The sequence below is a fragment of the Cheilinus undulatus genome, linkage group 15 (assembly GCF_018320785.1).
Source record: "Cheilinus undulatus linkage group 15, ASM1832078v1, whole genome shotgun sequence".
Lineage (NCBI taxonomy): Eukaryota > Metazoa > Chordata > Actinopteri > Labriformes > Labridae > Cheilinus > Cheilinus undulatus.
In genome coordinates, this window is record NC_054879.1 from 47,612,264 (window position 1) to 47,756,442 (window position 144,179).

General features: G+C 40.7%; 1 protein-coding gene and 1 long non-coding RNA gene across 3 annotated transcripts; one reads left to right on the top strand and one right to left on the bottom strand.

The window, feature by feature from the left end:
• Nucleotides 1–17,104: 17,104 nt before the first annotated feature.
• LOC121523073 lies at nucleotides 17,105–17,718 on the bottom strand. The gene is made up of 2 exons (XR_005993018.1): nucleotides 17,604–17,718; nucleotides 17,105–17,304 (listed from the first exon to the last, which is right to left on the bottom strand). It is a non-coding gene; the product is annotated as an uncharacterized LOC121523073 (long non-coding RNA).
• Nucleotides 17,719–26,048: 8,330 nt separating this feature from the next.
• LOC121522647 (neuroligin-4, X-linked-like) lies at nucleotides 26,049–85,870 on the top strand. 2 transcript variants are annotated; one of them, XM_041807204.1, is made up of 10 exons: nucleotides 26,049–26,068; nucleotides 27,007–27,186; nucleotides 35,015–35,965; nucleotides 39,747–39,899; nucleotides 53,466–53,651; nucleotides 60,691–61,141; nucleotides 64,448–64,661; nucleotides 65,241–65,365; nucleotides 76,197–76,806; nucleotides 84,578–85,870. In XM_041807204.1, exons 3-10 carry the CDS (start codon nucleotides 35,512–35,514, stop codon nucleotides 84,983–84,985), a joined length of 2,601 nt encoding a protein of 866 aa, XP_041663138.1. In that variant the 5' UTR covers nucleotides 26,049–26,068; nucleotides 27,007–27,186; nucleotides 35,015–35,511; the 3' UTR covers nucleotides 84,986–85,870. The 2 variants fall into 2 exon arrangements, with proteins under 2 accessions (XP_041663138.1, XP_041663139.1); XM_041807205.1 differs by lacking the exon at nucleotides 26,049–26,068 and having other exon boundaries at nucleotides 26,845–27,205.
• Nucleotides 85,871–144,179: the final 58,309 nt, after the last annotated feature.

A 144,179-nucleotide genomic window follows, 5' to 3' on the forward strand; every position in this document is an offset into this window, starting at 1 on the left:
GTTTTCTACAACAGAACCACAAGACAGAAAACCTGGAGAGGAGTGAACGGTGGACTAGAGCTATTTACAGCCCCGTAGCACTGAGAGGGACAGCTGACAGTGAGCTTTATACTGTCATTTACTACTATGAAAGCCAATGTAGCTGTGCTAACTGTAGCTTTAGCATGTGAGCTTTAGCGACATAGCTAAAGCTAACATAGCTGTGTAGATAACACACCTACAACACTATGGTAACTAATGGGAAAGATAACACGAAAGCTAACATGAAAGCTAATGTAGCTATGTAAGCTTTAGTTAGTGTAGCATAAGCTAATGTAGATAATGTAGCTTTGTTATTGTTAGCTACATTAGCTAGCTACATAACCTAAAGGGCTTATATATTAAAATATCTCAATTAGCTTCAGTCTTAGCTACATAACCTACTTGGCTAGTGTATTAAAATAGCTCCACTGGATTTAGTCTTAGCTACATTAGCTACATAACTTTCCTGGCTAGTGTAGTAAAATAGCTCTGCTAGATTAAGTCATAACTAAATTAGCTACATAACCTACCCGGCTAGTGTAGTAAAATAGCTCTGCTAGATTTAGTCATAGCTACATTAGCTACATAACCTACTTGGCTAGTGTAGTAAAATAGCTCTGCTAGATTTAGTCTTAGCTACATTAGCTACATAACCTACCTGGCTAGTGTAGTAAAATAGCTCTGCTAGATTTAGTCATAGCTACATTAGCTACATAAACTACCTGGCTAGTGTAGTAAAATAGCTCTGCTAGATTTAGTCTTAGCTACATTAGCTACATAATCTACCTGGCTAGTGTAGTAAAATAGCTCTGCTAGATTTAGTCATAACTAAATTAGCTACATAACCTACCCAGCTAGTGTAGTAAAATAGCTCTGCTAGATTTAGTCATAGCTACATTAGCTACATATACTACCTGGCTAGTGTAGTAAAATAGCTCTGCTAGATTTAGTCATAACTACATTAGCTACATAACCTACCCGGCTAGTGTAGTAAAATAGCTCTCCTAGATTTAGTCATAGCTACATTAGCTACATAACCTACTTGGCTAGTGTAGTAAAATAGCTCTGCTAGATTAAGTCATAACTAAATTAGCTACATAACCTACTTGGCTAGTGTAGTAAAATAGCTCTGCTAGATTTAGTCATAGCTACATTAGCTACATAACCTACCCGGCTAGTGTAGTAAAATAGCTCTGCTAGATTTAGTCATAGCTACATTAGCTACATAACCTACCTTTCTAACAATTGCAAAATCATCTAAAATAATCATTCATCTGAAATGACTGAAATGTAATATCACTAATGTTTAGATGACAGTGGGTCTAGTGGAATAACTACTGGTTTCCATCTATGGTGACTGCTGACTGAGATAAGGGATGAGATTAAATAGATCCTGGAACTTATTCTGGTCTGGAGCAGGCTAGCTCCACAGAATAAATCTCCATGGTAACTTATGCCATAACATATCCGCTCCATCTATGGTGACTGCTGACTGAGATAAGGGATGAGATTAAATAGATCCTGGAACTTATTCTGGTCTGGAGCAGGCTAGCTCCACAGAATAAATCTCCATGGTAACTTATGCCATAACATATCCCGCTTTCCACTATCCGGCAACCGGATCATGGATAAGATATCCCGGCTTAATCCCTTATCCTAGTTTTGTGCAACAGGCCCTTGGTGTGAAAGCCTCCTTTTACACCCATCAGGGTATTCCTGCTGTGGCTGGTGATAGACAGCAGTAAATGAGGCAGAAAGGTGCCAGTCTGAATAAATTCTCAGGAGTCCATAGCTCAGGACTGAATTGGCATTACAATGTTACAATGTTACAATGTCATTTAGCAGACGCTTTTCTCCAAAGCGACGTACATTTGAGAGCAAGAACAACACAAGCAATGATCTAGACAAGAAGAAACAACATCAGTAAGTGCCATCAAGTGCTTCAGGTTCAATTGGACGCAAGTGCTGCCGTGTAGAGTTTAAGGCAGAGTACCTAAAATATACGTTGTTTATGTAGTTTTTTTTTTTGTTTTGTTTTGTTTTTTGTTTTTTTTGGGTTTTTTTGGGGTTTTTTTTTGTTTTTTTGTTTTGGTTTTTTTTTTTTTGTTTGTTTGTTGTTTTTTTTTTTGTTTGTTTGTTTTTAGACAGCAACAATGAATCAAGGAAAATGTGGGATCACTAATTGCCATTCATTAGGCTTCACAACAACTATTTACCAAGTACCAAGTGCTGGATCATTCCCAAAGAGCTGGGCAAAGAAATCCCAGAAGTAGAGCAGGACAGTGCGAGCTAACTATAGTTGGGAAACTCATTCAACCACTGGGGGCAGCAGTGGAGAATAGTCTGGCTGAGACTCAATCTACTACTGGGGACAACAGTAGAGAATTGCCTAGCTAAGTGCAAAGTGTTCTCTGAAGAGCTGGGTCTTTAGCCTTCTCTTGAAAGTAGACAGGGAGTCTGTAGATCGAATGTAGTTGGGTAATTCATTCCACCATTTAGGGACAACAGAGGAGAAGAGTCGAGCTAGTGACTTAGGAGCATGATGTGCTGGAAGTACCAGGCGCCTTTCGCTGGCTGAGCGTAGTGGGCGAGAAGGGGTGTAGACCTGGATGAGGGACTCCAGGTAAACAGGAGCAGTTTTAGTTACTGCTTTGTAAGCAATGATTAGAGTTTTGAATTTAATGCGAGCTGCAACTGGAAGCCAGTGTAGAGAGATTAAAAGAGGCGTGACATGAGCTCTCTTGGGTTGGTTGAAGACCAGACGTGCTGCTGCGTTCTGGATCAACTGCAGAGGTATAACTGTGCATGCAGGTAGGCCTGCCAGTAATGAGTTACAGTAGTCAATACGTGATATTATAAGAGCCTGTACTAGGAGTTGTGTAGCATGCTCTGTCAAGTAGGGTCTGATCCTCTTGATGTTGTAGAGGGCGAAACGGCAGGACCGAGCAATCGAGGCCACATGGAGCTTGAAGGTTAGCTGGTCATCAATCATGACACCCAGATTCCGGGCTGACTTAGTGGGCAAGAGATTATTTGATCCAAGCTGGATACTGATCTGCGGTTCAATAGTGGGACTGGCTGGGATGATAATGAGCTCAGTTTTGGGCAGGTTGAGCTGAAGGTGACGTTCCCTCATCCATTTAGAAATATCAGCAAGGCAGGATGAGATCCGAGCTGAGACAGTTGTGTCATCTGGTGGAAAGGACAGGAATAGCTGTGTGTCGTCTGCATAGAAGTGATAAGAAAAGCCATGGGAGCGGATGATTGCACCAAGTGAGGTGGTGTATATTGAGAAAAGTAGGGGACCAAGCACAGACCCTTGAGGCACCCCTGTTGATAAGCCATGCAGTTTAGACACTCCTCCCTTCCATGATACTCTAAAAGATCTCCTGTGAGGTAGGACTTAAACCACTGTAGGGCAGATCCTGAGATACCAAGTGAAGAGAGTGTGGAGAGGAGGATTTGGTGGTTTACTGTGTCAAAGGCAGCAGACAGATCCAGCAGTAAGAGAACTGAGGACTGACCAGCTGCTCTGGCCAAGCGAAGTGATTCCGTTACCGACAAAAGTGCAGTTTCAGTAGAGTGGCCCCGCCTAAAGCCAGACTGATTCTGATCAAGTAGATCATTGTTCTGCAAGTGTTCTGAGAGCTGGTTGAAGACTGTGCGCTCCAGTATTTTTGATAGGAATGGGAGAAGTGAGACCGGCCTGTAATTTTCAACCAGGGCTGGGTTGAGAGTGGGTTTTTTGAGCAGTGGTGTAACCCGCGCTTGCTTGAAAGCAGCTGGGAAAACACCTGTGGACAGAGAGGAGTTAATGATACAACTCACAGCAGGGCTGATTGTGGGCTCAATCGCCTGCAAGAGATGTGATGGTATCGGATCGAGGGGACAGGTTGTGGGCTTAGAGTCAAGCAGAAGCCTGGTGACCTCGCTCTCACTTAGTGGAGAGAATGAGCTAAGTGATGCATCACTAGCTGGTGGCAGAAAACTGAGTTGGACAGGCTCAGAGAATTGGTTGCTGATGGCAGAAACCTTGTCAGTGAAGTAGGAGGCGAACATGTCTGGAGTCAACATACTGGAGGGTTGTGGGTTTGAAGGAGAGAGGAGCGAGTTAAAAGCAGAGAAGAGTTTGCGTGCATCAGTGGCAGCACAGATCTTTGATTGATAGAACGCCTTCTTAGCAGATTTTAGAGCAGAGGTAAAACAGGACAGTTTTTGCTGATAAGCACTCAAGTCAGTGGTTTGTTTGGATTTACGCCATTTTCTCTCTGCCGCTCTGAGCCCTGCCCTTTGGGTTCTGATGACCTCAGTGAGCCAGGGACAAGGTGGAGTATTACGAATAGGCTTAGACACCAGAGGGCAGAGTTTGTCCAGAGAGGAGGTCAGTGAGGAGCAGAATGTGTCTGTGGCCTCGTTAACAGTGAGTGTGAAGGACAGTGAGTGTGAAGGCATTAACGCCTTTGTTTTAACTTCCATGAAGCACTTCTCAATAACGATTACAAGAATTTAATGTTCCTGCTGCTCAGGACAAATCTACCTTCATGAAAGTGCTGTAGATTCCAAAATACCAGGCATCACATTACCCGGAGTACACAACTTAAATACTTAATGTGCTGCTCTCTTCAGAGCCTCCGCACTTCCACCAACCCGCTGATATCCAGCTCCTCTGACTACAGCAGGTTCATGTATGTGGGTGTCTTTCCTCAGCGTAGGGAGATATTTCCTCCCACAGTTGTAATCTTCTACTCCTCTTCTGTTCTCTCTCCAGCTCGTTCCTGGAGTTTTATAATCTGCTGCTGTGCAGCAACCCTCACTGACAATATGCAACTCTGCACGCCAGCCAGCCAATCACGTCCCTTTAGTTCATGTGGCAGACGCTCACAATCTACAAATTCATTCTGCCAGGGGTTCTCAACCTTTGCAGCCCGCGACCCCCAGAATAAAGGTGTCAGTGACCGGGGGACCCCCACTGGACCTGAAGGTGGCCCAACAGCCATGAACTTTTTAGAGCAGTCATGTGGAGACGAGGCCGTCCATGAGAGGAGTAACGGAGAGAGCTTTCTGGGGCCAGCTAAACTGGGAGCCAGGAAATCATGGTCCATTGTAAAGTCAAGCTGTGATAACCATATTTATTTTTTTACCTTAATAACTGCTGTTTTTCTTTTTAAGGGATGAACATGTAATTTGTTAGAAAAGATTGTTTTAAATTCTTTCCCCTATATCAACAAGTCTGGAAAATCAATAATAATAATAACAAAAAAAATGATATAAATATATATATAATAACTGCTTTTGTCAAACCAGAATGTACCTTTTTAATTCATTTATGCTGTAGAATATAGCCATCATAAAAAGTTAAATCCTCTTTATTAAATAGAGAATTAAAAAGGGTTAAAATGGCTTCAACTGGTTAAAAATGGCAAAAATGTTGTGAAATGTTGTGAAGTAAAAGATACTGACTAAAAGAAATTGAACAAAGTGATCAACAGTGGCAATATTGGCTTAAAAGTGGCAAAAATGGGAGGAAAAGGTGGTGAAATGGATTAAAATATGAGAAAAAATGAGTTTAAACCTGTAAAACTGAGGCAGAAAAAAAGGCTGAAAGTTTCAAAAATTGGTTAAACTGGCAAAAATAGGCATAACAAATAGTAAAATGTAATCAAAATGGGTGTAAATGTGGTGAAAAGGGTTAATAGTGGCAAAAATGGATCACCACAGTCCACAATACGAAAAAGTGGTGAAAAATGGTTTAGAAGTTTAGAAATGGGCAGAAAAAAAGTCATCAAAATGTTTAAAGGTGACAAAACTGTCTGAAAAGAGTTTGACAGAAAAGGAGGTGATATTGGGTTAAAAAGTGGCAGAAATATAACCTGACATGCTTCAACAGGAAATGTTTGAGAAAAGGCAGAGGCTTTGAAAAAAACCTCACAGTGTGATTGGATGAACGTTCTGTCCGTCACATCTCTACGGGCCAATCAGAGCAACAAAACGTGCCGTAGCCGCTAACAAGCTGTGCATGCTCAGCTGCTGAGGAATAACCCGAAATGTAGCGACTGTAGACACGTCAGTACTCGACTTTTGTGGTTTTTGAAAAGAAAACAGCTCACTGCTGTTCTTTGTTCTTCTTTTAAAGAAGAAATGTCCTCAAGTTCTGATAAACTGGCGCTTTAGCAGCATCCACGCTAATCTCTTCCTCCATAACAGCACCAGCTCTTGCTGCTGCTTGTTCACGTCACGACTCTGCCGTGCCTGAAAGTACCGCCCCTCGTCACTGATTGGTTCTGTCACTTTCTAACCGGGCCCAAACGTTCTGATTGGAGCTTTGCAAGATGGATTCACCAGTGAGAAACAAGGAAACGGGCGAATCCATCTGCTTTGCACGGTTAGCAGAAATATGTTAAAAGTGGGAAAAGTGATGAAAGCTGGTTTAGATGTGGCACAGAGGAGAGAGGAAACATGGGTAAAAAGAGGCAATAGGCTTTAAAATGGCAATAATGACAGGTAAAAGTGGGGAAATTGATTAAAAAGCAAAAAAAAACAAAAAAAAAAAAAAGAGTTTCAGCTGGCCAAAATGGGCATAATGGAGGGTGAAATGTAGTGAAAATAGGTGGAAAAAAGGAGTTCATAGTGGCAGAAATGGATCAGCAGAGCCCACATTAAGCAGAAGTGGTGAGAAATGAATCCAACAGGATGAAGAATTCATTTATTAGTCAAGCCATAACACAACTGAATTTAAATTTGAAAGTGAATTGTCACAATGCAGTCTACTGAGTGATCAATGTATTAATAGCTCTGTCCTCAGCTGTCCCTAAGGTATGAGTGTACTAACCCATTATAGTGCTGTACCTAAACTGTGTGATTGTGTTTCCTTTGTTTTATGTTTTTTACCTGCCTGCAAAACAAATTTCCCTTAGGGGACAATAAAGTTGAAGTTGAAGTTAAAATGTTTGAGAAGCTGTAAAAATGGGCAGAAGAAAGTCATTAAAGGGTTTAAAAGTAACAAAAATGGCTTAAAAGTAGAAAAATTTGGCAGAAAAGGTGGTGAAATGGGATTAAAAAGTGGCAGAATTGGGTTTAAACTGGCAAAAATATGTAAAAAAAAAAAAAAGTGGGGAAAAATGGTGTGGAAAAGTGATGAAAACTGGTTTAAATGTGGCACAATTGGTGTAGAGTGGAAAAATGGCTAAAAAGAGGCAAAAACGGGTACAAATTGTTCAAATGAATCCCGCTGAATATCACTGGGGAGGGCCCATTCTCTGGGTGTGTCAGGGGCCCAGCCTTTCTCTGGGTGTGTCAGGGGCCCAACCTTTCTCTGGGTGTGTCAGGGGCCCAGCCTTTCTCTGGGTGTGTCAGGGGCCCAGCCTTTCTCTGGGTGTGTCAGGGGCCCAGCCTTTGTCAGGGGCCCAGCCTTTCTCTGGGTGTGTCAGGGGCCCAGCCTTTGTCAGGGGCCCAGCCTTTCTCTGGGTGTGTCAGGGGCCCAGCCTTTCTCTGGGTGTGTCAGGGGCCCAGCCTTTGTCAGGGGCCCAGCCTTCCTCTGGGTGTGTCAGGGGCCAAGCCTTTCTCTGGGTGTGTCAGGGGCCCAGCCTTTCTCTGGGTGTGACAGGGGCCCAGCCTTTCTCTGGGTGTGTCAGGGGCCCAGCCTTTCTCTGGGTGTGTCAGGGGCCCAGCCTTTCTCTGGGTATGTCAGGGGCCCAACCTTTCTCTGGGTGTGTCAGGGGCCCAGCCTTTCTCTGGGTGTGTCAGGGGCCCAGCCTTTCTCTGGGTGTGTCAGGGGCCCAGCCTTTCTCTGGGTGTGTCAGGGGCCCAGCCTTTCTCTGGGTGTGTCAGGGGCCCAACCTTTCTCTGGGTGTGTCAGGGGCCCAGCCTTTCTCTGGGTGTGTCAGGGGCCCAGCCTTTCTCTGGGTGTGTCAGGGGCCCAGCCTTTGTCAGGGGCCCAGCCTTTCTCTGGGTGTGTCAGGGGCCCAGCCTTTCTCTGGGTGTGTCAGGGGCCCAGCCTTTGTCAGGGGCCCAGCCTTCCTCTGGGTGTGCCAGCCTTTCTCTGGGTGTGTCAGGGGCCCAGCCTTTCTCTGGGTGTGACAGGGGCCCAGCCTTTCTCTGGGTGTGTCAGGGGCCCAACCTTTCTCTGGGTGTGTCAGGGGCCCAGCCTTTCTCTGGGTGTGTCAGGGGCCCAGCCTTTCTCTGGGTGTGTCAGGGGCCCAGCCTTTCTCTGGGTGTGTCAGGGGCCCAACCTTTCTCTGGGTGTGTCAGGGGCCCAAGCCTTTCTCTGGGTGTGTCAGGGGCCCAGCCTTTCTCTGGGTGTGTCAGGGGCCCAACCTTTCTCTGGGTGTGTCAGGGGCCCAGCCTTTCTCTGGGTGTGTCAGGGGCCCAACCTTTCTCTGGGTGTGTCAGGGGCCCAGCCTTTCTCTGGGTGTGTCAGGGGCCCAACCTTTCTCTGGGTGTGTCAGGGGCCCAGCCTTTCTCTGGGTGTGTCAGGGGCCCAACCTTTCTCTGGGTGTGTCAGGGGCCCAGCCTTTCTCTGGGTGTGTCAGGGGCCCAGCCTTTCTCTGGGTGTGTCAGGGGCCCAACCTTTCTCTGGGTGTGTCAGGGGCCCAGCCTTTCTCTGGGTGTGTCAGGGGCCCAGCCTTTCTCTGGGTGTGTCAGGGGCCCAGCCTTTGTCAGGGGCCCAGCCTTTCTCTGGGTATGTCAGGGGCCCAACCTTTCTCTGGGTGTGTCAGGGGCCCAGCCTTTCTCTGGGTGTGTCAGGGGCCCAACCTTTCTCTGGGTGTGTCAGGGGCCCAACCTTTCTCTGGGTGTGTCAGGGGCCCAACCTTTCTCTGGGTGTGTCAGGGGCCCAACCTTTCTCCCGGTGTGTCAGGGGCCCAGCCTTTCTCTGGGTGTGTCAGGGGCCCAGCCTTTCTCTGGGTGTGTCAGGGGCCCAGCCTTTCTCTGGGTGTGTCAGGGGCCCAGCCTTTCTCTGGGTGTGTCAGGGGCCCAGCCTTTCACTGGGTGTGTCAGGGGCCCAGCCATTGTCAGGGGCCCAGCCTTTCTCTGGGTATGACAGGGGCCCAACCTTTCTCTGGGTGTGTCAGGGGCCCACTTTCTGGGTGTGTCAGGGCCCAACCTTTCTCTGGGTGTGTCAGGGCCCATCCTTTCTCTGGGTGTGTCAGGGGCCCAGCCTTTCTCTGGGTGTGTCAGGGGCCCAGCCTTTCTCTGGGTGTGTCAGGGGCCCAGCCTTTCTCTGGGTGTGTCAGGGGCCCAGCCTTTCTCTGGGTGTGTCAGGGGCCCAGCCTTTCTCTGGGTGTGTCAGGGGCCCAGCCTTTGTCAGGGGCCCAGCCTTTCTCTGGGTGTGTCAGGGGCCCAGCCTTTCTCTGGGTGTGTCAGGGGCCCAACCTTTCTCTGGGTGTGTCAGGGGCCCAGCCTTTCTCTGGGTGTGTCAGGGGCCCAGCCTTTCTCTGGGTGTGTCAGGGGCCCAGCCTTGCTCTGGGTGTGTCCGGGTCCCAGCCTGTGTGTGGGTGTGTCAGGGGCCCAGCCTTTCTCTGGGTGTGTCAGGGGCCCAGCCTTTCTCTGGGTGTGTCAGGGGCCCAGCCTTTCTCTGGGTGTGTCAGGGGCCCAGCCTTTCTCTGGGTGTGTCAGGGGCCCAGCCTTTCTCTGGGTGTGTCAGGGGCCCAGCCTTTCTCTGGGTGTGTCAGGGGCCCAGCCTTTCTCTGGGTGTGTCAGGGGCCCAGCCTGACCTGTAGACAGGCCTGGTTACCATAGAAATAAATGCTGAAACGGCCCATGGGCCCCGGTAGTGCAGAAGGTAGCTCAATGTAGCTGACTGTTTCTCTCTGTGTGCAGAATTACTGTGATTACTTTGATTTCAGCATAAATCTCACCAAATAGTTGTATTTGACTTGTAGCTACTGTATGCGCATTATTTCATTAAATGGGTAAAATATCCAGTTTGAAATCCATCCATCCATTTTCTATACTGCTTATCCTGCTGGAGGGGTGGAGCCTATCCCAGCTGTCATTGGGTGAGAGGCGGGGTTCACCCTGGACTGGTTGGCAGTCAATCACAGCAGTTTGAAATCATCTAAGACAGGGGTGTCAAACTCAAGGCCTGGGGACCAAATCCGGCCCGTGGTGCAGTTTAACCTGGCCTGCAGGTCTGAGGTCTGCAGATTTCCTCCAGCACGGAAATGTAAATTTAGCCTTAAAGATTTAAAATAAACTTGAAGTCATACAAATTTGAAACAGTAAAGAGAAAAAATAATAAGATAGAAGGTAAGTAATGAGGGAGAGAAATGAATTTGTGTTTTCATTTAATATTTTAAACTTTTTATCTCATATTGTGAAGTTTTAGATTCCAATTTTAAATTTAAAGTCATATTTTGAATGTCAAGGTCATGATTTCAAATTTAAACTCACATTTTGTCCTTTTAAACGCCTAAATTTGACTTTTAATCCCATATTTTGACTTTTTAAACTCATGATTTAGAATTTTATCTCACATTTTGACCTTTTAGATTCCAGTATTAAATTTGAAGTCATATCTTGACCTTTTCAACTCAAAATTTTGCTTTTTGTCAAATATTTTGACCTTTTTAACTCCTAACTTTGATTTTTAGTCCGAAATTTCGACTTTTAAACTCACGTTTTTGGATTTTATCTCATATTTGGACCTTTAAACTCATAATTTTTGCTTTCTATATCATAAATTTGCCTTTTGAAAACATTGCTGTGACATTAAATTTTGCCTCTGACCCTTTGAACTAATATTGATTTTTTTAAAATCTAAAAATCATTTATCATCAGTTTCTTTCCCCCTTAAATAATTAGCTTTGAAAATACGGTTTAGAGTTTCTGGTTAAATCCTGACCCTGTTGGGCCCTCAGGTTAGACCTAAATTCAGATTTCGACCCCTGCTGTGATTGAGTTTGACACCCCTGATGTAAAAATATTCTTCTTTCAAAGGCATCAGGTGACCTCTTCTCAGTGTCTTGGGACCCTTAAGGGGGTCCAGACCCCCATGTTGAGAACCACTACATTGTGAGATAAAGCAATGCCTCTCTGCACTGCTGCTGGTTCGTGAACTCGAGACTCGCCCTCCTCTCTCATTCAGACGGAGGAGTTTCTGTGTTGAAGGTTTGTCCTTTATTGGCCCTCGGTTTCTATTTTCTGTGTCCTTTGCTTTCTTTCAAGCAAAGTTCTTTGTGACAAAGCACTTTGTGACAAGTGCTTTATAAATAAATCTGACTTGATTTGACTGCCCGGTCATGTAATATGAAGGAAGGGAGGGATAAAAATACTTCTTGAAGCACGGCTCCACCATGGCTGGGGGGGCAGAGAGGCTCTGAGGCAGCGTTATGCAGGTTGGCTGAAAATTGTAATTGGATGTAAATGTGAGCTCGTATCACACATGAAGTGTAAAAGTAGTGGTGCAGAGTTTACCAGTTCATGATCCAACATGCTTCACCAGTATGACACTGGCAAAAACCTGACTATTATGGTGCTATGAAAAGGCAAACAGATGGATGCGATCCTCAACTTTCAGGAGATGCATTCATACATTTATCAGCCTCTGATGGAGCCGTCGGCCTCCTACCTTGCAGGAGTCCAAATCTAACCCATCTGGATAGATCCCTAACATGCACATCTCTTTTTATATAACAGGTCTGTGCTACCTTTGGAGTAAACTACATAACACAAGGTGGACAGGAAGCTGATATCATTGTTCATTATCAGTGGAGCCAGTCGGTGAGTCTAACTCAGGCTGAAGCAGAAACATCCTTCCACCTGGCAAAGCTTTCAGAACCGCTGCTGTAGCTGCAGCAACGCTAAGTTCATGATTCAGGGCAGGGCAGGAGCACTGGGCAGTCACGGCTGCAGCTTGTTACCCGCAGTTTCCACCAAGAACGACTGGGCCGTGCACCGAAGCGCCGCGGGTTTGCTCCAACTGAAGGCGAGCGAGAAAACTATGAGTTCACAAAGGAATAGTACATCAACAGCGGACTATTTGACCTTTTTGGGTTAATTTATCTTCCTTTCTGGTGTAAGTCCATGAGATTATTGCTTCCACCATTGGGTGAGTACATTAGGAAGTTAAAGGTTCATGTTTCTTAAAGGATCTGTGGTTTGATATAAAATTCTTTGGTCAAATGTCCTCGAAAGTTAACTTTTCCTCATCGGTGGCGCTGTTGTAGCTCTGTGACCCACTGACCTCTCGGTGACCCTTTGCTCTCGCTGCATGATGAGACGTAAAGCTCTTTCCACACCGCCGCGTGGTAACTGACTACGACCTAAAACAATCCACGCCATATCTGGCGGGCCTTAAAGAAGATTACAGTCCAGCAGGTGAAAGCCCATGCTTTGGGACTTTGTGGATGTTTCTAACCTGGGTCAATCACAGGATGTAAAACAGCACAACTCTACCATCTAACTTAAAAGGTCTGCTATCTAAGAATAGCTCGTCTTTGTGGATTTAGCTTTCTGTTGGTGTTGGTGGGATAGGTTGAGGGTTAAATGGTTGAAGTTAAGTCTAAGTCTAAGTTAAATGGTCACAGTTAATTCTATTGTTACTAGGTTATCCAACCAGGAGACAGACTGGTTTGTGTTTGCACTTTTACAGCAATGAGATAAGTTTTCCCCCGTAATAATCCATAAACTTTTAAAAGTCACGGAGCGCGTGGTTCAAGAGCAACACCCCTGTGATAAGGAGCAGCTTAATATAATCAGAAAAATGCTTTTTTGTCACTCTGAATTCCCAAAGCTCAGTCAAGGATTTATTTTTCATTATTTTTTCAGCTGCTATAACACAATTTAAAGCATTTTTTAGCTTTTCTGTTGCACAGTTTTAATGAGGTTTCTACCGGGATAAAAGCACAATAAGCATCCACTCATGTTTAAGATTCTGATGCATGGATTTTATATCCAACACTTGTTGTACAGCCAGGGGAAATGGACCAAATAAGAGGACGCTATAGGCCTGTACAGTACCAAATATGACATGTAAAGCATCAGACTTGTGCTGAGGTTTCAATTAAATGAGGAATGATGTGAATAAATGTGATTAACTGGCTCTTTTCTCAAACAGGTATGGTCTTAACTGGTGTGTGTGGGTTTTACGAAGGAGTGAAAGATAGGTAGTGTGTTTCAAAGGAGAGAAAAAGTGTTTAAGACTTCAATGAATATTTTAAGGCAGAGTGGGAGGTGTAGGAGGAATGGTTGAGCTGAGAGAGAGTTGAGCTGCTGAGAGACCGAGAGATAATTCAATAGCCGAGCGGAGCAAATGTGTTTGAGGAGAGACAGAAAAAGCTGGAGGGGTGGGAGATGAATGAATGGTGGACTAATCTGCACTAAGCGAAGGAGAGAAGAAGTGACGTTAATTTAATAAGATGGATGAACGGACAAATAGATGCATTGTGCAATTTTCAAAAAATCCCTGAACCTGGACAGGCTGGAGAAAAAACATGAAGTGAGTGCATTTATGTGTGTGTGAGAGTGAGTGTGTGTTTTCACAGATGAAATTAAATGGTAAGGAAAAAGTATTATAAAAGAGAACAAGCTGAGAAAAGTTTTAGACTGATGAAGTCCGGAGAGGCAAACAGAGGAATAAGAGTAGGATGGAAAACAAACGAGCAGCTTCATTAGAAACGCTCATGTAGAGACGAGTTCTCAGTCTTCAGTCGATGAAGTCTACAGAGCCATGTTTAAAAATGAGCAAGGGTCACCTCTCCAGGGAGCAAGTTAAGGGTTTAACACACAACACCAGTGCCTGGGTTTAGCATGATGACCTTCGACCCTGCCTCAGGACCTGGGGGCACTTGTGAAGATTAGTCATGCATCAGTGTAGCATGGGGAGGTGCATCTAAACCAAAACGGACACGTCCCAGTGGAACCCAGATAAACAAGAACCCCATGAGAGACCATGGAGTCTCCAGAATAATCTGTCTGTGCTGAAATTATTTGAACAAACTATGAAGTTGTTAGACCTGACTAAATATGCCCACATGATGTGGGTGAGCAGGAGCATAGGGAAAGCTTCTGCTGGCCACACATTTTCTAACGGCGGCTCTCGTAGTGCAGCACAGCATCCACCAACTGGACCACAGTTATCATCACTGCACTGGTTTCAAAGCAAATCAAAGTACAAAATATAGATAAAAATGAAGCAGGCATTTAATCAAATAATGTGAATGATCTTAACCTTCAGGCATCGCTTTCATTTACTACCCTTTAAGGCCATTAAGGACAAAAATGTCCACTTCCAAAAAAACTGCTATAAAACTTAACAGATTAATATTTTTCTGCTTTTTTTTGCATAAATCTCTTAAACAACTTCAGATGTGCTCAAAACTACCAAACATTCAATCATTTTGAGGATCTTAACCCTTTAAATGTGAGTTCGATTACTTAAAGTCAATGTTGTTTTTTATGAAAAAAAGTGAAAAAATGTGAAATCTTCCTTTAACCAAATGTTGGATGGCTGGGGCGTTATTTCTAAATCCAGCGTGGACATGTCAATGATTAGCCAAAATATTGACTTTGATGCATTTTTAATTTTTGTGTAGCATCTGATTTAAAATTTACTACCCTTTAGTCTTTAAGGACAAAAACATCCACTTCCAAAAATGGCAATAAAAACTGTATACATTATAATTTTTTCTGCTTTTTTTGGCCAAATCTTTTGATCAACTTCATTTCTAATCAAAACAATTGACTATTGAATAATTTTCAGGATTTTAACCCTTTAAATGCGAGTTTGATTACAGGATCGTCAAATTGTCATACAGTGTTCCCCTGACCTATTAGAGCAATTAAAATTTGAATTCAAAAAATTGCCTAGAAAGATAAAGCTAAAAATTAGACCATATGCACTAACACAGCCAAAATGGTAAGCAGAGAAAGAGGGAAAATTTGCCCAAAATGGACAAAAATGCTGCTGCTGCAGGCAGAACTTCACCTCCTCCACCCCAGCCTCCTCCTTTATAGACTAAAGCTTCACCTCCTCCACCCCAGCCTCCTCCTTTACAGACTAAAGCTTCACCTCCTCCACCCCAGCCTCCTCCTTTACAGACTAAAGCTTCACCTCCTCCACCCCAGCCTCCTCCTTTATAGACTAAAGCTTCACCTCCTCTACCCCAGCCTCCTCCTTTATAGACTAAAGCTTCACCTCCTCCACCCCAGCCTCCTCCTTTACAGACTAAAGCTTCACCTCCTCCACCCCAGCCTCCTCCTTTATAGACTAAAGCTTCACCTCCTCCACCCCAGCCTCCTCCTTTATAGACTAAAGCTTCACCTCCTCCACCCCAGCCTCCTCCTTTACAGACTAAAGCTTCACCTCCTCCACCCCAGCCTCCTCTGTTATAGACTAAAGCTTCACCTCCTCCACCCCAGCCTCCTCTGTTATAGCATAAAGCTTGTTGCACCCTCATATTCAGATTCATGCTACTATGCATTAATTGCTCCAATAAATATTGTCGTAAATATATCTATCCATATTGAGGGTTCTACTCCTGCATGCCCTGAAAGTCAAAGCTGCTGACTAACCCAGGAATCATTTTTAAAGCAAAGAAATTTCTACTGTTGTACTTTGAACCTGAGAACATTGACAGCAGTAAAGTATATTTTCCACTTTCTTCACCTACAGAGAAAAATGTCCATGCAGAGGCTCCATAAATGCATTAGGCCTCCATGATTGGCACTTGGCTTTGAGTAAAACAGCAAGTAATGTGGAACAATTTGTCCACCACTGCACTTAAGCGATTTAGTCTGAGAAAATGGACAGTTAAGTACATGACAAGAACAGTTAATGCTTTCATAATAATACCTTACATTTTTTAATGAATTTTACTGCCACTCTACATGTAGCTAAAAAAGCTTCACTGTTACATGGTATGTTGGTGTAATGTCTGCATAACGTCTGCATTACATGGGTAGAAATATCCATGTAGATCAGTGATACTCAATGTGTGGCTCTGGAGCCATATGTGGCTCTTTTGTGATGATTTTTGGCTCTTTTATGTCTCAATTTTAGATATAATTCCCACAAAAAATGTAAAAAGGGGAATTTTTTTTGCACTTTATCACCATTTTTTGCCACTTTTCATCCATTTAAGCTACCTTTTACCATTAAATGTGAAATGTGCTGAAATGTGCTATACAAATAAACTTGCATTGCCTTGCCTTAAATACCATTTTTTTTCTACTTTTTTGCCCATTGTTGCCACTTTTTGTCCAATTTTGCCACTTTTATACCATTTTGGCCAATTTAAGCTACCTTTTGCCATTCAACATCACTTTTCCCTCCTACTTTTTCCCATTTATGACACTTTTTTGCAACTTTTTACCCATTAAATACTACTTTTGGACCATTTTTTTCTACCTGTAACTCATGTTTTGTCACTTCTCACGCACTTTTCTACTTTCTGACCCTTTCCCTCCCCAATATTGCTGCTGTTTGACCATTTTTGCCATCTTTACCTTATTTTTATTTCTACTTCAAGACGTTTTTGCCACTTTACACCTCTTAGATTGTGGATCTTGCAAAGGTATTTTTCATCAGTTTGGCTCTTTGGTTGAGTAGGGTTGAGGTTGAGTAACACTGGTGTAGGTACTGCATGCAGAGACTTTTTGAAAAGTTATAGACCTACTGAATGACAAAGTCGAGCCATACCTTCTGTAATACACAAAGACATGTGCAAAAGCTCCAAGACACCTGCAGTGCTTGGACATGGATGGCAGGAACTAAGTATGCTAAAGATAAGAACAGATATTGGTAACTAGCTTATAAAACAGACCTTAAGGGACTCCACTCCCTGTGAGGCGTTTAAGGGAAAGATTAGATAAACGATTTCTTATGTCACAAAGAATGCCAGCTGCAGATGTGGTCATTAAGCAACAGCTGCCTTCTGATTACAATAAGAGGCCGCTTTAGTTGGTGTGTATTGTATAAACCCCTGATAATACAACAACTCATCCAAGTTTAAAGACAGAAGGGTTTGTTCAGCGGCTCCATTCGCTTGAAAGCATTTGACATTTTCAGGAACAGGCTGGAAAGATTTGATTTCTTAGAGGGCAGGCATGTGTGTGTTCTGTCATGCACAGACTATGGAGAGAGGGCTGATGTGTAAGATGATGCTCCTTTAATGTCAGAGAAGACATTTGGAAGAACTTCCTGATGCATACATAGTAGATTTATCAAAGTGATGGCATTATTGGCATTATCATTATTTAACTCTGATAGTTCTGATGTCTCCTTCTTTATTCTCTCTTCAGAGACAGCAGGAACAAGACGGTGCTACATCAACATCACGTCTCATCCTGTAACACAGGCAGAAGGTCAAAGGGAGGTCAGGGGGTCACAGATATGCTACAGCGAGACAAACAAAGAAAAATGTACTTCTGAGGTGGAAAAATTCCTTTTTACTTCCTAATGTACTCAACCATGATAGACACAAAACATGTTGAGATAAAGACCCATCAACCCTAAAAAGACACATAATCCGCTGTTCCCACATGCACTCTTGGAAGGCCGGTGGAAATTGGAGTTAAGGATGGGGGCACATTAGGATGCAAACAGGAAATCCTCCACAGACAAGACCATCTTATTTCAGATCTACCTGATAGTCTAACCAGGCTGCAAAGGCTGGATCCTCTGAAGCCGTGGTTCTCAACCTTGGGGTTGGGACCCCCTTGGGGGACATGAGACACTAAGAGGGGGTCTCCAAATTCCTGAAAAAAGATGAGAATATTTTTTTGAATTTCACTATTGCCACTTTACACCAATTTTGCCAACTTTTAACCAGTTTTCATCATTTTCCCCACAAATTTTAACCCATTTTTGCCATTTTAAACCCTTTCCACCACTTTTTTCTGCCTGTTTTTGCCACTTCTAAACCAATTCTTGCCACATACGCCATGTTGCCTCTGTTGACCCATTATTGCCACTATTAACCCCATTTTACCACTTTGTATACCCAATTTTTCCATTTTAACCACATTTTGACTATCCGGTATGCCCATTTTTGCCAGTTAGACAATATCTGCCTAATTTTTCTTTCTCAGTTAAGACTATTTTGCCAGTTAATATCGATTTTTCTTCCCATTTCACAGAATTTCCACCCATTTTTGCCAATTTAAAGCCTTTTCAGCCACTTTTTAATCCCCTTTTACCACTACTTATGACCATTTTTGCCACTGTAACCCATTTTTTGTCTTTTTTTGGCCATTTTTTTTCCATTCTTATATAATTTTTGCCACTTCTAACCCATTTATTTCATTGATAAAAGTGGTTATTTTTTCAGGTTAAATATGAAATATGGATATCCCAGATTAACTTTACAACTGACCATGATTTTGCTGACCCCCAGTTCAGCTGGGCCCCAGAAAGCTCTCCCATTACCCCCCTTTATGGACGGCCCTGTCTCCACATGACTATTCTTGAATGTTCATGGCTGTGTTCAACCACCTTCAGGTACAGTGGGGGTCCCTGGTCTCAGGCACCTTTATTTTGGGGGTCACAGGCTGAAAAGGTTGAGAACCCCTGCCCTGAAATGGGACACAAGTTCAGGTCCTGTCATCTGCTCACATAAGCAAACACTGCTGCAGGAAATAAAGTCATACAGAAATAGAAGCATTGTTTTTAGGAGCACCTTGTTCCTCATCTGAGTCTGACCTCTCAGAAACACTCCCAAACCGCCATGTTTACTCCAGCTGGGTAGAATAACAGGCACGGTTGAGGATCAAGGATGCTTGCCTGTGAAGCCTTGCATCTCTGTAATCTTAAAAGATGTGATCCTTTCAAAGTGTTAAAGCTTATTTTTATGCCACAGCATTCACAGCTTGGCAGTTTTAAAGTCGTTCCCCGGGATTCTGTTGATAACTTTATTTGCGGGCCTCACCTCTAGCTACAACCCCAGCCTTTTAATCCTATATGAGCCTGAGCACAGCCCCAGATACACACACTGGCTTTTTGACGGTCTGGGTTAAAAAGAATGAGTGACAGGGCTTTTGCTGTAGGGGGCCCTGTGGCTTTGTAAGCTATAAGTCAGTGTCATCCCTCAAAATCACCTCTCACCTTCACTTTACCTTCTAAAAAGACACATGGACAACCTGTTAAAAGACTGAAAGAGAACAAGAAGCAGGGCTCAGGAGACAGGAGTAGAGGGCAGAGGCAGAGTCAGGCTGTCTGAGGAGGAGGGGAGAATTATAAAGGTCACAACTGTATGCAAACTGGCACCAGGATACAGGACGACCTATATGCTAGCAGAAATGCATCCTTATCTCTTACCTCACACTTATATTATCAGCAGTAGGTATTATTATCTGTTATTCACCATCATCATTAGCTTTGCTAAATGTCTCCTACCAATTATTGCAGGGGTGTCAAACTCAAGGCCCGGGGGCCAAATCTGGCCCGTGGTGCAGTTATACCCGGCCCACAGGATCGTACCATATTTTTATTCTAACTGGGCCACCAGTATGAGGTCTGCAGATTTCCTCCAGTATAACAGCGTAAACTAAACCACACCATTGAAGAGATCCATTTAAAGTCATTAGAATAAGAAAGAGGGAAGAGTTGGAATGACCTGATAAAAACTCAGGAATGTGGGAAAAGAAACTTGTATTTTCGTTTCGTATTCTGTAATTTGCGTCTCACAATAATGACTTAAAGTTATGGTTTTGACTTTTATCGCATTAAGATTCACCATTTTAATTCTAAAGTTATATTTAGACGTTTAAAAATCATGAATTAGAATTTTATTTTACATTTTGACATTTTCAGCTCCTAACTTTGAATTTTAATCCCAAATATTAACCTTTTCAATTTAAATTTGTACATTTTTATCTCACATTTGGACCTTTATAACTCAGTATTTTGAATTTTATCTCATATTTTAAACTTTTGATTTTTTCTCAGATCTTGACCTTTTCAACTCCTAATTATTACTTTTAATCCCCAATATTGACCTTTTCAGTTGCAGTTGTTAAGTCTTTTATCTCATGTTTTGACATTTTAATCTCATGGTTTTTAAATTTTATTCCATTTTTTACCTTTAAACTATTTTTTTTCTTTTATCTCAAATACTGACCTTTAAACTCATGATTTAAAAAAAAAAATCTCATATTTTGAACTTTGAAACTCATGATTTAGAATTTTATTCAGTACTTTAACTGTTAAGAATCATGATTTTAACTTTGTCTTACATTTTTTGCGCCCTATAATTTGTTAGCAGTGAAGATGAGGTTAACAGTTTATGGGACCCAGTCAGGCCCTCAGGTTAGTCCCAAATTCAGGATTCGGTCCCTGCTGTGACTGAGTCTGACATCCCTACACTATTGTTTTGCAGTCTGCACATCTCCTTCTGCATATATACTGTAGTTTTTTTTTTTTTTGCACAGAGATTCTGTAATGCAGGGGTCAACTCAACCAATGCAGGGGTCAAAATCTGAAACGCTTAAAAATAATAAGTTTAAAATGCCAAAATATGAGTTAGAATTTCAAATCATGAGTCTAAAAGGTCAAAAATGGGATGAAAGTCAAATTTAGGAGTTGAAAAAGTCCTAATGTTTGGTTTAATTTAAATTCATCAGTTAAAAGGCCAAAATATGACTTAAGATTTAAATTGTGAATCTAAAACATCAACATATTAACCTGACACGCCAGATGGACGTGTGTGTTTCACACATCCATCTGGGAAAGCTTCTGCAGGAAACGTTTGGGAAAAGGCAGAGGATTTGAAAAAACTCGGAGTGTGATTGGATGAAAGTGCTGTCTGTCACATCTCTACGGGCCAAACACGTGACGCAGCCGCTATCGATACTGAGGAAGAACACGAAACATGGCGACTGTAGACATGTCAGTACTCGACTTTTGTGGTTTTTGAAAAGAAAACAACTCACTGCTGTTCTTTGTTCCTCTTTTAACGAAGAACTGTCATCAAGTTCTGATAAAAGTGGCGCTTCAGCAGCATCCACGCTAACCTCTTCCGCCATAACTGCACCAGCTCTTGTTGCTGCTTTCACTGCCTCTCGTTGCTGATTGGTCCAAATGGTTCAGACGGGAGCTTTGCAAGATTGATTTGCCGGTAAGAAACAAGGAAACGTGTGTATCCATCTGCTTTGCAAGGTTATCAACATATGTGATAAAAAGTCAAAAATATGAATTGAAAAGATAAAAAAATATGCACTAAAACGTCAAAATCATAAGTTTTAGTTGTTATTGTGGGACAAAAATGAAAATGTATATTCTTTTCCCACTTTCCTGACTTTTTATCTAATTATTTCACTCTAATTTATCTAATTTTATGTCCGAACAAGGATGTTTTAAATCATCGAGGTTAGGTTAACATTTTCATGCTGGCATAGGTCTGTAGACCTCATATCAGTGGGCCAGTAAGTTTGACAGCCCTGCTGTAAAGGCTGTAACAGAGCTCTGCTGTTATGCTGTCTTTCTAGTTTCACCCTTACCCGGGCCGTGCCATCGCTCCGGTTTACTAGAATGTGATTTAACACAGATTTAAAGTCTCGCTGAGCCTAAAGGGATGTCACTGAACAAAAGCAAACACTTCACATCTACAGAAGGCCTTTGGCTCCTCATGCAGGGCGCTCGGCATGTATGAATGCAAACAGATTTTACCTTGAATATTTCCCACTAGCAGCATGTCGGTGTGTGCTGGCGAGAGAGTATTCAGGAAAATTCCCCACATGCGAGCTGAAGGAAATGATGGCGTTAACATTCAGCCAGCATGCGTCTGCTGTGATCTGGGTGTACATAATGAAGCAGCTTCATCATGTTTTCTGCTCATCTCTGCTCTTTTGTTGATCCAGTGGAGATGTTCAAGTACACACAGCACTGACTGCAATCACAGCATCGCTCTCACGCTTCCTCTGCAGTTTCTTCATTGTTCTTCCTCTGTCTTCTACCTCCTGGGACTTCTCCTCTTCATCAAACAGGCTAAGCATGTAAGGTTCATGCGTGATCATCTTACTCTGGCAGATATCAGAGCAGCCTTCCTGAAACTTTCTCAGAGCGATCAAAGTTAAAACTTTATATGTAATCAATGCTGCCGACGTGAGTATTCACACCCTCTGTGAAAAAGCTGTAAACATCAGGCTCCTCCCATTTCTCTGTCTCTGCTGAGATGTTTCTACACCTTGACTGGAGCACACCTGTACTCAGATAAACTGACCGGACTGATTTGGAAAGCCATACTATAGAGAAGGCCTCAGCTGACAGTTGAGTCTTTTCCATAATACAGATTTTTAAAGTGTTCTGCTGTTACACCATGAGATCCATGCCTGCTGAAATCTGCATGGACACTGTGGAGGGATGTTTTATTAGGTAGATAATGTTTGACTTTAACCGTACATGTTAATAATGGAAAAAAGTTCAAAATACGAGATGATAGCAATTTTTTATACCTTACAGCAGGGGTGTCAACCTCATTTTTAATATTAATGAATTCAAAAGGAAGTCAAAGGCAAGTTTAAAGGCTCAAAATGTTAAAACATACAAACAAACAACAAGAATAGAAAAAAATAATAGATAAGGCAGAAATATGAGACTGAAAGTCACAATCATGAATGTAAAGATCAAAATATGAGACAAAATTCACAGCTGGGAATTTAAAAGGTGAAATATGAGAATCTGAAATGAAAAGTTGTGAGTTTAAAAGGCCAAAATATGAGATACAATTCAAAATCATGAGTTTTAAAGCTCAAAATATGAGATACAATTAATATTTGTGAACTTAAAATGTAAAACATTAGATGAAATTAAAAATAGTGTTTAAAAGGCCAAAATTATTCATTGAAAAGGTCAAAATCTTAAATAAAAAATTGTTTTTACTCTTGACTCTAAATTTGATGACTTAAGGATATTTTTCATCGTTGAGGTTTAGTTTACATTTTTATACTGGAGGAAATCTGCAGAGCTCATACTGGTGGGACAGGTAGAGTTTAAATGTGATGTGGATTACCCTCTACCTTTGGCAATTAGAAACCACAAGGCCCCCGGTCCTTGAGTTTGACACCCCTACCTTAAAGGCTTGGCAGACATACTACCGCCACACTGCGGCTCTTGTAAAGGTTTTTTTTTTAAACACTTTGGCTCTTTGGTGAGAAACACTGCTCTAGATTATCGGAGGTAGAAGAGGAGCCAGGTTACCTGGTTAGCAGCTGTAGTCCACAGGTGTGTGAAGGTTCATCACCAGGTGAGGAGATGTTGATGATCAGTGATTATCAGCTGGAGCAGCTAACGAGCTGCAGTCCTGACGTCTATGAGAGATGGAGCTGAGGGGAAACTTCAGTGGGCGTGGCTAAAGTTTGACTCCAGCAGAATGAATCTGTGTTTGCTCTAACTCTGGCAGTGGCTGCTCATAATTCACTCAAAGAAGAGTGCATTTGACTAAAGCGGGGTACACACATAAGGATTTTCTAAATCTTAAGAGATTTTTTATCTGTTAGAGACCACACATTAAGATAAGAAAATCAGGGATTGAACAGCTTTGATGGTACTGTGTGGCGTGCTCCGATAATCTGAACGCAGCACACGCCATGACTCTGTCCCACCACCGGTCTAGACTCTCGTCCTCCAAGCCAGAAATCTCACGTGATCACACGTGATCTAACAAAAACGAAGAAGAAACACATAGACATTATATACGTAGACGCCTCATTGGCCAGTGGGCTGCACATCAACTCTGCCGCCATCTTGCCAGAAGTATTCGTGGTTAAGCTGCATGACTTCCTGTGCTGCGTGGGGCTGACAAGATTGCGTGGAATAACATTTCAAACAATAAACAAACAATAAACCCTTCACCCCCTATTTACTTGCTTTTGTTTATGGAACGGTCTATCCTCTGGCAACATGGCGGAGACGCTGACGTATAGCGGCAGCGGGCAAACACAGTCAATGAGGCGTCTACATATATAATGTCTATGGAAGAAACATAGCAACAAGCTGAAAACACAACACGCAACATGGAAGAGGACATAGAAGAAGAGGGAATGATGGCGTTCTTGGGACTATTTTTAACAGATAAATCCCAAACTAAAAAAACAAAATCAAAAAAGAAGTCCACCTTTAAGACGCTTCAGCAGGTCGGCCATGCTTGTCTTTATATACGCCTGCTTCCTTGTTCCTCAGTCAGCTCGCTGCTTGATTGGCTACACTCCGTTTCACGTCACAATTCACGGAGTCATGACTCGGGAGTCGTCGGCTTTCCCCCCACATGAAGATTTTTGGTCGTAAATATTGAACAAGTTTAATATTTATGATCATCGGCCCCGACCGTTTTCGGAGCCAATTATCGTACAAATTCACTCTTAACACACCTCAGACCACAGGATGATCTTACAGGATAATCTTACAAGACATCAGATAATCGGGGGTTTGCCGTCCTTGGTCGGGAAGGGGGAAAATCGGGACAACAGCAGCCCGATTATCTTTATGTGTGTATCCCGCTTAACTCTGGCAGCGATTTGTTTCACACATCCATCACAGGTACCGAGGAATAACATGAAACATGGCGACTGTAGACGTGTCAGTACATGACTTTAGTGGTTGTGAAAAGAAAACAGCTCACTGCTGTTCTTTGTTCTTCTTTTAATGAGGAAATGTCGTCAAGTTCTGATAAAACTGGCGCTTTAGCAGCATCCACGCTAATCTCTTCCGCCATAACGGCACCAGCTTCTTGTCAGATGGGAGCTATGGAGATGGATTCACCAGTGATTTTTTTTGCCATTTTGCAACCTCTTTTTGCCACTTTTTCCTATTTTTGCCCTTTTTTTTTTGCCAGTTTTTGCCCATTTAAGCTACCTTTTGCCATTAAATACCCCTTTTTTCCTATTTTTTACCCATTTTTGCAACTTTTTTGCCACTTGTCATCCAAGTAAGCTACCTTTTACCATTAAATACCACTTGTTTCATTTTTCCCAAATTTTTGCCTCTTCATTTTCCCATTTTTTCCACTTTTATACCATTTTTACCCTTTTTCACCATTTTTTGCCACTTTTTGCCCATTTAGGCTACCTTTTTGGCCATTTTAATAAGCTTTTCACTCATTTTTTTTACCACAATCTTACCACTTTCTGATCATTTTCCACTTTTTTCCAATTTTTGCCCCTTTTCACAATTTTTTGTCCATTTAAGCTGCCTTTTGCCATTAAATACCACTTGTTTTCTTTTTTCCTAAATTTTTGCCTTTTCATTTAGCTATTTTTCTTTCATTTTTGCCCTTTTCCACAATTTTTTTCCACTTTTTACCCTTTTCACCATTTTTGCCACTTTTTGCCCATTTAAGCTACCATTTTGCCCATTTTAGTAAACTTTTCACTGATTTTTTTGCGACGATTTTACAACTTTATGACCATTTTCCACTTTCATCCAATTTTTGCTTTTTTTTTTTTTTTTTTACCATTTTTGCCACTTTTTTGTCCATTTAAGCTACCTTTTGCCTGAAAATACCACTTATTTTCTTTTTATCTCAAATATTTGTCTCTTCATTTTGCCGTTTTTTTCCGTTTTTGCCCTTTTTCACAATTTTTTTTCCACTTTTTACCTTTTTTTCCACTCCTACCCCATATTTGCCCTTTTTTACCATTTTTGCTCATTTAAGCTACCTTATTGCCCATTTAAGTCACTTTTCACTCATTTTTTCACAATTTTTTCCACTTGTAGCTCATTCTTTTTGTCACTTCTCACCTGTTTTTGCTGCTTTTTGACAATTTTCCCACCTTTAACTTAGTTCTTAATGCCGTTTTGCCGCTTTTCACCTCTTAGATTGTGGCTCTTGTAAAGGTATTTTTCAACAGTTTGGCTCTTTGGTTGAGTAACACTGGTGTAACACCTATACTGTGATTCGTCGCTCCTCATTTACACCACAGCAGCTTTTTCAGGTGTTAAAGATGATCCAAAGAATCAGAACTCCTTCCTGATGTTCTGTTTTGCTTTTCAGGTCATAAACAGTCATCATCATTAATTTCAGTCTGCTTTTTTACTTCACTCCTCACAGGAGCTTTAAAATCACATCTTCAACACTGGACGTGCAGCCTGAGGCGTACGAGACGACCATCCAAGAAGGTATTTGTGCATCTTTTTTCTTGCAAATATTTGAGCGTGGAGAGTGAGGCGAATGATTCAGACGTCCCCCAGCGTCCACCAGCAGCAGAGGGCAACACAGAGGAACAAGCCGAGCGGTGGCGGGCAGACAGAGAGATGGATGGAGGGGTGGACGGAAGATTGTTAAGGAGATGAATAGAAAGTTCTGAATGCTGCTGCGGCAGGCCGTGCTGACGTGAGGAGTGTTCCCAAACACAGTTAGTAGCGACTGCAGACCCACTGCATTACCATACACACAGACACACACACACACACACTGGGCCTTGGGGAGTAAGGCTGCTTGCAGGCAGAGCTGAGGAATGGCAACAAATCTCCTGTTCTGGTCCTGAAGAGGTCACTGCTACCCCAGCACCATCAGTTAATGTGTGTGTGTGTGTGTTCCCTGGTTTGTGTGCTTTTTCAGGTGTTTAATTGGATTGTGCATACATGTTTTTTCAAGTGCAATGGGAGCTTCTACAGGTGTGTGTTTATCCGCTGATGTGCTTTGTGCAGCTGCTGTGTACATGTGTGTGTTCCTCCTGCACAGGTCGTCTCTCTCCTCTCCTTCATTCTCCCTCTTTTCTTCCCTCCAGTCTGCGCTTCCTCGCGCAGCTAGGTGCGTATCATTGGATCAGTAGCTGCTGCCTGCCACACTGTCCAATCGCATCTAGGGAGAGAAAGGGAGAGAAAGAGACACAGGGAGAGAGAGAGAGAGAGATGGGGGAGGGAGGAGAAAGAAAGGAACAGAGGGAGAGAGAGAGATTGATTATTTGAACGTCCTGGGCCTTGCATTCCTTGGAGGAACACATTTCTTCTCGTCATTTTTTTTTTTACTCTTCCACCTTTTCTCGGACTGACAGCTTGAGGCTTTGTTTGTTTTTCTCTTCTTTCTTTTTTTTGTGGGGGTTATTCCCACCCAGGAGACGTGCCAACGCCACCAGCACTAGCAGCAGCAGCAGGAGCAGCAGCAGCAGAGGAATATCTCCCAATATCCCATCCCGGGCACGTCGGAGAAGCTGCAGCAGCGGAAAACACGAGGCGAATATTGCGGTGGAACGGGAGCATGCTCCGCGGGCTTTCACACCTCTCGCCCTGGCTCGGTACGGTAGGATAAAGACTGTACGTTCTGTTAAATGTCATTTTGAGTTTTTTCCCCCACTGCAGCGGGGGATGCAGGTTGGGGCTTTGCATTTTGAGTGTGTGTGAGTGTGTGAGTGTGTGTGTTTTGCCGTAGTCAGCTTCAGACAGCGTATTCTAACTCACAGGCAGGCGGGTTTTTTCCACTCTTGCGCTTTTATTTTGTTGTTCGGCTCCACTTTGACTGCGGAGCCGCTTTTATCTCGTCCTTTTGTGGCTAAAATGATTAAAGGGGAGGGCTGGCAGGCGGGTTTGCCTTGATAAATGGAGCGTTATTCATCAGCGTGGTGTGATCACCACTGGAATGTTAACTAGCACCTTGCACAACACGGCTAACACTTTTTACTAGCTTAACGTGCTTTAGGCGCGAACACGCAAATGCGCGCGCGTGTTTGTATGTGTTAATATTCTGCCCTAAGGCCCTGACAGAGAGAGATAGTGTGGGCAGCTGTGGGAAAAGAGTGTGTAGTGGTCAAGAAAGTGGAGAGAGAGAGAGAGAGGAGTGTGTCGGTGTGCGTTACAGGCTTCCTACCTTATGCTACATGCAGGTCAGCAGCCCCCGCGGTGTACCCAGGGTTTAATTAAGCGTGTGACGTGACTCTCAAACATCCCCCACCCACTCACCCACCCTCCCCTGATCTGTGGAACAATGTGTAGTGAGGATGTGACATATGTCTGCGTCTCACACACGCTCGCGAGCACGCGCAGGGGCCATTTGTGTGTGTCTTGACACAGCAGCCCCTGACAGTCTGACACAGAGTTAAGCTGAGCGGACAACATCTCGTTTGCCCTATCTATCGCTCTCATATCTATTTTTAACGTGAACAGCAGCGAGGTGGCACAGCCTATTCTCCTGATGTGCGCGCGACGTTTTATTTATCCTACACCAGTGCTTCTCAACCTTTTCAGCCCAGGACCCCCAAAATAAAGGTGCCAGAGACCGGGGACCCCCACTGGACCTGAAGGTGGTTGAAGACAGCCACGCACATTCAAGAATAGTCATGTGGAGACAAGGCCGTCCATAAGGGGGATGAAGGGGAGAGCTTTAACCTGAAAATAGCCACTCTTACCAAAGAAGCAAGTATATTTATTAGTCATTTGTGTGGTTGATAGCCTCCCTAAAAAGGGGTTCAAATCCCTTTTGTTAAAAACAAAGATAAAATGGGTTAAAATGGTTAGCATAGGTTAATAATGGCAAAAATGGTGGAAAAGGTGGTGAAATTGGATTTTAAACGTAGCTGATACTGGTTAGAAGTGGCAAAAAAAATTTTAAGGTGGCAAAAAATAAGCAAAAAAGTGGCAAAAATTGGTTAAAGCAGCAAAAACGTGCATAGATAGTGGTAAGGGGTATTAAAAAGTGGCTGAAATGACTTTAAATTGGCAAAAATTGGTGGAAAATTTGGTAAAATGGGATGAATAATTGATTTAAACTAGCTAAAAGGGTTAACAAGAGAGAAAAAATGGGCAGAAATAGGCAGAAATGGGTTAAACTGGCAAAATTGAGCATATCAAATAGTGAAAGGTGGTTGAAATGGGCGTAAAATGCGGTTAATAGAGGCAATAATGGGTCAACAGAGGCAACAACAGGTGTAAAGTGGCAAGACTTGGTTTAGAAGCGGTAAAAACAGGCAGAAAAAAGTGTTGGAAAGGGTGTGAAATGGGAAAAAATGGGTTTTAAGTTTCAAATATGTGTTAACATTGGCAAAATCAGTGGGAAAAAAAACAGGTTAAAATTGAGCAAAATTGGTGTAAAGTGGCAACAGTGTCATTTAAAAAATATTATTAGTTTTTTTAGGGCATCTTGTGACCCCTCTCCCAGCGTTTCGCGACCCCCATGGGGGTCCCGACCCCAACGTTGAGAACCACTGTCCTACACAGCCTTGGTGTGAATAAGGCAGCTTTCCTAAATCTAGTCTTAGTCTTTAGATTAAAATGTGCTTCAGTTTGAGCCACATTTTAATTTTTAGGACCAAACAGTCCAAAAAATGAGTTGTGCTGACTTAAAAATCCAAAATAGCTATTTGAGCTCTATTTTCTTTGATAGAACACCTTTTTAGTTTTAAGTAGCCTAACATTAGTCGATCATTTCTTTGCCACTGCACTCAAATTATTCCACAACCATCCTCTAAATCAGGGGTTCTCAACCTTTTCAGCCTGCAACCCCCAAAATAAAGGTGCCAGAGACCGGGGGCCCCCACTGGACCTGAAGGTGGTTGAACAGCCAGGAACGTTCAAGTATAGCCATGTTCAGACAAGGCTGTCTATAAGGGGGGATAAAGGGGGAGGTTGCTGGGATCCAGCCAAACTGGGGCCACATGGAGGTCAGCAAGACCATGATCCACTGTAAAGTTAAGCTGTGATATCTCTATTTCATATTAGGGATGTACAATATTGGATTTTTGCTGAAATCCGATATGCCGATACTTACAGATTCATTTTAGCCGATATCGATATTGAAATACCCTTTTTGGACAGAAATGTCGGTCCTTTGGGACACTTTAAAGGCTCGGTTATGCTTTCCACGCAGACGGTCGCAGGGACAAAAACTGATATGGAATCAAGATGCAGAAACGTCTGGTGCATTTATACCTAGCGCCGGCTTCCTCTTCGCCGCAAACTGATATTCTCCCAAAAGCTAGGGGGCAGTGTCTTCAAGAATCACATCTGTAGCGTCTTTAATGCAAGTCATAGAGGAAGATTTGTTGATCATGGAGAACCATGAAGAGGAGCTGCTGTTTACTGTTGTTACAGCATGAAAGAGAGAAGAGATGGTCCACACAGCCACTCAGTCGAGAGAGGAAGGACGAGGGGGAGTTTTCTTGTACGGCCAAAGCGAGAGAGAGATGAGGAAGTACATGGCAGTCTCTGTGATCTTTCAAAGAACAAGCATACAGGCGTTTATATTTTCTGACTTCTGTCACCAAAAACTCCTCAAAATCAGCCATTCTGACGTGTGCCACGTCTGCGTCTGTAAAAATTTCGGGGATGTGTGTGGACAGACGAAAACCCCCATGGAGGGGCGTGTCTTAACATTTGACGTCACGTTTGACGTGTGGTCATTCGCAGCCACACGGATGCGTCAAGCATAAAACGGGCTTAAGGTTTAAGGATGACCAAGGAAACAATTTTTAGTTCTTAAAAAACACTTCCAAGTTTAAAGAATGAGGATAAATAAAGAAAAAGACCTCACCTGACATAGGTCTGTTGGTTCAGACTAAAACTCCACAAATTTATTAATATGGACAAAATTTACAGTTGATATGTGCTGAAATACACAGGCAAAATATCAGATGTAAATATCGGCAGAAATTTGTATATCTGCCAATACCAGACCGATAATATCATACATCCCTATTTCATATTTAACCTGAAAAATAACCCCTCTTATCAAAGAAACAAATACCTTTTTTAATAATTTGTGTAGTAAAAAGCCTTCTTAAAAATGTAAATCCCCTTTGTTAGGAAAAAAAAAAAAAAAAGCTTTAAAAATTGCTAAAATGGGTTAATAATGGCAAAAAACAATGGTGGAAAAGAGGGTAAAGTTTGATTTTAAAAGTAGCAGAAATGGGTTAGGAATAGGGCTGGGCAATTAATCGCAAATTAGATTAAATCGCAATATGGCCTATTGCAATTTTCAATGGCAGAAGGTGCAGGTACCCTGAAATTTGTGTCAAAATTCCAGTTTAGGTATTTTTTTGCAGCAGAGATGTGATGCACGACATATCATACAAACATTCACCTGCCATATTAGTGTACAAAAAATCCTATTTTCATTTTTGGATGTTTTTCTAATTAAAAAAGAGAATTATATAAAAATTATCATCCCTTTAATACAACAGTTCATATCAAATTTGCAAAATGAGTAAAAAAATCAGCACAATTAGATATTTTTAAACAACTGCTCTGCCCTAATCTAATCTAATATTTCATAGGTTAGAATGAATTATTGCTTGTTTTTGTTGTAAAATGCATGAGATGAGGAACTTAAGAAATAATCACATATTAAATCGCAATCACAATATTGGGTAAAAAATCGCAATTAGATTGTTTTTCCAAATCGTTCAGTCCGAGTTAGAAGAGGCAAAAATGAGATAAAACTGGCAAAAATGGGTTGAAGTGGCAAAAATAGACATATAAAGTGGTAAATGGGAGTTCAAATGTGGCTGCAATGGCTTTACATTGGCAAAGATGAGTGGAAATTTAGTGAAATGGGATGGAAAATTGTTATAAACTGGCAATAAAGGGTTAACTGAGAAAAAAATAAGCATATCAAATGGTGAAATGTGGTTAAAATGGGAAAAATGGGCATAAAAAGTGGTAAAAATGGGTTAATAGAAGCAATAATGGGTCAACAGAGGCAACAGTAAGCTTAAGTGGCAAGAACTGATTTAGAAGTGGCAAAAACAGGCAGAAAAAAAGTGGTGGAAAGAGTTTAAAACTGACAAAAATAGATGTTAAATGGCAAAAAAGTGTTCAAATTGGTGAAAAAAAAAGATGAAAAATGGTAAAACAATGACAAAATTAGTGTGAAGTGGCAATTTTAGAAGTATTCTCTTAGAATTTTTCAGGGCATATGGAGACCCCCTCTTAGTGTCTCACGACCCCCATGGGGTCCAGACCCCAAGGTTGAGAACCTCTGCGTTAAACCACAGTTTTCCTAGAATGACACCTTTGCACCATGGGTGAAGTTATCCACTCAGTTAGTACAGTCCTGTCTCCAGTCTAAATATATAATGGACGGTACAGTGAACAGGATGGAAGAAGACTTCCTGGTTCAGTTTGCACAGTTTCAGTTCCGGTAAATGTTTGAGATTAAAGAAATAACAGTGGGTGAAGAACATGCAGCTTTATGAAAAGTAGTCAAACACGTTATTATTAAGGCTGTTAACATGAACGCGTTAATGCTTGTAAATTAATCTTGAAACCCTAACATATTAAAAAAATAACAGATTTAATCATATGACTAAGTTTGACCTCAGCTTGCTCCCGTAGTCCTCCAGCGCGGATGTTTAGGTGCCTGGGGGTCAAGAGGTGAGAGGGTCAGACACAGCCAGCAGTGATGAGTGAGGAGACAGACCCCGGTCTGCTTAACGTTGATTTTCTTTTTTAAAAGCTGGAGAACATTAGTGAAGATAAAACCAAAGCTGTGGGTACATGCTGCAGAGATGAACGGTCTTTACACCGAAGCACGAGCCTGAAGTTCCACCTTCAGGTAAAGCACATCTTTGCTAATGTTAGCAAAGACGCTAACAACAACACGGGATCAAGCCACGGTCATACCACTCTGCTCAGCTGCTTCAGGACAGTTTTCTTCTTCAGCTGCTCAGATAAATGCTGAAAAGTGCTCCAAAACTCTGAGACAGTCCTGTTTGTTAACTATAACCGGCAAAATTGAAGCTAATTAGCAAACTTTACGAGCTGACGACAAAAGTATGATACGTTCAGGTAACCTCAGTAAATTAGACGACTGTATTCTATATGTTATGATGTGTTCAAATGTCACATAAGAAGGGGAAAATGTAGTTTTTGATGAGAAACTTTAATAAACAGTGTGAATGTGTGTTTATCCTGAGGGATATACAGTAGATGTGACAGACTGAATCAGAGCTTTTTAACTCAGGCTCTACTCAGCTAAGACCACTTTAGTTTAAATATTTGCCCTTATTTTGTCTTTCCACCAAACTCTAGAAAGTATTGATAGTGGCACTGATAAGGACTCAGATCAGCACTTTAATGTTCTGTACATAGAATTAAAACAATAAAAATAACAACCTTTAAATATCTAAAAACTTAAATATATACTTACACTATTAAAAAACTGTGGTGATTAATCATCACAGCATTATGAGTTTAATGTAAACAGAATTTTTAAGTGCAGGATGTTTCCACAGTTTACTTTAACTTAAAAAATGCCAAGTTAACCCAACATAAGAGCATGAGTAATGATTATTCAAAAATAAATATATTTATACTATTGAAACCTCGAACATTTTTGAGTGTTTACACTTTGTTCTGTTTTACAGTGTACTAGTTGTAGTCAGAGGTGAAAAGTACAGGACTATTGTATCCAAGTAAAAACAAATTTAGCCTACTTTGGTTAAAATATATGCAAGTATAAAAGTAAAATTACTTGTCTATAAATCTGCTGAAGTTAAAGTGAATTAATTCAAAGTTTACTTAAACTACTGAGAAGCAGTGTTTATTTTGGCAGCTATTTTTAATTTCAGTCTTAGTTTTAGTTTTTAAATGAAATGTATTTTAGTTTTTGTCACATTTTAGTCATTTCTACCCTTTTTAGTTTTAGTCAACGAACACGCAAAACATTTTAGTCTAGTTTTAGTCCATAAAAAGTCCTCACATTTTAATCTTTACTTTTAGTCCAAGCATTATTCTCTTGTCTAAATCTGGTACCAAATCATGGTAGTGTGTTCTCTGCCAAACCTGGGGTCCCTGCTTTCTACAGCTGAGAGGCAGAATAGATACAGATGTGTTGTTTTTAGACGGATTTACCCACAGTGGAGAAATATCACAGATTTAGAATGTCTGACGAAAACGACATTACATTTTAGTCTAGTTTAAGTCCATCTACCATCCATCCATCCATCCATCCATCCATGCAACCATCCATCCATCTACCATCCATCCATCCATCATCCATCCATCCATCCATCCATCCATCCATCCATGCAACCATCCATCCATTTATCCATCCATCTACCATCCATCCATCCATCCATCCATCATCCATCCATCAATCCATCCATCAATCCATCCATCTACCATCCATCCATCTACCATCCATCCATCCATCATCCATCCATCCATCCATCCATCCTTCCATCCATTCATCAATCCATCCATCTTCCATCCATCTACCATCCATCCATCCATCATCCATCCATCCATCCATCCATCCATGCAACCACCCATCCATCCATCCATCCATCCATCCATCCATGCAACCATCCATCCATCCATCCATCCATGCAACCATCCATCCATCATCCATCCATCCATCCATCCATCCTTCCATCCATCCATCCATCCATCCATCCATCCATCAATCCATCCATCTTCCATCCATCTACCATCCATCCATCCATCATCCATCCATCAATCCATCCATCCATCCATCTTCCATCCATCTACCATCCATCATCATCCATTCATCCATCCATCCATCCATCCACACATCCATCCATCCATCCATCCATGCATCCACCATCCATTTAGCCATCCATCCATCCATCCATCCATCCATCCACCATCCATCATTCATCCATCCATCTTCCATCCATCTACCATCCATCCATCCATCCATCCATCCACCATCCATCCATCTACCATCCATCCATGCATCCATCATCCATCCATCCATCCATCCATCCATCCATCCATCCATCTTCCATCCATGCATCCATCATCCATCCATCCATCCATCTATCCATCTTCCATCCATCCATCTACCATCCATCCATCCATCCATCCATCTATTTAAATGCAGATTGGAGAAATATCATGGATTTGAGAGTCCAACAGTCTAGCACTAACATTCTTGCCTTGATTTAGCCTCCGTATGAAGAGTAAACTTATTTTCATCCAAATTTTTTACTATCAAGTATCTATTTTTAGCTAGACTTGGACCTGTCATGGAAAATAATGTAGATGACGCCCTTTTTTTAGTCAGAGTTTGAGTCCACACAATGAACACTGCTCCTCCTCTATTCTAATGAAGACTAATTACATTCCTGCGCTTCTCTTTCTTTCTGTCTCCCTTTTTCTCTTTTCCAGGAGGCACTTTGGGCTTGTTATGGGGGTGACCGGAAGGAGAGAGTGACAGAGGAACAGTGATGCTACTGTTTACATAACGAGAGACTAACACTGGCACACACACTCCACATACACACACAAACATCCACATTCATGCACACATGCTCAGATCGCCAGTACAGGACATACACACTGGCTTTAAACACTACCACACACACAATCAAGGGAGTCGCTGACTGAGTCACCACACACTCAGAGGCACAGAATCACTGACTCACACGCAGGAGCAAACACACAAACTGACACACACACACACACACACACACCAGAGGAAAAGGTTGTTGTTTTTAAGAGCTAGGGTTGTGTGTTGTATGTGTGCTATGAGCCAAACTGAGCAGCAGCTCTGTACGACCGTTTGATTCCTCTGAAGGGTCAACACAGCCGTAACCCTCACCTTTCAGTCCCCTTTCTCCTCCCCTTGCATCCCTAATCTCCCAGCTTTCCCTAAACGCACCATCATGTCCAATCTGAGGACCGGGAGAAATCCCTCTATGGGGTTTCCATCCCTCTTCCTCCTCCCCCTCTGCCTCTCCGTTTCCCTCTATCCCGCCTCCACCTTGGCGCAGCAGACCGTGCCTGTCATCTCCACAGCGCAGGGGCGAATCCGTGGTATGTTGACCCCTCTGCCCTCGGACCTCCTGGGACCTGTTATCCAGTACCTGGGAGTACCTTACGCTAGGCCTCCCACGGGGGATCGCCGCTTCCAGCCGCCGGAGCCTCCTCTGCCCTGGCCGGGAATACGAAACGTGACGCAGTTTGCTCCGGTGTGCCCACAGTCGCTGGATGAGAGGAGCATGCTGGGAGATATGATGCCGTCCTGGCTCACGGCGAATCTGGATATAGCGGCCACGTACCTCACTCATCAGAGCGAGGATTGTCTCTACCTCAATATCTACGTGCCCACAGAAGAAGGTGAGTGTGAACAGACGTAGAATTAGATTTGCATGCTCCTCATTGCATAAAGTCCAATCAGAGCGGTGATAAAGCGCTGTTTCAGATGACCGTCAGGTGATTTTGAGGCCAATTTGACTGTGAAATTTGATCAGAACACAGACGCGTCCAGGCGGGCCGCACACATAACCTTCAAAAGAAATAATTAAATAAACTTTTACTTGAAAGGTGGAGCCCCCAGACTGCCCCCCTTTATACACACCCCTGGTTGAAACAACACTTAGTATGCAGACACCTGCGTCAGTCACCGAGGGGGTTACTCCTTTACACGCGGTATAAAGTGGGAAGGACACACGCTCACTCATGCATACATATTGCTTCATGCTTGTGCATGTGACCCTACACACACAAACAAACACACACACGTGTGAAGGGCAAGCATGAAAACTCCCACTGATGCAATTCATACCCAGCTGCTGTGAAATTAAGGTAGAATGACATAAAGCATAGTGGAGCAAGGCGGCAGCAAAGCTGTTCCTGCATTTGCATGTATGAATGTGAAGAGTGATCAAAGGCGCTGATACGCACAAATAGGCAGGTGGAGGTCTGTGTCACATAAGCACACACCTGCATGAGAGTTATTATGAAGCATTACTGAACCAACAAGTCGAGGTTAAAGAAAGGCAGGTGGATCTTCACATTTACTAAAGCGTAAATGTTACATTATTATTTAAAATCAAAATGTTTCATGGAATTTTAAGAATTCATATTTAATAGAGTAGTGCTGGGCAATCAAACAAGTTTCAATTTCAGTTACATTACCTAAATAAGTATTCACCCCTTGGAGGTCTTACCCCAAATTATTAGGCCTTTTTTGATGGAAAAAAACCCTCTTTAATATCAAAGTGAAGAAGATTTCTGCAAAGTTATGTAAATTAAATAAAAATCTGTAATGTAAAACAAGTAACTGCATAAATATTCCCTCCTTCTAGTCAGTATTTAGTAAAGTCACCTTCGGTTGAATCACTGATACACCAACGCTGGGATCAGTTATACATCCTCTTTGCACTACAACACAATGTACGTACTAGGGGTGTTAGAAAATATCGATACACAATATTTCGTGGCGCAATTCTGTATTGATATTTTAAAATGCAGTGTTGACATTTTGTTAATTAATAATTTACTTTGTTGGTAGTTTGTGGTGTAATTTCACCCCCTGATCGCCAGCCGGCTGCAAGCAGTTAACTCTTCCCTCTTCTCCTCGCTTAGACAACGAGATCATGCTAGACTTCGGTCTGAGTGAGCCGGCTGCTCATGTCTACCCAGCAGTGCAGCTTCTGCTGCATTTGTAGCGAATATGTGGACTTATTTTGGCTTCCAAAACATTAAAGATGGTACAGACTTCTCCAAGAGTCAGTCATTTGTAAGATATGCTACGCAGGGAGGGAAATACTTAAATACATGAAGAACCTGACAACATAGTGATAGCTTAGCGGCTAACAGCTAATGTGAAAGAAGCCTGCTGAAGCTACAGCTGGTTTTTACTCATGTAACCATAAATACAGTCAAAACTTTGTTGGGTTTTCTTTTGTAAGGACCTGTGCTGTCGTAGTGTCGTTAAGAATGGTGGCTTCCGTAGTACACTAAAAAAAAACACTGGCCCGTCACGTCATGTCCTCCTCACAACACAGTCCATCAGTCTTAAAGGTGGACATGAGGATCAGTCTTCCTCAACAAACACCTTACGTTAAGACATACAAGCTGGTGTTCAAGAAATATAAAAGATTTTAGTACATTTACTCTTTATTGATTTATTTTTCCACTTTTCTTTTACAATATGATACGTATCGCCAGATTCTTGCCAATACCCTAGCAGTGATACTCCACATGTGGCTCTAGAGCCAAATGTGGCTCTTTTGTGTCTTAATTTGAAATATAATTCCCCCAGAAAACCTTAAATAAAGGGAAACTTTGACCTCTGAAATTATCCATTGCAAGTCACATTATTGGTTTGTTTCCCACGCTTATACAGTTGGCTTAAATTGTCAAATTTTAAATTTGTTTGTATATTTTCATCGCCCCATTTGCAATTTCTTGGCCATTTTTAATCAATTTTCACTGCTTTAAGCCCAATTTTGTCCTTTCTTTTTGCCATCTTTTGCCCAGTTTTCGACTCTTTTATCCTGTATTTTATTATTTGCATTTTTCCCCATTTTTGCCTCTTTTCATCCATTCAACCTGCATTTTGACATTAAATGCCACTTTCTCCCCAAATTTCTGCCACTTTTTGCCCATTTTAGTCACGTTCCACTCATTTTTACCTCTGCCAAGGAGGTTATGTGATCGGCAGGGCTTGTTGGTCAGTTAGTTAGTTAGTTAGTTTGTTAGCAACGTAACTCAAAAAGTTGTTGACGGATTTTGATGAAATTTTCAGGAAATGTCAGAAATGGCATAAGGAAGAACCGATTAGATTTTTTGAGTGATCTGGATCACTGTCTGGATCCAGGAATTTTTTAAAGGATTCTTTACTACTGAGAGATAGGGCTAATGGCAGAGGTCTGCGCTGTTACCACTTTGCACCAGGAGATGGCGGACATGAGTAACATTTTGGGTGTGTTTCCATTTAAAGTTTTGGAATTTATAGAGATTGAAAGACGCACGCATGGTCGAGGAGACGAGTCGGAGCGTAACAGAGAAAGACAGCGAATTCTAGCGAGAATACTCACAGTGCTGGGCAGAATAGAGGAATATTCACCCTCTGACATGACTTCCAGTTGTCCGGTAAGACCATGGGTGAGACTGTCAGTGCGTCTGTTGGCACCGTCAGGCAATGCTTCCACCATGACAGTCCACCCGTAGGGAAGCCAGTGCTTTGCCTCACCGTGTTTCCACCCCAGCGGGGAGGGAGTAATCAGCGAATGCCGTGGTGGGGGGCACATGGGGACGGACCCAGGAATTTTTTCAAGGATTCTTCACTATTGGGAGATAGGGCTGATGGTGGAGGTCTGCGCTCTCTGAGTGCTTTTCTAGTTTGTCCTGTTTTTACCACTTTTTGACCAACTTTGCCACCTGCAGCTCATTTTTTGTCACATCTCACACAAATTTTGCCACTTTCTGCCCTTTTTTGCCACTTTTTCTCAAGAGTACCTTGCAGACAAGATGGCCGACATACATCCAATCCAGTCTCAAGGAAGTCTCAACTGGAAGTCTGTACATCTAAGGTTAAGCTTAGGCATTAAAACCCGAGTGGTTAGGTTCAGGGTAAGGCAGTGGGGAAGGTGATATATTTGAGATCCAGCACCAAGGGTTAGGCTTAGGTGCGAAAAAGACTGACAAACACTGGCAGCTGAGTCCAACAGGAAGAAGAAACTTCCGCTTGGGACTTCTGGCATGGATTGGATGTACAGCGACGCCCATGTCGGCCATCTTGACTGCAGTTGGGTACCTCTCCTTTTTCTCCCCATTTTTGTCACTTTTTACCCAGTAATTGGCATTTTATGTCAATTTTGCCCCTTTTCACCCATTTTTGCTGCTTTTTGATCATTTTGCCCCCTTTCATTAAGCTCTGCAAGATGGATTCACCAGTGAGAAACACAGAAACGAGTGAATCCATCTCCTTTGCAAGGTTACAGTGACACAGCATACTGGAAAAAAGGCGACAATAGACAAAAATGGATGTAAAGTATTTAATAAAAATGACAAAAATAAATGCAAATAGGGATTTCCTCTGTATCATCTCTGTCACCTTATCGTTTGTCTGCACCTAACCTTCTAATCATTCTCTCCTCTCTCTCCGCAGACATCCATGAGGAGGGGGGGCAGCGGCCGGTGATGGTCTACGTCCACGGGGGCTCGTACACAGAAGGCACCGGGAACATGATGGATGGCAGCGTGCTGGCAAGCTACGGCAACGTCATTGTCATAACCCTCAACTATCGCCTTGGAGTGCTGGGTAAAATAATATATCTCCTATATCTATATTCAATTTGCTTCACACTGCAGTGCTTTATGGTAATAACACGAGCATTGGTGCTTTTATTATGGGTGTAGCTGCATTTTAAATAAACCCCTGTGTCCTTAGCCCATTAAGGAGCTCCCTTTTTTCAATCATTTTTCATCCTGGTGTGTTGTTCTGCATTAGAGATACATGTATGCTGTCAACCATTGAATTTACTGATAGGTGCGTGTACTTGGAGCCTCTGAGGAGGATTCCTGTTAGTGATCACAGTATGTGAGGACAGAGAAGTTAAAGTGAAAATAGATGTGCTTTTGGAGGCGTAGACCTCAAACAAAACCGAGAGTCAAGCGCTGTGTGATTGCAAAGCTGCAAATGCCACAAAGTTAATAGAAATATGGTAAAAAAAATCAAGGCTGTGCATTCCCTCTAACACAGGGGTGTCAAACTCAATCACAGCAGGGGCCGAAATCTGAGTTTAGGTTCAACCCGAGGGCCTAACAGGGTCAAGATTTAACTGGAAACTGAAAAAAATTAGGGGGAAATAAAACAGTGATGATAAATGATTTTAAGATTTAAGAAAAAAAATGCAAAATGATTAAACATCTCAGCATCAATGTTACTGTGTTTCCATCTCAAATAAATGCTAAATAAATAAATACTTAAATGAGTTTAAAGGCTCATTATCTGAGATAAAAAGTCCACTTTATAAGTCCTAAAGGTCAAAATACAAAATTAGAAGTCAAATAATAGGTTTTAAAAAGGCAAAAATATGAAATAGAGTTAAAATCATGAGTTTAAAGGTCAGGTTATGAGATAAAATACAAAATCAAGAGTTTAAAAGGTCAAAATAGAAGATAAATTCTAAATTGTGACTCTAAAAGGTCAAAATATGGGATAAAATTCTAAAACAGGAGTTTAAAAGCGTAAATATGGGGTTGAAAGTCAAAGTTAGGAGTTTTAAAAGGTCAAGATGTGATATAAAAATGAAAAATTGTGAACCTTAAAGTTCACAATATGAGAGAAAAGGTCAAAATTATGGATTTAAAATGTCAAAATTTGAAATATGGGGTCAAAATTCTAACTTTATATCATAATTTTGAAATGCAAAATGTAAATATGAAATGAAAGCACATTCATTTCTTTCCCTTATTCCTGACCTTTTATCTAATTATTTTTCTACTCTCTCATTTATCAGATTTTTTTTAACTTAACAAGGCTTTTTTTTATTTTCAGGGTTAATTTACATTTTTATACTGGAGGAAATCTGCAGACCTCATAGCGGTCTCATAAAGATATGATATGATCCTTCAGGCCAGGTAAAACTGCACCATGGGCCAGATTTGGCCCCCGGGCCTTGAGTTTGACACCCCTGCTCTAACAGTTTTTTAAAACAAGCTGGCAAATTTTTGACAAATTTCTAAGTCATCCAAACTGTAAAAACTCCAAATCTAAGCATGTGTGTGAAAAATATGTCATCACTCTAATTATGCACCATATTCTGTGGATTAGCCCAGATTCCCCTCAAAGGCCTGCTAGGATGCTAAAAAGTACAAAATGTTCTTTTTGAATCACCACATTTAAATTCTGGACATTCAACAAGTGAAGTTTGTTAGCTGAACTGGCAGATATTTGAATTTTATAAGCAAGTCCAGCTGTTAATCTGGGCAAATATGGCTCACAGGGAGATATTTTTGAGTAGAAATCAGCCAGAAAGCGGTCTGAGATTGACGTTTTTGCAGTGCGGCTCTCTTCCTAACCTGCAGAAAGTAATTTCTCTCTCAGCAGCGTTGGTTCACGCTCCAGAATGAAGTTGTTGTGTCACTGAATAAGTCATTGCAGCCAAAATGACATCCTCCTCCGAGACTGTCCAGAATGTTCAGATGTCTTGTCAGACTGACAGCAGAAGTGCATTTTTCATCCTTTAATTTCCAAACAGTCTTGTCCTTTATGTTTTTACCCACACTGCCTGCCAAATGTACCAGATTGCTGTTTGTCTGAAGCTTACTGAAGGCTGTTGTGAATCAAAGTTAAAGCTCTTCAAATGCAGATTTAAAGGCTTAGCGCATTCACGTTCCAATTTGTAAATCAGAGTAAAGTCAATTTTTATTTATGTGGCGCCAAAGTACAACACAAGTTATCTCATTAGAGTTTACGCACAGATCAGGTCTAGGCTGCTTTTAAAATGTAACGCTTCCCTGTAATGATCTCACAGTGAAGTTCCAAGTAGTTAAAGGAGAGTAAATGTGTGTGCATTTTAGCTCAGAACCAGAAATGTAGACTATCAGGACCTAAACAGGTTATTAATATGTAGCTGAACACCAGTGTGGTTTATAAGAGGAACGCTTTCAGAGCTGCCAGCACAGCCACGGGGCAAACAATAGACATACTTGCTGTTAACTAGGCCTAGAAATCATATCATGGTATTTTTCTTACCTTTGATGGTAACAGTATTATTTCACCTTATTACAAAATTAAAAAGAGTTAATGCTTTTAAAACCAAAATGAAAGTGTTATAACCTCCTTCTCCCCTTAAAACAAGCTTTGCTGGCATACCCGATCTATGTGTAAGCATAGGAGCAGAGAAAACATGGTTGTTTTTTTTAAGTCTCTCTAGGTTTTCTTCTACCTGCGCTCGTTTCATCTGTCCTGCTGAGGTGTGTTAACCCTCGTGCATAACTAAAAATTAAAATACACTCTTTAACCTCATGTACACAAATAGTCCGTCTCATAAAAGTGCAATAAAAATGTAATACTTAATTTTTTTTTTTACTTTCACTGCATCAGATCTTTTCAACAACTTCAGACCTATCCATAGATAAGAAGTTTATTATTATTTTTTTCAATTTTTTTTAATGTTTTTATGGTCTTTTTGTCATTAGAACCCCTGATTTTTCCAACAGAAAAAACACAAAATATGCAATATTTCCGAAAATGAGGTGCAAGGTGAAATATTTGTGATGAAGATATTACAGCCTTGACCATGTCAATAATTGATAACAATATTGATTTTAATGCATTATTATTTGTGGCACAATGAGAGCTTAAAAAAAAAACCGTACAGCCTTTAACCTCGTGTACATATAAAAAGTGGTTTAAAAGTGGAATAAAACAACTGAACAAATAAAAACAACCAAAATACTTCCATGTGTCCTTTACGTTGGTATGGATGTTAACCATTACATCCACCGGGGGGGGCAGCCCAGAGTCAAAAGTTTATGACAACAACAAACTCAAAAACAAACATTATAACAATCAGCTTACTTTTCTAAAGCTTAGTTATACTTCACGGGTTCAAAACTACTGTAAATTATAATCTCGATTCTGGTCAGTTACTCAATTGAAGAGGAAAGTGATAAAGAAGAGCCTGATAACTCAAATAAACATCCTATAACTCTAGGGCAATCACCACAGAGACTCAGATATAAGCTTAAGTGTCCATTTAATGGCTGGAAATCAATCAATGAAGGGGTCTCTTTCCTTTAGCTACCGTCCCCTTTGAGACTGCCGATCAGGCCCCAAAAAAACAAAATAAGGTCCTTTAATTATTTTGGCTTCCCCCCTTAGTGCTTCAGTTCTATTGATTATCAAGAAATCCCCTAAATGTCCAAAAAGTGTCCTTCCAAAGCAAAAAAAGGAATCCTCCAGTCCAAAAGCAAAAATCAAAAGCAATGCATTGCAAAAAACCCCAAAAATAATCCACATGAAGCTGACTCACCGGTCACCAGGGATAGCTCTTCTTCCAGACTGACTCTTGTGGTCCTTTTGCTGGAATCTCCAATATTTATGGCTCTCGTGCTCAGATGTGCTCAGGCTCGTATCTGGAGGAGGCCTCACCATAACAATGGAGTTTGACTTGAGTTATTCTCTACCGAGAGGACCACTGTCCTTATGCAGATCCCTCAGTCTCATTCAGGAGGCCCAGCCATTTCTTTCCCCAAACATTTCATCTCAGCCCTTTGTCCTCCCTCAGCCCCTCCCCCACTTCACACCTGGCTCAAACCTGGCTGCAGCAGGTCACCTTACCAGGCAGACATGCAGCTAAACAGACTAAATATATTTAACAGGTAAAAATAAACTCAGGTAGGGAAAGCTAGGGATCTAACCTTGCAAGGGTTTTTCCATATAAATCCCTAAATCAGAAATTAGCTACCCTCACCCTAAATTTTGTGGCTATGTCACAACATGGCGACTGTGGAGGAGGTATTGATAATGTACCTCTTGCATAAAAGACAAAAACAGAGGCAGCGTTTCTAACCAACTCTCACAACTTTTCCTCAAAAAGTTCCGCCATTGTTATTTCTTCTTCATGTCTCACTAGAGAGGGTAGTGACAGCAACACTGCCGCCATGGTTTCCGACGGTACTGCTCCGTTTGGCCCGTATCCATAAGCTTTATGGAAACATGCAGAAATACGGACGGAATGACGAAATGGCTCCGTCCGTATCCGGATTCGTATTTAACGTGGAGCATAAATGGGCCTTTAGCACTTGTGTTAAAGCTGCAGGCAGGATGACCGTAGCTGTGCTTCCATTACCCTTCAAAATGCCCAAAATCTAAACAGCGCATTAAAAACTGGTAATGGAAACACCTGAATTTAGAAAAACCTCTCAAATATCGCTGAAAAGTTTTCAGACTCTCATGAGGAGGTTTTCCATAGAAATATATCGCTAAAATGCAATGGAAACACTTTTTCTGCATTTACACGCCACAGGACGTGACGAACGGTGTCACATGACCAGTTCACTCTGAGACAGCATGGCACGGTACGTGTGGACAGAAGAGGAGACAAGGCTTTTCTAACATCATACTTACACCCTTTTACGTGGCTTTTGCCACAGCATGTACAGTATACAGGGAGATTTATGAAGCAGCAGAAAGTCTGTAAATGCAACTTTGAACAGCATGCATATCTCTGGCGTTATTTTATACACAAATACTGGGAATAGATGTAGATTTGGATTTTCACTGAAATTGCTTTTTCTGTAAAATTTCCTCTTTGAAAATCTTGTAAATGTTAGAGCTGCACTGGGATGCGTGACTCCAACCAGTAGATTAGGTAAAAACACCATGAGAGAATGGCAGGTGATGGCGTGTCTGTGATTTCTACACCTAAATGGCCTGAGATGTTAATGTAGAGAGAGCAGGCACGCATTCATATAAATAAATCAGGTTTAGGAGGGCTTATTCAGAGGCCTGCTTATTTCTCCTCATGGGTTTCCTGTGTACTGTTATAAAATAAAATGACAATGCTAGGATTTATTATTTAGGCTGATCCAGTCTGTTTTAGCAAAGCTGAAAATTCATTGATTTTATGATTCTAACTAAAATCAAATCCATGCAAAACCTTTTCTCTATGTATGCTTTAACCCTCAGGCATCACCAGGGACGTTTTTGTCCATTTGGGCTAATTTTTCCTCTTTCTCTGCTCACCATTTAAGCTGTATTAGTGCATATGGTCTAATTTTTTAAAACAAAGTTTCTTTCTGGGCAAATTTTGGAATTTAAATTTCATTTGCTCTAATAGGTCAGGGGAACACTGTGAAACAAATGACCTACCCTTTAAAGCCATTAAGGACAAAAATATCCACTTCCAAAAAACTGCTATAAAAATGGATTAATATTTTTTTCTGCTTTTTTGCGTAAATCTCTTAAACAACTTCAGCTGTGCTCAAAACTACCAAACATTCAATCATTTTGAAGATTTTAACCCTTTAGTTTGACAAGTTTAACTAGAATTGAGCTGAAGCAAATAAGAAAAATGTTAATCGTTGATGCAGTGCCTTTAAAAGTATTCAACCCCTTAAATGTTTACTGATTATATTAATCAGTCATGGTCAATATAATCTGGATTTTTTTAACAAAAAAAAAAGCACACAAAATGTCTTTGATGTCAAAGTGAAAACAGATTTATACAAAGTAATGTCAATTAAATGAAAATAGGTCATGTGAAATAAGTGACTGCATGAATATTTCTCCTTCTAGTCAGTCTTTAGGAGAGTCTCCTCTGTCTGCAGTCTCAGCTCTGAGTCTGTGTGGATAGGTCTCAGTCAGGATCAAACTTCTGGACTCTGGAATTTTACTCCATTCTTCTTTGATAAACTGCTCAAGCTCTGTCAGGTTGCTCAGGGATCAGGTCTGAACAGTCCTTTACATGTCCAGACACTAATCCTTTACTGGACTGAGGTCTGGGCTTTGACTCGGCCACTCCAGAACATTCCCCTTGTTGTCTTTAAACCAGTTCTGTGTAGCTTCTCTGGATGCTTCAGCTCATTGTCTGACTGGAAAATAAATCTTCTCTGAGCCGTAGTTCTCTGTCAGACTGAAGAAGATTGTTGCATTCATTTCCCCCTCTACCTTTACAAGCCTTCCAGGGCCAGCTACTGAGAAGCATCCCCACAGCATGATGCTGCTGAGAAGCATCCCCACAGCATGATGCTGCTGAGAAGCATCCCCACAGCATGATGCTGCCACCAGCGTGCTCCACAGTGGGGATGGTGTGTTTGTGGTGATGTCAGTGTTTGGCGTCTTGTCTGATGGTCTCAAAGCTCCATTCTGGTCTCATCAGACCAAAGAACTTTCTTCCTCTTGACCATGGAGTCTCCCACAGTCCTTCTGGTGAACTCTAGTCCAGATTGAATCTGAGTTTTCTTCAACAGTGTCTTTCTCTTTGCCACTCTCCCATAAAGCTCTGACTGGTGAAGAACCCGGCCAACAGTTGTTGTCTGCAGAGTCTCTCCATCTCAGCTGCTGAAGCTTGGAGCTCCTTCAGAGTAGTCATAGGTGTCTTGGTGTCCTCTCTCACTAGTCTCCTTCTTGCACGCCCACTCAGTTTGTGAGGATGGTCTGATCTAGGCAGATTTACACATGTGACATATTCCTTCATTTCCTCATGATGGATTTAACTGAACTCTGGGGGATGTTCAGAGACTTGGAGATGTTTTCAATAACCATTTCTTGGAGTGTTCATTTGTCCTCATGGTGTAATTGTAGCCAGGAATAATGATGAACCAATGACTGGATCTTCCAGCTCCAATCACTCAGCTGATCACCATTCCACTAATTGGTGAGAGTACTAACGCTGATTGGCTGGACCTCCCCCTAAAATCTCCACGTTTTAAAGGAGTACATCTGTAGATGTTTGATAGATACACTGGTTTTATAATAGGAATAACATCTTCTTGTTTATTGGCCTGATGCCTTAGTCATTGCTTTTCTATGAGTCACAATCACAATGGCCGCATGTTTATGAGTCAGATCTATAATGTTTAAACGAATATTAAATGGAAATGCTGTTTCTTTAAATAGACCCTTTCCCCTCTCATTTACATTTTATTCACCATCTGCTTTAATGTTTCGACAGGCTGTAAAATGCAGTAAAACTGTTTGTGATTTTACCCAGAGTGCCTTGTTTTTGGAGTGAGAGCATGTTCAGTATGGGTGTCCCTAGTGGAAATAAACCCCCTGAAGCCAATTTTTTCCACTACTAGCACTGACTCAAATCTGATCCTTTTTACCTCCATGACTCTCTGACTCATTGCTCTCTGAACGGGGAAAATCTGATTCCCAGAGGTTTTTCTAATTTTAGACCGTCATGCAAAGCTCACAGGCCGAATAAATAGAAAATCTCAGAGTCCTTGTATTAAGGCCTTTTCTGTCTGTAATGACTAACATTAGCCAGGCTGAGCAGAGACACAGGAGGGCTACTGAGATGCTTTAAGGCCTCATGAATGCTAAAACAAAGAGGGCACGAGGACTGTTGACTTTGTGTTATACCAGAATACTGACTTCTAAATCAGGTAAGAGCTGAATCTATTTATGGGGTTAAATCATAAGCTCACCTTCTTTAAGAATTACCAACCACTTAGTGTTTCTTATGAATAAATGCATTAAAAAGTGACAGCAAGTTAATGATATGCACATGCAGTTTCCATAATTAATGTTAACAATGCTTTACATAAGCAGCAACAGTATAAAGCAGTAAAGCTTACCTGATGGTGTCCTAATGCAGGATTTGGTTTTCTTTTGCATTCATTTGGTTAATGTCTTCAACATTTTTAAATTCCAGCAGTGGAGAGATTTCATGCATGTGAAATACGAATCATCAGTCATGTTTCTTTGACTCTTTGTCGAGGAAAATGTCCAGATGACTTGGTATTATCATTTTAATTTCCTTAAAACTTCTGTTTACTTCTGGTTTTGTGTCGGTTTTGGCGCCACCAGTGGCCAAAACAGTAAACACCCCGTAAACGTGTAAAGCCTAATTTATGCTTCTGCGTCGTTGACCATTCAAAGTTCTGCATCAAGGGAATGTGTCGCTCTGCAATTCACTGCAATGCCACTAGGGGTGTGTGGCTGTGTGTGTGGTTTCTGAGGTGTCACATCCGAATCCTTGTTTATCTTCCGGTCATGGTGACCGAGGTGGAGCGGGTGTGTTTGGAGTTGGAGCTCATCAATATCAATGAACAAATTCTTTTGTTGCAAAGGTTGAAGCGCAGGCAATAGGGAAGCATTTACGGAGGTGGTCTGTACAACCACTAAATCAATCTAGGCTAAGAACGGGTGAATTTACCACACTGGTTTGCCCACTGAGGGACCTGGATGGAGAAATGACGTTTTGAGCGGACCAATCACAGCCCTTGCGGACCTTGCGGTCCTCCAAAAAAATCCTAACTACGGGTGCGCATCAGGCTATGGCGTAGGGGTCCGCATTGCACGCAGGGGGCTACGTGTAGCTACACTGTCAACGTGACGCTGAAGCATAAACCAGGTTACTCAATCCTGCTCAACCAAAGAGCCAAATTGTTGATAAATATCTTTACAAGAGCCACAATCTAAGTGGTGAAAAAATGGCAAAAATTGTTAAAATAACAATAAAATAAATTTAAAGTGGCAAAAATGGTAGAAAACTGCTGTACAAGTGTGGAAAACAAAGTGATTGTGACTTGCAGTTGATAATTTCTGAGGTCGTAGTTCCCCTTTTTTAAGGTTTTCTTAAGGTTTTCAAAAATATTTTAAATTAACTCAAAAAAGAGCCATAAATGAAGTCGTGTTTTTAAAATCTAAATCTCTAAATCTGCCTTCTCTTAACAGTCAAATTTACCACCAAGTCTGATGAAAAAACTGCTTCTTCAGCATGTTGTTAATGTTGTCTGACACCCAGGGCAGAAGGTACAGACGTTTGAAATAACTTTAATCATTCAGTTGTTATGCAGACGATCTTGTTCTCTTCTCTAAAGAGATATAAGTAATAATTCAGTCTTTTTCACCACCAGTTAAAAACTTCCAACATCATTGAAATATAACAGATACGGTGCATTCAGAAAGCATTCAAACCTACTTCACTTTTTTTCATTTTATTATGATGCAGCCTGATAGAACAATCATTTAAGTCCATTACTATCATTTATCTATTTTTGAATGTCCGACAAAAACGACATTACATTTCAGTCTAGTTTTAGTCATCTTGATGAAAACTAAACATAGCTGTTGTCAGTTTTCGTCAACACAGATCTATTTTTGTTAGTCTCAGTCTAGTTTTAGTCATCACAGATCTATTTTTGTTAGTCTTAGTCTAGTTTTAGTCATCACAGATCTATTTTTGTTAGTCTCAGTCTAGTTTTAGTCATCACAGATCTATTTTTGTTAGTCTCAGTCTAGTTTTAGTCATCACAGATCTATTTTTGTTAGTCTCAGTCTAGTTTTAGTCATCACAGATCTATTTTTGTTAGTCTTAGTCTAGTTTTAGTCATCACAGATCTATTTTTGCTAGTCTCAGTCTAGTTTTAGTCATCACAGATCTATTTTTGTTAGTCTCAGTCTAGTTTTAGTCATCACAGATCTATTTTTGCTAGTCTCAGTCTAGTTTTAGTCATCACAGATCTATTTTTGTTAGTCTCAGTCTAGTTTTAGTCATCACAGATCTATTTTTGTTAGTCTTAGTCTAGTTTTTGTCATGGAAAAAAGGCTGTCGACAAACATTTTTAGTCAGAGTTTTAGTCAACAAAATTAACACTGACTAAAACTAACAAAAATAGATCTGTGATGACTAAAACTGACAAAACTAAGTTTAGTTTTCATCAAGATGACTAAAACTAGACTAAAATGTAATGTCGTTTTTGTCATCCAAAATCCGTCATATTTCTCCTCTGTGGGTAAATCTGTCAATAAACAATTCATCTGTATCTATTCTGCCTCTCAGCTGTAGAAAGCAGGGACCCCAGGTTAGACAGAGAACACACTACCGTGATTTGGTAACAGATTTACACAAGAGAATAAATGCTTGGACTAAAAGTAAAGACTAAAATGTGAGGACTTTTATGGACTAAAACTAGACTCAAGCTAAAAGGATAGTGTAAGAGCCAAAATTCATGGGGTTAAGTGGTATTTCAAGTGCAGTTTTTTATATGGTCAGCAGGTGTCGCTGCATGGCTGCAGCTTGGTTATAAATACTAAGGATTTGTATGTGTGGGTGTGCGATCCCGGAAGAGCTGTGTTTCACCTTTAGATGAAAGTTTATGTTGTTGTTTGCTGTTATGGACATAATCTACGTCAAGATTAAAAAATGAACTTGTTTGAAACGCACTACCGCCTGGATAATTGGCAGCAAACGACGCAGACACACCTGCAGGTAAAGATGTTTACAACCAGTAGCCCATGTGCATCAGCCAGGTCACTCCAGGGTCAGACAGCTCAGTAGTGGACTGATCTCCTTTAACAGAAATGACTAAAATGTGACTAAAACTAAAAAACATTTCATTTAAAGACTAAAACTATGACTAAAATTAAAAATAGCTGCTAAAATTAACATTGCATTAGAGGACAGTGGCATCTGTATCAGCATGTCCTTGTGTTGTGGCTTTATTAAAGTGACATTCCTGCTTCAAACATAGTCCATGAGCTGAGGAACTGTTCTACCCATGATGAAGATCATCTATAGAATTATTTAAAAGACTGCTCTGAAATAAAGCAGCTTGCCTTATATTGATTGCTGTCACCGGTTCGTGCTTGCTGCCACTCAGCGGCTGGAGCTGCAGTGACTCACGCTGACCGCCCTCATATTTATGTAATGTCTGGATGGAACCCAGCCGCAGCTTTCTCACCAGGTTCAGAGAGTTTTCTCTGAGTTAGGTAAGGAAGCCTTTGCTTATTTGCTCTCTCAACCTGGAATAATTTCCAGAATAACCTACATTAGAATAATCTAGTTTCACTTGATCATTACAAAGCCAAGCAACAGTCCGTTTAGCTCAGTGATACTCAACGTGTGGCTCTGGAGCCACATGTGGCTGTTTTGGGATGATCTGTGGCTCTTTTATGTCCAAAAACCATAAAAAAGGGAAACTTTGACTTCAGAAATTATCCATTGCAACTCACATTAATCAGTTCGTTTCCCACCAAGCTGGCTTTAATAGCCAACCAATAATGTTTGTATATTTCCATTGCCCTTATGTAAAACTTTTCCCCCTTTTTTCAATTTTTTGCCACTTGTAATCCATTTTTAATGCTTTAAACCAACTTCGACCACTGCTTTTTGCCACTTTTACCCATTTTCCTGCCTTTGTTCAATGCTTTTTGCCCGTTTTAGTCACTTTTCTCTCATTTTTGTCATGTTTTTGAGGCTTTTTGATCAATTTTGTCACCTTTATCTCATTTTTTGTCACTTCTCACCCATTTTTGCCACTTTATGCCAATTTTGCCCCTTCTCACCAGTTTTTGCCTCTTTTATCCTGCTTTTTGCTGTTTTTCACTCTTTATGTTTTTTTTCCCCAACTTTAAACTCATTTAAGCTGCCTTTTGCCATTAAATGCCAATTTCCCCCCAATTTTTGCCAGTTTTGCCCATTTTTCCCACCTTTTTTGCTGCTTCTTTCCTTTTTTAGTTACTTCTCACCCATTTTTGCCACTTTATGCCAATTTTGCCCCTTTTCATTTTTCCCCTATTTACCACTTAGATTGTGGCTCTTGCAAAGATACTTAACAACAATTTGGCTCTTTTGTTGAGCAGGGATGAGTAACACTGATTTAGCTGAACAATGCAATAACCCAAATGTAGCTGGTTTAACTCTTTCTCTGTCCTCCATGTTTGGTAAATTGTTTACCTCTTGTTATTCTGCGTGCTGTGCTTCTTGGAGAGATCCTGATCTCTAGGGACCACCATGTGATTAGACATGGCGTCCCTGAGTGGATGGGGTCATTTCTCTGTCCTGTGAGGTAGCAGTTAGAGAGAGGTTGCATCAGTCAGGGTCATTTTGCCACTTTTGGACCATTTTTGCCCCGTAACTCTTTTTTTTTTTTTTTTTTTGCCATTTCTAACCCATTTTTGCCACTTTTTGCCCATTTTTGCCACTTTACCTTCAGTGTTTGCCCCTTTTTGCCTATTTTTGCCAGTTTTCGCCCAGTTAAGCTGCCTTTTGCTAATAATTGCTCCTTTTTACCCATTTTTCCACCTTTTTTTCAGATTTTTGCCACTTTTGGACCATTTTTTTGCCAGCTTTAACTTAACTTTTGGTCACTTCCCACCCATATTTGCCACATTCTGCGCTTTTTTGCCACGTTTCTCCCAGTGTTTGCTGCTTTTTGACCACTTTTGCCACCTTTAACTTATTTTAATTGCCACTTTTCACCACTTAGATTGTGATTCTTGTATTTTTCAACAGTTTGGCTCTTTGGCTGAGCAGGGTTGAGTAATGCTGTCTTAGAGATAAAGTTATGTATTAACCACATCAAACAAAGTCATTCCTTCATTTTTCTTTTTGTCATTTCCATCCTGTGTCTCCACTGTGATCATCATCATCATCATCATCAGTGTCAGTGTATCCCTGTCATCATCTCCTCTTCATCACCATCCTCATCATAAGCTGGAAGCTTGAGGTGAGTCCATGCAGACCAAACACTAAACTATGAAACATGTTTTTATGTTTAATGTGACTGAGAAGGAACGAAGCATCCAGCTAAGGAGAAAAACTCTGCTTTTACTGAGCAATCTTACACAAAGGCCCATCAAAGTGTATTTATTAAAGCATCATAGAGCCCCAAATGAAACTGAAATATCCTTAATATGAGCTTTTTACATTAGAGAAATAATTTCTGCTAAATTGCACATAAGCGTGTGAAATGTATTATTTTCACACAGCCTTTCTTTTCCTGCTCATTATGCACGTATATGTGCTCAGGGGCAGCTGGAGGTTCAGAGAAATTAGCGTCTGCAGTAATGAGATATAGAGGGTGGTGGAGTGAGCCATTAGGATCCTTTGTGTTTACAGCGTCAGCACAAAAGGGAATAAGGGAGAGCTGCAGGAGTGTGTACATCAGAATCATCTACATAAACATGGACATAAACTTGTTGATTTGATCCCATTGAGAATGGAGAGTCATCATTTTAGCATCATTTAAATACATAATAAAACATGACTGGTGCATTATTGATTTTTACTGCATGGTGGAGAATCAGCTCCCTTTGTGCTTTCAGGAATAAAAATGAAGGGTTCCAGCAGAAAGCCCTCTTTGGGTTCTGTCTTTCCTCTCTGTGTAATAAAGACACATTCTTCTTCCTCTGTGTCTGCAGGGTTCCTAAGTACGGGCGATCAGGCAGCAAAAGGGAACTACGGCCTGCTGGATCAGATTCAGGCTCTGCGCTGGGTGAAGGAGAACATCGCGGCCTTCGGAGGAGACCCGGGCAGAGTGACGGTGTTTGGATCTGGGGCTGGGGCGTCCTGTGTCAGCCTGCTCACCCTGTCTCACTACTCTGAGGGTAAGGAAGATGTCTGGATAAATCTGCTTATTTCAATCAGTGAAAAATACGGACACAAATGTTGAAAGGTTTTTGGAATGCAGGTGTGCCCTCATTATGGCTGAAACAGACAGGTGTAGAGAATAATATGGGTTACAAAACTTTTTAAGGACCTAAACGGACAAATAAAGCTTTTGTTTTCAGCTATGAAGGCAGATATCTGGTTATTAAAATGAATGAAAGACAGTTTTATTTTAATTTTAGAACCAATAGCACTAAAAAAACAGGCATGTCCAGTTTTGCAGTAAAAGCGGTCCCAGAATGCTCTAGAATGCATGCCATCCACTTTCCGAAACCGGAAGTGACTTTTTTAGTGTATTTCTCCCTTATTAGGAGAAATTTATGGATGAAAACAAAATCTTAGTTTTCTGATTAGTAAAAAACACCTTATAACATGGGTGTCAAACTCAAGGCCCGAGGGCCAAATGCGGCCAATGGTGCAGTTTTACCCAGCTGTAAGATCATCGTTGAGTTTTAAAAATCTGAAAAAGTAGAGAGTAGAAATAATTAGATAAAAAATCAGGAATGAGGGAGAGACATTAATTTGTTTTCATTTCATATTTTCATTTTGCGTCCCAAGATTATGACCAAAACTTTGGATTTTGAATTTTTATTTCACATTTTGACCTTTTAAATTCTTAATTTTGACCTTTTCTCTCATATTGGGACCTTTTAGGTTCACAATTTTTCATTTTAAATCAAATCTTGACATTTTAAACTCCTAACTTTGACTTTTAATCTCATATTTTTAACTTTTTAAACTCCTGATAGAGAATTTTATCTCATATTTTGACCTTTAAACTCATGATTTTAACTCTCTGTCTCATATTTGCCTTTTAAAAACCTTATTTTGACTTTTAATTTTTTATTTTGACCTTTAGGACTTATAAAGTTAATTTTTTATCTCAGATTTTGAGCCTTTAACTCATTTATTTATTTAGCATTTATTTGACATGGACACACAGTAACATTGATGCTGTGATATTTAATCATTTAGACGTTTTTTTTTTTTTTTTTTATGAATCTTAAAATCATTTATCATCACTGTTTAATTTTCCCTATAATTCATTACCTGTGAAGACACGGTTGACAGTTTTCAGTTAAATCCTGACCCTGTTAGACCCTCAGGTTAGACCTAAATCCAGATTTTGGCCCCTGCTGTGATTGAGTTTGACACTCCTGCCTTATAGGGAGCCTTTTCATGAAACAAGTGTCCTCAAAATACTAAGGATCCAGCAAAGATGGGCAGATCTGGGACCGCTGGTCTGTGCTTCACATTGTTATTGTTTTGGTCTAGAGCCCCCTAGTGGCTGAATTTCACATACTCTATATTCAAAGTGAGTGGTTAGCATCAAATAGTAAGATTTCCACGTCTGTGTGTCGTTTACGTCTGCAATCAAACAACTTTTCATCTGCTGGCTTTTCGGATGGTGGTTGATACAAACATTTCTGACGACTCAGGTAGCGAGGGAATCTAAAGGCTGGTTGGCTTAACCCTTTAGGACAGGGGTGTCAAACTCAGTCAAAGCAGAGGCAGGATTCTGGATTTAGGTCTAACCTGAGAGCCTACAGGGTCAACATTTAACTATAACTGTCAACCTCATTTTCACCAGTGATAAAATATGAAAAATGCACTGATAATAAATCATTTTGTAATTTAAAAAAAGTCAAATCGACAAGTTTAAAGCTCAAGAAGATAATTTTAAAAAAGTGAGATAAAAGGTCAAAACACAAAACTAAAATGGAAAAATGTTGTTTTTAAGTAAAATTCATGAGTTTGGAAAGTCAAAATGTGAGATAGAATTTGAAATCAAAAGTTAAAATTCAAAATATGGTTTTTCAATTTTAAATGTTGAGTCTGAAGAGTAAAAGTATGGGAATACACAGCCAAAGTTATGGGCTAAAATGGTCAAAATTGCTGAAAAAAATGAAATAATGAGTTAAAAAGGTCAAAAAGTATATATAAAAAGTAAAAATCATGAATTGAAAAGGTCAACATATGGAATATGATTAAAAATCATAAATTTGAGTCATAATTTTGAGACACATGAAATTAAAACACAATTTTTCTGTTCCAACATTCCTGTTTTTTATCTCTTGATTTTCACTCTTTACTTTAGCAGATTTTGATGACTGTAACAAGGATATTTTAAATCACCAAGGTTATGTCGACATTTTTATACTGGAGAAAATCTGCAGACCTCACAGTGGAGGCCCAGTTATAATGGAAATATGCTATGATCTTATGGGCCGGATATACTGTACCACGGGCCAGATTTGGCCCCCGGGCCTTGACTTTGACACCCCTCCTTTAAAACCTACAGGATCGCTGGCGCTCTCATTGCATATCTATTTTTAACCGTGGGTAAAATTGTAACCAAATGAGATAGAGCAACAATTATTTTTTCCATATAAAACCAGTGGAGTAACACCAACATATCACAGTCAGTGTGTTCCAGAGTTCAGTTTCCTTCTAGAAAAATCCTTCCTTCTTTTGCAGAAATGTAGTATAAAGCGCACACATCACAAACAATATAATATACTATAATCTGGGCTATAATTGTGTAGTTTTCTTGCAGGTCACGGGTCGCACTTGTCATTGTTTCAGCATGGTCTTCTGTAAACATATGTATGCTCTAAACTATCTGGCATACTTAGAGATTTGATTTAACAACTGTAAATAGTTTATTTCTTAAAAAGATGCTGTCTTTGTACAAACTGAGCACAATTTCATTATATTTTTGTTGTTGCCAGTTTATAAAGATGAGTGTATTTCAAAACTGAAGTTATGACCATACTCTAAATCAGGCCTATTCAATTACAGGCCCGGGGGGCCACATGTGGCCCAGAATTAACCCCCAAGTGACCCAGCCTGTGGTCATGGTAGAAATGCAGAGGGCAACCTGTTTAGCAAGTTTTTATAAAGAACGACAGAAGTGACAACAGTACCGGGTATAAAACATGTCCTTTTCAAGTGTAGTTACAACTGTGCAAATTTAGGTTTATGCAGTTTAAAGGGGCTCTATGTAAGATTTTTGCTTTAAAACTTCCCACTTTTGAGTATATAATGGTGCGCACTTTATCCCGATGTGAAGAATGAGGCTCTTTATGTCTTCCTTGTTTGCCTGTATAAGCCTGTGGAGTCGGTTCTCTGTGAAGAATTCGGGTCGAATTTTCCGCAAAATCTCAACGGAAGTGACGTCGGGTACTACGTAATGTGCGCACCCCCTTGCTCTGTTTATACCTGACAACGGCGTGTTGAATGGAGAAGGCCGCTTCTGCGAGTAAATGATCGGCTAGCTCAGCCCAAACAGACTCCACAAAAACATAAAACTAAGACAGTTTTATCTGCTGAAGCCCGTCAAGCTAAAAGAGAGTGTAACAGGGGGAAATCCAGGATAAATATCAGTGGAGCATTTGAGAGGTAGAGGGAGCTACGCTTGGCACTCGGGAGAAATACCGATCCAGAGATGGCCGTCTTTCTGTTGAAAAGGTAAAGCATCACTCTGGACCATGAAATACAATGTAGTGTTTTATGCTGTCTAAACCATATGCTACATCACGTTAGCTTGCTTACAAAGATGCTATCCAAACAACGAGAATGTCACGTTGCTCATTTAGTGTTTTCTGGATAATATTTCATCTTTTTCTTGCTTCCTGGCACTGGACTCAACTTACTGAGTTTATGTTTTGATACTTAGTTTGTAAAATTTCTTCAACACATAATGTCAGCTGTCTGATATCCGTGGTCGAGGCTCCATTATCAGAGCTAAGCAACGTTAGCCCTGCTGCTTCTGCTCTAAAACGCGTCCCATTCAATACACATCACACATTACACACGTAAAAAGACAGTTGAATTGGTCAGTGCTGCACGAAGTCGCTAAGTTGTTCATTCATAGGAATGGTCGTGAAAATATCGACCTTTTTTAATAGCCTTTGTGCCATGTTTGCACTAGAGGTTCAAATCTGCTTTATTCATTTTCATTTTTAGTTGGTGGAACTTTAAAGTGTTACTCCACTTACCTCCTCTGTATACACGATGCCGGTAAATCACCTTGGTCTGCGTGTGTATCAGCTGATAAACCGGAGGCTCGTTCATGAGCAAGGAGCGCGCCGTCGTGGACGAGCAACACAGTATTGTTGTAGTTCGCCTAATGGCCGGCGGTGTCGCTACACTGATATTTTTCTAAATTTTGCATAGAGCCCCTTTAAGATGTGACCAAAATTATTATTTACAGAATTTCATTTTATGTTTTCATCCTATTTATTTTATTTTTATTCAAGTGAAAAAAAAAACATTTCTACTACCCCCGGTTATGTTCAAACACGGCTCTGTTGTGTTTTTATGCACTTTTTCATGTGCTTTCATCATGTTGCCAAGTTTTAAAGAGAGAGCATGAATAAAAGGTGCATTTATTTTATCAAATTTTTGGTCTTGTTGAGATGATCTTGTGCAACTTTTTTACAATCACAGTTTTGATGGATACAGCTATGACATCTCCGTAGTTAAAATATGTAGGAAAAAAAAAAGCTTTTCATTTTTCTTGTGTTTTTTTTTTTGCACTTTTGAGGAGTTTAATTTGTTACTATGAACCTATCACATACATTTCAATAAAATCTGTGTTCTAAGGGTTGTATTGATGTATAGCCAATTCATATACTCAAAAAAAAGTCACTACAGCATGTAAAAATGTGGAGATAAGCTGTGGCGGACTTGTTCTATGGTAGGTCATGAAGGGTTAATGAGCAGATTTGAAGCTCAGGAGAAACTCACTGGTGGGAGCTGGTCTGCCGTTGGTTCTGCCTCTTTGCTGTTGTTTTCTTGATGCACGCCACATCCTGCTGATAGGTGATTGGTTGATACAGCTTTAACTACAACCGTACTACACTAAGTACTTAACCCTCTGGTACCCCTTGTGCCAAAAATGCACACTTAGTTGTTATTTAAAAAAAAAAAACAGACAAAAAAACCCTTTTCCTCTTTCACAATTAATATTATCATGTAAAGTATTTTTTGTCCATTTTTACACAATTTTCAAAGTTCTGTCCCAGCCACAACAATCAGCCCAACATAAATAAAGTAAATCTCTCTATAGCGTTAATATCCCTGCTGTGTAAAAGTCCCCATTGAAACCCATTCAAACCACTTCTTTTGATCCGTATGCCATTAAGGCATGAATCATGCATTTCCTGGTTTCTGGGCTTCATTTGAGAGTTGGGGCTTTACATTTGCACCTGGACCATTTTTTAACCCTGTGATGTCACTTCTACCATATATGGGCGAGGGCAGGAAATACATGTTTTTTCCACCAGATTTCAGTGTTACACTGCCCTCTGCTCCCCTTCTCACTTACTCTCTGAGGTTTTGTTTAAGTGCAGATCAGTGTGTGAGTCTGTGAGTGTGTCTGTGCAATAATCAAAAAATAAGTTATCTAGTTTTCATGTAGTAACTTGCAAAAAAATCATTTTTTGTGTATTTTGCATGTAAAAATGCAGTGACATCATCAATGAAACATGGCATTTAAAGGGTTAAAAAAAATAAAATGAAAGAGTATGTGACATTTATGATTAGGGCTGACGTTAAAGGAAAAAAAATATAATTCAATAACAGTAAAACAATTTTAGAAATGTATGATATTTATAACATGATTTAAAGGTGTGTTTTTTTGTGCAAAAGGGTGAAAAACATGAGTATTTTAGAATAATTGCCCCCATAACAAATATTAATGCATTTTAACCAATGATGCTACTAATCAATGACATATGCCAGGCTACAATAATCAAAATATACGTCATTGACTTTCAGTATTGTATCTTTAAAAAAATCAAGTGGTTTTTTTTTCATCAAAAATTGTGTTTGTTTACATTACAAAAATGGCAATTAAAGGGTTAAAAGATATGACAATTATTCAGTATTTAGTATTTTGTTAATGGCACAAGTTGATGAAACAAGGAAAAAATTAAACAATTAAAAATAAACTAAAATAACTTTTTTATTTACAGTAATAACCCCCCTGTGCATTTATGCACACCAGGAGGAAAATGAGGCAGCAGTTTGTAGAGATACCAGAGGGTTACAGTGAAACTCACAAACCCTGTGAACAGATTCTGCATCTGGAGGCAGAAAACATTTCCTAAATGTGTTTGAGCTTTGTTTTTTCTAAATACTGACTGCTGGCACGGCCAACTCTACCCCAGACTGAAACTGAACACAAAAATATGAAGTTGATGTGCCTTGGCTAACAAAAACTAAAGTTTTTTTTTTTTTTTTTTAAGTCAAAATCATTGTCATTTTTCCTCATAAGCCTACAAATAAAAAACTCCACATGCTCTCTAATTAGCAGAGCATTTTAAGCTGTAAGCTAGCATTTTGTAATTTAACAGGCGACTTCTGTGTCAGACTTTCTTGACCGGGGTTGTTTTTGAGATGTGCTCAGAATTTTCCATTAACTTGTTAAAAGACAAAGCCATCAGTGGAGATTTTACTAGAAGAAATCAAATTTCTAGCACAATATTTCTGCATAAATGTTGAATCCAGGATGAATAAGTGAAGGCACTTTTGATGGCCGACTTCAGCGGCTGTTTGATACCTTTCCAGATGTTTCTGTCTTCATTACTGATGAAAATGCTGGAATAAGCCTTTGAATCCTCTGAATAATGCAGCCTGACTCTGACTCACATAGCTACAAGCTGCATTATTAAACTCTTTTAACCCTTGCCTACTTGAACCTGATGCTCTCACCACGACCTGTTTTCCTGCTGAATAATAGATTTTTAGGGACGTTGGTGTTTTTGCTGCTGTTAAAATCCTTGCTCTGCATCTGTTTATGTGTGCACATGTGTTGTGTAACCCTCTAACTGTGCAATCATATGTTTGTGCATTCAGGCGTACGTGTGTGTGCACGTGTGCATCCATAAACGTGCACATGTTGATGCCGCGGTGTGGCAGGATTAATTATACACCCTTATTTGCATTCATGTGTGTGTTCATGTGTGTCAGACCTGTTCCACAGAGCCATCATCCAGAGCGGCAGCGCTTTAGCCAGTTGGGCCGTCAACTACCAGCCCAGCAAGTACGCCCGACAGCTGGGGGAGAGGGTGGGCTGCGGCATCGACGACAGCACCCAACTGGTCGCCTGCCTCCAGGGCCGGAGTTACCGGGAGCTGGTGGAGCAGAACGTAACGCCGGCTAAATATCACACGGCTTTTGCCCCGGTGATTGATGGAGATGTCATCCCGGATGACCCCCAGATTCTGATGGAGCAGGGAGAGTTTCTGAACTACGACGTGATGCTGGGGGTTAATCAGGGCGAGGGCGTGAAGTTTGTGGAGGGCATCGTGGACTCGGAGGACGGTGTCACAGCCGAGGACTTTGACTTTGCTGTGTCAGACTTTGTGGATAGCTTGTATGGATACCCGGAGGGCCGAGACACGCTGAGAGAGAGCATAAGGTGAGTGTGTCCGTAAACGTTTCATCTCTGAACTCCTCGTTTGTCATCTCAGGAGGATTTGGCCTCTATTTTGGTGACTGATACAGGATATCCTGACCAAGACTGCTTCGTTAGTTTGCAGGTTTGTTTCTCAGTCTGAGGAGCAATGAAACTGAAGAATGGAGTTGACTTGATTCTTATTTTCCCTAGGCTGATAGATCTGTTTAATACCATCAGTATAGAAAACAAAATTTCAAATCAGAGCTCCAGATTTTCTAATTATTTCCACCTTAATTTCTACTGTATTCTCCAAACAGCAAAAGCTTAGAGGTACTTTTAAAACTCCTCAGTAGAGATGTGAACCTGTTAGAATCCATAGATTTTTATAAAGAAGTGCTTATGTCAGTTCTTTTGCACATCAGCTGTGCATGAAGGAGCTGTAAATGTTATTGACATTAAAAAGATAAATATCATACAATTAATTTGTGCTAATACTGCAAAATGCTACAACTCAGATAAATTCCAATGACTGGACTTGGGGCCTTTGGTTCAGAGCAGCCTGCAAGACTGCAACAAGCATAAAATATAAAACAAGACCCCAAACAAATACTGAACTAAATCAGTATTTAAGATACACCGCTTTCCAAATGATTATGCAAATGACATTTTTCTCTTATTTTCCTAAATATTAATGCAAATGACAGTCAGAATATTTTTCAAGTCATCAGCCGTTAGAGCATAATTCAAATGGTTTTGAACAAACTTCATAATGATAACCGTTATTTTTAAAAATAAAAACCTCAAAATGCACTGTTCCACATTATTATGCAAAACAGAGTTTTGAAAGATTTTATAGGCTGTAAAGAACTGAAAGTGGTCATTCATTGAATTTACAGCAGTAGGAGGTCATAATTACTGAAATCAAAGCTATTTCAATAAAAACATCTTAGAAAGTTCCATGTTATGAAAGAAAACAGTGTCTGATTCAGAGTTCCTGCAGATAAAGGCATAATGAGGAAGGACAGATTCATCAGATTAAGAGAGCAGTTGTTTATTTGTTTTTTGCTACTTTTCATCAGTTTTTGTGCAATTTTTACCCACTTTTGCCACTTTTTAAATAATTTTTAGGGGAAATTTAAAACCCTTTCCACCATTTTTTCTTCCTGTTTTTCCACTTCTAAACCAGTTATTGCTTCTTTCTGCTTGTTGTTGCCTCTGTTGACCCATTTTTTAACTAGTTTTTCTAACTTTTGATGATTTCTGCCTATATTTAAATCCAGTTTTACCAAATATGTCACCTATATTTGTAACTTTAACCCATTTTGTCACTTTTTTTCCTATTTTTTGTCACTTTTATCTATTTGTTGCCTCTTTTAACCCATTTCGGCTAATTTTAAAATCCCATTTCACCAACACTTCCACCATTTTTTTTGCCATTTTTAACCAATTTTAGCAATTTTTTTACCCATTTTAATTCTGTTTTTAAGAAAAGGGATTTTAATTTTTCAGAAGGCTATGAACTTCGGCATGAATGGATAAAAAAGAGATTTGTTGTTTTGATGGTTATTATTCAGGCTAAAAATAAAGTCTGGAGATCAAATCTTGATTTTACAGAAGACCAGGACTTTGCTGATTCCATGGGCTCCCAGTTTGGCTGGGCCCCAGAAAGCTCTCCCCTTTACCCCCCCCATGGGCGGCCTTGTCTGCAAATGACTACTCTTGAATGGCTGGGTTCAGCCACCGTCAGTTGTAGGGGGTCCGGGTCTCTGGTACCTTTATATTGAAGATCGCCAGCTGAAAGGTTGAGAACCCCTGCCTTATACAACCCAACTTCAAAAATTGCGGAATATCCCTTTAAGTTACAATTGATCTAGTTTTACTTTGTGGACTTTACTAACTAGCTAGCTAGGCTGCTGTTTCTCTGTAGTTATACACCAGGGATGTCAGATTCAGTCACAGCAGGGGCCGAATCCTGAATTTAGGTCTAACCTGAGGGCCTAAACTGTCAACCTCATCTTTACTGCTAATGAATTATTGAGGAAAAAAGTTTAAAAAAAGTTAAAATCATGATTTTTAACAGTTAAAGTACTAAATAAAATTCAAATTCATGAGTTTCAAAGGTCAAAATATGAGATAAAGTTTTAAAAAATCATGAGTTTAAAGGTCAGTATTTGAGATAACATAAAACAGTTTAAAAGGTCAAAAAATTGAATAAAATTAAAAATCATGAGTTTAAAATGTCAAAACATGAGACAAAACACAAAATTATGAGTTTAAAAGGTCAAAAAATTAGATTAAAAAATTAGCAATTTGAGTCGAAAAGCTCAATATCTGGGATTAAAAGTTATAATTAGGAGTTGAAAAGGTCAAGATATGAGAAAAACGATCTGAAGTTTAAAAGGTGAAAATATAAGATAAAATTAAAAATACTGAGTTATAATATAATATAAATATGAGATAAAAATGTACGATTTTTAATCAAAAAGGTTAATATTTGGGATTAAAATTCAAAGTTAGGAGTTAAAAATGTCAAAATGTAAAATAAAATTCTAATTCATGATTTTTAAATGTCTAAATATGACTTAAAAATTAAAATGGTGGGGAGCACAGTGGTTTAAGGCGCTACCCATGTACGTGGGCGGCCCGGGGTCGAATCCGGCCTATGGCCCTTTACCGCATATCTCTCCCCACTCTCTTCCCTGTTTCCAAGTCTATCCACTGTCCTTCCTCTGTCAAATAAAGGCATGAGAAGGCCCAAAAATAAGTAAATAAATAAATTAAAATGGTGAATCTTAATGTCAAAATATGAGATAAAAGTCAAAACCATAACTTTAAGTCATTATTGTGAGACACAAATTACAGAATACAGTGTTACAATGTTACAGTGTCATTCAGCAGACGCTTTTCTCCAACTCGACGTACATTCGAATACAAAATGAAAATACAAGTTTCTTTTCCCACATTCCTGACTTTTTATCAGATCATTCCAACTCTTCCCTCTTTCTTATTCTTATGACTTTAAACGGATCTCTTCAATGGTATGGTTTAGTTTACGCTGTTATACTGGAGGAAATCTGCAGACCTCATACTGGTGGCCCAGTAATAATGAAAATATGGTATGATCGTGGGCCAGGTCTAACTGTACCATGGGCCGGATTTGGCCCCCGGGCCTTGAGTTTGACACCCTGTTATAACTGTAAACAGAGTAATATCTTTGTAAATTGATTATCCTGGCTAATTTGATAGCATTAATATAACAGTCTGGTTGATCGATAAATTGATGATGTGATCAAACGTTGATCAAATGCCTTCTTCCATGTTTTAAAGGTTCATGTACACGGACTGGGCGGACCGCGACAACGCAGAAACACGGCGGAAGACCCTGGTAGCATTATTCACGGACCACCAATGGGTGGCGCCCGCCATCGCCACCGCCGACCTCCATGCTCAGTACGGCTCACCTACCTACTTCTACTCCTTTTACCACCACTGCCAGAGCGATGCCACGCCCCCCTGGGCCGACTCTGCTCATGGCGATGAGGTAAGGCGTCAGAGCAAAGACATTAAACGTGAGGAAAGGAGGGGTTAGACGTGGAGGAGACGAGTGACGGAAAGAAACTTGTGTGCCAGTATTTTTGGTTTGAGATTCTCAGACAGACTGAGGCAACAATAGAGAGTAAAACCTCAACGATCCTTTAAATATTCATCAAATGATTCAGGAGCTCAGGGTCTGGATTATGCTTGAAGTGCTGCTTTAGATTAATTTGTTCAAATTGCTTCATAAGTTAAACCAATTTGTCTTTTCTCATTTCTGTATGTAAAGGGAACACTCTCCTGCTGTAGTGTTCAGCTCAGTGACTGTGTGTGCATACATTTGTAGTTGTGGGGGCGGATTTGAGTCCAGATTATTGGGAATAACCCTCCTAAATGAAGATGAATTTGGTGACCCGGGTTTAGGTTCAGCGCACTGACACATGAGGCGATTTCTGCCTTGACTGTGATGAGGTTAGACTTTGAGATAATTCAGTTAAGCTCCCGGTTAGTGTCAAGAGAATGAATGTAATCTGTTTGCTCTGACAGTAAGCTATCCTAAGGTCGCTCTGCGTCTGTGTGTGTGTAGGTGCCCTACGTCTTCGGCGTGCCCATGGTGGGACCCACTGATCTGTTCAACTGTAACTTCTCCAAGAACGACGTGATGCTGAGCGCCGTGGTCATGACTTACTGGACCAACTTTGCCAAGACTGGGTGAGCTACTAAAGTGAACCTTGGTGTGAGAGGCAGAATTCAGTCCAATAATCCCACTGAGAGAGTTTCATCCCCTCTACTGCCTGACTCTTCTTAGCCAGTGTTGAGAAAGTAAGCCAAGACAAAGCAGCTCTAACATGATTTGGTTCTCTTTATTTCTGCCTTTTTAGACACAGAAATACATTTCTAATTTCTGCTATTAATATCTAATCCCCACCCCCACTCAAACAGCTCTTCAGTGAATTAAAGCCAATCTATTTGGTCACAGCTGAAACAGAAGGGAACAGGCCGCAGTTCTAATTCCTCCTCCTATCTCTGACAATGAAGAGACGCTGTTTTAGGAGTAGATGTTGCTGTTATAGTCGATGGTTTAGCTCAGGATAAGAAATCCTAGACTCACCTAAGGCAGGGGCCCTCAACGTTGGGGTCAGGACCCCAACTGGGGTCGCGAGACACTGAGAGGGGGTCTCCAGATGCTAAGAAATTAAGAACATTTTTGAATTACACTGTTGCCACTTTACACCATTTTTGCCAAATTGTAACCTATTTTTTGAGTTTAACTTAAAACCCATTTTTTTGTCAATTTAAACCCTTTCCACCGCTTTTTTCTGCCTGTTTTTGCCACTTCTAAACTGAGTCTTGCCACTTTCTGCCTATTGTTGGCCCTGTTGACACATTATTGCTACTAATAACTCCTTTTACCACTTTTTCAGCCACATTTCACGATTTGAAAAGCCCATTTTTGCCAATTCTGCCTATTTCTGCCTCAGCTAACCCTTTCTTGCCAGTTTATATCAATTTTCAGCCCATTTCATCAAATGTCCACCTATTTTTGCCACCTTAATGCCATTTTAGCCACTTTTTGGCTGTTGCTACAGTGGGAGGGTTAAGCTTCATCCAATCAATAGTAATCAGTTTCTTTGCAATCCTCAACAAAACATGCAACATTTTTAAATTTGTGTTTTCTTCCCTGAAATATTTGGAGTAGATTTTGTGTCATAGCTATTAATAAATGCTGCAAAATGCAAAATCACCCACTTTTCCATTGAACGTCATGAATAATATCAGATGCAACCAATCATCCAGAGGTTCAGAGATAGATACTCTTACCCCACTATTACCATTTTACCACCACCCTGTTAGATACAGTGGGACGGATGTTGATTTGAAATTCTTATTAAAAATACAGAAAAAGCAATAGCTGTAATAAATGCATGCTCGATACTGTTTAGCTTTAATATACCTCTCTCTCTCTGAGGGATTCTATCCACCTTATTCCTAGCCCCCATGATTCTTTGCATGAAATATGGGCGCGACTTTCGGTCCCTTCTATCTATGGGACTTTGCATTGAATACGAGATGTGAAGCATGATTATTAGAGCAATCTGGACATTAAGATATTTAACTTTCAACTGCTTCACCTCAATCGGGACAATATAATTATTTCTCTGCCCTCTACTAAAGAGTACAAAGTGACGACATTACTTCAGATAAACTAGACTAGCATATTTAGCTAACTTTATTAGCTTCATATCAGTATAGAAATAAACGATCATGTTTTGTTAAATGAGTTTGGACACCACCTTCAGGTAACATTTCTAGGTTGTGGGGTTGCTGAAATCCTTATTCCACCAACTAATCCCTCTTCAAATGTGGGAATTATATTAAATAAAATTATCCATGACTCAATTTGTCAGCTCTTCAGTTTGGTAAATGCCAAGTTTTGAATTAATGATGGAATTAATATTGAAAGAATTACATCCCAAATGCATTTAAACAGTGAACAGCATGTTTTAAACACTGTTGTTAAAGACATACAGTGCTTAACAAATGTATTAGACCACCCTAACCCTAACCAAAGTCAGGTTTCTGCCACAGCTGCCCTAAATTAACAATATTGGTAATTACCAAAATCATTTTTGATGTTTCTGCAATGGTTAATACACCAATATGTAGAAGCTCTTTAACCCAAATGATATTTTTAATGCTAAAATAGAATTATTATTGTTATCCATGAATTTTCAAATTTACTGATTTACAAAAAAACTGAAAAAATTGTAAAACACATTAATATTTCTTGATTAATATGTAAAATTATAGTTATTTACTGTCATTCCTGAAGAGAAAAATGAGTTTTAGTGCTTGAATGTTATGCTTGATTCATTTCTGACTTAGAGAAGCCCAGTGAGCCGGCTCACATTTGGGTGAATTCAGTTTGAAATTCCTCATTCCTGTTCAAAATGGTAAAACGTGGAGAGCTGACTGAAAATGAAAGAGTCCACATTAAAGCCCTTCATGATGCTGGATGGTCTCTGAGACAGATATGACAGGTGGGCTAATACATTTGTTAAGCTCTGTATATTTAACTTTGTCACATGATTAGTACCACAACCGAAGCAACAGGTACTGAGCATTACAGAAAATACTATTTAAACATTCAGCTCATTTAACTTTATTGCGTTAACAAAAATGAAGCAGTATTTAGATAGATAGATAGATAGACAGATAGATTGATAGAAATTTATTTTGAATATGTAAAACAGAGTGCAGAGTGGTCATACAAAAAAAAACAATGCTCATGCTAGAATTGCAGCAAATATTTATTTATTTCAGAACAACCACTGTTGACGCTAAATCACGTTAGTAATCCCTTGGAAGAATCATGTTTTGCTTTTATTGCTACTGTACGGGAAGTTCTAACCACATTTACAGCTATAGACCCCCCAGGAATAATGTAGTGTCCACCTTATTTACTTACAGCTTACAAAACAAACAATATGAACATTGAAATGTGAACCTATACATGTTTAGAAGAATCAGCAGTCATTTTTTGAGTCTAGGACTCTGGGTGTGCAAAACACAGTGCAAAAGATAACTATATACATAGGCCACAGTTAGTGCAAATAAAGGTGGAAAAATGCATTCTCAACATTCTCAGTAACATATTGTTATTGCACATGACAGACACACACAAATGCCACTATCCAACGCTATTTTTGAAAACTGACCACCACTCTCACTCGCTCTCCTTTTACTCTCTTCCTTCACTCTCCTTTCTCACTCGTCTTCTGCCAAAGCTACCATCTTCGCGGTGATGTTCGATATTACCGTAATATATATACCACACATCATATATTGGCGGAAAGCACAGATTCTCAGCTCTCTGTCAGCGTTGGAATTTTTTAGATTGAGCAAACTTTCGAGGAGTTAAAGTGTTGAGAATCTGTGTAGCTGTCTCACGATACTTCTGGTGTTTTGCTGTGAATGCCCACGTCACATGGTTGTGAGTACCATAATGATCCATATATGTGTGCATGTCCACAATTCTCAGCTTTCCAACGGTGTTGGAATTTTTCTGCTCGGACAAACTTTGACAGAGTTATGGGTAATAATACTCTGGACATTTAAAACACAGCGCCGGTGCCGGCTCAGTAGGTAAAGGGTTAAATTACATGCAATTATGTACTTCCACCTTAGCACTGGAAGATTCCCCCATATTCAGATTTACTGTAGCGGCCCCAGGAATAAGGTGGATAGAAATAAATCTGTTGTAAAAAGTGAAAGTATATTTTTTTTCAGGGATTTCCTCTGAGATATTTATTTAGAAGTGGCTCACACTTAGATTTACTGATGTGTAGAGGAAGACGTTTGAGTTTGAGAGGAGCTAGAATAATAAGCTGTCAGGCGATAACTGTATGTTCTTATTATGTCTCCTCCTTAGAATGCTGCTGGTGTCTGACAGAAGACAGTGCTTCAGAAACAATCAGGATAAAGGACTGCAGACTCATTTTGGCACACAGGTTCTCTGTCATGACAATATCTCTACAAAGCTTTTGTTCCACGGACGCTGGCAGAGAACATTACAGATGCTCCGCTCTTGAAAAAGTCCTTGAGGAAAGACGAGCTAATGTCCTAAAAGAGGGACGAATGATTGGCTAGTCATCTGACCAATCTTCTTTTCCTGTGCTCTCATTTAGCCCAAACTGGTGCAGTGAGATAGAGAGCTTATTCAATATGTTAAATCAAAATTAAAACGATCTGCCAGCAGCTCAAAAAGCTTTTATAGATCCAATTTATTAATTGAAAGTGAAATGACGTGCCAGGAGGAAAGAAAACTACAGTTGTTGTAGCGAGGATCCGCATTAAAAGTTAAAAAAGCTGACAGTCCTCCCTGATAAGAGTACCTTTTATCTGTCCACTGTGACATGATATACAAGATAAAAGTAATTGTTGAGGATGGACCCTCTGTTTGCAGCGCTCGAAGAGAGTAATTACCCGTAATTAATCCAATCGAGGCTCACTCCACTGAGACCTCTTCAGATTTACACAGACATCTGTAGTCTAGACCTTGATCTAAATCACCAGCGAGCCTCGCTATCTCACAACATCCAGAATTAGGACGCTGCTCTCACATATTTAGAGTGTGGCAGTGAAAAAACGCTCTTTCACTGCTAGCAGCGCCAAGGATTTGGGATTGGGGGATCTATTGGGAGGCTGGATTGTTTGTAGCAGGTGCTAATGATTTTTGGAAAAACAAGCACTAACAATTCATTACTGAAGCACAAGCACACTTAATTCCCTACATTAAGAATGAACAATTGCATACAAAGCTATAGAACAATCACAAGCCATAGCCTTTATTCACGGTTACAGGATAAAGCCTCAGCGGATGTCTGATCAGCTTTGACTAAACTGTGGCTCATGTTGTGTTCTAATGGCTTCAATTAAAGCAGATTCATGAAATGTTGCTGTGTGAAGTAAAACACCTGCAGCTAGCTAGCCACAGCCTGCTGTGCTAATGTTGCTGCTAAAATGAGAGAGAAGTTACAAAAAAATTAGTATTAGGTGGCAAAAAATGGTCCAGAAGTGGCAAAAACATGACAAAAGTGACTAAAATGGGCACAAAGCAGTCAAGAGTGGAAAAAATGGGCAAAAAATGGGCAAAAAGAAGAGGCAAAAATGGGGAAAAAATAGGAAAAAGGGGTATTCAATGGCAAAGGGAAGCTTTAATGGGCAAAAAGTGGCAAAAGAATATTGAGAAAAGGCAAAAATTGGAAAAAAGTGGCAAAAAAAATGGGCAAAAAGTAGGAAAAAAGTGATATTTAGTGACAAAATGCTTAAACACGCCCAAATGCTTAATTGGGTGAAAAGTGGCAAAAATGGTAAAAAAACAAAAAAGGTCAAAAAAGTTTCCCTTTTCAAGGTTTCCTGGGGGAATAATATTAAAGATTAAGACATAAAAGAGCCACATGTGGGTCCAGAGCCACATGTTGAGTATCACTGCTGTAAATATTTTTCATCTCCAAATTGCCTTCCCTTGCTGTTGTTGTGAGCACCCGTGTTTTTAAGGAATTACACTTCATCATAAATCCGTTTCTCCAGAGAAGACTCCTCAAATAGGGAAGGAAAGATTCCTGTGTTCACTTCTATTATCACTGAGTTCTTTCTGTGAAGGATCATTTCACGGCGCTGAGCGCCTCAGATGGCGATGGAACTGTGCGACAGTGGTATGGTTTTCCCCGATCTATGTTCTGTAAGCCTCCGTGCAGGCATGTGAATGCTCAGCTGCTCTGTGTCTTTGCATGCCGGTGGGTCTTTTTTCTGTGCACTTCATAAGATGCTGATTGACAAGCGAGCACATAGTGTGTAACTGGCGAGTCTGTTTCAATGAGCCGCCGTTTCATTTACGTCATTTTTGCTGCCGGCAAAAATAAACGGATAATTCAGCAAATAGATGCCTGCCTGTATGCGTGAAAGACGTGATATTTGAGTTGATTTTCACTACAGAACACCACACGTTCAGCTCCAATGAAGATACCTGACAGTTTTATGTTTGCCAGAGGCGTTCAGTCCTACGGGAGTTTGGGTGCATTTATTGAGGAATAGAAACCAAACACAAATCAATGAGCTGAATCTCCTTTGAGATGCATTTACAAGAAAATAAAACGTGTTTTTGTCTTCAACATTTTCACTGTCTCTGATTGATTAGGTGAAAAGGGCCAGCAGGAAACCATCCGTTTTCTGGGAAACTTATCACTGGGGCAAGTGCTGAGTTCCTCAATAAATGATGGATTGATGGAAAAGCCCTGTGACCTTTCTCTGCTGTACAAATGCTTCCACTGCTCTGAACAAGTCTGTGCCTGCAGGCTTTATTAAAGCTTTGTCATCAGAGGCATGGGACCAAAAAAAGCAAGAATCAGCAACTCCAGAAAAAAGTGGACATCTCTGTCTTAGAGCTTCCTTCTTTGAGCAAGTGTGTGTGAATGACTGAACAGGAAGTGGATGTAGGTTAGTGGCTGGGTCTTAATCCAGTTTAGCTAGCAGCATGTGACTGTGTCTCAATGGTTAGTACTGTATGGTACTTCTGTTGTCATTGTGTGAATGCTCTCCATAATGACAAAGTCTTTTTTAGTACAAAACTACACACTTTGCTTGGTTGGGGAATTTCCTCTCTATCTCAGTCAGGTTGGATGGGAACTGGACGGACACTTTCAGGTCTCTGTGGAGTTGTTTGATAGGGTTCAAGCCAGGGCTGGGACTGGGCCTCTCTAGGCTGTGGTCTTATGGTCATTGTCATGTTGGAAGGGGAACCTTTGCCCCAGTCTGAGGTCCTGAGCCCTGCTGAACAAGTTTTAATTAGGGATATCGTTGTACTTTGCTGTACTTTGCTCCATTCACCTTTCCCTAAACCCTTACTAGTCTCCCAATCCTTGCTGCTGAAAAACACCCCCACAGCATGACGCTGCCACCGCTATGCTTCATTGTTGGGATGGTATTAGGCCGGAGATGAGCAGTGCCAGGTTTCCTCGAGACATGATATTTAGAACTGAGGCCACACAGTTAAATCTTGATTTCATCAGAATCTTGTTTCTCACAGTCTGAGAGTCCTTCAGGTGCTTTTTTTTTATACAAACTCCAAGCAGGATTCATGTGTTTTTAAAGTGGATAGCCTTCTGTCTAAGCACTCTGCCATATAGCCTAGATCAGTGGAGGGCTGTAGGGATGGTTGTCCTTTTGGAACTTTGTCCACACAGGATCTCTGGAGCTCAGTCAGGGTGACCATCAGGTTCTTGGCCTCCTCTCTTAGGGTGCTTTTACACTAGGGGCACCAGGCCCGGGCCCACTTGGGGAGGTGGTCTGGGGCATGATTCAAGTGGACTCTGGCACAGTTCGGATGAGATGTGAATGCAACTGCGCTTGGATACGGGACAGAGCGTCGTATCAGCTTTATGTTGCACCGTAAAAACTAAACTTCTTTCACAAGCACGGCAATATATTCACAGTTTTCCTCAATAAAAAGCGGAAATCATCAGAATCCAGTCAATAAACGGTCTGTTATGACTCACCTTACAGATGAACACAAGTTGGAGTCAGTGAGAGGAGGTGCAAAGGCAATAAAAGTCTCCTGTCACCTCAAAAACCGCTGTATCTGAGCAGCACGAGCCCATTTAATCCTCTGAGCTGTAGTAGATGTGCAGATACGAAGAGCGAAGTTGCTGGCGTTTTAACAAGTGATTTTAATCATCCATGGCTGCTGGATGGACTTTTTGCCGGGTCAAAACAAAAGCAGTCTTCGCTCAGGTCATGACCCCAGTGGTTGCCATGGTAGCTTCTTCTTCTTTCTCCTCCTTTGCGGGGTTGTAAACCAGCTACGTGCATACAGCCACCTGCTGTTTCAGACCGATTAAATATGCAAGTGCGCCTGGGCACAGTTCGATATTGCTAGGGTGAAAGCAAGCCGGGGGGGAGGGAAGGAATTGCGCCGCGGCGTGGTTCGAAACAACTGGACCTAATGTGAAAGCACGCTTACTAAGGCCCTTCTCCCTTGATTGCTCAGTTTGGCTTAGAAACCAGCTTTAGAAGAGTCCTGGCTGTGCCAAACGTCTTCTGTTTGAGAATTGATTGATTTTTGGTAGTCTTCCCCAGATCTGTACCTGTCAACAATCCTGTCTCTGCAGCTCCTTTGACCTGTGAGGCCTTCTATAGAGAGGTGAATCATGTCCAATCAGGTGAATTCAGCACAGGTGGACTCTAGTCAAGGTGTAGAAACATCTCAGCACAGATTGAGAGAAACTGGAGGAACTTGAGCCACATTTCAAGTGTCCTTATGCCACTATGATATTCTAGTTTTTTCTTTTAAATTAACTTTGTAAAAATGCATAAATGTGTTTTTCATGTTAAGACATGATAACATATCCATGCTAGGCATATTCAGGATTGGAACAACCACACGTCAGCTTACTACTGCCTCTGGAGATAGAGTGCTCTGAGACTCAGTTACTGGAAACACTAAAACACGAGTACAGGAAGACATTAAGGGACGATTGAAAGTAAAACCATCCTGAAAACATTATCAGACAACAGCAGTGAGGAACAAAGAGCTTCCCACTGAGTCATTAGTGAAATGTAGATGTAGAATGACTAAAGTGATTTAGCCTTGGGTGAGCTGAATCTCCTGCCATAGGGTGGGAGCTCAGATTCAGCATGGAGAGGATGGCTGAGGGCAGTGTCTGACGCCTCAGATGTTCTTCTCTTTTAAAAGGTTTGAAACAGGCGAGGTAATTAATGCCAGTGATCTCTCCACTATCTTAACAATGTGCTGTGACTTGTCTTTGTCTCTGTAATGACGGGCTACTAAACAAGGTGATAATAGCAAAGATGATGGGACAGAGTAAAAAAGCATCATTAATATGCTGCACATCCACACACGAGGAGTCTCTGCTGTGCATTTGTGTGAGCTCCATCTGTATGAGCCTGATGTCTATGACAGCACTCTGGTACTGATGACACGGAGCTCAGCGGAGTCAGTGGCTTCTGTAAAATCTATACACTTTCTTGGTTTAACTGAGGTCGGAATAAAAAAGGAGTTGTTACACCGTTGGATAAAAACATCCACCGTGGGGCAGCTGCTAAGACCTCTCCTGAAACAATGAAACAAAGGTCAAATAGAAATCATTCGTGTTTGTTGTCCACATCAGGATAGATATCTGGTAGAGGGGAGGGCTTTCAGGGGTCCAGTCAAATCAAGGGCCCATAGAGGTCTGCAAAATCACGAGCCAGTGTAAAGTTAGGCTGTGATAGCTGTCAGCCCTACACATGGAAATGTCTGTGTCTGAGTAAGTAAGTCAGTAAGTAACTGAGTGAGCGAGTGATGCTTTTGTATGAGCCATATAATTCAGAGTTGTGTTTGCTTGAACTGAATGCTGCCAGTGATGGCTGCCACCACTGTGTTAACTAGAGCCATACATACACAGTTGTGCTATGGGCGGGGTTTACTTGTGCTGAAAGCCCTCTAATGGCTGCCTCCACTGCTCTAAATACTCAGATATAGCTTTAGCCTCAGTTTCACCAGAACCGGTGACAAAGAAGAAAAACAACCCTATAAGCTTTTCATGCAACCAACATGCAGCAAACACACGTCTGGTACGAATACCGTTATGGCAGCAACAGCTGCAAGCAGAAAAACCGTTTAAAAAACCACAGCGAAGATCACTGGGGAACTGTGACGTCACACAGACCAAAACATGGCGGCCTCCTGGTGAGTTTATGAGCTCAAATTTACTCAAAATGCAGATATGTGGGGTATTTAGTGAGTTTTTTAGTTCAGTTTTTACAGTTTTAGTTCAATTTGTCTGATCATGCTTTTAAGAGGAGAGACAGAGAGAGAGGACAGCATGTAGCTGTACTTTTAAGAAGTCACAATAAATTTGGCTCAAAAAAACAACAATGACAAAAATCACTCTGCCAGTCAGGCATTTCAACAGACATCCCAGATAGTTGTGGTCAGCCATATACACTGGTTTTTACCTATTCTTGTTCCTGAATAAAACCACTCTTATTAAAGCAACACAATGTACTGATGTATTTATGCTGGATTACAATAAAGCCTTTTTTATATATATGCCCCTTTTCTTCAAACTGAAACATCTTTTATTGTTAGTTTTAACTGTGTGGATGGACACACTGAAGGAAATCTGTCAGACTGCAGAGGTAGACCAATACATGCAAAAATGTCAGAATGCCTGAAAATAAAGTTGAGGAAACTGGCAAAGATTTTATGGAAAACAATCAGATAGTTGTGAAAAAAGGCAAAAACTGATGGAAAGTGGCAAATATGATTTAAAAGAGGGAAAAATGTTTAAAAAAAAAGGCAAGAATGAGTGACAAAATTGGTTAAATGTGGGTTAAAAGTGTCAAAAACAAATGGACGTAATGGTGAAAATGGGTTAATGTAGGGATGGGGATTGAAATTACAGACCCGGTTCTGTATTTTTCAAATACCTGAAAATTAATAATGTTGATTGTTGATGTGGTTGAGGTGTGTAGTTATTAATAAATCTTTTGTTTCACTTTGCATCCGCTTTATTTCCTCATGTGAATCAGTGAAAGTTCACCTTTAGCAGAAACTTTACATCCTGCATGAGCAGCAAAGAAAGTTTGAATTTGAAGTTCTCTTTATGTTTTTAATGAAAATGTAGATCACAGGAGAGAAAACAAAATCATCCAAGATATAACACAAAAAGGTTAATTTACTTCTGGAGATTCTCTTTTATGGCGCTTTACTAAGTCCTCTGTTGGACCGTTAATTATCAGGATGCTCTTACTCACTTTAATACATGTTTAAAATCCTGTTTCCAGGTTTTTGTGTCCTTTTTAGAGTACACTGTAGAACAACAGGTTCTGAGGGGATAAAAAGCTACGTCTCCCCAAACACAAATAATTAATCCCTTCTTTTTGCTTCATATGAATTATAAAAAGACTCAAATCTTACATAACCATCACAACCAGCCTCCATTTAAATAACTAACTTGCTGCGTTTTTCTCTCTCCAGTGACCCAAACCAGCCGGTGCCTCAAGATACAAAGTTCATCCACACCAAGCCCAACCGCTTCGAGGAAGTGGCGTGGTCGAAGTACACGCCCAAAGAGCAGCTGTACCTCCACATTGGCCTGAAGCCCCGAGTCCGAGATCACTACCGTGCCACCAAAATCTCCTTCTGGCTCCAGCTGGTCCCTCACCTACATCATGTCAATGAACTCCTGCAATCAGTGTCCTCCTTCACGCATAGTCCCTCGCCACAGGATGACACGCCGTACTCTTACACCAAGCGTTTATCCAAAGGTTGGCCGCCCAGCAGCACACGCCATCCCAGTTCACAAGGAGGCACCCCGCAGCCGCCGGAGTCAGCTTTGGGCCAAGGTGGAGGGGAGGAGGGGGTCCGCGTTCCCAATGAGGACTACTCGACAGAACTGTCGGTGACGATCGCCGTGGGGGCGTCGCTGTTGTTTCTAAACATCCTGGCTTTTGCAGCGCTGCTTTACAAAAAGGATAAGAGGCGTTTGGAGCACCGTCGGCCACGGCCACTTCCTCCACCCAGACGAGATATCACAGCTGCTGACGTGGCTGCCCACCTGCAGGGGGAGGGGCTGATGTCCTTACAGGTGTGTGCTAGTTGTTCATTATGCATGCGCGTGCAATTCACGCCTCTCGGTTGTTAAAGTTCCTGTGTGGAATTAAGAATCTAGAGAACAGAAGACTCGCCTATTTTACTGCAAGCCAGACAGAAAATCCATAAATAGAGAGAAATTTTTACCTCTTTTGGAAGATAAGTGTGTCCACATTGAAAGAGTGTGTCACAGGTTAAAGGATGATTACACTTCCAGCTTGTTCTTTTCAAAGTAAAAGCCCAGTTCAGCACTTATGTGGAGAAACTTACCTTGTTTGTTCAGAATGCTTTTATTCTGAAACTTTCGCTGCTCAGTTTTACTCTGATTTGTCATTTAGGGAGAATTATTAAGGTGAAAACTATGATGAAATATGGGGCAGCCAACATGCAGCACATGTCCGTCTGCTTTGAAGGCTGCAGCTGGCTCACTACACACAGCCAAGTAGCAAACATGCATCCAGTCTGAAAGCACTGTAAATGTTTCTGATAGCACTGGAGAATAGCTGCTTCAGTGCTCATGTCAATGTAGAAATTTTGACTTGCTGTGGCAATGTGAGAGGGAACTATTCTGAATATGTTTAGCAGTGTAGCCGTGTTCAGTTCGTTGGTATTTTGCTAACAAATTCTCTGAAGGCAGCAGACTCAAAAGCTGATGTCGGAGGCATGCTGCCAACAGAAATCAGTCTACTGAGTCCTGTTTAAGGATGATGGAGCTGGTTGTGATTTAAAGTCTTGTCTATTTAGCCGGAGATGATCCTGTTTGGTCTCCTGAGTTAACTTGAGCTGTTCCTTAGCCACTGATGTAGCAGTTCTGGGTTCTGGCAGTTAGTTAGTAGAGCTGTTGTTTGACCAGGTCATTGGTTCGTTACAGTGTCAAATTTAGCAGCTTTTTTAACTTTAGTTTTAGTCTTCAAATGAAATGCATTTTAGTTTTAGTCACATTTTAGTCTTTACTTTTAGTCCAAGCATTTATTCTCTTACTTAAATCTGGTACCAAATCATGGTAGTGTGTTCTCTGCCAAACCTGGGGTCCCTGCTTTCTACAGCTGAGAGGCAGAATAGATACAGATGCATTGTTTTTGACAGATTTACCCACAGTGGAGAAATATCATGAATTTAGAGTGTTCAACTAAAACTACATTACATTTAAGGCTAGTTTTAGTCATCACAGATCTATTTTTGTTAGTCTCAGTCTAGTTTTAGTCATCACAGATCTTTTTTTGTTAGTCTCAGTCTAGTTTTAGTCATCACAGATCTATTTTTGTTAGTCTCAGTCTAGTTTTAGTCATCACAGATCTATTTTTGTTAGTTTTAGTCTAGTTTTAGTCATCACAGATCTATTTTTGTTAGTCTCAGTCTAGTTTTAGTCATCACAGATCTATTTTTGTTAGTCTCAGTCTAGTTTTAGTCATCACAGATCTATTTTTGTTAGTTTTAGTCTAGTTTTAGTCATCACAGATCTATTTTTGTTAGTCTCAGTCTAGTTTTAGTCATCACAGATCTATTTTTGTTAGTCTCAGTCTAGTTTTAGTCATCACAGATCTATTTTTGTTAGTTTTAGTCTAGTTTTAGTCATCACAGATCTATTTTTGTTAGTCTCAGTCTAGTTTTAGTCATCACAGATCTATTTTTGTTAGTTTTAGTCTAGTTTTAGTCATCACAGATCTATTTTTGTTAGTCTCAGTCTAGTTTTAGTCATCACAGATCTATTTTTGTTAGTTTTAGTCTAGTTTTAGTCATCACAGATCTATTTTTGTTAGTCTCAGTCTAGTTTTAGTCATCACAGATCTATTTTTGTTAGTCTCAGTCTAGTTTTAGTCATCACAGATCTATTTTTGTTAGTCTCAGTCTACTTTTAGTCATCACAGATCTATTTTTGTTAGTCTCAGTCTAGTTTTAGTCATCACAGATCTATTTTTGTTAGTCTCAGTCTAGTTTTAGTCATCACAGATCTATTTTTGTTAGTCTCAGTCTACTTTTAGTCATCACAGATCTATTTTTGTTAGTCTCAGTCTAGTTTTAGTCATCACAGATCTATTTTTGTTAGTCTCAGTCTAGTTTTAGTCATCACAGATCTATTTTTGTTAGTTTTAGTCTAGTTTTAGTCATCACAGATCTATTTTTGTTAGTCTCAGTCTAGTTTTAGTCATCACAGATCTATTTTTGTTAGTCTCAGTCTAGTTTTAGTCATCACAGATCTATTTTTGTTAGTTTTAGTCTAGTTTTAGTCATCACAGATCTATTTTTGTTAGTCTCAGTCTAGTTTTAGTCATCACAGATCTATTTTTGTTAGTCTCAGTCTAGTTTTAGTCATCACAGATCTATTTTTGTTAGTTTTAGTCTAGTTTTAGTCATCACAGATCTATTTTTGTTAGTCTCAGTCTAGTTTTAGTCATCACAGATCTATTTTTGTTAGTCTCAGTCTAGTTTTAGTCATCACAGATCTATTTTTGTTAGTCTCAGTCTAGTTTTAGTCATCACAGATCTATTTTTGTTAGTCTCAGTCTAGTTTTAGTCATCACAGATCTATTTTTGTTAGTCTCAGTCTAGTTTTAGTCATCACAGATCTATTTTTGTTAGTTTTAGTCTAGTTTTAGTCATCACAGATCTATTTTTGTTAGTCTCAGTCTAGTTTTAGTCATCACAGATCTATTTTTGTTAGTTTTAGTCTAGTTTTAGTCATCACAGATCTATTTTTGTTAGTTTTAGTCTAGTTTTAGTCGTCACAGATCTATTTTTGTTAGTTTTAGTCTAGTTTTAGTCATCACAGATCTATTTTTGTTAGTTTTAGTCTAGTTTTAGTCATCACAGATCTATTTTTGTTAGTTTTAGTCTAGTTTTTGTCATGGAAAAAAAGGCTGTCGTCAAATAGTTTGTCATATTTTTAGTCGACAAAATGAACACTGCTATTTACAAATACCCAAGCTCAGTATTTCAAAGTTTTAAATAATAATACATTTATAAGAATAAAATAGAAATTTCCTTCTTTCAAAAATGAAATTTTGACATTATTAACTAAAACATTTAAAGTTTGTAAAGTCATAAATTCCCTTCATTATTTAAAGATAGATTAGCAAAAAAACCAAACTAAAAACAGTGTTTGGATAATCTCAGTTTACAGAAATATATACCTTATAAATCCAGATGATAAAGATGTTTTGAGGATTCTGGTCTATAGACACAGGTAGTTCTGTATTGCTCAGTCCCAGTAAGAAGGATTATTTGATCAGGCTGAGGGACTTTTGCAGGAAAAGCAGATTCATCTGGTCGGATCGTCTTCCATACAATCATCTGCAAAAGTTTTGGTTCACAAAGATAATTTGACATTAAACTTGAAAATTTGAAGTTTTTTTTTTGAAAATTCACAGATCCTCTTTATTTTTTTCATTTCAAAGGGCCCTTACTACATGGTCGTTATAGTGGACAGCTTATACATACATCTTCAAGTTTGGCAATGAAAACAAATAAAATTGATATTTGATTTTTTTTCAAGTTGGGGGGGGGGCTTTTTTTAAAGAAAAGGGTGGAAACCACCTTTATTTTAAATAAAGCATTAATTGTATCCTGAGGTAAGTGCAGTATTCTGAGCATAAGTTTTGCATTTTTGGGCCAAATTGAGGCTGAAGTCAGGCTTAGATTATTGAGTGAGGGCAAACTGAGCAGGAAGGAGTCCTGTCTTGTTCTGGATGCCCTTGCACATTACGAGGGGCATGGGAAAATAATCTGTTTAAAAAAATAACAAAGTCCACACCGTTGGGACGGAGTAAGGCAAGTTAGTACAGCCTAGGGTACCATCAGGACAGGTAGTAGGGATCCACACACCCCTGGTCATTCTGTGGATGTCCTAACAGACTGATGACTGCTGGCGTTCGCCAGCCATAAAACCACCAATGAAAGGACCAGACAAAATAGACGCCGTTGAGCCTGACCTTGGCTGCCAAGCAAGGACAAGTCACAAGCTTGATTCTGGTTGTCCTCCCCCCCTTCTCTCCAGCCCGGGGTTGCAGCACATCGAGTCCCGTGATGAATCCTTAGCACCCTTTTATATCTAAGACTAATGCACATGACTGTATGTCGTTACATCACTAAAAAACTATAATGCTAAAAATAGTTTCAAAATGGCCAGTGAGCCAGTTTATCTTTTGCTCCCCGTTTGTCCACACTAGAGCAGATGATCCCCTTTCTTGTCTTTGGGTTTCTGCATGTATGTGTTTGGTGCTAGAAGCACCAGCTGAGTCTATTATGAGAGAAGTTGGCCTCCTGCACCAGTCTACAGCACAGAGCAGACTGGAACAGGAATGCCCAGAGTATCTGGACAATTTCAAAATAAAATACCAGGTACACACAGTCGATAGTTCATCTTCTAACTACATCAGCGTTAAAGGTAATCACATGGTGAATCAGAACAGGCAGGAACAGATGCTTTTATGAGGTGAACTGTGAACTTGTGATCCATGTGCTCTGAGCTCAGCTGTCCTGCCTGGCACTGCTGTCTCCTTTAGACCAGTGGTTCTCAACCTTGGGGGTCTCGAGACACTAAAGGGGGTCTTCAAATGCCATAAAAAACTAAGAATATTTTTTAAATGACACGTTTTGACCCATTTTCATTATTTTTTCCACCAATTTGAACAAATTTTTGTTTCAATACCTATTTTTGTCATGTTTAAACTCTTTCCACCACTTTTTTCTGCCTTTTTTGCCACTTCTAAACCAATTCTTACCACTTAAGCTTAATGTTGCCTCTGTTGACTTATTATTGCTACTCTTATCCCGCCCCCCTTTTTTTAACCACTTTTTACGCCCATTTTACATATTTTAACCACATTTGACCATTTGATATACCCATTTTTGCTAGTTTAACCAACTTCTGCCAATATCTGCCTATTATTTTCTTTTTCAGTTAGCCCTTTTTGCCAGTTTTTAAATAAATGTTTCATCCCTTTTCACCAAATTTCCACCCATCTTTGCCAATTTAAAGCCATTTCAGCCACTATTTAACTCCCTTTCACCTCTATGTATGCCCATTTTTACACCTTAACCCATTTTTGCCATTTTTTTGCAATTCCTAATTTTTGCCACTTCTAACCCATTTCGGCATTCTTTAAAATCCAATTTCACCACCTTTTCCACCATTTTTTTTTACCATTATTAACCCATTGCAGCAATTCTTAAACCAATATTTATTGTATTTTTTTTTAACAAAAGGGATTTACATTTTTAAGAAGCCTATTTACAACACAATAAAATATTTTTTTTTCTTTGATAAGAGTGGGTTTTTTTCAGGTTAAATATCACATAAGGATATTACAGCTTAACTTTGCAATGGACCAGGATTTTGCTGACATCCATGGACCCCCAGTTTGGCTGGGCGCCAGAAAGCTCTCCCATTTACCCCCCATATGGACGGCCTTGTCTGCACATGACTATTATTGAATGTTCATGGCTGTGTTCAACCACCTTCAGGTACAGTGGGGGTCCCCGGTCTCTGGTACCTTTATTTTGGGAGTCCCCGGTCTCTAGCACCTTTATTTTGGGGTCCCCGGTCTCTGGTACCTTTATTTTGGGGTCCCCAGTCTCTGGTACCTTTATTTTGGGGTCCCCAGTCTCTAGCACCTTTATTTTGGGGGGTCCCCGGTCTCTGGTACCTTTATTGTGGGGGGTCCCCGATCCCTAGCACCTTTATTTTGGAGGTCCCTGGTCTCTGTTACCTTTATTTTGGGAGTCCCCGGTCTCTAGCACCTTTATTTTGGGGTCCCCGGTCTCTGGTACCTTTATTTTGGGGGTCCCCGGTCCCTGCTACCTTAATTTGGGGGGTCACAGGCTGAAAAGGTTGAGAACCCCTGCTTTAGACCGACCTATCCTGTGTTATTATTTCAGACATAATTCCAATGTGAAATAAATAATCAGCCCTTGTGTTGACGGGCTTTTTAGGTCACAGAGACATCAGCTCCAGTCTGTTTCATAACCAGCTAAAAGCTCCACACAGGAGTCTCGTGAACATCAGACCGGCTGAGCGTGTGCTAAGAGAGTCTGCAGAGGAGCTGCCGGTAGAGCAGGACTATAAAACACAGCCTGTCGTAAGCAGACATTATCAGAGACAGAGTGTGTGTTAGTGTCTGCCAGCGTGTTTTGATGCATGTGCACGTGTGAGCCGTGCCCAATTGCCTGAATTGCTTCCAATTGCCTCCAATTCATCCTCGGACTATCTGGCCTCTTTCTAGCTCTTGTAGCTGCTCTGAAATCTCCCGCAGTGAGCGCTAAATGTCACATCTCCTTTGTAGCTGACAAATCCTCTTAATTGGAAACTGAACTACCGTAATGTAGCTGAATACCGCAGCTGCTTTTGTAATTGTGATTTATTTATTTTAAATGTCACTTCTTTTCAGTTTTGTTATGTGCTCCTTCATACACTAACAGTAGATCTGGTTTGACAGGCAAAAACTGAGCACTGATATTTATTACTCTCATGTAAGGGTTTTTTTTTGTTATTAAAAATGTGTTTCAGCTAAAAATCACAACACATCAACAGTGGCAGGCACATGTGGTCTGGTATTGACAACAGTGGTGATTTGTTTTGAATACGATTTTAACTCTGTGTATACTACTCTCATTAAGGACCATAATTCGAAAATTATTTTTTGAGCTGACTTTTCAGAGCACTCAGATAACGATAATAATAATACTAATAATAATGGTAATGATAATAATGATAATAATAATAATGATAATAATGGTAATGATAATGATGACAATAATAATAATAATAATGCTAATGATAATGATGATAATGATAATAATGATAATAATAATACTTATAATAATGGTAATGATAATGACGATAATAACAATAATGATAATAATAATAATAATGATAATAATGGTAATAATAATGATGATAATAAAAATAATGATAATAATAATAATAATGATAATAATGGTAATAATAATGATGATAATAAAAATAATGATAATAATAATAATAATGATAATAATAATAATAATGATAATAATGGTAATAAAAATAATAATAATAATAATAATGATAATAATGGTAATGATAATGATGATAATGATAATAATGATAATAATGATGATAATACTACTAATAATAATCATAATAATAAAGCTAATAATAATGATAATAATATTGATGATAATAATAATAATAATGATAAAAATAATAACAATTATAACAATACTCACAATAATGATTATAATAATTATTATAATAATGAAAATGATTATAATAACAATATTAATAATGATTATAATAATGACAATGACAGTGATAATAATAATAATAATAATAATAATAATAATAATAATGACAATGACAGTAATAATAATAATTATACCAATAATGATAATAATTAGTTCTGTCAATAGGCACACCAGTTTCAATTAAACAGGCATGAATTTAAATGTTCAGCCAATTAGGAATAGCTCTAATAATAATGGAAAAAAGATGAAAATAATATTAATATTAATAATCTGGTCTTTTACTTTATTTACCTTTCTGAGAGCATTCTCAGCGATATTCACATCTAGGATAGGTCAACATGAGGTCAAAAGTTGGAACATCATGAGAGTTATCTGGAGAAAGAAGAACTAAACTCCACACCTGCACGAGTGAATGCTTCAGTTTTTCACACCTGTTTGTAAAAGAGTCTTTCCTTGCCCTTGTACTGATAGGTCTGATTTTAATTCACCTTTTTCTCCTTCCTCTCCCTCTACTGACTGAATCCTGCATCCCTGCGTCCTCCCAGGTGAAGCAGCTGGAGTGCGACGCAGCATCAGCAGACGAGAGGAACAACGCCCACCACCATCACACTCTGGACACTCTGGACGCTCTGGACGGTCTGGACACCCAGGACATTTACAGCACCCTGGATACCGTGCGCCTCACCTGCCCGCCCGATTACACGCTCACCTTGCGCCGCTCGCCTGACGACGTCCCCCTCATGACCTCTCTGACTCCGGGATCGCTGCCCGTGACCCCCGGGTCACATCCCGTGACCCCGGCCACGCCGATGACACCCATGACCCCAGGATCCGTAGTGGGGATGAGGATGGGGCATCCGCACCAGGGATACACACATCATAGCCCGTATAGTAATACACACTTGCCACACACACACATCTCCACGCACACACACTCCACCACGCGTGTATAACCGCAGCAAGAAACAGAGACGTAAACACAACACCAACACGCATACAAACACGCCACACAGAAACAAGGGACTTAAATACCTCTACTAATTACCCTGCAGGATTGTTACAGACGGAGAGAGGGACTTTTTCAGTAACAGGATGAAGAGACAGACAGCTGTGTGATGCATGTCGGGGAACTAGAGACGAGCTGGATGCTGGGAGATGCAGTTCTATGCATCATTTGCTCTTAACCTGGAACAAGACGAGCCGAGACATCCTTCTCCAACTCCTGCTTTGGATATTAAACCTTGAGCTTTTTCTACACCTGAGGAGGAAGAGGAGGAGCGCTGTGCCACAAAGGGTCAGTTGTACGGATCACCTTACGTCTCCTGCTGTAGTCGTGCCGGGACAGAGCAGAGCAGATGCAGGACTGAGCTCAGAAGTTACCACACACAGACTGCTGATGTCAACTTGAACAACCTGTGAAATGTGAATGTAGCATTTTTTTCCATTAAAAGATCAAAGGCCCTATCTGCCAAGGATCAAACTAAGCTGAGGAGAAAAATAACACATTTTAAACACGACAGAGCGAGAGAGACGGAGAGAGGTGTTTAAAGTGACAGGGATTAAAAAATAAACAGCAGCTGAAGGAAAAGTTGGTCAGATGGTGGAAAAGAGATTATAGGGGGAGGATTTATCACATATGAGAGCTAAAAGAGAGATGGAGTGATACGGAAAACACTGGAAGGATAAACTTCAGAAGAAGAAAGGGCCTCTGAAGTGTCTGAGGAATCACTCTAACCAGCTAAGTGTTCAACTCTTGTAAATAGAATGGAAAGATCCAGATGATATATTATGATTTATAGCATTTACCTGCTCTTGCATTAAAAACATGACTTATTTAACCACATTATTGCTTTCATTTCAGATATTTACTATATAATTGTATAGATGTCCTGAAGCAAGGCTGGTTGTCTTTCTATCTCACCCACTGTAGTATGTACACAGTACCTTTCTTTCAAAGGCTATATTTGCTATGCACAGTCATTTCAATGAGTCTTAACTGTGTGAACATCTAGATACTTGTTTAGTAGTTGAAGTGTAAGACATTTTCACACCATCCTGTCTCTTTGTTCCACCATAAGGGGATGATGAGCTAGTACTGTGTAGATAATGCAATAATGGTTTGATGATTGAGCACCAGCCAAATATCATTACCCTTCACCCCTTTACCCTCCCTTTTTACCTTACCCCTTTGTCCCTTTAACTCTTCCTCTTAAAGGCCTTAACCTTAAAATCTATTTAATGTCACAACACACACGAGTCAGCAGCTCAGAGCCACAAAAAAGTCAGGATTGCTCCTTTTTGTGTTTGCGTGACCTTTAAGTTTCACACTCTACAGCAGTGTTACTCAACCCTGCTAAACCAAAGAGCCAAATTATCAAAAAAAACCTTTGCAAGAGCCACAATCTTAGTGGTGAAAAGTGGCAAAAAGATGGGTTAAAGTGGCAATAAAAATAAGTTAAGGTTGCAAAATGTGTCAAAAAGCCACATAAAAAGGCAAAAACTGGGTGACAAGTGACAAAAATTGGGACAAAAGGGGAGACAGTGGCAAAAATTGGTGAGAAGTGTCAAACAATGAGTTACAGAGGGCAAAAATGGACAAAAAAACGGCAAAAAGATGGCAAAAAAAAAGAGTGAAATGAGCAAAATGGGCAAAAGGTGGGAAAAGTTCCATTTAATGGCAAAAGGCAGGTTAATTTGGCAAAAAAGTACAAAAAGGGGGAAAAAATAGCAAAAAGCAGGATAAAAGGGGCAAAAAATTGGTGGGAAAGGGAAAAACAGGATAAAAATGGCAACAAAGAGGCAAATAAGAGTGAAAATGACTAAATGGGAAAAAAGTTGGGAAAATGGGCAAAAGATGGCAAAAATGTGGCCAAAAAATGAGTGAAAATGACTAAAATGGGCAAAAGGTGGGAAAATGAGCAAAAGGTGGCAAAAGTGTGGCCAAAAAAATGAGTGAAAATGACTAAAATGGGCAAAAAGTTGGGAAAATGGGCAAAAAATGGCAAAAGTGTGGCCAAAAAAATGAGTGAAAATGACTAAAATGGGCAAAAAGTTGGGAAAATGGGCAAAAAATGGCAAAAGTGTGGCCAAAAAAATGAGTGAAAATGACTAAAATGGGTAAAAAGTCGGGAAAAGGTGGGAAAGTATTGGAAAAAATGGGGGAAAAGTTCCATGTAATGGCAAATAGCAGGTTAACTGTGCAAAAAGTACAGACAAGGGGATAAATAGCAAAAAGCAGAATAAAAGAGGCAAAAATGGGCAAAATATGACTAAAACGTGGCCAAAAAAAATGAGTGAAATGAGCAAAATGGGCAAAAAGCAGCAAAAGGTGGGAAAAAAATGGCAAAAAATGGGGAGGAAAGTTCCATTTAATGGCAAAAGGCAGGTTAATTGGGCAAAAAGTACAAAAAAGGGGAAAAAATAGCAAAAAGCAGGATAAAAGTCAATAACAGGTGGAAAAGGGGAAAAAACAGGATAAAAGTGGCAAAAATCCAAAATCCTCGATCCAAAAAAAAGTGTCAAAAGTGGGCTTAAGGCAGTAAAAATGGTCGAAAAATTGCAAACAAGGGCAATGAAAATATATAGAGAAAAAATAAAGGTTGAGAAATAAAGCCATCTGTATAAGCAGGGAAATGAGGTCAAAGTTTCCCTTTTTTAAGGTTTTCTGGGGAGACAATATTTCAAATGAAGACAAAAGAGCCACAAATCATCATAAAAGAGCCCCATGTGGCTCTAGAGCCAGGCGTTGAGTATCACTGCTTTACAGAATCCCTCAAATGTAATCCTGAAAGAGCCGAACTAAACCTTTAAAACGTTTTAAATCTCAGTGGCAACATTACTGAAAGGCAGTGTTGGGGGTGGCGCGTTACAAATTAATTCATAAAACATAAAAGTAATCCATTATTGAGAAAAAAAGCCCCAAAGCAAGAAAATGCCCAAAGCATCTGCACTGTTTCTGTTTCTCTCCTAACTGCTGGTTCAAAGCTGCGTGCCAGCAGAAGGCAGTTATAGCTTTGTCATGCACGTGCATTAGAGACGGCATTAGCGTGTGGAATTATCCCAATTATGCAGGATTTTTGGATGACAGGGACAAGAGCATCATAGCCAGATTTAAGCTCAAAGCTCCTGCTGTATTGTTTGTTTCAGCATGCAGTAAGGCACAGCCTGCATGATACACACAGCCAGTGTGTATTAGCCAACTGCACTCACCTAGTGGCGTGAGGGCCACATCAGGTCCCAAAAAGATTACTAAAGGTCCCATATTTGACCCCTTTAAGACAAGTTTATGTCGGTCTCAGAGGTCCCTATAACATTCCTGTGAAGTTTGTTGCTGTAAAAACACACCAGTACTGGATTTCTAAAATCCCCTCTGTTTCAGCCCTGCTCAGAACGAGCTGTTTCTGTGTCTGTGGCTTTAAATGTTAATGAGCTGTCTGACTCCGCCCCTCCAAGGGAGCGGATGTGGCTTAATGGCTCTCCTGATCCTCCACTCAGGATCAGGAGAGGAGGGCAGAACTATCCTCTAACAGATCAGGCTGACCAGACATGATGACTTCTGTGTTGCTGTCATTCAAATTTAGAAAATTCAAGATCATCCGTGTTTTAATGTCAATAGAGGCTGAAGGGTTCCCCCTGTTTTTAGACTGCCTGTAGATTTGAACATACTCTGCCAAACAGTAGAAGGAGACATATTTTTGGAAAATAGACCCCAGATGCAACATGAACAACAAAAATAGGACAGAGCCCTGCATAGAACCTTGTGGGACACCATTTGTTAGATTGGCAAAATCCCAACAGAGAAGGTCTTATCTGTTAGGTATGACTGGAACCACTTCAGCACAGTCCCCTCAATACCTAACGAGCTAACAGGGTCACATGATCAACCATGTCAAAGGAAGCAATAGCAGTGTCTCCTGAATCTACAGTTAAAATCAAATCATTAAAAGTTCTTAAAGAGTTTCAGTGTTACGGAGTTTAAAACCAGGCTGAAACTTTTCTTATATATGATGAGTTTAAAAAAGAGCCCTGGACAATATTCAGTAGAGATGAGCCTGAAGTTGGAGGGCACAGATGAGAGTGTCCAAAACTTCCTTTAAAAGATGAGACGGGGCAGTTAGTTAGCGGCAGATGGTGATAAGGCTCAGACAGATCAGACATAGATTCAACATCAGAGGTTGGTTTTCGGGCATCTTTTGTCTTTAAAAACCAGAATATCAAAATAGTTTCATCAGGAATGACTTTTGGTCCATTTTAACAGAAACCCACCTGTCGGCCTGATAAACGTGTACATATATGGACGGTGGACTGACAACATGACAGACCCAGAAATGCACTATATTGCCAAAAGTACTCGCTCACCTGCCTTCACTCGCATATGAATTTAAGTGACATCCCATTCTTAATCCATAGGGTTTAATATGACGTTGGTCCACCCTTTCCAGCTAGAACAGCTTCAGCTCTTCTGGGAAGGCTTTCCACAAGGTTTAAGCGTGTGTTGATGGGAATTTTTGACCATTCTTCCAGAAGTGCATTTGTGAGGTCACACACTGATGTTGGACCAGAAGGCCTGGCTCTCAGTCTCCGCTCTAATTCATCCCAAAGGTGTTCTATGGGGTTGAGGTCAGGACTCTGTGCAGGCCAGTCAAGTTGATCCACACCAAACTCTCTCCTCCATGTCTTTATGGACCTTGCTTTGTGCACTGGTGCACAGTCATGTTGGAACAGGAAGGGGCCATCCCCAAACTGTTCCCACAAAGTTGGGAGCATGGAATTGTCCAAAATCTCTTGGTATGCTGAAGCATTCAGAGTTCCTTTGACTGGAACTAAGGAGCCAAGCCCAGCTCCTGAAGAACAAGCCCACACCATAATCCCCCCTCCACCAAACTTTACACTTGGCACAATGCAGTCAGACAAGTACCACTTTCCTGGCAACCGCCAAACCCAGACTGGTCCATCAGATTGCCAGATGGAGAAGCGTGATTGGTCACTCCAAAGAAGGCGTCTCCTCTGCTCTAGAGTCCAGTGGCGGTGTGCTTTACACTGCTGCATCCGACGCTTTGCATTTCACTTGGTGATGTGTGGCTTGGATGCAGCTGTTACCATGGAAACCCATTCATGAAGCGCTCTACCACTGTTCTTGAGCTAATCTGAAGGCCACATGAAGTTTGGAGGTCTGTAGCAATTGAGCGACCTCTGTGCACTATGTGCCTCAGCATCCGCTGACCCCGCTTCATCATTTTACGTGGCCTACCACTTGGTGGAGAGCAAGCCAGTCTTTCACAAATGTTTGTAGAAACAGTCTGCATGCCTAGGTGCTTGATTTTATACACCTGTGGACATGGGAGGGATTGGAACACCTGATTTACATTATTTGGATGGGTGAGTGAATACGTTTGGAAATATAGTGTATCTATTTTATTTTAGTTTGTTTGACCAGAGTCATCTAGTTGGTCACTCCAGAGTTCGTGTGAGCTTTCACACCGCTCCAAATGAACCAGACTATCCAGGAAAATGGACCAAACAGCTCTGGTGTGAACACGCCCTTAGATGTGAATGCAGTCCACCTGTTTAAGGTGTTTCATTCTGGTAACACAGAAGAACTCTAGCGTGTTACTTTTGGAATTTCCCCTTGTTGGACTAATAAAGGCATATCTCCTCTCTCGTCTTTTCTTAGTAGGTAACTTAGTGAGAGGGACCCAACTGCAGTCAAGATGGCTGACATGGGCGTCGCTATACATCCAATCCATGCCGGAAGTCCCAAGCGGAAGTTTCTTCTTCCTGTCGGACTCAGCTGCCAGTGTTTGTCAGTCTTTTTCACACCTAACCCTAACCCTTGGTGCTGGATCTCAAATATATCACCTTCCCCACTGCCTTACCCTGAACCTAACCACTCGGGTTTTAATGCCTAAGCCTAACCTTAGATGTACGGACTTCTGGTTGAGACTTCCGGTATGGATTGGATGTATGTCGGCCATCTTGTCTGCATCAAAGTACTCTTGAACTTAGTAGAGACCAAACAAACCCAGGCTCATGGTGTAAATGTGTTAGTTTCAGCATTTTAATGGGACCTAAAGGAATTCTTGGCTTTTGTGGCAGTACAGCAGCTTTCTGCCCGTCATCATTTTTCAAAACTGCTTGTCTGAATCTTTTCAAAATTAAAGAAATAATTGTTAAATTTCTCTTTCAGGACTTTGGCTGACTACCTATCAGATTTTTGTCACTTAATTTGCAGCAGATTTGACTGATGAAGTCTGGATTTGATCCCAAATGGACTTGAATGATGATCGTTCTGTCTTGGTGTGATAGTTTTAGAGACTTCACTTTGTTGGCAAAAACACCTTCAGACTTACTGCTTTTTAAGCCCTAATATGCTCTTAATGGAACGATATTTTTTCCAAATGCCACCAAGAAAAGCTTTATAATCTGTAAAAATAATTACTTCTACAAACTTGTGGTAAAATAATGATTTAATTCCTTCTGACATAATTGGAGTTTTTCAGCTGACTTAAGAGGCCGGACAGCTGTGTGTCATCATTTTAAATTTCCCAACATTCATAATTTTAAAATCTGATTCATATTAATGGTATGTTGTGTTGCCATGGCTACCACTGACATAATTAAAACAGTTGAAGCTTTCTATGTGATTGCTATCTGCTATTATAGACTTAAACCTCCAACATCCCATAAAGCAAAGGCCATCACCCTTTATTTGTAAACCCCCTGTTTACCCCCACAGTCTCATCTGTGTGACTCCATGCGGCTTTGTCACAGTGAGGCCTATTTAACCTCCTCTCATCCTAAGTAACTTCTTCATGAGAGATTTTAGTTTACTTGTCAACAGAATATGTGAAAAATAAGAGCTGAAAAATTTGTGGATGGCAAGCAAAGACCTTTTACAAAATGATATAAAAACAACATTTAATGGATGTTTGGTTGACTGAATATTTTTTTCATATGGGTTTATTGACTCAGTGGATGGCTGGATTGTGTCAAGCATAAAAACATTTCTGCTGCATTTTTGAAAAATAAATATCAGTATTTTACAATTTATGAGCAATCTTAAAGTCGTATGTCTTGATTCTGAATATTTTTTTGTTCATTGAAGTTCAGAGGGGATTAGATAGGAAATCTTTTCAACAGACATCACCAAATGATGTGGAGGAAAAATAGCTCTGGAGATAAAACATTTACATTTGTCTAAAATATTTCTGCTTATTGAATGTTTTCATTGAAAAATGAATTGTGATCTTAATTTAATAGTTGGTTGGTGGAAGTGTTTACAGAAAGACGCTATATAGAAGAAAAACAGCTAGACAGTCTGGCTGTCGACAGTTCCTCTCTCATATACCGTTCAGCTGAGACGGCGTACGTCTCAGAGCCGAAATACGCGCTAAATTTAAGAAATATATTCAGATTTGACTTTTGTTTAAGGTTAAGGTAAGGGTTAGCACGCCAACACTTGAAAGTTAAAAACTTGTCCTGCAAAACCTTTAATAAAACCAAGTAAACAGTCTGAAACCAAAAAAAAAATCTATGCCCTAATGAAACATCCTAAAGTAGCTATGTAGCTACATAGCTAACATAGCTAAAGTAGCTATGTAGGTATGTTATCTAAGTAGCTCTAGCTTCGTTAGCTGAAGCTCACGCTGTTAAAGCTAACTTAGCTAAAGAAAACACAATATAGCAAATGGAGCTATGTAACTATTGGAGCTAACATATCTACGTAGATAACGTAGCTAAAGTAAAGCAATCAAAGTAGCTATGTAAGCTATGTATCTAAGTTATCAATGCACCTACATTAGCTAAAGCTGGCATTGTTAAAGCTAGGTTAGTTATAGAAAGCAGAGCTATGTTTTCTAATGCAGCTATACATCTAAATAGCTAATGTAGCTAAAGCTACGCTCATAAAACAGCCATGTAAGCTTTGTAGATACTCTGTTTACATAGCTGCTTTAAATGTAACTATTTTTACTAAATCTCAAAATGCTAAAGCTAACTTAGCTTTAGATAATGGAGAAATGTAGCAAATGTAGCTTAGTTTTGTAGACGCTCTATACAGTTTTAGTTAGCTTTTGTTTTTTTGGTACAGCTTAGTTTTGATTTAGGTTCAGTTAGCTGAAATGGTTTTTGAATTTTAGTTTCAGTTCTTTAGTTTTAACTGTAACAACCTGGGTCACCCAAGCCTTTTCAGTGGGTCGCGAATTTGTTCCTGGAAATGAAATTGCTTCAAAGATGTTACCAAAACTCCTTTAAAACAAGCTTTTTTTGTCTGTCATCATTGATTTGTGGCATGTTTTGCATTTCTGAGGCTCAAACTGGGATATTTTTCATTAGATGGTCAAAAAGATCAGAAATTAGAGCTGCAGTTTTCACTGAGAAGTTGATGGTGGGTCCCAGGCCCGACCAGGGGAGGACAACTGTTGGATGGGATTTCAGTCGACTGATAAATGTTTGTGGTTTTTTGTAAATTTGTGCTGAACTTCTGAATTACTTGAAACCACAGAATGTATTTTTTAATTTTTGTTTTGGTATATTTGATAAAAACATGCTTTTGAACGGAGGGTGAGCTGTTTTATCTCTGAACAGAGTTTAGCTGGCTGTGATACTAAGATAAACTAACTGGCAGCTGCCTGCAGCACATTCATCAAACACAGTCATGAAAGCTGCGTTCAAGTCTCCGTCAGCTCTCAGCATGAAAAAATATCTATAAACCTCACAAAGGAGCAGCAAAATGATCCTGTGCAGCTCACCTTTGGGTTTTCTCTTTGGTGGATATGTTGTTTAGCTACTCGAGCTACTGCAGCAACACCTGCAAACATTACTGTAAATCAGGGATGTCAGACTCAGTCACAGCAGGGGCCGAGTCCTGAATCTGGGTCTACCTGAGGGCCTGACTGGGTCCCATTAACTGTCAACCTCATCTTCACCACTCAAGGGTTATAGGGGGAAACATGTAAGATTGATGATCAATGATTTTGAGATAAAAAGGTCAAAAGTTAAAGTCATGATTTTTAACAGTTAAAGTACTAAATAAAACGCAAAATCATGAGTTTTAAATGTCAAAATATGAGATACAATTTTTAAAAATCATGAGTTTAAAATGTCTAAATATGAGAAAAAACACATAATTATGAGTTTAAAAGGTCAAAAAATGAGATACAAAAATAACTTGAATTGAAAAGGTCAATATTTGAGGAAAAAATAAAAAGTTTACAAGGTGAAAATATGAGATGAAATTCAAAAAACTGAGTCAGGTCAAAATATGAGATAAAAATGTACGATTTTGAATTGAAAAGGTTAATATTTTGGATTAAAATTTAAAGTTTGGAGTTGAAGATGTCAAAATGTAAGATAAAATTTAAATTCATGATTTTAAAACATCTAAATATAACCTAAAAATTTAAATGGTGAATCTTAATGTTCAAAATGAGATAAAAGTCAAAACCATAACTTTAAGTCATTATAGTGAGACGCAAATGACAGAATACAAAATGAAAATACAAGTTTCTTTTCCCATATTCCTGAGTTTTTATCAGATCATTCCAACTCTTTCTTATTCTTATGACTTCAAACGGATCTCTTCAGTGGTGTGGTTTAGTTTACGTTGTTATACTGGAGGAAATCTGTAGACCTCATACTGGTGGCCAGTTAGAATAAAAATATGGTACGATCCTGTGGGCCGGGTCTAACTGTACCACGGGCCAGATTTGGCCCCCGGGCCTTGAGTTTGACACCCCTGCTTTAGTGGATATGTTGTTTAGCTACTCGAGCTACTGCAGCAAAATCAGGAAACATTACTGTAAATCATCGTTGACTGGCAGCCCCTGCCAGCTGGCCGAGGAAACCCTGTGAGATGTGAATGAAGCAGAATTCATGGCTGACTTCCAGCGCAGATTGATGTCTCCTACATTGTGTCCCCACTCTAATCCCATTAACTGGATATATCTGCAGTTAATTTGATTTATGTCAGACAACACATTAGAAAGCAAGAGTTCAAGTCTCAATGACCAGGTGTTTTTCCGCGTGCCGTCCACCGCTGCAGAGATGGAAAAGGACTTTCACAGACCTGATAAATCGCTTCAAAGCTGCTGTTTCAGTTTGCCATTATTCCATTCTTTTTGACTTAATAATACTCCTTTTGGAAACAGGAACACATTTCCTAGCTAAACATGTTTTTGAGGATGGTTTTGTCGTAAATGGCAGCGGTTTGATTCTAGTTATTTCCTGAGGATGAATGATAGAGGTGGAGGAGTCAGCCCTAAATGCTGTGTGCATTGAGACGTGTCCAGATGGTGGAGATTGGAGCATTTTCAGAGAAACCTTTCTAATATTTAAAAACTCAAAGTGAAGCACCTGGAGGCTATTTCAAGGTAATATCATGCTGCATGTGTTGACTGTTAAGTCTGCAGCATTTATCACCGCTGAGGAGCGTTAGCTCATCTGATACCTGTGCAGACATAAAGCACTTTTATCCACTGTAGCTTTTTTTCTGCCATCAGGCTTCTTTGGTCTTTATGTGAGCCGCTGTCAACATCCTCTTGTAGTCCATGCTCATTTTCTCTGACAAAGATTTTATTGTTCTGGTGTTCTTTTAAAGATGAGAGGAATTATCTGTGGTAGACAAATAGAAAAGGAAGTCGTGACACATTCTGAATAAGTCTTTTTACTCTGATTAACAAAGACTGAACAAAAGCAACCCTGAAACAAAAAAGCCTCTACAACCATGGAGGCAGCTGTACTTAGTCATATTTGAATGCTAATAAAGACGTCCTAATACTCTCACAGCAACATGGCATACATGCTCATGTTCAACTAGCACGACGTTCGCCATGCTGGCTGCACACGTAGCATGTTAGCATGTTAGCATGCCACATTAATAAGGGTTATAAAAGGCAGCTCAAGCAGATGGAAATGGCTAGCTGTTTCTTTGTTAGCATGGTGGTGTTAACCCCTGTGCCCTCCTCGGGAATTTTTGGCCATTTTTTACAACTTTTTTTTTTAATTATTATTATTTAAATTTGTGATCATTTAGTCAGTTTTACAGCTTGCAGCGTGAATTTTCACAGGAACTTTTCTTTCTAGTTAAATTTTTGAAATCCAACATGTTTCACTCTTAAATGTCATTCAGACTCTCTCAGTGAATTTTCCACCCTCTGACACCTTCAAGGCAAAACTGTACACGTACAGATCACTACCATTAAATCAGCACACATCAATTTTTTTCTACTTTATTTTTTCATAAATCTCTTAAACAACTTCAGACCTGCACAAAACTACCAAACATTCAATAATTTTCAAGATTTTAACCCTTTAAATGCCAGTTTGATTATTTGAAATATCTTTTTTACCAAAAAACACAAAAAGTGAATTATTTTTCATATAATAAATAGTAGAAAGATGGGGCTTTGGGGCTGATGAGAGTCTTGGATGGGTCAAAGATTAACAACAAAACTGATTTGATTGCATTAATATTTTTTACGTAATGTCAGAAATACCCTCTGGACACCTTTGAGGCTAAAATGCCCCCATTGACTTCCATTAAAACCAGGTTTTTTAATCTCACTGTCATTGCAGTATAAAATCATGCATTCTTTAATGTCAGCATTTCAATGTGAAGAAGTCTAGTGACATTTGACATTTTTACCGTATTCCACCAGATTCAAGCATTTACTCATTGTAGGACCATGCACCAGATTCTTCTGTTTTTGCCCGTTATATTATGGAGAGTTTTGTGTGAGTTTAAGAGGGTTAAAGTTCTGAAAATAACTGAATGTTGGGTAGTTTTGAGCAGGTCTGAAGTTGTTTAAGAGATTTATGAAAAAAAAGTAGAAAAAAAAACTGATGTATGCTGATTTAATAGCAGTTTTTGTACGTGTACATTTTTGGCCTCGAAGGTGTCCAGAGGGTAGAAATTCACTGAGAGAGTCTGAATGACATTTAAGAGTCAAACATGTTGGATTTCAAAAATTTAACTAGAAAGAAAAGTTCCTGTAAAATGATCACAAATTAAAAATAATAAAAACTTGAGAAAAATGGCCAAAAATACCCGAGGAGAGCACAAGGGCTGAAAAGGGTTATAAAAGGCTCAAGCAGATGGAAATGGCTAGCTGTTTGTTAGCATGGTGGTGTGAAGATTCAAACAGGAAGTAGCATGCTAATAACCTCACAAAGCAGATGGATACGCCCGTTTCCGTGTTTCTCACTGGTGAATCCATCTCTCAAAGCTCCCGTCTGAACCGTTTGGGCCCGGTTAGAAAATGACGGGACCAATCAGGGGTGGTACTTTCAGGCGCGATGGAGTCGTGACGTAAGCGAGCAGCAACAAGAGGCCGGTGCAATTATGGCGGAAGAGATTAGCGTGGATGCTGCTAAAGCGCCAGTTTTATCAGAACTTGACGACATTTCTTCATTAAAAGAAGAACAAAGAACAGCAGTGAGCTGTTTTCTTGTCAAAAACCACAAAAGTGGAGTACTGACATGTCTACAGTCGCCATGGTTACCATTATGCAGTTCACTATGGAGCGGTGGCTATGTCACGTGTTTTGTTGCTCTGATTGGCCCGTAAAAATGTGACAGACAGAACATTCATCCAATCACACTCTGAGTTTCAAAGCAGAAAACATGAAAGCAAAAACAAATTCTATCTAAATTTATTCTAATCAAAGGTGAAAAACTAACTAATATCCCACGTCATGACTCTGTTAATTAGCTAATTAGATTGACTACAAGTAACAGAGAATGAAAGGTGACCTTTGACCCCGGGAGCGCTTCAGTACATCTTCCCTGCTTCACTGAAGTTGGTCTAAACAGGCAGGAGTCCCCTAAAGGAGCGGGTAACGTCACTCATGGTGTAAAAGCGTCTGACGCTCAAAGGCATTCTGGGAAAATTATGCAGATTAAGGGATGATTGTCAAAGAATCCTGTTATATCAAATATAAAAGTAGGATGGATGTTACAGTTAACTCAGCTTTCACCAACCTTTATTCTTCTGCCTTACAGGAAGTCCTCGTGTCGTTTTTAAGAATCATTTAAGATCTGAAAACCGTCTGGTGTGCGGCCGGTCTAAGAGGGCGTCCAGAGATGAGGATGAGATCTCTCCATCAGGATTGTCCTTCAGCGGGACAGAAGGAGAGGAGCTCAGCGTGCAGCCTCACCCTGACTCTGTCTCCTCCTTAAAACAGACCAGCAGCCATCTGTGAGCCCGTCACTGGGCTCCTGGATTAGCGCCTTAAAGGTGTTAATCCAGGAGCCCAGCCGGCCAATCAAAGGACTGTTCTAATGTGGCATGTCTGCGATGGGTCAGAGTTATTTTTACATGATCAAACAGGATGATTTGGTGGGTCGTTCGGAACATCGGGGGTTCACTGCCCCACCCTGCCTTTGCAGAGAACCCATCCTATCAGTGATGTAGGCCCGCCCACACAGCTAGCTGGGCCCTGAAAAACCCAGAGAATGCCCCCCCGTGGTTTGTTAATGATGTCAGAGTGTGACTGTTGGATCAGTAGCATTGATGCTAGCGTCCTGGCTAACAGTTCCCTCAGTCGGGGTCTGCTGTTGAAACGATCTATCTGCTATTTTTTTTTAACCCCTTTTTGCCACTTTCTTCTTTTTCTAGTTTTTGGAACTTTTTTGTGGCGTTGTGCTCGAGAACAGTCTTGGCCTCAAGACCTGTATCGAGACCACCTTTAGAACGTCCTGGTCTTGTCTCGGTCTCAGACTGGCTGGACTTTCCATCAAGACCGGATTAGACCCCCGCTGCTCTTGGTAGTTATTAAGGTGATAATAAAGAGAAGACTTCGCTGAAATAACAGAAAGGACATTTTTGAGTTGTGGTGCTTAGAAATCTGGATTTTTGCTGTCAGATTTATTTACAATCAAACTGAAAGAGAAAGTTCTCTTTTACTGTCCGACCTTGTCAGGATTTTTTTCATCGATTTTTATGGTGTCAGTCTCGTCTCAGTCTCGGCTTGGTATCCTGAATGTCCTGGTCCTGTTTTGGTCTGGGTCTGCTCTGGTCTCTGGCGTGTCTAATGGTGTGGTTTTAGCTGCAGCCCTACTTTTCTGGATTTTTAACGCCTTTTTTTTGTTTTTGGCGTTTTTCTATATTTTACCAGTTTTTTCTTTTTTGGCCGCTGTTTGCCATCAGTGCAATTTTTGGGCCTTTTGATAAGTAAATTTTTTGCCACCTTCAGCCAATCCTGTCACTTCTTTGCCACTTCTTGCCCACATCTTTAACTTCTTTTCGCCATTTATCACCCATTATGAAACTTTTTGTCTTTACTGTCGCCCTATCTTTGCCCTTTTCAACATTTATGCCGTTTTTAGGGTTTCAACTTTCTTTTTTTTGTTTTTTTTTTTGCTGATTTTCACCTATTTTAGCCGCCTTCCCTTTTCTGTACTTTCTTTTTGCATTTTTTGCTTTTAATGCAGTTTTTTGGGGACTTTTGATACGCCACTTTTGCCAAAGTTTAGCCAGTTTTGTCACTTCTTTTTGCCACTTTTCACCCACTTTTGCTGCTTTATGACAGTTTTTTGCCACTTCCTTTTCCAGTTTTCACCCAGGTTTTGGAACTTTTTTTGCCACTTTCATCCTGTTTTGGCCCCTTTTTAGCCAAATTTTGCCATTTTTGCCCATTTCTCTCACTTCATTTTGCCATTTATCATCTATTTTGCCATTTTTGTCCTTTTTTTGTCATTTTTATCCCTTTTTTTCCCCTTTTCACCAATAATTGCCCGTTATTTTTGGGACTAATGACCGTTAATGATACTTTTGCCACATTAGCCGTTTTTCGTAATTTTTTTTTTTTTTAAATGGTGACCATTTTTGCCATTATTTGCTCATATCTGTCACTTCTTTAGCCAGTTATCACCCATTTTGTAACTTTTTGTCTTTACTGTCGCCACATTGTTGCCCTTTTCAACAATTTTTGCCATTTTTAAAGATTTTTTGCTTCTTTTTGCCAATTTCTGCAATTTTTTTTTTCTGATTTTTGCCTATTTTCGCCTCCTTTGCCCTTTTTTTTGCTACCCCTTAAACATTTTTGGCAGCCTTTCACTTATTTTATTTTGTCCCTTTCACAGTTATTTTCTGCTTTTTAATCGTCTTCTGTCCTGATGTTTGTGCACATTAAGGCTAGCTATGAAGGCGGACATTACTGTCCTAATTATTCAGTCCGGTGTGCCCGTCCTCGTTGTTAACATCACCAATAAAACGGTAACTCTGTTTTAGGGAAAGGACGGGTACAGCATAAATAAATAAAACTCTTTTTTTGTTGCTTTGATTATTATTCAGGTAAAAAATAAAATACCGTTATCATTAAAAGCTTCACTTTAAAATGACCCATGATCTTGCTGACCCCCTCTGGGCCCCAGAGGGCTCTCCCCTCTACCCCCCCCTTATAAACGGCCTTGAATAATGACCTGCATTGCCCTTTCTCTGCTGCTGCGCAGGCCTGGAACTGTCTAAATAAAGAATATATCATACAGTTACAGTTCCAGCACAGGAAAAAATCAAAAAGCTAACTTTTGTCACACAAACAACGACACTTTAGGCCTCTGATTTGAACAAATTAGTCCGCTCGGCTGCATCCTGTTGCTGAATAACCGTGACAATGTCAGCTCCTCCTGCTGAATGAGCAGGGAGGGTGGGAGGAAGATAAAGCTAAAAAAAGTAGTTGAGCAAGGAAATATTGAAAGAGGAGAAGAATTGTTGGATGTGTGATGAATGATAATGTGACATGGAGAGGGGGAGTGAGTGAGATAATGTAAAGGGGAGCAAATAAAGGATGCATGGAAGGAGGAGAGGGAGGTGACAGATAAGGGGAACTCATTAAGGGATGGAACGCAGCCTGCCTGGTTGTTTATTGGCTGGAAGGCTCATTGTGCTTAATCACTCCTGCACGCACACAAATGCATCCTTACATACACTGGTGCATGCTGATACTCTGCACATATTCATGCATGCCATGCTCGCTCTGAGCACGCTCACAAACACACGACTGCATGCCTCGTAGCAACGCGAGTCACTGAGTCGTTCTCTCTCCACGCTCCTCGCCACTCTCTCACTATTACACTATCCTCCTCTTATCTCTTCACAGTCTTCCTCCTCTTCCTCTCCTCCTGTTGGTCCTCTCTCTATCACACTCTTTCCCTTTCTTCTTTCATCACCCCCTCCTCTTCTCCTCCTTTCTGTCTGGACTGCTTCCCTCTTATCTAACAACCTTGAGATGATCTTCAAAGCGTCATTGCGGGCGAGCATGTGAGGTCGCAGCATCTCCACTCCCTCTCCTCTCTGCTCCTTCGCCTTCCTTCTCCCATCTAAATTGCCTTCCTCCGCCTCTCTCTTTGCATCCTTTCCTTGTCTTCATCTCACACTCCATTTCTCCTCCTCTTCTCGTAACATCCATCTCCACCTCATCTGGCCTCATCTCTTTTTGTCTCTCCATCTCTGCATCCCTTCCCAATTTTCCTCCCCCCTCCCCCTCCTTCTCCTTCTCCCACTGCGGTCTCCCCCTCCTGCTTTTTTGGCTGTACTCATTTACTTCCCTCCTTGCTGTTTTCATCCTTCCCTCTGCTTAAGAATCTGAGAAAAGAGGTGATAGGAGGCTGCTTTTGTTGTACGTCTCTGTGTGTGAATGCTGGTTTTGGCACGTGTCTGGGTTTTTGAGTATTGATGCAGGGATGTTAACATGCCTAACTGTCTTTAAAGCAGCCCTGCAGTGTTTTCTCTCTCTAATTAATTAAGCGTGGGATTCTTTGGTCTCTTTATCGCCTGTCTGCTTCACTCTGCGTTTCTGTGATTGGTCCATCTGTCTCTCTCTCTCTCACCAATCCTTCCTGATCACCCCACCTTCACAGACCATCTTGCCTCCTCTGGTTCTGTCCGTCTCTCTGATTGTATGCTCCGTCAGACTCCTCTCTGCAGGAGAACAGCCACAAAATTCAGACCTCACCGCTGCCTTTCATAAACAACAGCAGTAACACGCTCGGTCCAGCTGAGGTCAGCATTGTTCCTGATAAATTAAGGCCAGAAATGATGCCTCCAGGAGGGATCTCAGGGCAAAGTTTCACTTTTGAACAAGCCCTAATGTGCTGCTTGTGTTTATTTCTGAGCATGATAATTACAGGACCGCTGCAGCGGCACTGGTGCATGGAGAAATGCTGTTTTTCATCCATGTGAATTGTTGCCTTAAATAGCAGCTGGTTCACCCTTCCAGAAGATCACACCATTTTAAACACGTTTTCAGGCCTGTTTTGCATTTTTGTGAGCCTCAAGCTTGTGTTAGATTTTCTGCAGGAAAACGGCAGAAACTTTTACTACATCATAAAGAAAAATCAGGAGATTTAACCACAAAATATGCCGGTTTTATCTGAACAGCCAGCTAAGATGTAAAAATACTTTTACTGTTTGTTCCTGAGGAGGGAGAATAGGAGTGTGTGTGAGTGTGGGTGTGTGTGTGAGTGTGCGTGAGTGTGCATGTGTGTGTGCGTGTTATCATTGGCCTGTGATATCACCCAAACAGGAAGGAAGTTTGGCTTTTCGGCATCGACTTTCCTCACTGCAAAAAAATCTCTTGAACCAGCACACACTCACTGTACCAGGGTGTGAACTGTTTGTGGGTTTGCAAAGATAAAATCTGACAGTCTCACACCCTGCAGCCACTCCGCCTCATACTCTGCAGGAAGAAAGGGGTTTTAGCTTACCTAAAAGAATATAAACTTGGCACTAAAAGTAAGGAAATTTAAGTTTAGCTGTACCAGCACTTCTTGAAAATAAACCGTTGTAACGCTTGTTTATTTCCCTTTGAAATGAAGCTGCATTTGTAAGGATCATGCATTGGAAGGATGAGCAGCAGAGCTCGGTTTGTGGGATGTACCCATGAAAAATTGCACAGTCCTCTCTGCCAGTGCCAAACAGCTGACTCTGCCATTGACTCTTGTTTGTTTGATGGATTAGATCAGGAGTTCTCAACCTTTTCAGCCCGCAACCCCCAAAAAGTTAAAAGTGAAACTGTGGTATTTTATATTTAACCTGAATAATAACCACTAACTCTTTTCAAAGAAACACATTTTAATTCGTTTGTGTAGTAAGAAGCCCTCTTAAAAATGTTAATCCTTTTGTTAAAAACAGAATTAAAATACATTTTAGATAACTACAGTTGGTTAATAATGGCAAAAATGGAGGGAAAGGTGGTGAAATGAGGTTTTAAAAGTAGCAGAAATGGATTAGAAATACCAAAAATTACATCAAAGTGGCAAAAATGTGCATGTAAAGGTGTAAAAAGGGATTTAAAAGTGGCTGAAATGGCGTTAAAGCGGCAAAATAGGTGGAAGTTTGGTGAAATGGGATGAAAATTGATAAAACTGGCAAAAAGGGTTGGCTGAGGCAGAAGAAGTCAGAAACTGGCAAAAATGCGCTTTTAAAATTGTGAAATGTTGCTTAAAAAGTGGTAAAAAGGGTTAATATTGTTAAAAATGTGCCAACAGAGCCAACAATTGACAGAGAGTGTCAAGATTCAGTTTAAAAGTGGCAAAAACAGAAAAAACGTGCTGGAAAGGGTTTAATATGGACAAAAAATGGGTTTTAAGTTGCAAAAATGTGTTAAAATTGGTGGGAAAAAGTGGGTTACAATTAGGCAAAACTGGTGTATAGTGGCAACAGTGTCATTCAAAAATGTTCTTAGTTTTCTAAAGGCACCTGGAGACCCCCTCTCAGTGTCTCGCAACCCCAAATAGGGTCCCGACCCCAACGTTTAGACCCCCTGGATTGAAGACTGAAGAAACAACATGTTGGAGTCTCAGTAGTGAGTGGAAGAACCAAACACACGCCTGGCTCCTCATACTGTGAACTTTTAGATTTCGATTTTAAATTTCAACATCATGGTTTCATATTAAATTACATATTTTGCACATTTAAAGGCCTAACTTTGATTTATAATCCCATATTTCGACCTTAAAACTCGTTATTTTTGCTATCTCATCTGTTTGCCTTTTAAAAACATTATTTTGACTTTTGATTTTGTGTTCTGGCCTTTTAACTGATATTTTGACTTATTTGGACTGTGGTCGAGTTTGACCCCGCTGTTGTGGAGCCTATGCTAGGGTAACAATAATACCAGAGACCTCTATGTCTGCCCCACATGATGCACTCTAGTTAGAGGTGGCAGAAATGCTGTCTGAAGCCATGGTTTCCTCTCAAGCAGCCTTTAAAGAAGCCTCGGTGGTTTCACAGCGTGACCTCGCTGCGCTGTAAGTCTGTGTACTTCTGGTGTTCGGTTAATAATGCATCTCAGTATTCCCCCAGGCTTTCATTTACTATTATTCAGCATGTTTGCTGCTTTAAACTGAGCAGAATAACCCGGGACATCTCATTGGTACTGTCCACCTTTTGCTTTCCTCTGAGAGGTTTTTACCCCCCTTCTACAGGATTTGAAACAAGCTCAAAGTTCCTGTTTCCCCTCTAAAGCGTTATCATTTTTATCCTCTTCAGCCACACTCCTGGAATTCTGCTTTGGGTTAGATTTGTTTTCAGCATGTGTGCTTGATTTTTATACGCTACCACTGAGGCTCTCTCTTTGTAGAAATCCCTTGAAAGTAGCTGTTTCATAAAAGCAAACATGAAAAAGCCTCTTTTATACTTTGCACAACATCCTCTTTCTTGGCTAGATAATTTCTCAGCAGTTGTATTTTGTCCATCTTCTCACTCCAACCTTCAAATCAATAAGCACTTGAGGATAATGTTTGTTTTTCTGTTTCTTTCATAACTATATAAAGGAGGCTGGGGTGCCCTGCAGACTTGTTTGCACATGTGTGCAGAACGTAGATGCTCTGTGCAAAATAAAGCATAAGCACTGCTTTTAATCCTCATACACTATATTGCCAAAAGTATTGGCTCACCTGCCTTGACTGGCGTATGAACTTCAGTGACATCCCATTCTTAATAAATAGGTTTTCTAACATGACGTTGGTCCACCCTTTCCAGCTAGAACAGCTTCAGCTCTTCTGGGAAGGCTTTCCACAAGGTTTAGGAGTGTGTTGATGGGAATTTTTGACCATTCTTCCAGAAGTGCATTTGTGAGGTCACACACTGATGTTGGACCAGAAGGCCTGGCTCTCAGTCTCCGCTCTAATTCATCCCAAAGGTGTTCTATGGGGTTGAGGTCAGGACTCTGTCAAGCCAGTCAAGTTGATCCACACCAAACTCTCTCCTCCATGTCTTTATGGACCTTGCTTTGTGCACTGGTGCACAGTCATGTTGGAACAGGAAGGGGCCATCCCCAAACTGTTCCCACAAAGTTGGGAGCATGGAATTGTCCAAAATCTCTTGGTATGCTGAAGCATTCAGAGTTCCTTTGACTGGAACTAAGGGGCCAAGCCCAGCTCCTGAAAAACAAGCCCACACCATAATCCCCCCTCCACCAAACTTTACACTTGGCACAATGCAGTCAGACAAACCCAGACTGGTCCATCAGATTGCCAGATGGAGAAGCGTGATTGGTCACTCTAGAGAAGGCGTCTCCGCTGCTCTAGAGTCCAGTGGCGACGTGCTTTACACCACTGCATCCCATGCTTTGTGTTGCATTTGGTGATGTATGGCTTGGATGCAGCTGTTACCATGGAAACCCATTCATGAAGCTTTCTACCACTGTTCTTGAGCTAATCTGAAGGCCACATGAAGTTTGGAGGTCTGTAGCCATTGACTCTGCAGAAAGTTGGAGACCTCTGTGCACTATCATCCGCTGACCCCACATTTTTCGTGGCCTACCACTTGGTGGCTGAGTTGCTGTGGTTCCCAGTGGCTTCCACTTTGTTCTAATACCACTGACAGCTGATTGGGGAATATTTAGGAGCCAGGAAATTTCACCACTGGACTTGTTGCACAGGTGGCATCCTATCACAGTACCACACTGGAATTCACTGAGCTCCTGAGAGCGAGCCATTCTTTCACTAATGTTTGTAGAAACAGTCTGCATGCCTAGGTGATGATTTTATACACCTGTGGACATGGAAGTGATTGGAACACCTGATTTACATTATTTGGATGGGTGAGTGAATACTTTGGGCAATATAGTGCATATTGTAGTTTTAAAAGAATCTGATGCCACCAAGGAATTTAAGCTCACATGGAAACTCAAATCTCCACCATAGCTCACACCAACCTCTGAGCAGCATCACCCAGACATTTATTACACACTTATTTCTGTTTAAATACCATCTTCAAAAGTTACACGGTCGCCCCTGGCGTCAGGACCAGCCCACTTGGGCACCCAGTATGTGGGGATTTGGATCATGTCAAAGAAAGCACAGCTGCCGTTCCTGTATCAGGCAGCTGAGTCTTCCCATTCCCGCTCTCCTGGGCCGTCAGCGTTAGACATATGCACCAAAAAATGTACCAAAGAGAAGATGTCACAAAAGAGTCCAGTCAGCGCCTCTGGCCATCAGTCAGCATCCAGACCTCATAAGAGTACAGTAAGACCTGAAGGACCAAGTAACTCTTTGCTCTTGTTTAAATAAAGAGATATGGTCTAGTTCTGGGGCTGCACGGTGGTGCAGGGGTTAGCTCTGTTGCATTAGAAGGTCCATGGTTCCTATCAGGGCCTTTCTGTGTGGAGTTTGCATGTTCTCTCAGTGCATGCGTGGGTTCTCTCTGGGTACTCCGGCTTCCTCCCACCTCCAAAAACATGCTCATTAGGTTCACTGGTGACTCTAAATTGCTCGTAGATGTGAGTGTGGGTGTGCCTGGTTATCTGTCTCTATATGTCAGCCCTGTGATCGACCAGCAACCAGTCCAGGGTGGACCCTGCCTCTCGCCCAATGACAGCTGGGATAGGCGCGACCCCAAACGGGATAAGCAGTATAAAAAATGGATAGACGGTCCAGTTCTGATAAACTGCTGCTGTATTTTGGCTCTTTCCTGGCATTGTGCTCACCTGACATGGTCATGGACAGTCCAACATTACCAAACCAAAGAAAAGGTTCAGTGGACAACAATAATTGTGTATTTCTAACAAAAGCAAATATTTCGGTCCCCTGTATGAGCGGCCAACCAGAATAAAAGCGGCTGTAAAAATTTAAATGGAAAGTATAAAAAAGTAATTAGAAAAGCCTGAGGGTCCAGTTCAGTCTTTAGGATAATTACTTTCCCAAAATGATGATAATGTTGAAAATAATTGAACTGATTGGTTGTTCCTGCACACGCTTTGACGCTGGTTTTTAAATGGCTCCTTCTAAACAAGACACAGCTCTTCATCTCATTTAGAGGCATGTGGAGAATTTCTTTAAATGTCTTTCTGCCTTTGATGGTTCGGTTTTGGTTTCTTCCACATTTCTTCAGAATAAACTCTTTTTACTTTCAGCGCCTCCTTCTCTGTAGCTGTGGTTCATTTACCAGGCTTCTTAGACCTGGAGGTGATAAAAGACCCTGTGATGTGAAAACCTAAATGTGTGTCTGAACTCTCTAGAAATGTGTGAATCTGGCTGCTGTAAACATGTGAAAACACCGACATCTACATGTGGCTGAATTCTGGATTTAGACTGTTAGAAAGGTTTTCACCTCCCTCATCCAGACATCCCCTGATCCCGCTGAATCGATGAATGTCTGCCCAACACCTTCCTCCAGACTGTCAGAGAAAGTCTTGACATTTTACTTGTGAAAGGCACTCACGAGGGTTCTCGTCTACGCTTTATGAGCTTCTGGTGAAACTATAAACCACTCACTGTTCACTTTTTCTTTTTCAGCCTGGGCCAATGGAAACTTCAGCTCTGGTGTCATTCAGAAGAAAAATCTCCATACGGTATCCGACCATCAGACGGGTATCTGCCTAACTCTGTCGACCTTCCTGTTACGGCGTGTATCTCACATCATGAAGTCTGTTTGAACAAAGGAAATAACATTTTTAAATTTGGAAATCCTGTCGGTTCTTCAGCTTGAGACTTTCTGTAATGATGCCCCTAAAGCAGTGTTACTCAACCAAACTGTTGAAAATTACCTTTACAATCTAAGCAGTGAAAAGTGGCAAAAACAGCTTGAAGTAGCAATAAAAACCAGTGAAAGATGGCAAAAATGGTCAAAAAGCAGCAAAAATGGATGAAAAAGGGGTGAAAATGGGGAGAAAGAGTGGGAAAAGAGTCAGAAATGATTGAGAAGTTACAAAAAAATGAGACACAGGCGGCAAAAAATGGTCCCATATTGGCAAAAATGGGAAAAAAATAGGAAACACGGGGTATTTAATGGCAAAAGGTAGCTTTAGTGGGCAAAAACTGGAAAAATAATTGTGAGGAAAAGTCAAAATTTTGAAAAAATTGGTGAAAAGAAAAGGCAAAAATGGGCAAAAAAAAAAAAAAAAAAACTAGTGGTTTTTAATGCAAGTGGTAGTTAAATATGCGAAAAGTGGGAAAAAAATGGTGAAAAAGGACAAAAATGGGAAAATGTGGCAAAAAAAAGAGGCAAAAACTGGGAAAAAGGAAACAAGTAGTTTGTTATAGCAAAAGGTAGATTTAATGTGTGAAAAGTAGCAAAAAATGGGGAAAAAGTGGCAAAAAAATTGTGAGAAGAGGCAAAAATTGGAAAAAGTGGCAAGAAATGGTGATAAAGGGCAAAAATGGGATAAAAATGGCGAAAAATTGGCAAAAAAAAAGAAATCTAGTGGTATTTAAGGGCAAAAGGCAGGTGAAATGGATGGAGAAGTGGCAAAAAATGGTGAAAAAATAGGCAAATAGAAGTGGCCAAAATTGAGAAATTAGGAAACTAGTGGTAACTAATAGCAAAAGGTAGCTAAAATGGGTGAAAGTGGTATAAAGGGTCAAAAACGTTTCCCTTTTTGAAGATTTTCTGGGGGAATAATATTCAACATTAAGACATTAAAGAGCCACATCACTGCCCTACAGCATCCCTGACTGTCTCTCTCCAACCATGTGATGCATCATGGGTAATAAACATGTCTGAGAAATATTTAAGCCTTTAAGCCAGTGTAAACACAGAGCTGAGAACAACAAACCCAGAGACTCCATAAAACTTCAGGGTGAGCTGCACGAGCGAACCAAAACTTTCCAAACCTTTCTTCCTGCCGGCTCTTTGGTCAATGATGTGAAGTTGGGCTCAGCGGAAGGAAATATTCAGGAAATACTGGAGGGATTCGGGGGCGTGGTGTTGACATCGACCAGCATGACCTCAGCAGATGTAGTGTTTCCGTTACGCTGTTTGCCAGTACGATGCTCTTTTCGCTGATACCGTGAATATGTTGATCAAACTGTAGCGCAGCTGTAGCTCAGCCGCCACGCTCACACACCCTGAAATGTCTGCTCTAATCCGCTGAAGTCTCTGGAGCTGCTTCTGTCGCCTAAAAGCATTCACTCATTATCTCTACAGGATGTGAAGCTGCTCTAGCCATCAGTGCTTTCTGTGATAGGACACTTTCAGACAAATGACTCTTCTTGTCCAGTCTGCTCATGTTCAGACAGATGAGACAAACAGAATCACTCAAACAGCCAGCCAGATACTGTACTGTCTGAGCTCTGATTCACCTGACAGATGCACAGACGGTCCACTGAGGGCCATGTAATCCTAATTTTATCTCTCCTGCTGCAGACCTGCATGCTGCATTGTTGTGAATGGTGCGTGCATGTAGCTGTGTGCACTTTGCCTGTGTGTAGGTGTGTATTTCTGGGTTTCAGTGTGTAGGTGTGTTATGTAAAGTACACCCAGGTGTCTCTCAGAGCGGTGATGTAACTGGTTAGTTTGCTCACAGCTGGGAGGGATAGATAACTACCTGGATGTGTGCAAATTCTCTCAATATTCTCGGCACTCTGGATGTGCTCTTAGATAAGCTGATTGTTGGTGGACAGGATTCCCACTTGACCTTGGGCAGGGAGAAAGTTTTCTTAGGAGAACTTTCAAAATTGTCCTCAACAGCTTCACCACGAGGCTTTCAGTATTCCTGACTGCTGTCTGATCAGGTCTGTGTGAAGAAGACGCTGATGTGGAATCATTCATAAGGGCTTAGGGATAAACTACTGTGCTCCTTAGAGAGTTTACACTCTGCAGATGTTAGTCCATGACACTTTCTTAAAGAGTTATTTTTGGGCTTCAATGCCAATATGGTAAAAAGGACAATGGATATCCTTGGAAATCTGGGAGCAATAGTAGGGAGACATGGACTTAAACCCATGCTGCTTGCTTTGAGGACAGTTTCTCTGTGCCACCAGCCGATGGACTTCACTGAACTCTGGGGGATGTTCACATCCTTGGAAAGGGTTTTGTCTCCATCCCCTGACGTGGACTTTTCAGTAACCTTTACTGAGTTGCTTTGAGTGTCCTTTTGTCTTCATGCTGCATTCATTTTACCCTCTACATACAAGGCTACCAGAGGTGGCTGCTGAGAAGCATCCCCACAGCATGACGCTGCTGAGAAGCATCCCCACAGCATGACGCTGCTGAGAAGCATCCCCACAGCATGACGCTGCTGAGAAGCATCCCCACAGCATGACGCTGCTGAGAAGCATCCCCACAGCATGATGCTGCCACCATCATGCTCCACAGTGGGATGGTGTGTTTGTGGTGATGTGCTAAACAAAGTGTCTTGTCTGATGGTCAAAAAGCTCAATCATTAGACCAAAGGACTTTCTTAAGCTCTACTTTATTAATCCCTGAAGAGAAATTCACAGTTTCCTCTCTGGTCTTAAACATGCTACACACACATAGGCTGAATTACATGCAAATACACATGCACAAACAGGATCTCCATGGACATGCACAAATGGAGAGAAGTCAGACAAAACTAAAGACTTATCACATACATATCATTAAAATATGGAGTTTTAGGGGTTTCGTTGATGTATAGCCTGTTCAAATACTCCTAAAAATGGCTCTACAGCAGAGCTATTCAATTAGCTCAGAATGGGGGCCACTTCCTGAAAAAGCATCCATTAAAGGGCCTGAATAATATTTCTTGACGCTGTGAACAAGTATTCGCCCACTTCCTAATTTTTATTATTTAATGTTTATTATTTATTTAATTATTAATTTTCTAATTTTTAATTTTAATTTTTTAATTTTTAATTTTAATTTTTTTTAATTCCAAATTTTAAATTTTTTATTTTTTATTTTTGAAATTTTTTAAAATTTGAAATTTCTGATTTTTATTTTTCAAATTTCAAATGTTTAAATTTGTCACACTGAAATGTTTCAGAACATTAGAACCTACCCAGCCCTACCTCATACAACTCACTTTAAAAAATGATGGTAGAGTAAACACAAACAACAATCAACACAAAAAAAAAACCAACGAAACGGACAAATTAAGGCAGTTTAGGAGGGTTTAGATTGGCCTAGCACGCATCGTTAGGTGGAAGTTGAGAACCGGTCTTATTTTCCACCGAAATACGCCGCCCCCTGCCGTGCATAGAGCCCATTCTATTTTAGCATTAAAAATATCATCTGGGTTAAAGAGCTTCTACATATTGGTGTATTAACCATTGCAGAAACATAAAAATGATTTTGGTAATTACCAATGCTGTTAATTTAGGGCAGCTGTGGCAGAAACCTGACTGTGGTTAGGGTTAGGGTGGTCTGATACGTTTGTGAAGCGCTGTATTTCTGCTCTGACAGACGTGGTGTTGCACAGTAACGGTCTGCGAGAGGAGGCGGTCTGCAGCCAGACTCCCCTTGCTGTGGTGCTCGTCTAGCTGCTCATTGTCGGTCTATAACCCCATCAGCTGTGCTGCTTTTAAAAATAAAAGTCCCGTTCAAACACAGTCACATGCAGATGATGCAACAGCAAGAGTAGTTAGAGGTAGGAGACTCCAGGAGCTTACACTCTGACCTTACTTAGAGCCGACTCACCCTACCACTGAACCACAGCTGATCACAAACAGTTTTCATCCTTTCTTTACCCACCATATTAAAATGGGGTTTTTGCTAAGCTACCTTGAAACTTAATTGTTATGCGTTTCTGGGCATGGGAATGTTTAAAACTGAAGAAAGGACCTAATCCAGTTGGCCTGATGAGACACAGCTGCTGCTGCTTTCTGTTAAATTTTACGCTTTCTTTTACCATGTAACTCCATCACGCTTCGTTCACTTCTCTGAGGTTATCATCTTCATCTGAGGACCAAACTAAAACAACCAAACTCAGGCTGTGCTGTTGAATCGAGCTTTCTGGGAGCGATTTAGTATTCTGGTCCTGGTTTGATGGTTCTGCTGATTTGACTCCCAACCAGTGAACGTATTCAGCACGAGAATATTAATGATGAGAACAAACAGGGTGAATCGGTTTTAATTATGAAGACGGTGACAGTTGTCCCCGCTACACGCTGTGATTTCATCCTGAGAGTTTGATTGTGTACTTCTGAATGATTTTGCTTCAGTTTGATTCACTGCACTCCCACGCCGGCTTAAGCTTGTCTTTAAATGTGTGTATTAGGATGAAATGAATTTAATTCACAAAGCTGGTCGGTAACTGAGCCGAAGGAGAGATGAATATAAGAAAGAAGAGCAAAGAGGAAAGTCTGGAGACTCCAAATGGCCATAAATGACTTTCTCTCTGTGTGTGTGTGTGTGTGTGTGTGTGTGTGGTTGTTTTGGAGTAACTGTATCTTTACAGATGTCAGGGGTCAAACCCTGTTGTCCTCTCCTGCAGGGGTCAAACTCATATTCTGCCTCTCCTTTGATGCTTCCTCCTCCTCCTCCTCCTCCTCCTCCTGTTTGTCTGACACAGCAGCACGCTGAGAGAATGGCAATTTTTCATCTCACCAATCCCGCTTGCCTTGGCTCGCTCCCTGTGACTGTTTTGTTCCCTCTCTCCCGTCCTCTCTGTCTGGCTTCCTTTATTGCTTGACCTCGCCCCTTCACTCTTAAAACAGGACGGGTTTCACTGAAGCAATATTTTCAGCTCTGGATGTGCATCTGTCCTGGTCCAGGTTTGGGAATAAGGAATGTGGCTCTGCGTCTCTCTCTCTCTGTCTGGTTTGTATTAAATAGAGCTGACAGCTTCCTTCACAGATTCTGTAGACAGAGTCGTGGTGTCAAAATAATAATGTTTAGTCCTCTGTCTGCTGTCTTCACCAACCAGACTGATATTTTCAGAGAGAGCCAAGCAGCGAGCCTCCCATGTAGAGAAATTAAAGTCCAGAAGTGCAGAAACGACTGCTGCTCCTCGAGTATCCGCCAGATTCTGGCTCCAAAAGCCGACAGATCCCCTCAGTGTCCTCGGGAAAATTCTCATTTTTACAGCAGAAATAAATATTTACAGGCTGGTACCAAAAATGAATGAGCTCTCCTCAGTTTGCCTCTTCACTGGTGAACAAAATCTAAGAAGAGTATAGAAAAGAAACTCATATGAAGGTGAACAAACGTCACACTGTCCACAGCTGAGCCAAGCTGGAGAGAGAGAGAGAGCGACTTTTAGTTCAGTTTCTTGGTGGCTGTTAGGACAAACTTTGACCTTTATCTGTTCTGTTTCCATGGTTGATCTCCACATAACACACGGGAAAACTACGGACTTTAGAGTGAGGTTTAGGAGCGAGTGATGGAGAGAGAGAGAGAGGGAGGGGTCAGGCAGGGGTGAGCGAGCGAGAAGAAAGTAGCAGGCGCTGATCTAAATCATCAATCATCTATTTAAATGAAGGACTGATGCAAAAATTTGCATAAAATCAAACTGTTCTGAAAAATAATGACAGACGGAAAGTTCAGCACCAGTGTGGAAAAATGTGAACCACATGAGATCGATCATTTTTTTTAACGTGAAAATTTCAAACAAAAAAGTCTTTGTCTTTGTCTGCAAAAGCCGACCGTTAGTCTGTGGTGGACGTCCTCATGGAGGCTGAGCTTCACTTTTGCTAAATGTATTTATCGACCTTAAGGTGTTGTCTTTGTGGTCTCTTCCCGAGCCAGGGTCCTGGACCCCCGTAGATCTGAGAGGGGTGCAAGGTAGAGGGCTGCACTGGCAGCCAGATCCTGCAGAGACCCAACGCTAATCTTGCGGTAGCGGGCAGTTTTGACATCGCTGTGGGCGGACAGAAAAATAGTTACAGGTCCTGGAACATCCAGCTGTAAGAGCGGGATAAAGAAAAGAGTCCCACACAGGGCCCTCGTTCAAGGCTTTGTCAGATTTAGACTTTCACATTTCAGCTGAACCAGAAAGGCCTTTTGCCTCCACTTATGTGTTCTTGGATTTTAAAATAGAGACAGAAACAGAAAAGCTTTCAGGGTTTAAAATAAAAATGTTTATAAGTGTAATTGATAAGACACACACTTGAGCCAACACGGTTTTGTGGCCCATTTTACAAAAACTTGCTAAATTGAGTGGAGAAACTGTACCATTAGTACCATTTCATACTTGTGACAAGTGATATTTTGGCCTTTTTAACCAATTATTTTGTATTTTATCTCATATTTTCCACTCCAAACTTTGACTTCATAATCCCATAGTTTGACCTTTTAGACTCACAATTTAAAATTTTATTTCATATTTTGACCTTTTAAACTCATGATTTGACTTTCTTTTTAATATATTTTCCGTAAAAAAAAAAAAATAATAATTTCAACTTCATGTTTTTACCTTTTTGAACTAATAAATGTACTTTTCTCAGATTGTGAGCCTTTAAACTGATCTTTCAACTTTTTAAATGTTAAAATCATTCATCATCAGTGCAAAGATTTTTTCATATTTTATTACTGGTGAAATGAGGTTGACAGTTTCTGGTTTTAAAGGTGACCCTGTTAGGCCCTCAGGTTAGTCCTGAATCCAGAGTCCGGCCCCTGCTGTGGTTGAGTTTGACACCCCTGGTCTAAAGTATCGGGCACACTTAGAGATTTGATGCACGGCTGTAAAAAGTTTACTTTTTATAAACATGCTGTCTTTTTGCAAATTGAGCACACTTTCATTTTGGTTTTGTTATTTCCTCCTCTGGTAGGTGGTAAAGAGTTAAAGGAGCAATGCTCTCTAAAATCACTGAAGGCTAAAGCCACTTCTATTTACCTCATATGACTTAAGATCAGCAACACTGAAATATCCTTTCAGATGATTTCACAACAAAGCAAAAATTTAAAACCTGTCAAGAAAAAATATTAACGGATGAAAGTTTCAGCATCAGTGTGATCAACACAACATGAGAATCTTCTTTTTAATGTGTGAAAATTATGAATGAAATAAAAGGACTCAGTGTGCATAGAGCTGAAACTGGACTAGAGTGTTTTTAGTATGCATAAACTTAAATGCAGCAAAACATTTCAAGAGAGAAAATGATTAAAATGGGACTAAAACCAAGAAGCATTTTCATCTGCAGACGAAGACAAAAGCTGAATTTAAAATACCAGTACTACCACAACCATTTCACTTTCTCTTAACACATGCTAATGTACAGAGTGAGATGGCGTTCCTAATATACTGACCAAGGGCATGGTTAGGCTTCAAAACCACACTTCAGAACACAACTCACGGGTGTCAAACTCAAGGCCTGGGGGCCAAATGCGGCCGATGGTGCAGTTTTACCTGGCCCGCAAGATCATATATATGTATGTATATATATACAGTCATGGACGAAAGTATTGGCACCCCTGAAATTTTTCCAGAAAATACACCATTTCTCCCAGAAATTTTTTCAATTACAAATATTTTTGGTATACATGTGTTTATTTCCTTTATGTGCACTGGAGCAACACAAAAAATCTGAAGAAAAAAGACAAAATTGACATAATTTTACACAAAACTCAAAAAATGGGCCAGACAAAATGATTGGCACCCTCAACTTAATATTTGGTTTCACACCCTTGAAAAAAAATTCATTCAATTCAAGCTCAGCTGGAATTTTGGACCACTCTTCTTCTCCAAACTGCTCCAGGTCTCTCAGATTTGAAGGGTGCTTCTTCAACAGCAGTTCTGAGATCTCTCCATAGGTGTTCAATGGGATTTAGATCTGGACTCATTGCTGGCCACTTCAGAACTCTCCAGCTTTGTCTCCAACCATTTCTTGGTGCTTTCTGAGGTATGTTTGGGGTCATTGTCCTGCTGGAACACCCATGACCTCTGACCCAGACCCAGCTTTCTGACACTAGGCGCTACATTGCGGCCCAAAATCTTTTGATAGTCTCAGATTTCATGATTCCTTGCACACAGTCAAGGCACCCAGTGCCAGAGGCAGCAAAACAACCCCAAAACATCCTTGAAGCTCCTCCATGTTTGACTGTAGGTACTGTGTTCTTTTCTTTGTAGGCCTCATTCTGTTTTCTGTAAACAGTAGAATGACGTGCTTTTCCAAAAAGCTCTACCTTAGTCTCATCTGTTCACTAAATGTTCTCCCAGAAGGACTGAGGCTTACTCAGGTACATGTTTGCAAACTCCAGTCTGGCTTTTTTCTGTCTCTTTGTCAGCAGTGGGGTTCTCCTGGGTCTCCTGCCATAGCGCTTCATCTCATTCAGATGACCACGTATGGTCCCAGCTGACACTTTTGCACCCTGAGTCTGCAGGACAGCCTGAATCTGTGTGGAAGTTGACTGAGGATGTTTATCCACCATTCCAACTATCCTGCGTTGCATTCTTTTGTCAGTTTTTCTCTTCTGTCCACGTCCAGGGAGATTAGCCACAGCTCCATGGTTATAAACTTCTTGATTATATTACACACAGTGGACAAAGGAATCTCAGGATCTCTGGAGATGGTCTTTAACCTTGAGATTGTTCAGATTTTTCCACAGTTTTTCTTCTTAAGTCCTCAGACAGTTCTGGGCTCTTCTTCCTCTTCTCCATGCTTGGTGTGACACACACAGACACACAACACAAAGGCTGAGTCAACTTTTAGACATTCTAACTGGCTTCAGGTGTGATTTCTAGATTGCAGCACCTGTTACTGCCACAGGTGAGTTTAAAAGAGCATCACATGCTGGAAATAAAATGATTTACCCACAGTTTTAAAAGGGGGACAATCATTTTGTCCGGCCCATTTTTTGAGTTTTGTGTAAAATTATGTCAATACTGTCTTTTTTCTTCAGATTTTTTGTGTTGCTCCAGTGCACATAAAGGAAATAAACACATGTATACCAAAAACATTTGTAACTGCAACAATTTCTGGGAGAAATGGTGAATTTTCTGGAAAAATTCCAGGGGTGCCAATACTTTTGTCCATGACTGTATATATATATATATATATATATATATATATATATATATATATTTATATATATATTAATTAGAAGTGGCTCACCTGAATGAGGTCTAAATTTAACCTTAAAGACCTAAAAAACAACGCTTGTTAAGTCATAAAAATCTGAAAAAGTAGAGAGTGGAAATAGTCAGGAATGAGGGAAAGAAATAAATTTTGTTTTCATTTCATGTTTTCATTTTGCATCCCAAGATTATGACCTAAACTTAGGATTCTGACGTTTTTTTTCCCATATTTTGACCTTTTGAATTCATAATTTTGACCTTTTCTCTCATATTGTGACCTTTTAGATTCACATTTTTTCATGGGAAATCAAATCTTTATATTTTAAACCCCTTACTTTGAATTTTATCCCATATTTTAACTTTTTAAACTCCTGATTGAGAATTTATCTCATATTTTGACCTTTTAAACTCTTGATTTTGTATTTTGTATTTTGTATGATTTTGTATTAAAACCTTATTTTGACTTTTAATTTAGTATTTTGATCTTTAGGACTTATAAATTTGACTTTTTATCTCAGATTTTGAGCCTTTAACCTCATTTATTTAGCATTTATTTGATATGGATACACAGTTACATTGATGCTGTGATATGTAATCATTTTGAATTTTTTTTTTTTTTTTTTAATCTTAAAATCATTATCATCACTGTTTAATTTCCCCCTGTGAAAACACAGTTGACAGTTTTCAGTTAAATCTTGACCCTGTTAGACCCTCAGGTTAGACCTAGATCCAGATTTCGGCCCCTGCTGTGATTGACTTTGACCTAACCGATGATGCCACTTAGACAACGTCCATATTTCACACAGCCGAAAGTTTTCACCTGGTTTTCTAAAATGAAGACAGTAAAGCTGCTGTCAGGATCTGGCTGTAAATTCTTAGTGGAGTTCACCAGCCCGGGCGTATTTCAGCAAACTGAATATTCATTCAGGTCATCGTAGCTCCTCTGTCTGCTGCTGATAGGCTGGTTAGAGTCATCGCTGGACTTCAGGACGTCCCGTCAGAAGCCAGCAGGTGAAGTCATGGAGACAGTGGTATTGTTTCAGCAGAGCAAACATCCTCCACCAGCACACAGCAGAAGTTATTTCCACACCACCAACTGCTTAATCCATTCACAAATATCCATGTTGATCTCATTCAGTCTACCTTTAAATGTTTTTCCCTCTCTGTACCTCTTTGTCTCTCTCAAACATGACGTATTCCTTCTGCAGGTGTTTCGAGGCCAGCTGAGGCGCGGCTGTGGCCGTCAAACAGGTGTGTGTTCCCTAGAAAGTGTGTTTGTAAAAGTGTAATTTAGCTTCCCTGTGTGTGTGTGACAGTATGGGTGTGTGTGGCTGACATTCTGAGGGGCGTGATTTTACCACAGGCTGTGTTTGAGTTTAACTCTGACATTAGTGACTCTAAAAGTCCAAACTACCACCTTTGGTGCCAGTAAACTCCAACTATGCTGCTGTGTGCAGCCTGTGTGTCCCTGCATGCATGTGGCTGTGTGAAAGCGTGCAGTGAATGTGTGTGAATGTGGTTTTGTTTGCATTCAGGTTTGTTTATGTTTCAGGAGAAACCACTTTGACCAATATGAAAACGGAGGTTTTGCATGATTTTTAATATGCATTCATGCTATCTTTGCAGCATTGGAATAGCTAGCAGTCTGAGAATGTGGTTCTTTCTTCAGCCAAAAGGCTTCATGTAACTGTTTAACTACTCATACAAAAACAGTTGTCTCTTTTGTATGTAAAAGTGCAGTCAGACTTACGGGTGGTTTGATATCCGCTGGCTGGAGAAACGCTTAGACAAACAGCTCTCTCTGCAGGAGAAGCTTCGGCTCTTACTGGAATCAATGGCCTGCTTAGAAAAACCATTTTTCATCTGAGTTTCATTTTGCAGAATTTTAAACCCCAAGATGCAATGTACTCTGTCAGGAAAAATATAGTTGCAATATTTTAGCTTGAGGAGAGAAAAATTGCTTTTAGAGACAAAAACTCACATTAAAATAGATCAGCTCTGTATCATGGTACGTATTTCTGCAGTCAGGTTCTCCTCCATAAGCTGCCATCAGCACAGCAGAGCTGAATTATTAACAGGATTTATAACTGAAGGCTTCATTGAATATTGCAGGTAAAAAAAAACGAAGTAATTATTAATATATAAGACACCTAATTTCATCAGATCTCATCAGAGTTTATAGAAGTACACCTTTTTAAAAAGCTCTGTCTGTATCTTATTAACCAAAGAACTGTTTTTTTCTGTTTTTACCATGACAACTTTTTGATTCCTGATTTACTGAATCACTGTGACTCTAACCTTGGCCTAGACGATGGTGCTCAGCTTTTCTCCAGATGGCTTCCTCCAACATCCAGCCCATCAGGATCAGAGTGAACCTGCGTCTCAGCTGGAATAACCATCGCTGAATTAGATCCCCAGAACAAACAAGAGAAGTCCAAGAACATTGTCTGCTTGCAGCTTGGTTGATGCTAGACTGTGACCCTGAGTTAGCCAGACATTAATGAGATTATTACCTCCGCCAAGGAGGTTATGTCATCGGCAGGGTTTGTTACTCAGTTAGTTTGTTTGTTAGCAACATAACTCAAAAAGTTATGGATGGATTTTCATGAAATTCTCAGGAAATGGCAGAAGGAAGAACTGATTAGATTTTGGGAGTGATCCAGATCACCGTCTGGATCCAGGAATTTTTTTAAAGGATTCTTTAATTCTGGGAGATAGAGCTGATGGCGGAGGTCTGCGCTTTCCGAGTGCTTTTCCAGTTGGTAATGTTCTTGTGTTGTAGTAGAGTCACTGCTGTCAAGAAAACGACATTGTTTTAGCAGAGAGCTGCAGAGGATGACTGAAAGATTTAGGGCAGACACACCAGGGCCAGTTGTCCCGTACAGTCAGCTCAGGTATGGGAGCATATGCTGGATCAGTACTTTCAGTTCAGTCTGGACTAGAGGACTGTGGGAGACCCCATGGTCAAGAGAGGCCAAGAGGAAGAGAGTTCTTTGGTCTGATGAGACCAGAATGGAGCTTTGAGACCATCAGACAAGACGCCAAACACTGACATCACCACAAACACACCATCCCCACTGTGGAGCACGCTGGTGGCAGCATCATGCTGTGGGGATGCTTCTCAGCAGCATCATGCTGTGGGGATGCTTCTCAGCAGCATCATGCTGTGGGGATGCTTCTCAGCAGCATCATGCTGTGAGGATGCTTCTCAGCAGCATCATGCTGTGGGGATGCTTCTCAGCAGCATCATGCTGTGAGGATGCTTCTCAGCAGCATCATGCTGTGGTGATGCTTCTCAGCAGCATCATGCTGTGGGGATGCTTCTCAGCAGTCGGCCCTGGAGGGCTTGTAAAGGTAGAGGGGAAAATGAATGCAGAAAAATATAGGAAAATCTGGATGACGGAGAAGATTTATTTCACGGTAAGACAATGAGCCGAAGCATACAGAGAAAGCTACACAGAGGAGAGGCTGAGTCAAAGCCCAGACCTCAGTCCAGTCCCTGTACAACCTGACAGAGCTTGAGCAGTTTTGCAAAGATAATGTAGTCAAACTCATCCACACAGACTCAGAGCTGTGACTTTACTAAATCCTGACTAGAAGGGGGAATATTTATGCAGTCTCTGATTTCACACAACATACTTTTATGTTTGACATGACTTTGTAGAAATCTGATTTCACTGTGACATTAAAGAGAGTTTTCAGGTTTCTTTGGTCAATAAAAGCTCTATTTTACTGACTTTGAGTCATTTATAAAATCAGTTAGAGGGTAAAACCTCCAGTGTACAGGCTCTGTCAGTAGTGACTTCATAAGCGGCTTAAAAACTCCTTACTGTAGTTTAAATTGGTGCTAAAGTTTTATTCATCATCTATCAACCTGAACGTTCTTCCTCTGTCAGACTAGGAAGGCTGTCAGCTTCTTCTGACGGATGAATGACCGTCGTTTTAAAGGTTGAACCTCCTCGTCTCCCACGCTAACATGCTAACAAGCATTTTCAGACACAGACACTGGCACTGCCATCTGTTTGGTCTAATCATTCACCACGACTGTTTGTCACAGTAACTCAGCTCTCTTCTGTGAACCACAGACACCGGCTGCTCTGTTAGTGGAGTTTCTCCTTATAAACCAATGTTAGCAGTTAGCCCAGCCTCCTTTGGTAGACTTTATCCTTCTTTATGTAATATTAATCTCCATCTCCTCACTCTTGATTATTTCACACTTTTCCTACTACTTTGTTGCTTTTTCATCGATGCTCTGTACTTTCTGGGTTTTTGGAACAAAACCAGCTCAGACACACTCTTGGGCTTGCAGCGTATAAAAATGTAAAAGCTCAGACTCAAACACACTTGAGGCTTTTACTTGGAGTCGGCTCTGCTCATGAAACAGGAACTGTCTTTGACCTGGACTCGTCCTGAGGTGCGATGGTCCCGCTCTGTGTTAGCTGTTAAAAGTCAAAGGTCAGGGGTGAAAGGGGGTGAAAGACTTGAAGACTTCTGTCTGACCCTTTGACCTCGTGTCCATGAATCTGACCACTGTCCACCTGACTGAGCCTCGCCGTGCTCCTCTTAGCGTTTCTGTTAGCGTGCACGTCTCAGAGAGACTGGGAGCCCACTGATTCTATTCCCATTCTCAGAATGGTTTCCTGCTCCACCAGTATTTACTCTAGACCAGGGACACTCAACGTGTGGCTCTTTTATGTCTTCATTTTAATTATTATTCTCCTAGAAAACCGTAAAAAAAGAAACTTTTTGCCCCTTTATACCATTGTTTGACACTTTTTGCCCATTTAAACATCATTCTGCCATTAAATACCACTTTTTCCTACTTTTTCCCTATTTTTGCCAGCTTTTTCCCATTTTTTCCCTTTTTCACCATTTTTTTAATCACTTTTTGCTCATTTAGGCTACCTTCAGCCATTGAACACCACATTTTTCCTACTTTTTACCACTATTTCCCTAATATTTGCCTCTTTTTCACAATTTGTGCCCTTTTTCACCATTCTTTTTTTACCTCTTTACCCATTTAAGCTACCATTAGCCATTACCTGCCACATTTGTCCTACATTTGCTCAGTCTTGCCTCTTCTTTTTGCCACTTTTCACCATTTTTTTTACCACTTTTTGCCCATGTAAGCTACCACTAGCCATTAAATACCACATTTTTCCTACTTTTTTTAAACCACTATTTCCCTATTTTTTTGCCACTTTTTTCACCATTTACGCCCTTTGTCACCATTTTTTTTCCACTTTTTGCCCATTTAAGCATCTTTTTGCCATTAAATACCACATTTTTCCTATTTTTTGCCTGTTTTTGATGATTTTTCCCCAATAATTGCCACTTTTTCCCCCATTTTTGCCCTTTTTCACCATTTTTTTTACAGCTTTTCGCCCATTTAAGCATCCTTTTTTCCATTAGATACCACTTATTTCCTTTTTTCCCATTTTTTGCCACTCTTAACTGCTTTTTTCCCATTTAGTCACTTTTCACTAATGTTTTTTTTGGCCTTGTTTTTGCCACTTTTGGACCATTTTTTGCCACCTGTAACTCTTTTTTTTGTAACTTCTCACCCGTCTTTTTCCTCTTTTTTCCCCATTTTTGCCCATTTTGATCATTCTTACCATCTTTAACTTATTTTTATTGCTATTTCAACAGTTTTTGCCACTTTTCACTGCTTAGTTTTTGACCCTTTAATGGTATTTTCAACAGCCTGGCTCTCTGGTTGAGTAACGCTGGTCTAGAGTGAATCTGATAATTAAAATGAAATTGGACAGTTTGCTCTGGCTCTGAATTCAGCGTGACTGGGAAGACTGCACTGGATCAGATATTATTAAACAGTAGTCCCTCATGAGAGAGTTTTTTTAATTTCCAAAGCACTTAATCTGCATGAAACCTTTAACCCCGTTCATGAAAATATAGAAAAGAGCAGCAAAGAGGGAGAGAAAATGGGAAAAATTAATTAGATTTGGATTAGGCATCGCCTCACTGATGCATGCGTGTGTTGGAGTGGGTCTGGGTGTTAATGTGAACCGGATATTTGACTCAGTCCGTCCCAGCTTTTCAGGCGTCGCTACAGCATGACATAAACACAGAATCTGTGCTGAGACTTGATTCAGCAACACACGGCACAGGGCGGGTCCAACACGCTCCAAACGAGACACCAAGGATAAAATAAATCTGTTTTCCTTCATAATATTCAAATGTTAATGCTGAAAGAGTCTAATAATGCCTAATTAGCTCTGAACACTGAGGAATTAACTCTCCATGCTACTGAACCAGCAGCTGAGGCCGGAAAGTAAAAAGATACTTCCTTTTTGGATTGCACTTGTTGTTTGTGGACAAAAACCCACCTCCAGGCCACCGTAGAAGAAAGCGAGCCATCAGGATCAGAGCACATGTTTGTGTGTATATTTTATTCAGAAAGATCAGTGCGACTCTCTTTGTGCTCTAAAGTGTTTGCATGTGTACATTTGTGTGTGTTTACCCTGTCTAATGCCTGTTTGTGTGTGTGTGCAGCGGCGGAGACATGCTCTCTTTGTCTGAGAGCGTTTCCTTGTGTGTGTGATTATTATTCTGTAGGTGGCCACACAAAGGCCAGAGGGGATGTTTAGAGCTCTACCTGTACGCCAGCCTGTGTTTATGTCTCTCTGTCTCTGGATTCAAATGTTGAGATTGAATTTTTGTGCTTGGATATTATTTACCTGGGTGTGTGTTTGTGTGTGTATGAGCTTATATAATGTGTGTTTGTGTGTTTCCTGGCCGGTGAACAGTCTATTGGTACCATGGGATCAGTGATCGGTGTTATTGCTACCAGCAGCCTCAGACAAACAGAACAGTGGACTCATTCATTCTGCACATGAGCTGTGGACGTCAGCGAAGTGTGATTTTACATACTAACGCTCACAGGGCTCTGCTGCATACTGATGGAGAAAATGAGGCTCACTTTGAGTGCTTTTCCTCCACAGCTTTGATTCATATTCACGTTTTTCAACAAAGATCCTGCTGCACGGACTCAGAGTTCTGGTCCCACATTAATAGATTGTCATAAAGGGGTAGCTGTTCAGATATTCAGGCCAAAGGTAAAAGAAAAAAAAGTCTATGAACTTGTGCAGAAGTTAAAGTTTTGACTAGACTTTGACTTCAGAGTTAAGTCTTTGTTTTTCTTTTGCTGCAAAGGAAAGTCTTGTTTCTGCCACTTTTCTGCCTCTGATTGACTACAGTGATGTTCTGTACATGCATGCATCTTCTCAACGCCTTTAGATCCAGTTTACTAAGCAGCACTGAGGTTTAGAACCAACCTTAAAGACCCTGTAAAGCAGAGCTATTCAGTGAGTTCAGAATGGGGGCCACTTCCTGAAAAGCATCCATATGAAGGGCCTGAACAATATTACATGATTCTGTGAACAAGTACTCCCCCACTTCCTGATTTTTATTATTTAACATTTAATTTTTATTTTATTACTAATTTTCCAATTTTTAGTTATTTATTAATTTTCTAATTTTCAATTTTAATTTTTTCCTTTTTTATTTTTATTTTTTATTTTTAAAATCTACATTTTAATGTTTAATTTTTTTTATTTTAAGATTGTATTTTTTTTTATGTTTAATCTTAAATTTTTAAATTTGTCACACTGAAATGTTTCAGAACATTAGAACCTACCTAGCCCTACCTCGTACAACTCAACTTCAAAAATACTCAAATATCCGTTGAACAGAAAACGCTGGACATGGTCACAGGGTGAGTGTGCAGTCTAGCGTCACTACCAGCACAAACCTGGAAGTACCTTCTTCAGAGCATTTCCTCCTCTCTACAAGAAATTTATTTAGGAAAACCAAACATTGGTTTAGGAAATCTGAGATACTGTAAGACCTCAGTTAAAAATATATAATGTATGTAATTTTAAATGAATAAAGATATTTAGGGGCAGAAATTCTACATACTGGATCTTTAAAGGGCCACTAGAAATGACCTTGGGGGCCTGATCTGGCCCCAGGGCCTCCTATTGAATAGCCTGGCTGTAAAGTGAAAATAAATCTGTGTTTTGGTTTGTTGTATGACAGCTCACTGTGTTATGAACCTCCACATCAAATTTCAGTCAGATAAAACATCTCTAAGTTTATAAATCTGCTCCAGGATGGTGTGGGCGTGTCTGTTGAATGAGCTGAAGCCACGCCCACTCAGGAGAAACACGATCCTCTTGGATTTAATAATTCTTACGTTGACCTCCTGATCAGAGCACAGCTGCCTGGCTCTGTGCCAGAGAGGAGACAGAGTCTGTGTCCAAAACCACTCCCTCTTCACTCTGTAGTGAATACGCCATTTTGTAGTGGTGTCTGAATTCTGAGTGAGCATTGTTATTCACTGTATAGTGCACTCATCCTTTCCCACAATGCATTTTGAAAAGTAGTGAACAACCGACGCTCACCAGCAATATTTACCATCATGCATGTCATGTTTGCTGCTCTCAAACGTGACGGACGAACGAGAGGAGCACAGGAACACATTTCAAAACTTTATTTAATTTTTTTTTGTTTGTTGGTTTTAACCAACACTCCTCTCTCCGGCCACTTCCACCAGCTCCTCTGGGAGGAAACCGAGGCGTTCCCAGGCCAGCGGAGAGATGTACTCTCTCCAGGGTGTCCTGGGTCTGCCCCAGGGTCTCCTCCCAGATGGACATGCCCAAAACACCTCCCCAGGCAGACGTCCAGAAGGCCCGACAAAATACCTGAGCCACCTCATCTGGCTCCTCTCGATTCGGAGGAGCAGCAGCTCTACTTTAAGTCTCTCCTGGATGTCCGAGCTCCTCTCTAAGGCCGAGCCCAGACACCCTACGGAGAAAGAAATTTCAGCTGCTTGTATTCGCGGTCTTGTTCTTTGGGTCAGTACCCACGGCTCGTGACCATAGGTGAGGGTTGGAACGTAGATCCACCGGTAAAGTGAGAGCTTTGCCTTCTGGTTCAGCTCTGTCTTCACCACAACGGACCGGTATAACGCCCGCATCACTGCTGAGGCCGAACCGATCCGTCTGTCAATCTCCCGCTCCATCTTTGCCTCACTTGTGAACAAGACCCCAAGATACTTGAACTCCTCCACTTGGGGCAGAGACTCAGAGTGGCTGAATCGGCCAAAAACCATACGGTGTATTCCCGGCTTCATAGTGCAGGACATGTGAAAGGGTTAGGGCTATGTCTGTGCTCTTTCTGACTCTCTCTTCCTCACAGTGTGGCCTACAGTAAAAACAAACCCTCATATCTGATTTAGGACTCGGCCGTACACAGACGGAGTTTTTCCCATTAAAGGAGCAGAGAGATCATCAGATCTGGTTCTTATCGGACCCTTCATCCTTCTCTCTGCTGGTCCTGAAAGCTGGTCTGAGTGTCAGGCTGATGTCCGTTACATAACCACTATCAGAGTCGAGTGCTTTACAAATACTCTCCTCGGCGGTTGTCATGGCAACGTGTATTTAGAGTGAGACAAGCCCGTTCATTTTCAAAGACTCTGGCGTCCTGGGACCTTGTCTAAGTGAGCGCGTGTGTCAGCAGGATTGATGATCCTTTGGCTTTTTCATTCAGACGGCAGGAGGAGGGCAGCCAGGAAGGATTCTGCTGCTTAAATCTCCACACTTCACTTGCTGATGAATGTTTTATGTATATTTAATGTTTATTTAATCAGCCAGAGGCTGTTAATATTTATTTATGTCCACATTTGTCCTTTTTCCCTCTTTGTTTAGTCTCCAGAAAGCTGCATTCATCACATTCAGTATTTGTGTTGGTTGTTCCTCTGAGGTTTCTTATCTCTCTGAGACTGATTGTCTGTGGCTGAGGGCAGAAACTAATCCAAAAGGTTTGCAGAAAAAAATCCACACAAATTGAAGCATGAAATTCTGGCATTAACATTTTGGAAGACCTTTTGATGTTGTAGTGAACGTGCTGTTTGTTTGTCGCAGCAGACGCTCCTATCACAGGCCTTAGTGAGCGCCAAAGAGGCCTTCGCCGTGGGGACTTTTCCGCCGTGTTTTTCAAAGGTCATTCTTTGAGAACAGACTGAAGGGAAGAGTGCTCTTTATCGCAGGGGCAGGAGACTGTGAGTCAGTGGACGCAGGCTTTGATGATCTCATAAAACCCAGAGCAAAAATCTGCTGAAGATTACTCGGATGTTTTAGGTTTAATTAATCTCTTTGGGTCACATCTCAAATCTGGCAAAAACACACCGCGAAGGCGAAGGGTCAAAATCCACAGGCAGCCAGCGACGTGAGCTTAAAAAACAAATACATAGCTCTATCAGAGGCTCTGTGGATCAGGAGATCTCAACCTCTTCAGACCGCCACCCCCAAAATAAAGGCGACAGAGACCGGGGACCCCCGCTGCACGCGAAGGGGGTTGACCACAGCCATGAACAGTCTAGAATAGTCGTGTAGACCCGGCCGTATGGAAGGGGGGATAAACAGGAGAGCTCTGGGGACCCATGGAGGTCAACAAAATCATGGTCCATTTTAAAGTTTTATATTTAACCTGAATAGTAACCACTCCTATCAAAGCAACAAATATCCTCTTTTAGTCATCTGTGCCAAAGTATATGGCCATCTTAAAAATGTAAATTTCTTAAAACAGGATTAAAATGGGTTAAAAAATGGAAAAAAGAAAAAAAAGATGGGGAAATAGGCTTTTAAAAGTATCAAAAATTGGTTAAACTGGCAAAAACTGGCCCAAAATGTGGTAAAAGGGGAATAAAAAGTGGCAAAAATGGATCAATTGAGGCAGGAAAATAGGCAGAAATTGGCAGAAATGGGTTAAACTGGCAAAAAATAGGCATAACAAATAGTCGAATGTGGGTAAAATGAGCCAAAATTGGCGTAAAAAGTTGCAAAAAGGGCTTAATGGTGGCAACAGTGGGTCAACAGAAGCAACAGGTGGAGAGTAGGAAGAATTGGTTTAGAAATGGCAGACACAGGTAGAAAGACGTGGTGGAAAGGGTTAAATATTGACAAAAACAGGTTTAGAGTGGCAAAAATGTGTTAGAATGTCAAAAAATGATGGGAAAAGTGATAAAAATGGGTTAAAATGTGGCAAAATTGTGGTGTTTATTTTGAAAATTCATTTTATTTTGTGAAGACATCCGGTCTCCAGCTTCCACTGGTGCTTTGTGTTTGCTGGCAACTTACCTTTTCCCTTCTCGAGGTTCACCATCCCCCATGGCACCGTGGAGAGCGTCTCTTGGACCACGGTGCCAGAGTTTTGCAGACTACTCACTTGTGGTAACCCTCTGCTCTCGGCTCAGTATCGCTCTCCTGAGAATTTTGATTATCTCTGGTACCTCCTGCGAACCTTGTACTAACGTTTTGTGTTCTCCTTGCTTTCCAGTGCCTCCCTCGAGTTTTTCCAGCCACCCAGCACAAGCACTCTCTCCCACGAAGACTCTTAGTGCATGTTACCTTGGTTTTGCCCTAACCCCAGTGTTCATTAAAGATTATTGTTTAAACCTTAATTCCGCCTCTGCATCCTGGGTCCACAACCACATCCACACGTCACAAAAATTGGTGTAAAGAGGCAAAAGTTGGTAAATAAAAGGGCAAAAAAGTGGTCCAAATTGTGCAAAATTCATGGAAAGTGGCTAATAATAGTAGCTAAAGTGGGTCAGACAAAAACATTTGAAAAAATTCTTGATTTTTTTAGGCATCAGGTGACGCCCTCTAAGTGTGACACCCACATTGAGAAGCACTGCTGTAGATCAGAAAAAATAAAAATAAAAATTTAAACCTGTTTGGGCCAAAAACAACTCTGTTGATGTTTGCTGTCTAATTCAATCATTTCAGTTTCCTCATGGTGACGAAGCTTTAGTTGGGCCCTGGTGCACATACAACACATATTTTCTCTTGTTCCAGACTGACACACACCCTCTCTGTACAAACACAGAAACACAGACACATTCTAAAGATGTTAACATGCAGAAAAACACCCTAAAAATGTCACTGAGAGCCCACAGACAGCAGCCGACGATCCACACTGATAAAACTGGCAGCTCCAAACCTCCTCATCCTGCTTTCATTTAACTACAAACATATGACATTGTTTTAATAATCAGCTTATAATATGAAGCATCCCCACAGCATGACGCTGCTGAGAAGCATCCCCACAGCATGATGCTGCTGAGAATCATCCTCATAGCATGATGCTGCTGAGAAGCATCCCCACAGCATGATGCTGCTGAGAAGCATCCTCACAGCATGATGCTGCTGAGAAGCATCCTCACAGCATGATGCTGCTGAGAAGCATCCCCACAGCATGATGCTGCTGAGAATCATCCCCACAGCATGATGCTGCTGAGAATCATCCTCACAGCATGATGCTGCTGAGAAGCATCCCCACAGCATGATGCTGCTGAGAAGCATTCCCACAGCATGATGCTGCTGAGAAGCATCCCCACAGCATGATGCTGCCACCAGCGTGCTCCACAGTGGGGATGGTGTGTTTGTGGTGATGTCAGTGTTTGGCGTCTTGTCTGATGGTCTCAAAGCTCCATTCTGGTCTCATCAGACCAAAGAACTTCCTTCCTCTTGACCATGGAGTCTCCCACAGTCCTTCTGGTGAACTCTAGTCCAGATTGAATCTGAGTTTTCTTCAACAGTATCTTTCTCTTTGCCACTCTCCCATAAAGCTCTGACTGGTGAAGAACCCGGCCAACAGTTGTTGTCTGCAGAGTCTCTCCATCTCAGCTGCTGAAGCTTGGAGCTCCTTCAGAGTAGTCATAGGTGTCTTGGTGTCCTCTCTCACTAGTCTCCTTCTTGCACGCCCACTCAGTGTGTGAGGACGGTCTGATCTAGGCAGATTTACACATGTGACATATTCCTTCATTTCTTCATGATGGATTTAACTGAACTCTGGGGGATGTTCAGAGACTTGGAGATGTTTCTGTCTCCATCCTCTGACTTAGACTTTTCCGTAACCTTTAATCTGTGTTCCTTTGTCTTCATGGTGTAATGGTAGCCAGGAATACTGATGAACCAGTGACTGGACCTTCCAGACACAGCTGATCCCTGTTTTACTAACTGTGAGACTACTAGCACCTATTGACTGAACTTCTGTTGAATTACACTTTAATGGGGGAGAATATTTATGCAGTCACTTATTTTACCTCACATATTTTATTTAATCGACATTACTTTGTAGAAATCTGTTTTCTCTTTGAAACTTCAGAGGTTTTTTGCTCATATAGCTAAAGTATATTGACCATGATTGATTCATAAAATCAGTAGAAGGGGATTCATACTTTATAATTTATGTAGACCTAGAAACTGGACCCTCACAGAGAAATATCAGATTAGTTTCTATTCTAAAGTTTTTGTTGACAAAGTTGTAATGGAAAGTCCCGCCCCTTCTTGATTTTGATTGGTTGGTGAGGGATAACGGTGCTAGTCTAGCACAGACATCAGTGGAGTCATCTACAGAGGACAAATGAAAGAAATAAAGTAAAGTCAGGTGGCGATGTTGAGGCTAAACACTGATTTGAGGGACAGAACACTAAAAAATTAAATTTTAATGATGAGGCATTAACTTTTGTTGCTGAACATTTCAGAGCTTTCTTGACTTTCAGTGAAGCTTAAATTTCATGGAATATTTTATTCACCTCTAAAATTTTATGTAAATGTGATTTTTTTTAAAAAGATTTTTAAAACTCATATTCTGGTGGTTGTGACGAGTCCATAGAGGAAAAGGAGAACTCTCCTGACTCAACACTTTATTTCCTGCACATAAAAATAATCAGCAGCACGAGTCTGATCCAGATCCAGTCTTCCTCCCTGAAAACTGCTCCTCTCTGACTGTTTACATGTTTGCGGCCAAGCCCCAGCTACCACCTATCCACCACATAAAGACAGAAGGGATTTGTGGGAAATCCGGCAGAATTTCCTGTTTGTGGCGTTTCCTTTGCTCTACTGACACACCGGCAGCCGGGGCGTCTGTGGCGCAACGGCCCGTGTATTCATCCTACATGTGTGTGTGTGTCCTACGTGTGCACACGCTCATTATCTTTGCATGTGTGTGTTTACATCCTCGTGGATGCTCGTGAGTGTGTTTTATGGAAGTTTCTGGGTTTACTCTGCCTTTCATTTAGAGTTTGGCTGTTTCTCTCCCATTGTAAAATCTATGCACTAACTGGAAGCACATGTTAAAGAGGCTTTCTATAGGAGAGGAGAGAGAGGTAGCCTTAGCATGGCCTCAACAAAACCTGAACCCACCAAGCTACAACCAAGGAAAGGAAAAGTCCCACACCAACGGAGCAAAAGGACTGAAGGACAAAGATAAACGTTATTAAAACAGACCCATAACTGACAATGACAGAGAGATGTGCATGGGCGTAGCACAGGGAGAGAATGGGTACTGATTCCCTGGGCCCACAGTAGGGAGCCTTGGGATGCTTGTATGGAAGCCCATTTGGGTCAAAAATTTTTTTTTTAAAAAGCAATTATTGAAAAAAAAAAAAATCAAAGTCATAATTATGAAATAAAAAGTCATAACTATGAGATAAAAAGTCATAATTATGGGGTAAAAAGTCATAATTATGAGATAAAAAGTCATAATTATGAAATAAAAAGTCATAATTATGAAATAAAAAGTCAGAATTATGAGATAAAAAGTCATAATTATGAGATAAAAAGTCATAATTATGAAATAAAAAGTCATAATTATGAGATAAAAAGTCATAATTTTATCACAGTTTTATCAGAACTTGGTGGCATTTCTTTGTTTAAAGAACAGCAGTGAGTTATTTTCTTTTCAAAAACAACAAAAGTCGTGTACTGACATGTCTACAGTCGCCATGGTAACCGTTTTGCAGCTCTCTATGGAGTTTACTCCTTGGTAGCAGCTACGTCACATATTTTGTTGCTCTGATTGGCCTGTAAAGATGTGACAGACAGAACGTTCACCCAATCACCCTCCAAGTGATTTTTTAAAAGGCTCCACCCTTTCCCAAACGCCATCTAAGGGAGGTTTACCAGATGGATGTGTAAAACACATCCATCCGGCGTGTCAGGTTAAAGACGTTTCGGATCAGATGAAAATAGTCATTGACAGCTATCAGTCCGGAAAGGGCTATAAATCCATTTCTAAGGCTTTGGGAATTATCAACTATGGTGAGAGCCATTAGCCACAAATGGAGAAAACTTGGAACAGTGGGGAACCTCCCTAGGAGTGGCGGGCCTACCTAAATGACTCCAGAGGTGCATCAATAGCTGTTTTTACGGCAGTAAAAGCAAAAAGGAGTGCCCGTCTCTGTTCCACAATGAGCAATTCACACAAAGGTGTAACAGAGCCGTGCACACCCGAGCTTACACACACCCTGGCGTCCTGTAACCAGATGGCAGCCGCTGCCCAAGCTGCTGCTTTCATTGGAACACGAAACTCTGGATTTCTCGGTTCAAAACTTTGTATTTTCTAAATGAAATACAGGGAAAATAACATGAACATTCATTTTGATTGGTTAGATCCAATAGACTTTTTGCCCTCCATGTTTCTGAGTTGGAGGTCCGACTTTAAGCAGTGTCACAGCGCACGTATTTATGTCAGAAACTTCAGAGTACCGAGCTCACTTGAACACATCATGGAACTTTTCAGACGCTGCTGTGAGCAGAGATGTCTGCTCTCTCCTCAGAGTGTGATCAGCTCTCTAACCTCGCAGTCTCTCCAGTTAATCCACATTATTCTTTGTTTTATCCCGCTGTTGTTTCCTCCCATTAAATGCCGCTCGATTAAACTGCGCTGGTTTTTAAATCTCCCGTTTATGGAGACAGCAGGGCACACTCGCCATTGCTGAATGCCGTGACGTCCTTTCACACTCGTTGCGGAAAAGTCTGCTTCGGCTCTGATACTACCTCTAGATCCGGATCAGAGGTGGGGCAAGATCGACCCCCCATTGGGGAACGGATGCTTTCATACAGAACGGTATGACGGAGTATTAGGGCCACACGAAGAGGAAAGAAAATAAAAGGAATAAAAATTGTTTTTTGACATTACGAGAAAAAAAGTCATAATATTATGAGAAAAAAAGTCGTAATATTACGAGAAAAAGTCGTAATATTACGAGAATAATGTGTTAAAGGTGCAGTGTGTAATATTTAGCCTGGTAGCATTTAGTAAAACAAACAAACTTGGTTAAATGAAACATGATGTCTATAGGTAGGTTTAATCTAATTAGTGTTTATCCACCTGAAAAAACATGTTTTTTTTGTTTGTTTTTATTTATATTAACTCAGAATAAGCAATCTATTTATACATGGGGAGGGTCCCCTCCACGGACGCTGCCATCTTGAATTTTTGCATATTGCATGTTTCTGTGGTGCCACAGAAGCGACCAAATAACAGATACACTTTTTTTTTTTTTTTTAAATTCCACCACAGAAACATCCAAAATGCAAAAATTCAAGATGGCGGCGCCCGTGGAGGGGGCCCTCCCCATGTATGAATAGATTGCTTATTCTGAGTTAATATTAAAAAAAACATTTTTTTCAGGTGGATAAACACTAATTAGGATAAACCTACCTACAGACATCATGTTTCATTTAACCAAGTTTGTTTGTTTTACTAAATGCTACTAGGCTAAATATTACACACTGCACCTTTAATATTATGAGAATGAAGTCATAATATAACAAGAATAAAGTCCTGATATTACGAGAATACAGTCATAATATTACGAGGAAAAAAGTCATAATATTAAAGTAAAGTATAGCTTCACAAGATGCTCAGCATTGCTCATTTAAACGGAGGCGGCGCCCCAGCAGACTTTTTTTTTGTAATATTATATTTTTGTAATATTATGACTTTATTCTCATAATATTAGGACTTTATTCTCACAATATTAGGACTTTATTCTCGTAATATCAATTTTTTTTTATTCTTTAATTTTTTTGCTCTTCGTGTGGCCCTAATACTCCGTCATGAACGAAGGCGTAACAGACACGGAAAAGAGAGGCAGTGTGAAAGTAGCTAATGACTCTTTCAGGAGGTCACAAAGGAACCCAGAACATCTGGATACCTGCAGTCCACACTTGGCTCAGTTAAGGAGAAAAAATATGCAGAAAGGTAAGAGAACAGGAAGGGCGCACAAGCTTTTTCAGAGCAGGGAATTATAAAAACTGACAACATCAACCTTTTAATACATGGAGATCAAACGTCAGTGAAGCTGATATGACCTGCTTGCATGTGATTGGATGTTACAAATAACAGCTGCTGTGAATGAGTCATTGATTGGGGGGCATAAATGACACAGCTGATGCTAATTAGCTAATTAAGAATGACATCAGTGCTCTGGCTCAGCTAACACCGTTTTTCCTAATACAGTTTTTAGTAGGTGGGGTGTAGAGCAGAGTTTGATTTTTGCAGCTTTTGCAACACTTGTGTTTCCTTTCTAACATTTGTAATGACTTCGTATAAACCCCCATCTATACGGTTTAAAGGAAAAAGATGAAGGACACAGCGAACAGAGCCAGAAACAGGAAAAAAGATGAGATATGACCTGGATGTGACTTTTTTCCCTTTTAATTCTCGTCTTCTTTCTTTCTTAATCTCTTCATCTCTGCTCGCCTTAATCTCCACAGTTCTCATTTTTATGCCTCCTCTTCTTCTGAGCAGACTTGAGAATCTTACATTGTCCTTTAATGTTGAGAACAAGAAAGAAGGGCGTGCAGGATGAAAGAGAGAAGATGTTCGGTTCCTCCCGGATTAGACTGCTTTATCTCACAGCAGACACACGTGCACAGCTCTGACAGTCAGAGCAGACACTATCGTAGCCAGAAGTCATGAACGGAGCATCAGATGTGATGTGATTATTACTGGATAAGGATAATCCTGCGTGTGTGTGCGTGCATGCGTACAGGTCTTGGTTTATTTAAGCGTGTGTGTGAGTGGTGGAGCGTGTGTAGATGTCCAGAAAGCCTGCAGAAGATAGCACAAAGCCCTCCAAAGATTTACATCCACTTTACTCTCCATCCTGCTTTTAGTTCTCCAGCACGCTCCTTTGTTCCCCCATTAAACCTCTCTGTGTGTCCTTTTTCCAGGTCCTGGTCATTCTTCTGCACGCCGTCCAAATCCACTTCCGTCTCGATGGCTCGCCAACATCAGAGATCAGGACTGCTGTGAGCTCAGGCTGCAAAATCCCCTGTCATATTTGATGATTTCAAACCGCATTTAAAGCCAGAATGGCACAAAGCAGAGGAAGGTGGTTCAGACGCTTATCTGAACTCTGATTATGGTTATCGGCGTGTTAACGGTCCATTCTTTCCTGCCTTTTCTTGCTCTCTGGGCCTTTTTTAGCCCAAAGGAGAAATGTTTAACTCCTATCAAATTTAATTTTAGTGTTTTCTTCTACACCACTGAGTCTCTGCTGGCTCTCCAGCTGTGCATGCTCAGCTGTCCTTTGGGATGTTTGCAAAATAAATAACCAACACTCTTGCACTCACTTGAACAGGATTTAAGGGCAACATTTTTAATGCTTTCCTCCACAGTCAGAGGATTTCAGCCAAGAACACGGAAATTTCTAGTTTTGGCTGAAGAGCCCATTTCTACCCTCCAACAGAATAAATGTATTTGTCTCGCACACAAAAAAGGAAATACTGAAACAACACCAAAGAGTGTGTGTGGGTGTGTGTGTGTGTGGGGGTGGGTGCGTGTGTGTATGTGCAGACAAGGCTGCCCATAAGGAGGGGAGCTTTTTGGGGCCCAGCTGTAAACATGTGAAAACACTGACATCGTTTTCACACCTGATAGTTCGGGGACTCGGTCCGTTTTGGAACAGAAATAGAAAAAACTGTTGCACTTTCCTTTGGTTCGCATTCACACTGCTCTCTTGGTCAAATGGACCAAACTGTTGGAACACCTACAACCTCTGCCCGCTAGGGGCGCTGTCGCCACGAACAAACGGCAAGCAAGAAGAAAAGAAAGCGTAGAAGAAGACAAAACTCCCTCGGCCGATCTTTTCTTCTACTAAAAACGCAGTCTTGGGGTTTCTGCTCTTGCATTGCGGTATTATGAGCAGCTACAAGGTGGCGACCTTTCCAACATGTCGTCCTTTACATGAGACGAATAAATCAGCACAGACTACGACGTGTTGCCATGGATACACAGACGTCAAATGAGGTACCGACATGTATTTGATTGATTAAATCACGTATAAAAGTATACATCATTACGCTTTATGCCACTTCCTGCCTTTGGTTCACAAGTTGGTCCGCTTTGCTTTCACACCTCAAACGAACTGCACCAGGGTTCGTTTGGAAGCGGACCGAGACCCCCTGTTTTCAAGCGGACCAGAGTCCGCTTGTTTGGTCTGCACCAGAGTTCGCTTTCACACCACTCGAAACGAACCGGACTATCTGGGGAAACGGACCAGAGTTCATTTAAGTGGACCAAACAGCTCTGGTGTGAAAACACTGAGATCTACATGTGACTGAATTCTGGATTTAGACTGTTAGAACGTTTTCCACCTCTTTCCTGGCTGGGTTTAATGTGGGCGGGGCTAATATGTAGACTGATGATGTCACTGGCCCACAGTAGGGAATGACCCCACCCCTCTAACACTCCAATCTAAAACCACAGAGCAGTTCATCTCAGTCCAGTCTGTTGTTAGCTGATGTCTCTGCCTTTATTGAAAGTTAACAGTCAGTTAAATGCTGTTTTTTCTTCATTGTGAGGTAAATTTACCAAATCTATCAGCCTCAGTGGTCTATGGATCACTGAAGCATCAGAGCAGAGACTGGAGACAGGAAACAGACTTTGTCTCTTCTCTGGACCAGAGCCAGGCAGCTGTGCTCTGATTATGAGGTCAACGTAAGGTCAAGGGGTGGGGTTATTAGCATGAGGGCTTTCCCCCAATCAGAAGACTGTGGCATTTTTTAAATCTGAGAGGATCGTATTTCTCCTGAGTGGGCGTGGCTTCAGCTAATTTAAACAGACACGCCAACACCATCCTGGAGCAGATTTTACTGCCTCAGTTTTCATGATTTTGAAGTTTAATTTTACAAACTTAGAGATGTTTGATCTGACTGAAATTTGACCTGGAGGTTCATAACGCAGCGAGCTGTCATACAACAAACCAAAATACAGACTTATTTTCACTTTACTGGGTCTTTAAAATAGAATGACCTTAATGTGCATAGGTAACCTGACACGCTCACACATCCATCTGGGAAAGCTTCAATAGGAAACCTTTGGGAAAAGGCAGAGGCTTTGAAAAAAATCTCAGAGTGTGATTGGATGAACGTTCTGTCTGTCACATCTCTACGGGCCAATCAGAGCAACAAAACACGTGACGTAACAGCTATCGAGCTGCGCGTCCGCTGCTACCGAGGAATTACGCGAAACATGGCGACTGTAGACATGTCAGTACTCGCCTTTTTCGTTTTTTAAAAGAAAACAGCTCACTGCTGTTCTTTGTTCTTCTTTTAATGAAGAAATGTCAAGTTCTGTTAAAACTGGCGCTTTAACATCATCCACGCTAACCTCTTCATCATAATTACACCGGCCTCTTGTTGCTGCTTGTTTACGTCACGACTCCGCTGTGCCTGAATGTAGCGCCCCTCGTCGCTGATTGGTCCTGTCACTTTCTAACCGGGCCCAAACGGTTCAGACGGGAGCTTAGCAAGATGAATTCACCAGTGAAAAACAAGGAAACGGGCGAATCCATCTGCTTTGCAAGGTTAGTACATAGGCACACTGGACTAAACCATGAGGAAATTAATGCCAGATTTCATAGATAAGCCATAATGTGCACAAATGTAAGCATACCAGATAATAAAGTTAAAAAATGCACAAATGGATTAAAAGTGGAAAAAAATCTTCAAAAATGTGACGAAGGAGAAAAATGGGTCAGATGCAGCAAAAGTAGCAAAGATGGTTCAAAAGAGGCAAAAACAGTGAAAAAAATGTGAAAGAATCAGGAAAATTGGTAAAAAGTTGTAAATAAGTCAGAAATGCAAAAGGAAGTGGCAAAACAGTGCAAATATTTGCCAATAAAAGGGTCAAAAAGCAGAAGAGATTATAAAAAAGTGGCAGAAAGAAGTTTTGTAAAGTGAAAAAAAGGCAAGAATGTGCAAAATATATCCTACAGCTGGGTTTCCATTACACTTGGAAATGCACAAAATATAAATAGCGCAATAAAAAAAACTGGTAATGGAAACACCTGAATTTCGAAAAAAACCTGAAATATCGCTTAAAAGTTTTTATGCTCTCATGAGGAGGTTTTGCGAGAGGGACCCGACTGCAGTCAAGATGGCCGACATGGGCGTCGCTATACATCCAATCCATGCCAGAAGTCCCAAGCAGAAGTTTCTTCTTCCTGTTGGACTCAGCTGCCAGTTTTTGTCAGTCTCTCTCATGCCTAAGCCTAACCCTTGGTGCTGGATCTCAAATATATCACCTTCCCCACTGCCTTATCCTGAACCTAACCACTCGGGTTTTAATGCCTAAGCCTAACCTTTGACGTACGGACTTCCAGTTGAGACTTCCGGTATGGATTAGATGTATGTCGGCCATCTTGTCTGCATCAAAGTACTCTTGGGTTTTTCAGGTGTTCAATATAAAAGTATATTGCAAAAGTGTAATGGAAACACTTTTTCTGCATTTACAAGTCGCAGGACGTGACGTACGGTTTCACATGACCAGTCATTCTGAGACAACATGGCGCGGTACGTGTAGACAGCAGAGGAGACGAGACTTTTCTTATCATCATACTTCTACCCTCATACGTGGCTTTTGCCATACGTACGGACTTCACCTTTGAACTTGTCATCGTTGCCTTCGTCTTTTGTTCAAAATTATCAAGGCGACCACCGTAGATGTAACCAAAACCGTACCAACAAGCAACAGGTTTTGAGCGTCCAGCTTCCCTGCAGCGGATTCACACGAGATGAGATTTTACAAGAATTGCAAGGCCTATGCCCAAAACTCCCTTCGAAAAACTGCAATGGAAACCCAATCAATGTTCAAAAACAGCACAAAGCAGCAAAAATGTGTAAAAAGGTGGTCTGAAGGTTCAGTCACTGGTTAATAAAACCTTTTTAAGGAATTTTCTGTGCATGCATTCAAAAGTTCTGACTAAAAATGGGCAAAAAAGGCAAGAAATGTTTTCAATGTCAAGGACTGACCACAGATTTGAAAGCATTTACAACAATTCCATCATTTTTAGTGTTCCTAGCCCCTAAAACACTGCGATGCTCTTGCTTTGACTGTTTTGTTTTACAGTTTCTTCACTTCATAAATCTCTGTATTTACTCTGTGGCTCTGTTTGCCTATGCTATGGTTGGTGGGTCATACAAGGACTGTGTAGAGTGAGTAATTGTGTGTGTGAGATCGATCCCTTCACACCACAACGCTGAAACACTCCTCTCTTCAGTCCAGCTGGTCAAAGATTACAGAGCATGGCCTCTCACACACACACACACACCCACACACACACACACACACACCAAGCCGCTGTGCCCACTGACATTTGACACACACTCACTTCACACTCTGCCTTCGAATGCGGCTGCAGAGGAAGTCTTTATTGGGCTGACAGGAGAGCTGAGGACAGAGAGGTGGAGACAATCAGTGGTGATCAAAGGTCCCCAGACTGCAGGCAGAGTGTTTAAGTAAAGCCAATGAAAAATTAATTTTGCACGCTTGAACTGTTCAGCAATGACTCAACGCCTTGACATTTTTATGCTCTTTGTATTATTACTGTGAGATGTCTGACAAAACAACGCAAGGTAGAAAAACGAGGACGCTCAGGAGCAGCTGTGGGGCAAGATTCTGAGAAAGACCTTGTCCGCATAAATATGCATGAATCTGAATTCTTTATGTGTTGGACAGGTCCACACGAATCTTTGTCCCCCAAATCTCTTTCAACATTTGCAATCCTTACTGCAGAGTCTAAAAATACAAAGAGCTCAAGGCATTGCAAAATACAAGCGAAGACAAGCAAGTTGGTGCTTAAAGTTTGTTCAACACGCAAAAAGAAAAAGTTCCTGACAGCCATATTGAAGGTCGGCCATAAAGCAGACAGTAATATTAACAACATACATCATTTAAATATCCAGGAAATTAGACAACTTCTTAAGATGGGTGTTCAACACAGGCAACCTTTACAAAAATAGTATTGGTTAATATTGTTTTTTTAACATTACAGTGTTGGGGGTAATCTGCATTAGTCAGTCCTTTCATAAAAGACATCACTGAAGGAAAAAACTCCCCTTATCTTATCTTTATGGCCCTGATAAAGAAAGTGAAAAAAAAGATCCCTGCACTGTTTCTGTTTCTCTCCTATCTGTTGGTATGAAGCTGCATGCCAGCAGAAGGTAAACACAGACGTGTTGGTGTGTATGAGGCTATCGAGACGGCAGAGAGGACAGCATTACATGTGGAATCATCCTGTTATGTTGAATTTTGGGACAAAAAGGGCCGGAGCATCATGTTCAAAGCTTGAGTTGTATTATAGTAATTACCTCCCCCAAGGAGGGTATGTGATCCGCACGGTTTGTTAGTTTGTTAATGAGCAACATAACGAAAAGTTGTGGATGGATTTTGATGAAATTTTCAGGAAATGTCAGAAATGGCGTAAGGAAGAACTGAGTAAAGGATTCTGTCCGATTGGGAGATAGGGCTAATGGTGGAGGTCTGCGCTGTTACCACTTTACACCAGGAGATGGCAGACATGAGTAACTTCAATCCCAGCAGCATTTGTGGGTGTGTTTCTATCCAAAGGTTTGGAGTTTATAGAGTTTGAAAGACGCACGCCTGGTCGAGGAGACGAGTCGGAGCGTAACAGAGAGAAAGACAGCGAACTGTAGTGAGAAAACTCACAATGCTGGGAGGAATAGAGGAATACTCACCCTCTGACATGACTTCCAGTCGTCCGGTGAGACCATGGGTGAGACTGTCAGTGCATCTGTTGGCACCAGCAGGTAATGCTTCCGCCGTGACAGTCCACAGGTAGTGATCAGCGAATGCTGTGGTGGGGGGGCACATGGGGATGGATCCAGGAATTTTTTAAAAGATTCTTCACTATTGGGAGATAGGGCTAATGGCGGAGGTCTGTGCTCTTCGGGTGCTTTTCCAGTTAAAAAAAAAACTACAGGCTGTCTGTAGATGATGTCACACCAGAGCAAAGAATCCAGATGGGGGGCAGAAAGGGATTTCTGCAGAGGCTCCATCAAAATGCCAAAATTTCATGCTGTTTAACCACCTGAGACCTGAGCTTCTGTCTGGAATGCATTTTAAATTTCTCCCACTTATTTTGGATAATTAGGACCCGATTCGCTGGAATGTCAGCCTTGTCTTTAAACAGGAATCAATTCTGACCAAAAATGTCTAATATCAACAGAATCCTTCAAATTTCAAAGAAACTACCTCAAAATTCAGTGAAAATTCCTAAAAATATTTTTAGACTCTCATAAAAAATTCCCCAAGATTCCCTCAAACAAAAGTGTTTCAGTAAAACTTTATCATAAAACCTTCATTTTAATAAGAATTTCTCAAAAGTTCCATCTCAATTCCTGAAAATTTGATTAAAAATTCTAAAAATATCAACGCAAATTCCCCAAAACGTGCAAAAATTTTCCCCAAGATTAAATGAAAAATACCCCAAACTTCCAATCAAATTCTCTGATGTTTCCATAAAATTGAGGGAATTTCAAAGGACATTCCACTCACATTTCCCAATTCAGTTCCTAAAATTAAAAATTAAATTTCCTTTTTTTTTTTAGAACACTTACATGTTTAGAGAAAATCCCTAAAAAAATTCAATAGAATTCCCTAAAATTGCGAACACATTTCCCATATTCACAGGAAAATGACTAAAAATGATCAAACTCCCCAATCAGCCAAAAACTACCAAATTCCTGTGAAAGTTCTCAAAGATTTCACTAAAAAAACTTCTGAGACTCTAAAAAATATCCCCAAATTTTCACAAAAATACTTGAACATTTGCAAGATATATTCCCAAAAATATCACAACTCCCTCTCCACGAGTACCTGAATGCAGACGAGGACCTGAACTTCGTACCTGAATGTGGACGAACGTCGCCATACCTCATCTTCTAATAGCAGGAGTCAGTGGAACTGAAAATAAATCTGTATTTAGGTTTGTTGTATGACAGCTCACTGTGTTATAAACCTAAAATCAAATTTCAGTCAGATCAAACATCTCTAAGTTTATAAAATTAAACTTCAAAATCATGAAAAATGAGGCAGTAAAATCTGCTCAAGGATGGTGTGGGCGTGTCTGTTGAATGAGTTGAAGCCACGCCCACTCAGGAGAAATATGATCCTCTTAGATTTAAAAATTCTATAATCTGATTGGAGGAAAGCTCTTATGCTATGAGCCCCGCCCTCTGACCTTACGCTGACCTCATGATCAGAGCAAATCTGCCTGGCTGTGGTCCAGAGAAGAGACAAAGTCTGTTTTCTGTCTGAAATCTCTGTTCTGATGCTTTCAATGATCCACAGACCAGTGGTTCCCAAAGTGAAGGTCGTGAGACAGTGAAAGGGGGTTGCAGAATGCTTTCCAAAATTTAATGTGATTTAAAATCATACATTTTGTGTATTATTGTAAAAGAGGTCGTCACCATGAGTCCAATTAAAAAAAAAAAAAAAAAACGTGATTATTTTAGTGATATTTGTGCTTAAATGTAAGTAAAATGATAAAAAGTACCTAAACAGCAAGTTGCTTTGTGCAACATCATGCACTTTATGCCTCCCCAAGGTAGGGTGGGGGTTGGGGAACCCCTGCAATAGACCACTGAGGCTGATAGATTTGGTAAATTTACCTCACAGTGAAGAAAAAAAACAACATTTAACTGACTGTTAACTTTAATAAAGGCAGAGACATCAGCTAACAACAGACTGAATGAACTGCTCTGTGATTTTAGATTGGAGTGTAAGAGGGGTGGGGCCATTCCCTACTGTGGGCTGGTGACATCATCAGTCTACATATTAGCCCCGCCCACATTAAACCCAGCCAGGAAAGAGGTGGAAAACTTTCTAACAGTCTAAATCCAGAATTCAGTCACATGTAGATCTCAGAGTTTTCACATGTTTACAGAAACACGATTCACACATTTCTAGAGTGTTCAGACACAAATGTTGGATTTCATTTTACAGGGTCTTTAATGGAGGGAGGACAAAAGAAAATACAAGAAGATGAAATCAAATAATTATTTTTATGTTGCAGGAAAATCAGAGTGTTCTGCCGTCGTGTGTGCATGCAGGGTCACAGGTTAAAACTGTGCATGAAACATTTTTGTCAGTAGAACACTGGAGCACTAGTAGATCAGGGTAAGGTGGCCACAGTCCTTACGACAAAGACGTAACATTTTCAGTAAATGCCATTAAATGACGGCTAACCTGTTCTTTTAAGGACTTTTTGTCCTGGCTAATTTAAGAGCAGTGTAAGTGCTTTTCAGTCATGTACAGTAAAAAACAAATTGTTCTCCATTCAGTCCAAACACCCCGTTGGGCGTAAGTGTGCTAAATCACCACCTAAAGCCAACCCTGCAGCATTCAGTGAGTCCACTTTTCTTTGTTCCTGCAGTGTCATGCAGGCGGTAGGCTGGGGGGCGTGATGGCTGTGTGTCAGAGACGTGCCGCTGCTGTGTCCTGTTGTTATGTCGCTGCTTCACAAAAGCTCCTCTTCTTCTTTCCGCTGGGTTGTGAGTATATTCAGGTCTGTTAATGGCAGCCTTCCTGTGTTGTTAGCCTCTTGATAAGCTGTGCTATAGGTTAACAGCTTTTACTGGGCTTTTACCACAGTGTTTAGGTGTGTGTCTGTGTGTCAGTTTGTACGGACGTCTGGAGCCAAGGAAAGGTTCCCCGAGGCGTCAGACTCCTCATTAACCTTCTCTTCATCTTTCCCTCTCTCTGCCTGATCCAGCACTCCTCAGTACCTCCTCCTCTTCGTACGCCAAACTGCACATCAAAGAATATTTCAGTTTACTCATTCGAACCATTTCTTTTGGCAGTGCTCAAGGAC

Bases quoted from the DNA above. Each gene is read 5' to 3' on its own strand.
- LOC121522647 (XM_041807204.1), top strand. From the start codon at position 35,512: ATGTCCAATCTGAGGACCGGGAGAAATCCCTCTATGGGGTTTCCATCC. The intron at 35,966-39,746 runs GTGAGTGTGAAC...CTCTCTCCGCAG, and splicing joins CTACGTGCCCACAGAAGAAG to ACATCCATGAGGAGGGGGGG. The intron at 65,366-76,196 runs GTGAGCTACTAA...TTCTCTCTCCAG, and splicing joins ACCAACTTTGCCAAGACTGG to TGACCCAAACCAGCCGGTGC.